This window comes from Solenopsis invicta, chromosome 6 (assembly GCF_016802725.1).
Source record: "Solenopsis invicta isolate M01_SB chromosome 6, UNIL_Sinv_3.0, whole genome shotgun sequence".
Lineage (NCBI taxonomy): Eukaryota > Metazoa > Arthropoda > Insecta > Hymenoptera > Formicidae > Solenopsis > Solenopsis invicta.
This window is the reverse complement of record NC_052669.1, coordinates 16,094,908-16,237,871: the sequence shown is the minus strand read 5'-3', so window position 1 is coordinate 16,237,871 and position 142,964 is coordinate 16,094,908. Positions and strand designations below refer to the sequence as shown.

The following is a 142,964-nucleotide window of genomic DNA, read 5'->3' as shown; positions in this document are numbered from 1 at the left end:
CGATAGCCTTCAATATCTTTGATGCAAAACATATAATATTTATTTTTTTTATCATCAACCTTATATAATACGTCTACTAACATGTTTTCATTATCATTTAAAAAATCCCAAACTGTTTATTTTTAAGTGGACCCCTTTCACGTGGAATGCCCCATATGTCGAAAAGATGAAACATGTATAATTAAATCATAATATTTATATAAACACATATAAAATTACAGTTTTTTACTGATTTTCACAAATGCAGAATAGCATTTGGAATCATTTTTCTGTCATTTGTATAAATAAGAATACAATTAATAAAAAGTTAATATGACTCAATAATTAAATTAAATATAAAAAAATTTTTTTTAACATTTAAAAAACATTAAAAAAATATTGTCTGGTTATTAAGATGTAGACCAAAGTTTTTTGCCCACAGATCTGTTTCGTATATCGATAATAGTTATGTTTCTAGATTTACATAGCTTTTTATTTTTATTCATTTTTTACAAAATAAAAAAAATATTGATAATAATTTTAATGTTGCTTTAACGTTGCAACAACATTAACGTTTAATGTAGAAAAATCAATATAGATTCAATATTGAAAAAATATTCACACTTTAACATTCAACATTGCAATGTTTCTACAATATCTCCGCAATATTGTATTGCAATTTGCAATACTGCAACATTGCTACATCTTGCTGCAATGTTCTGTGCTGTATGGGTATGTACTTATTTTTAGAGAATAGAGGAGAAGAGGATAATATGGCACCCATTTTTATTTTATTGAATAACTTTGTTTATAATTAAAATTTTCTATTAAAACTTGAACGATTACAGAGTGTTGTTTGACAGATTCTAGAATCAAAGTAATGAAATATTTATTATTTAGGACGTGACTTATAAAAATCGAATGCATTGCATAATCGGTGGAAGAAAAAAAGTGGTTGTAATATGGCTATCCGTAAAAATAATTTTAAAAAATTAATTTACTTTACAAAAAACGTACAGTTGTTACAACCTTGTTACAAAATTATATATTTTTAATTTTCCATTGTTTAGAATTTTCTTGATTTAGAATTTTTCTGCGTTCAGAAATATCAGAAATTTCATTAAAAATATCATTTTATCCCTATTTAACATTAAACAACGAGCATAAAAAGATATCTCTAATGTTTCTAAACACCGCTCTTTAGAATGACAATCGATTTATCGAAGAAATATTTCGATATAAAAATTTCGCTTAAAAAACCATATTAACAAAATTCCATGTTATTGTTTTAACTTTGTATAACTTGAAATGTATACGGCCAAATAAAAAATTAAATAACAAAAAAACACTTTAATGTATGTAGCTTCGTGTGATAATACACTCAAGTTTAAGAATAATGAGGAAGTGTATATAATTAAAGATTAAAAGTGTACCTTGAGAAAGTTTAAAGATGCTCAAAAGTAAAAATGCCTTATAACAATTGTCAATCATTATGTATTGACATATTAGCATCATTAGAAAATGGCGGGCTACTAAACGAACTCCATAAGCAATTGTTACAATACGTCACTTAATAACGAAAATAAGAGGGATAGCCATATTGTCGACAGTAGCCATAACCCTCTTCTCCTCTACAGAATATTTTATGAATATTCTATTGAAATTTCAACTCTTGACGTATATCCAATATGACTGTCTCAATAACCTATACAGCACAGAACTTTGCAGCAACAATGTTGCAAATTGCAATGCAATATTACGGAGATATTGTAGAAACATTGATGTTGATCAAATATTGAAGTGTGAATGTTTTCTCAAATTTATATTAAATTTATGTTAATTGTTCTACATTAATTTTTAATGTTGCCGTAACGTTGAAACAACATTGAACAAATTATTATCAATATTTTTTTTATTTTGTAAAAAAATGAACGAAAATAGAAAATTGTGTAAATACAAAAATATAATTATTATCTGTATACGAAATAGATCCATGAATGAAAAAACCTTGATCTACATCTTAATGATTAGAAAATATTCTTTAAATACTTTATAAAAAATGTTTATATTTAATTTAATTTATTACGTCATATTGACTTCTTTCTAATTGTATTTTTATTTATATAAATAACAGAAAAGTTACTCCAGATACTATTCTGCATTTGTGAAGATCAGTAAAGACAATTTTATATGTGTTTATATAAATATTATGCTTTAATAATATGTTTTATTTTTCGATAACATATACAATTGACATGATTTATCGAATTATCAGTGACACAGAAGTACCCACACAAAGTGTTTACAGATCATTGTAATGAATTTGCAGAAGTCTCAGAGATCCAGCAATTAACGTTTAGCACGGTTATAATAGCTTGGATGGGTAATCGCTTGAAAATTTCCGAAAAAAATTTTCTTAAAGAGTAATTTTTTTTCATTGCAAAAAATGTTTTTTAAAATTCTACAAAATATTCTTTTGTATTGGAATTATGTGGCGTAACCATATTAATATTTACATAAATACTTCAAAAAAATTTTTTTATACGTTGAATAGATACGTTGATTGTATCAATGTTGAAGTTAATATTTATAAGACATTGATTTAAAGGACATTAGATATTGCTACAATACCTCATCAATATTGTATCAATATTTCGTAATGTTGCTGCAATATTTGCAATCTTGCGATTCAATATTGTTGTGATGTTGATATAATATTAGTGTGCTGTATGGGTAAGAATATGTCAATCAATATTTACACTATGCACTCAATATAAACAGTTTTATTAATTTAACTGCAGTAGTTTCATAAAGTTTACATTATATTTCTGATCAATAAAATTAAACAAGTTGGAAGCAAGATTTTCATCAAGAACAACAAAAAGGGACATATTGTAATGTACAATGATTGCAATACCTTAACTTCAAAAGAGCTAATTGTTTGCTTCTACTATTTTTCTTGAACCAGGAAAAAATAATTACAGTATAAAATACATTTAGAAATTTAGAAAAAAGTGATATTTGAAAGGAATAGGAAAGAATACTGAAAATGCAACAATTGCAAAATATGCCGTGTGCAGTTTGCATTGTAAAAGGAACGATTACAGGTTTTCTGATAACCCCACGCAATTTAAAAAAAAATTGTCACTAATAAATAAAAACACGTTATTATTTCAATATAATAAAAGTGTGTGTTAACAGCAAATTATGTTGGCAATAAGGTTAAATATGTACGTCAGAGCTTACACAGTTACATTGTACATTAGATAACAGACCGGAATTTGACACATTCACGAAAGATTTAATCGAGAATTCGCGCCTAGATTTTCATACACGATGTCTAGTAAACATTCTCGTCTCCAAATGAGTAATCTGGGGACTTACAGCGTCCATGTTTCTCTCTGCGATATATCTGACGGATTGCGAAAATCTGACCCGGCATCACGAATTGGTGATAGAGTTAATTATTATATTGACTGATTAAAAATGTATTGATTAATTTGTTATTGATGTATTGTTTGACTAAATATGTAATACTTGGTTTTCATATTTATTATTTAACATTATAGGATCACAATTGAAAAAGGCTAAGTACAGCCGAAACGTTTTGTTAGAGTATAAGACTTGATCTCTATGTAAGAATAGAATATTTATATTCCAACTAATTTGCTCGGTTTTTTTATCTTATTGCTAACATAATTTGACGTTATTATTTACTTACAATTTTATCAACTTGTTATTGATAATATTATCTAATTTATTATTTAAATAAGACAATAATAATGCAATAAATATCATGAATGGGAAATCGTTATTTTACCGTTACTTTTATTTATTTATAATAACAATTTGGTAATGTCATTACAATTTTTTATAACAATAACGATAACGCAGGCAGCGGTCATTTTTTTACAAGTAACTTATTATTATGCATTACTCATTCAAAAAACAATTTGTTGGCATGTTACGTAATGAGTGAAAGTAACGCAAAAGTAATTTTGACTCGTTACGTAAAGAATAAAGTTATAAGTTAGTATTTTTCAATAAGTAATGCATAATAGTAACGAGTTAATTGTTAAAAGTAATTATTCCAACCTTGGCCTTATCAGTACTATTATAGAAAATTATAGCATTATTACCAAATTATAAAAAAGTATTATAAAAAGTAACGAGTAACGGCATTATTTATTACTTATAACTCGTTACTTTTCATTCCTAATAAATACATTTTATAAATACACCAGCTCAATTACAGATTCTAAAATCTGATGCTATATCAGCATGTAATTTTCCTAAGGCCAAACAATTATATTATAGAAAAGCAGATTACAGATAATAATTTAAGAAAGCAAAGAGGATATACAAGAAAACGAAAAAGAAAAGAAAATTGAAAAACTAAAAAAATTATTAAAATAGAAAAAGGTTTTGTTGGAAGAGGATGCCAGATTATTTATCATGATGAGCAAATTGGAGTTCAAAGAATAAAAAAATACAAATTTTGTGATGTTGCTATCTAAATAGATCCTGCTCTAATAGAAATATTGTATTATTTTATATGTGCGGAGAAGAATTTGAGTACGATATATAGTATTGAAAATTTTTAATTATTGTTGGGTACTGTTGTTAAAATTTTGAAAAATGTACCTTAGTAACAATTTTCTGCGAGACTGCTGTAAATCTTGCAGCAGATTCTTGAAAGATTCTGCCAACCGGACGTTATGATCTGCTTCCTCATTCTGTTCAATTCTTCTAAAAGATTCTGCAATCAAATTCTTGCAAGAAATTGTACAATCTTAAAATGGATTAAAAAAAGACTAAATTTGAGTTAAACATTTAATTTATGTACAAAATTAAATAACAATACAAATTGTTATTTACATGTAAAAATATAAAATTTTATGTGGAACAGCGTTCCACACAAACATTATGTTTGAAAAAAATGAGAGCAAGTATTCGTCTCAAGGCTATAACAAGCAGCTTCTATATAAAAGCTCACTGAAGTATAAACTGGACAGCCGCAACGGCGCCTAGATATAACGCCTGTGGCAACGCCGCATTCGACTCACGAAAAGATCTTCTGCGGCGTGACCGCCTAGCGGTGGCACCAGCACTCACTTGTTAAATCCATTTCATTCCGAAATTGTTATAAACCTTGCAGCAGATCTTTCTGCCGCTGATTAAGCAGAATTTGACAATATCTGCACAAGATCTGCGCGCCATTTCTGTTGTAAGAAACTTGTAGAAATCTGCTGATCACATTTGAACAAGATCTGTAAAATATCTGTACGCTACTTTTTTTGAAAAAAATCTTATGTCACTCTGCTGAAGATCTTTGCTAGACTGTTTACAGACTGCAGTTGCGGAAAGAATCTGTTTCAAGATAGCTCATATTTGTACCAAGTTTCTGCAAACAATTCATATACAAGTACAGTACACGAATATTGAAGCAGTCTGCTAGCAATCTGCCAGCATGGCTGTATTGGGAATAATGTTCTGCACATTTGACTCAATTCTACTGCAATTAACTGCACGCAGATTTTGTCCTGCAGAAAATGCTATTAGGGTATATCTACATTCTTGTTCAGTGTATGTATTAAAGTTATATTAATTTAAATTTTTGTTAAATTAAAAATCAATTTATCTTATTTAACTTTGTCTTATTCAAAGACATGTCTGTTGTACAGCACATTTTTCTGCAAATATTAAATCTTATAAATGGTGTTCTAATATATGTATTACATATTTTTTGTAAGATAGAAATTCAAAAACATATTCCACTTTGTTTTATAGATTTTTTTGATGTTAGAGTAAATTTAAATTGTATAGGAGTTCCAAGTAAGAAAAAATAAAAATATATTGTATTTGTTTTCGAACAATAACATATTCAAATTATATATCGTCATATAGTAAAATATACGTATATACTGAGAGAAATATTAATCAAACGTTTAATAGTATTTATTTAATTAAAGAGTAATCAAATGAATTTTGTATACTGGTTCTGTGTACAAAAATTTAGTTACATTTAATAAATCATTTGGTTATAATTATATAAAAACAATTGTTCGATTAATAAATTTAAATAGTATAAAGTTTTTAGTTAAAACAACTATATATTTAGTTAATACAACTATGAAATTTAATTGATCACTGTTTAACTAAACGTTTGGTTTATTTTATCAAATATTTCTGTCTGTGCGAGAAATGATTACTTTACCGTTATTTTTATTTTTATATAATAACGATTTGGTAATGATGTTAGAATTTTTATTATGATATTGATGATTCTAGGATATAGTTACTTTTGATAACCAATTGTTATTACTCATTGTAAAAAATAATTCAATAATTGGCTTATTATGTAATATGGAAAGTTACAAGTTAATATTTTTTCGTAAGTAACGCATTATCCCACAGAACACACAATATTTATGATAAATATTCAAAAATATTTATTACTATTAATTTTTTTTAATATTGTATAAATATTTTATACAATATTAATAACATGTTGAACAAAGATTTTTATAAAATTAAAATTTTTTTTATATAAGCAAAATATATATCAAAAATTAATATTTAAATGTATAAAATATTTGTAATATGTAAAAATAAATGTAATATTTTATAAATAATTTATAGAGGATGGAGAAAGTTGGGTTTGAATAGCATTTTATTTTTTGACAATAACTCAGTAAATATTAATGCGATATATTCTAATTAAAGCCAGTTTATTAGCAATAGAATTCTACCAATCATCCTACAAGTAAAAATTCACCAGGTTAACAGAACGAACGTAATTTACAATTTTATGAAGAGCGAAAAAAAGTATATATTTGTGAAATAGCAAGAGGATAGTGAAATAAATTAATATCATAAAAGGCACTTTTTTAATTACAAAAAAAACATTAGTTAACACGTTAAGTACCATGTCGATTTTGCCTGACTTTCCGTTCGCGTCACTCGACACTGTAAATGGGTATCGTAATAGTGTAATATTAATTATTATAAATAGATTTGTTTACTCAAATGGTTCTACTTCATTATTGTCAGCTATTTGGCGCGCTTGTTACGTTTAGTATTTAACAAAGCAAAAGTCAAACGCCGCACTGGTCCGTAAAGACCGGTACATACGGCTCTTGAAGGGTTAATGATCTTTCGTAGATTTTACATAAACAAGTGTCACAAAATAGGTTTGCAAACCTTTAGTTTTGCAAACATTTTATAAAATATATTTTATTAAAAAAATTTTTTTAACAACTTTTCTGTTTAAGAAACATTTTTTAATAAAACTCAAAACTTTTTAAAATAATTTCTTTGCTTCTAAACATTATGGAATATCTACAATGAGATTGTAAAGTCGAAAGAGAGATATTACATAGAAAAAAGATGAGGACGCAACAATCATAACCTATATCCAATCAGCAGACAAGGTTTTTTAAACGTTTTTGTAATACTTATGTAATATTAATTATTCATTGTACACCCGATCAGAACAAGTATGTGGAATCCATGTTTTTTTCACGTGAATTGTCCACGTGAATCTATGGAATCTACGTAACTAATCGAGTAATGGTTCACTCAAAAATGGTATTAGAATCCACGTCGAAATCTAATCACTGTTTTGAATTCTTCTATAAATTTTTTTAAAATATTTGCATACCCTTACGAAAAAAAATCACTGGACATCTATTATAATACATGTAATACAAATATTATGATAACCACACAAAGATATTACAATAACCACGCGTAAATGTTATTAGATTTTGTGTAATATTTTTGCACTGTAATCGACTTACAGAAAAAATAATATACGGATTACAGGAAACATAATACAGGGATTACAGGAAACGTATAGTATATGCATGGATTACAGGACAATTATTCTTATATAATACAGGCTATAAAATCTTACAATTCAAATATTACACAAGCTAGCTGTAACATTTGATAGCCTGTATTAAGAGACGCGGTAGCGTCTCGCGTTAAGTATATTTTTTTTTAATTTTTTTTTAACCAAGTAAATAAAAAACGCTACCGTATATCATTTACAGGAAGGAACTCAGTTTTTTACATGTAAGTTTGAATTAGTTCAAATTAACTCGCCAAATCCGCCCAACACGGTTACCGTCGGTACAGTAGGGATTGACGCTGAAGATGGCAGGAGAGGATCGATGGTGAATCGATAGACAACGTGGTCGAGACTTGGACCTACTCAAATTTAATAGTTGAGATATTGTCGTAAATAAAAGTGATCCACTGGATTTACCGGTGAGAACTAATTATTAGAAGATTGTATAGGTACATGTTGTTGATTCAGGTAACTCAAGACTGTAAAAGCTTTATGGACAGAGTGTATATACATGATAACCTATAACCTCACTTTAAATAAATTTCAATGTTAACTAGCATCAACAGCAGTATTTTGATTTATTATCCCGGATTCTCCGTGGAATTTAAAGGAATCGACTTACAAATCAACAACATCCAGCATGACAAAAGCAATATTTTATTTTTGCTTGGAAGGAAAAGATGCAAAAACTTCAATTATAAAGGTCAAAACAATTCAACTAGAAACAGAAAAAACACTGTACAAATTCCCAGAAGAGTTTCAACTTAAAGAACACTATCAAGAACTGTTTGCCACCAACACTGTAAAAAATGCAACCAAGAGCCTAAAATCAAGAGGACAATTTAGAAGAATAAAATTATCTTTAACGGGTGGATTGGAAGGAAAATACCTGGATGACGAAGGAAATGTTTGCTACGGTGAGTTATATTTGGATGAAGTTCAGACTGATAATGACCCGAATCCCCCGCCCATATCCTCATCCCTCCAACAAAAATCAATTCACTCAAAGGCGAAGGACATGGTGCTAGCGAAATTCACAGGAAAAAATCAGGATGCCAAAACTTTTATAAAATTATTTAAACAAGAAAGTGAACGTATGCAAATAGAAGAGGAGAGATTCCCGGAGACATTCAAATTATTTTTAGAGGGCCCAGCATTAGACTGGTATCTTGCCTTACTGAAAACAGAAAGTCTGGTTTATCTATGGGAACTATGGGAGAAATCTTTTGTGGAAACTTTTTCTGAACGTAGTTGGTCAGAAATAAATTATGCATACACATTCAAACACATGAATGGTCCCTTGCTAGATTATGCGCTAAAAAAGAGAAACCTGCTTATAGATGTCGACACAGATCTCACTGAAAATAGCCAGATTAATTTCATAGTATTAGGACTCCCATCACAAGTGAGGTCTCGCATTGGAAAAAAAGAAATAGATTCTATAGATAAATTAATGTCCACTATAAGACAATTGGAACATTTAAATATAGGCAAAGAGAAAAACCAAAGTGGAATAAATATAAAAAATAAAAATGGAAATGAGGGTTTGGTAAAAAAACCATGCCCACATTGTATAGAAAAAGGCTTCCCAAATAGATACCATCCAGAACAAATTTGCAAATTAAAGAATTCCGAAGTGAAGGAAAAATACAAAAACGAACAGATCAAGATAATAAATAATTCCGAAATTCAAAATAGTGTGTCTCTATCAGAAGATGCAAAAAACGATTAACTACCCCACTCATAAAACTGAAGATTTTAGCTGCTGACAAACCAGCAATTGGTCTATATGATTCACGATATGTATCATTAGTAAATCATGACTTCATTCATCGATTAGGTTTAGGTAAGAATATAAGTGGGATGAAGACAATTAAAACTATATCTGGTATGACAAAAACACTGGAATCAATAATTATCCCCTTGAAAATTTTTGATATAACAAAAAAATGTTTTCTGTTTGTAGTAGAGAATAATGCATTTTCAGACGACATTCTCCTTGGTTTAGACATTATCAAAGAATTCAGATTATGCCAAGATGAAAATTTAAAAATTTGCCAAAATAAGAAAATAGAAAAAAAATTAGTTAAAAAGATAATAATAAATAGTATGACAAAAGAAGAAAATAAGAGACCAATAAATTTGAAAGAGATGTTGAAGAAACACAAAGACATTTTTGCTGAAAATAAATTCGACACTGGCATAGTCAAAGATTTTGAGGCTACAATAAAATTAACCCAAAATAGATATATTGCCAAAAAGCCGTACAAGTGTTCATTACAGGACAAATATGAAATAGAGGATTAAGTGAGAAATTTATTAAAAGCGGGCCTGATAGAACAATCGACGAGCCCGTTTGCCTCCCCAGTGACTCTTGTATTTAAGAGAGAAGAGGGAAGAAAATCACGATTATGCATTGATTATCGTGAATTAAATAAAATAATAATACCGGAAAGCCAACCTTTCCCGATAATTGACGACTTAATGCCGTTGGTGCGAGATTGCACATTTTTCACGAAATTGGATATAAATTCGGCGTTTTGGTCCATACCAATCAGGAAAAAAGACAGGGAAAAAACAGCATTCATCACAACGGGCACTGGCAATGGGCGCGCCTTCCCTTTGGACTGAAATCATCTCCGGCGATTTTTCAAAGAATTTTAAGTGGCATACTGTTCAAACACGGACTAAATACCTTTGCGATAAACTATATCGATGACATACTAATATTTTCTAAATCGATGTCAGAACACTTGAGTCATGTAAATAAAACCCTGACGGCACTGAGAGAAGCGGGTTTTAAACTGAATTTGCAGAAATGTTCATTTGCAAAAAATAAAGTAGTTTATTTAGGACATGAATTACAGAACAATGAAATAAGGTCAATGAGAGATAATCTTATCGCAATAAAAAAATTCCCTACACCACAAAACCAAAAGAATGTTAGACAATTTTTGGGAAAGATTAACTTTCATTTAAAATTTATACCAAATAAATTTACGACTAATAAATTAGAGCCGTTACATAATCTATTAAGGAAAAATGTACTATTTGAATGGTCTCAAAAGTGCGATAAGAGCTTCAATGAAATTAAAGACTATTTATGCACTGCTCCCATACTTGCAATTTTCGATCAAAATCGTCCGGTGTACATCTTCACAGATGCATCTATAGAAGGAGTGGGAGCAATTTTAAATCAACCACAAGAAGATGATACAATAAAAGATGTATTTTATTTTTCAAAAAAGTTAACGGAACCGCAAAAAAGGAAAAAAGCAATATTCCTAGAATGCTTGGCAATTAAAGAAGCAATTCTATACTGGCAATACCATTTGATAGGAAGGAAATTCACAATATTTTCGGACCATAAACCACTTGAAAATTTTAATATAAAAAATTGTAACGACATAGAATTGAGAGCAATGTTAAATTATATATCTAACTTCGAATTCGAGATTAAATATAACCCGGGTCAAGATAATACAGAAGCTGATAGTCTTTCACGTAATCCGGTTCTGGAAAACGACGACGATAGTGAATCGGCGATAAAAATAGTCAACTTCGCGACTTAAGATGAGATAAAAGAGAACCAAAAGAGATTAAATACTAAAGAAGAGAACTGTATTACAGAAAATGAGATTCATTATAAAATATTAAATAATAAAAAGAAAATATGGATAACAGAAGATTTAGGAATTAATTTTATAAAAAAATTGCACCAAAATAACCATATGGGTGTAAAACAACTTACATTAACGTTGTCCCCAAGATACTACTTTAAAAACATGCATAAGTATATAAAAAGTGTTTGTCAAGTATGTGATACGTGCGTAAGAAATAAAACCCGTTTTGGAAATTTTAAATAACCGATGTCGCAAATAGGGCCAGCAAAAAAACCATTCCAGATAATATCTTTGGACGCAGTAGGAGGATTTGGAGGTAACAAATCACCAAAAAAATATCTACACCTAATTATTGACCATTTCACAAAATATGCGTTTGCCTTGACATCTAACACAACCAGGGAAAGATTTTATAAAATTAGGCAAAAACATTACAAAAAAAAGTAAAATAGAAATCCTCTTAACAGATCAATACTCCGGAATTAATTCACAAGATTTCAAAAAATATTTAAAATCAGAAAGCATAACATGTATATTTACAGCTGTAGACTGCCCATTTTCTAACGGGCAAAATGAAAGAACAAATCAGACGTTGGTAAACTCGATTCGCTGTAAAATATACGAAAACAGACAACGTTTGTGGAGCATTATAGCGAAACAATGTATAGAAAATTATAATAATACGATTCATAGTACAACAAAATTTACACCAAGTTACCTTCTCAATGGAATAGATAAATCTTTTGGACCGACAGAGTTGAATGAAAACAATTTGGAAAATATAGAGGAAAATAGAAAGATTGCATTTATAAACTCGAAAAAAATACACGAACAGAACAAAATGTACTATGATAAGAATACAAACCCGATTACATATAAAAAAGGAGATCTCGTATATATTCAGAGTAATAGCCGCTTAAACAGAAACAAATTGGATCCCATAAGAACAGGGCCTTTTAAGATAAAAAAGAAGATTTCAAACCTGCTATATATCATAGAGTCTGGATTCAAAAAGAAAGAGTCTAATATTTACCATGCAAGCAAAATGATTCCTTATATCCGACTCCCTGAACCTAATGTTTCCTCCTTCGGGGAGGGGGGGATGTAAGTTTGAACTAGTTCAAATTAACTCGCCAAATCCGCCCAACACGGTTATCGTCGGTACAGTAGGGATTGACGCTGAAGATGGCAGGAGAGGATCGATGGTGAATCGATAGACAACGTGATCGAGACTTGGACCTACTCAAATTCAATAGTTGAGATATTGTCGTAAATAAAAGTGATCCACTGGATTTACCGGTGAGAACTAATTATTAGAAGATTGTATACATGTTGTTGATTCAGGTAACTCAAGACTGTAAAAGCTTTATGGACAGAGTGTATATACATGATAATCTATAACTTCACTTTGAATAAATTTCAGTGTTAACTAGCATCAACAGCAGTATTTTGATTTATTATCACGGATTCTCCGTGGAATTTAAGGGAATCGAATTTTTTTTATTCTACTAATACTATCATTATTACTTCACATAATTAATTAAAATAAATACTCTTTTAAACTATTAAAAATCAATCCTTTAAATCTTTTCAATTTAAAACTTACCTTTCTAAATATAATATAATATAAATTATTAAACTTTTTCTATAAAATTAAATTATTACTAATATTATGATAATTTTTTATGTACTGTATATACACTTACCCTTAATTTTTTAAAATTTAAATTATAGTTTATCCCATAACTTACTTAACTAATCTATTATATTAACTATATCTACATAAAAATTATTATCATTATATAAATAATATAAATAATTAATTATAAATTAAATTTAATAAAAAAAAACTTGATATCATTAAAATTGACTAAAATATATTCTCTAATAAATTATTCTTAATAATAATTCCACATTAACTAAAATAATTTATTCGCTCTTTTAATTTCAAAAAAACTTTCATATCTAAAATCCTTAATTTAACAATCCCTGATACAAAAGGTACAACAATTTAAATTTCCTTTTATTTATTTTAATACATTCATCTACATTACTTTCTCTTTAATTTAATTTAATTATTTAATTTTATTCAATCCAACTTATATAATTAATCTATAATTTTAATTACCAAAATATTTTATCTCCCACATTTCTACATAAACAATTAGATATTTTATTAATCTAAATTATTAACTCAAATTTTTTTTATCTAATTTACTAATCCCTCAATTTATCTTAATCTAAATACATATTCCTATACACTTACTTTGTTACGACTTTTTTCACTTACATTAACTAATGAAAATGACGGGCAATTTGTACATATTTTATTTAAATTTCAACTTATTAAATTTAACAAATTTACTATTAAATCCTCTTTTATTACAATATTAAAATTATAATATCACTTTATCATAAATAAAATGTAATTCATTTTTATCCTAATAACCCTACATTTTGATTTGAATTTTAATTTTACTTAAATTTATCAATTATATAATTTCTATTAAAATAATTTTAAAACAACAATATATAAAATTATTTATTAGGTTAATCCTATCGTGGATTATCAATTATCAAACAAATCCTCTAACTATTTAAAATACCGCCAAATTATTTAAATTTCTTTAATATTATTTTTAATCTCTAATTTTCACACTTTAATTAATATAATAGGGTATCTAATCCTTACATACAAATAAATGGTTGTCCTCTTTAAACAAATTAATGTTATTAAAAAATGAATGTAGGGGGGGGGGTAAGTGTCAATTTTTCCGAGCACAATTACACAAGAATGATGCCCGTACGTGCATTTGATTCTGAGATATGAATTATGCATGTATTTTTTAGCCCGATTTATGTCATTCAGATACGTCGTCGTCGTCGTCTTCCTCTTCGCAAAATTTCAAAATAGTCCCCTTTGGCGGTAATTTTGAAAAGCTATATAAATATATATAAAAATTATTTCAAAAACTTGGTCTCTTTCTCTGTTTCTCACTCTCTCCTTTGTTTGCTCTAGTTCTTCGACTCTCTCTCTCTCTCTCTCTCTCTCCCCCCCCCTCTCTCTCTCTTCCATGCTTACGATCTGTACCGTTCTTTTTTGCTCTCTACCGTACTTCTACGCTCTTTCTCTTGCTCTCCCATACTTACTCTTGTTGTCTATCGTTTTTTCTTACTTTCTCTCGCTCTCCTTCGTTCGTTTTTACCATTCTTTCTCTCATTCTCTACCGCTCTCCCTTGTCCTCTTCCGCTCTCTCTCGCCCTCTACTGCTCTCCCTCGCTTTCTACCGTTTGCATTTGCTTTCTTTCGCTTTCCCCCGTCCTCTCTCGTTCTCTACCGCTCTCCTTCGCCCTCCCTCACTCTCCCTTCCTCTCTATCGCTTTCCTACGCTCTCTACCGCTGTCCTTCGCCCTCTACCGCTCTCTCTCTCTCCCCATCTACTGCTCTCCCTCACTTTCTACCGTTCGCCCTTGCTTTCTTTCGCTTTTCCCCACTCTCTTTCATTTTCTACTCTTCTTTGCCCTCCCTCGCTCTCCCACCCACTCTATCGCTTTCCTACGCTTTCCTACGCTTTTTATCGTTCTTTCTCGCTCTCTACCGCTCTCCTTCGTCCTCTACCACTCTCTCTCTCTCTCTCGCGCTCCACTGTTCTCTCTCGCTTTCTACCGTTCGCCTTTGCTTTCTTTTGCTCTCTCTCGTTCTCTACTGCTCTCCTTCGCCCTCCCTCACTCTCCTTCCCACTCTATCGCTTTCCTACGCTCTCTACCGCTGTCCTTCGTCTTCTACCGCTCTTTTTCGTCCTCTACTGCTCTTCCTCGCTTTCTATCGTTCGCCTTTGCTTTCTATTGCCCTCCCCCGCTCTCTCTCGTTTTCTACCACTTTCCTTCGCCCTCCCTCGCTCTTCTTCACTCTCCCTCCTTCTTTATTGCTTTCCTACGTTCTCCTACCGTTTGCCCTTGCTTTCTTTTGCTTTCCGCCGCTCTCTCTCGTTCTCTACCGCTTTCCTTCGCCGTCCCTTACTCTCCCTCCTTCTCTATCGTTTTCAAACGCTCTCTACCGCTCTTCTTCGCCCTCCATCGCTCTTTCTTTCACCCTCTACTGCTCTCCTTTGCTTTCTACCGTTCGTGTTTGCTTTCTTTCGCTCTCCCCCGCTCTCTCTCGTTCTCTACCGCTCTCCTTTGCCCTCTCCCGCTCTCCTTCACTCTCCCTCCCTTTCTATCGCTTTCCTACGCTCTCCTACGCTTTTTACCGCTCTTCCTCGCTCTCTATCGCTCTCCTTCGTCCTCTACCGCTCTCTCTTGCTCTCTACTCCTCTTCCTCGCTTTCTACCGTTCGCCTTTACTTTCTTTTGCTCTCCCTCGCTCTCTCTCGTTCTCTACTGCTCTCCTTCGCCCTCCCTCACTCTCCCTCCCTCTCTATCGTTTCCTACGCTCTTCACCGCTGTTCTTCGCCCTCTATCGCTTTCTCTTTTGCCCTCTACTGCTCTCCCTCGCTTTCTACCGTTCGCCCTTGTTTTCTTTTGCTCTCCCCCGCTCTCTCTTCTTTTCTACCGCTCTTCCTCGCTCTCTACCGCTCTTTTTCGCCTTCTACCGCTCTTTTTCGCCCTCTACCGCTTTTTCTCGCCCTCTACTGCTCTCCCTCGCTTTCTACCGTTTGCTTTTACTTTCTTTCGCCTTCCCTTGTTCTCTCTCGTTTTCTACCACTTTTCTTCGCCCTCCCTCGCTCTCCTTCACTTTCCCTTTCTCTCTATCGCTTTCTTACGCTCTCCAACGCTTTTTACCGTTTTTCCTAGCTCTCTACCGCTTTCCTTCGCTCTCTCTCTCTCTCTCTTGCCCTCTACTGCTTTCCCTCGCTTTCTACCGTTCGCCCTTGCTTTTTTTTGCTCTCCCTTGCTCTCTCTTGTTCTTTACCGTTCTTTTTCCCCCACCCTCGCTCTCCTTCACTCTCCCTCCCTTTCTATCACTTTCCTACGCTCTCTACCGCTCTTCTTTGCTCTTTTTCGTTCTTCATCGCTCTTCACTCTTCAAAAAGATTATGTTAAATAAATTTTAGGCTTACAATAAATCTTAATTTAAATAAATATTTAATAAGTTTGTTAGTGCATTTAAAAGAACTTTATATGACATTTTCTGCACTATTAATCTTAATAAAGACTATCGTTATTTTATAATTATTATTATTATAGTAAAAAATTATTACTTGTCGTAAAACGTTATTACTAAATCGTTATGAAAGATAAATTTAACGGTATTAGTTATATAAAAAAAAACGGGCGCGTTAAGTATGCTGCTGCTAGAGATTTTGCCCATCTTTGATTTTATCTGTCGCATAATTTGCTGCTCATTGGTACAGGAGTGTCCCATTAGACCACGTTGCGATTGATCACAGTCATTTAGAGCGACCGGTGTCTAGAGTTTTTCCACTGTTTAACACTGTAAGTGGCTGGTGGTCAATCGCAACGTGGTCAAAAGATTTCCATCCCATCGGTAATAAATACTTTCAATATTTTTGATTTCACTTCTTTTTGATGGTATTATATTTAATTTTATTTATTGCAGTTTTGGTTTAGTTTAGTTTGGTTTTTTATTTTAAAAAATATACTTGGCGCTTTTTTTACATTTTTAATGTTTTTTTTAGGCGGATTTCACAAATTTTTGCAAAGAATTTTGTTACCTTAATAATATATTGTACAAAAATATACTTAACGTTTTTTTTACATTTTTAATGTCTTTTTTAGGCGGATTATACATTTAATAAAAATATGCACAAATGTATATTATATAAATTAAATATTTTTTATGAAAATAAATGTACATGGTTTGTCCGTAAAGTAATAAGACTGGCCGTCGCGCGACGTTCCAGTTGCCAGCAGCGCGTTCCCTGCAGGTGGGATTTGTTATGGGGGCCCGCAGAAACGCGAGATCAAATAGACGTCTATTAGACCTCGAAGACATCTACGTCTAAAACAACATCTAGAAATATTAAATTTAGACTAAAATAACGTTTAAAATAACGTCTAGGAATATGAAATTTAGACAGCATAAAATTTTATATTATTCTGTTATTAGACGTAAAAGAATTTGATATTCACATTGTATAGAACAGTGGGTCAATTATAGTTGCGTTTTGAAAATCACTGATAAAAATTGATATGAATTTACTAAGGAAATGTATTTATTTTTTGATAAACTTTTTTGATTTTTTGTAGTTTTTGTACTTAAAATTTATATATCTCTTGATCACTACAAGGAAGTTGGGAACTTGCGACTCATCCCACTTTGCTTCAATTTGCCATAGTGGGACATGACAGATTGTTGTAGATATGGGACAGTTTAAGTTATACTATGGTGTAGAGCAAAGACATCGGGGTATATAGCGTTTATCTCTATAATAGCAAAATGCTTCCGTTAACTTACAAAAAAAGCAAATATATTTAGAAATAAATTTTAATACCTTTTTAATTAATTTACTAAAAATCGCAAAAATGAATAAAGTACATTGTTAAATAGTGTCGAATTATATCCCAATTTGATTTAGTTTTAAATTCCTGTAAGACGCCGTTGTTTATACTCGATGTTATTTTAATTACATAATATACTCGACATTAATTTAATTAAAACAATAGTGGTACATAATTTAACTATATCTTTTGTGTTAAATTTATAAATTTTAATACAAAAAAATATTAGGAGTATAAATAAGTTTCCGCCGTTTTTTATCAAAAATTGGACATTGTGACATTTTTTTATCAAAAATTGGACATTTATTGTGAAAGAACGGTACCTAATGTTTTATTCGAAGTATTGTCCATTGCTAGCCACTACTTTTTCCCATCTTTCTGGCAGCATACGGATACCGCGTCGGAAGATTGCTTCATCTTTTGAAGCTATCCACAAATCGACCCAATTTTTTGTATCTTCATAAGATGTGAAGTGTTGCTCAGACAGGCCATGCGCCATCGATTGAAACAGGTAGTAATCAGAAGGAGCAATATCTGGTGAATACGGCGGGTGGGGTAAAACTTTTCAATTGAGTGTTTCCAGGTTTTGATCGGCGCCGCAACATATGGACGAGCATTATCATGCAGAAGAATAACTTTGTCGTGTCTGAAGTAGTAGTGGGCACGTTTTTTCTTGAGTACTCGGCTCAATCTCATCAATTGTGTTCGGTAGAGAGCCCCAGTAATGGTTTCATTCAGTTTGAGCAACTCATAATACACGACACCAAGCTGATCCCACCAAATACACAACATGAGCTTTTTTCCATGAATGTTCGGCTTGGCTGTCGATGTTGAAGCATGGCCAGGTGGTCCCCATGATTTTTTCTTCTTTGGGTTATCGTAGTGGATCCATTTTTCATCATCAGTGACTATACGATGCAAAAAACCCTTTCGTTTATGCCTGGCAAGCAGCATTTCACATGTGAAAAATCGGCGTTCAACGTTTCTCGGCTTCAGTTCATACCCATACAGCACAGAAAATTCCAGCAATATTGCAGCAATGTTGCAATGTTGCAGATTGCAATGCAATATTACGGAAACATTGCAGAAATATAAATTAACAATATGCCCGCAACATTGCATTGCATATGCCAGTAATATTCCGGAAACATTGCAATATCATAATTTTTTAATAAAGTAGTGGCAATAAAAAGCCAAAACAAAATATTCGCGTATAATAATATATTAACTTAATTCATCCATAATTATTCATCCGCATTTAGCAAACTAAGATCGAGCGACATTACTAAATTTTCCGCTAAATCTCTACATTCCCTAACAGTACAACCGTCCATCGACTGTATATCGACAACTGTATATCGACTGTAAGTCGACTCATCCAAGTCAAGCTTTCAAAGTTGACTGCAAATCAACTTTGCATAGACGTCTAGAGACATCCTTCAAATGTTGATTCTAACATGTCTAGAAATAGGAATGGTCCCGTCGTGCTGTGTGCATCATAGTATTGGTAAGAAACATAAATATTTATATCAATAGACGAAATAGGTCCATATATGAAGAAACCTCGATCTACAGCCCAATAAACAAACAATATTTTTTAATTGTTTTTTTGATAAAAATTTTTTCATATTTAATTTAATTATTGTATTATATTGATATATATTTTTTAATTGCATCTTATTTAAACAAATAACAAAAAAGTTATTCCAGATGCTATTCTGCATTTGCAAAATTAGTAAAAAAAACTATAATTTTATATTTATTTATATAAATATTGTGCTTTAATTATACACATTTCATTTTTTTGATAACGTATATTGACCTGATCGACAAGTTATATACATATATCAGCTTAAAGGTGTTCACAGGTCATCATGAGGGATCAGTTTGCAGTGATCACGGAGGTTAAGCAATGTTCACCGGAGTCGCAACTTGGATGGGTGACCGCTTGGAAATTTCCAAAAAAATATTCCCAAAATGTTTTTTGCAAAAAATGCTTTTTAAAATGTTACACAAATATTGTTTTGTTCATTGGAATTATGTGGTGTAATAATATTTATGTAAATATTTTGAAAAAATGGGATGTTTTAATGCAATATTTCAAAAAGCGGACATCTTAATGTTGCTGCAATCTTCCAGCAATGTTGCAGCAATGTTTCGCAATCAAAATGCAATATTACAATGTTTCAATGAAATTATTCTGCAATGTTCCTGCAATCTCTCTGTGCTGTATGGGTATGGAACCCAGTTTCCTTGTTTTTGAATCATTCCCAATGATTTTAAGCGATGTGAAATTGCTGGTTGAGTCACTCCTAATGTAAGTGTAAGTGCTTCTTGCGTTTGGCACGAATCTTCATCTAATAATGTTTCCAATTCCGCATCTTCGTACACTTTCGGCCTTCCGCTATGTTCTTTGTCTTCGACGTCAAATTCACCGTTCTTAAACTTGTGAAACTATTCACGGCAACTTCTCTCACTTAAGGCAGCCTCACCATATGCTTCTACAAGCAATCGATGCGCCTCAGCTGCAGATTTCTTCAAATTAAAGAAGTAAATCAAAAGCTCCCGCAAATGACGCTTATTCGGCTCAAAACTCGACATTTTCGCACGAAAAAAGATATATGATGCTGATACAAAATCGCTAATATTTTAAGGTTATGTTGTTGCCAGATGTCCAACCTTACGATATAACGTTTTACAACAGACAATTTCAACCATAACTTACTAGTGGCGCCATTTTTTGTGAAACGGCGGAAACTTATTTATACTCCTAATATATGTGATTCATAATCTTGTTTTTCAAAATGCGCAGAACACACAGCTGTTTTTTTCGGTGGACACCAATATTTTAAGTTAAGTGCTTCAAGCCTTTTATTTTTTCTATTAATATCTTTTGGTAATCTAAAAATTACGAATTATTTAAATACCTTATTATTATTATTATTTAAATACGTATAAACATAATTTTTTAATTAAATAATAAATTTCTTGCAAAAATTAACCAATAGATATATTCTAACTTACAAATGAAATGAAAATTTTTCTGTTTCTTTTTCTTGCTGCTCCCAATTTTTTCTATTGCAGTTATTCCGATTACTGCACCCAGATACAATGCAATAACTTATTGTAAAATATTCAAAGAAGCACGAAAGTGTATAATTGAATAATCACAAAATGCAATAAAGCTGTATGCAGTTTGAAGTGACAGCTAAGAGCTGAATGATTCCGAACAATTCCGAATCAAACCGATGTGCTGGTAGTCGCCCCTTACCGCTAATCTCAGCGCCACCCCTGTCCTATCTAACAGTATAAGCTCCGTCTACCTTAGTCTATGGTTGTTTCATTAATCATAACTGCGAGTATGTAGAAAATGGTGACTTCTCAGTTTAGAAAATTTCCCCATGGACAGAATCAAATTCCATGGGTGTACATTAAATACACAACCAAAAGTACTCCCAAGAATTTAAATTAATATTTTTGTAAATATTTAATAAATATTTTAATAATATTTTGAATAAATATTTTCATAATCTTTTTCTGTCATGTATATAAAATATGTATAAAATATTTCTATAATATTTATAAAAAAAGTTATGATAAATATTTATTAATATTTATCATAAATATTGTGTGCTATCTGGGTATAACATACATATTTCATTGAAATATATTAAAATATATAAATAAAAGATTTTAATTAATTATGATGTTAAAACACATTTCTTTATATTTGGAAGAAATATTATAAAAAGGAATTGTCGAAAACTATTTATAACAAGTTATTGGAAATTTTATACTAATAAGTTTTTAACACTATTATCCGTCAGTTGCCTGAAAACAGTTTTTTTCCTATTGCCTTTAAATAGTCTTATACAAAAGAATTAGCAGCTACGGTATAACAACATGACTGCAATCAAAGAGAAACTTGTAATTAGCAAGTATTTCTCCTTTTATGCTAAGAATTATGCATTGGGTGCTTTCCAACAAGAGACACAGCCCATAGAGCACAGAGAGATCCCTGATAGCCAAATGACCGTACTCAGATGACATTTTGCTGTCACTTATTCCGCATTCAATTTCATCAAAGTAGAACCAAGGTGTTTCTACAAACTGTCTATTGTTCTGACGTCATTAAAGTCTTCATTTAAATTCAGCAAATTGCCAGCAAATTGTTATCATGCGTGCACTACATTCAACTGATGTGTTTGATATCAAAATGTCAGCAAGTCATCATCATACATGATATCTACACGTGAAGCTTTGTTGTCAGCAATTTGATTACTATTCTAGTAGTAATTTTCTGCAAGACTGCAGTAAATCTTGCAGCAGATTCTTGAAAGATTCTGCGAACAGAACGTTATGATCTACTTTCTCATACTCAATTCTTCTGAAAGATTCTGCAATTGAATTCTTGCAAGAAATTTGTATATATCTGCTGCAATATTTGCAAAATTCTTTCACCAGAATATTAATGTAGTCTCAAGATACTTCCCTGCCGAAAATATGCGATTAAAATCGATTTAAAAAAAAAGTAATTCAAATTGATTGGGATTTCTACACCATAGATATAAAATTTTATGTAGAACAGCGTTCTATACTCATACACACGTCATGTTTTAAAAGAATGAGAACGAGTATTCGTCTCGATGTTACAACATGTAGCTCCTAAAAAGCTATATCCACACAAACTTGCATATGCCCGTAAGCATATGCACAATCATAACCATAATAAGGGTCAATTCAGACGAAGTTTGCATAGCTGCATAACCATATGCATAAGAAATGAACCAATCACATATCTAATAAGAAAAGTGCTACACAAATGTATCTTTATATGTATACGCATATGCAGCGTCGTAAAGAAAACGTTCAATCGTCACTGTAGAATAAATATTATCAAATTGACATATATATATTCCGTGGATTTGTAATATTATATTATGCAATCCGTGTTGCTCGACATATCCTCTGAAAAATCTAAAAATTGAAATATGGAAGCTGAAGAGTTATGTGCTTTGTCATGTTTGAGTTATATGTTATACAGACGTCGTCGACATCGTCTATTAAAAAAACATAAGAGAAGATGGTGGTGTCGTCCAATTAATACATTAAGATTTTATCAAGGAGATTTTGACCATCTCTTTCAAGAATTGAAACAAGATTCAGATATGTATTTTAAATATACACGAATGAATGAAGATACTTTTAATTTATTATTAAGCAAGATAGGATCATATTTAAAAAAATCTAATTGGCGAGCCTTGCCTCCAGAGCAGCGTTTGATTATTACACTCAGGTAATTGTATAAATAAATTCAATTTTGAACCTTGTTATTGATATCTAATTCTATATATAATTACAAGATTTTTCGCCCGCGCTTTGCGCGTGCTCAAAATCTATTCCCCTCTTCCCAAATCCTCCTCACTCATTAATTAGGAGCATCAATAGAATTCCATGAAACCTCCAATTTCCAACTCCATAATAGCCATCCCCATAAAATTCTTTTGGTACCAGTTTCATCAAAATCAACAAAAAATTAGAACAATTTTAGCACTGGTTTCAAGAAAATTGATCCATTAATAAAAAATTATCCATTAATAAAAACTTATCTTCCAAAAATTAAAAAAATTTTGGAACTGGTTTCAAGAAAATCGGTCAATTAATACTTATTATTTCTCGAAATTTGAATAATTTCCAAACCGGTTTCCAAAAAATCGGTAACGAAAAACTATACACATCATGGCACTCTTCGGAAAATTCTACCTCTATTTTATATACTTTTAGTAAAAATTTGGTCCACTAAAACGAATAAGTAGTTCGCGGTTAGACAGACAGACAGACAGACAGAAGACGGTACTTATATAGATAGATAGATAGATAATAAAAAAGTCCTTTTTCTTGAAAATAGGTTTCTTGCAACAGGTGACCAAATGACGTCAATAGCATTAGCATATCGCATTAGATTATCAACTGCTCATTCCATAGTTAAGGAAACATGCGAAATAATTTCAAACGTACTTAGTACTGAATATCTTAATCCACCAACATTGAATAAGTGGAAAAATATAAGCACGGGCTTTTTGGCAACGGTGGAATTTTCCAAACACAATTGGTGCAATGAATGGAAAGTACATCCAGATACAAGCACCACCAAAATCTGGGAGCTTATATTTTAATTATAAGAAGACTTTTAGCTTAGTACTCATATATTGATCATGAGTATAAGTTCATTGTAGTTGACATAGGTGCTTTTGGCAGTGATTGTGATGCTGGTGTTCTATCCAAATCAGTATTTGGAAAAGCATTATATAATCGCACACTTATCGCATGAATAATATATCGCATGAAACAAGGAAATTACCTGGATGTGATATAGAATTATCCTATTTTGTCGTTGGTGATGAGGCTTTTCAGTTGCATAAAAATGTTATGCGTCCCTATTCTGGTCGATACTTGAGCGATAACAAAAGTATATTTAATTATCGTTTATCACGTGCAAGACGTACAATCGAAAATGCTTTTGGTATTCTAGTATCAAGATGGCGAATACTTCGTCGCTCAATTTGTGCTCATCCATCAACTGTTGATCGATATGTTTTAGCATGCGTAAATTTACACAATTTTTTAATGACTGAAAACGCCAAAAAATCATCATGCGAACAAACATACTGCCCAACAAACTTTGTCGATCATGATAATGATATGGGAACAGTAATACCGGGAAGATGGAGAGATGAAAACGAAGGAATAGAACGTCTAAGGCCTTGCAGTGCACATAGGGCAACTCGTGAAGCATACGAGCAAAGAGACATTTTAACTGAATATTTGCTATAATCCGTAGGTGAAGTTACATGGCAATATGAACGTATACATGTTGGATCTACGTATCATACGTTATACGAATAAATACTGTATCCAGTACTATTTTTACTTTTTTATTTCTGTATCAAAAGTACAAAAATATACATATCTATGTGCTGAATTACATATATAATTAATGCAAAACAAGTGGCAACAATGCATATAACTTAATATCACTTTTACTTTGGTTTTGATTGTAATGAAATGTAAAAATTTTAATACATTTGAGCAAAATAATATTTATTATCATAGAACACGTTAATACGTCTTAAAGTTATAAATAAAAGTTTATTTTCAAGCAAACAAAAATTTTATGCTTATTTTATTTGTAATAGAAAATAAAATAAAAAAGAAAATAAACTAAAAAAAACTTCAAATAAACAAAACGTTTAATATAAGTCTTTTAGTGCACAACAACTTATAAAGCATAAAAACAACAAATTAAATATTATCCACAGACAAAATTATGTAGTAACTAAAAAAAAAACAAAAAATTATCAGTCTTATATGCTTTTGTCCATGCAATGAAACTTAACATTTTGACTTAAAATGTTCACTTGCACTTAAAATATTCAATTGCTCTAAGATTGCTGTATATTTGTATGCAATTATGCAAACCGTACTGCAGTTGTACAACAAGAACCGTCTCGACATGAATCAATAGGTTTGTTCTTTGTAGCTGAACTGGCTACACTAGTTCAGAGTTTATCTTTTTTACTCCACATTGGAAAGAAAAAGATAAACTCAACTAGTGCAGCCTCTTCAGTTACAGAGAGCAAACCTAATGTGATTTTAACATAATTGTTATAAGATGTAATAAAAAATTATCTTTAAAACTCATATAAAATCTTCATAATCTTTCCTTTTAATTGTGTCTTCCGTGGTTCTTCTATTTTACGTAATTAAAATGCAATTGTGCTATCAAAAATATCATCTTCATCCATTTTTTGTTTACCTGAGAAATGTTGAGACATAACAGATGATAAATTCATAAACGATTTGTCAACTTCGTCCGCTTCTTGAATAAGTGTACATTTTGCTTTGTTTTTTTATTTCCTGGCATAAATTTTATGCATGGTTGCATTGATGACAAAATTGCTTTATTTTCTGGCGTAGATTTTATGCATGGTTGTACTGGTGACGAAATTTCTTGATTTTCTGGCGTAGATTTTACGCATGATTGCATTAATGACGAATTTTCATTAATACTTGACGATAAAGATGGGGTTGAAGATAGGGATGGAGATGAAGATACAGATGATGAAGACGACAGTATTGATAATGGTGATGAAGATTTTAACACCTCAGATGGAGCAGAAATGCTGAAAAGATTATAATTATTTATTAGTTTATGTAAAAAAATTATGACTAAACCAGTAAATATTTTACCATTATTTGCAACTTACAAACAAAAGAATTAAAGCTTTGTTAAATTATTACTAAATGAGTTGAACAGTGCGTTGCATTGATGCCTGGGGTACCGTTTTTAAGGACCACGTTTCTTTTTTAGTTATTTTTACGTTCATGACCAAATGCTGCTGTCAATGATCACCGCAGCATTCAGTCCATAGACATAGGATTTATAGACCGAGCATTCAAGGAGTGGGGACGTGAAAAACTAGAAAGAGATAGCAAGTTTTGGACCACTATTCTGTCTTTGTCTAATGATGCGCGTGGGGAATCTTCACTTGTTTTTTTTTTTATATTTTGACGTCTACAAACATAATAAACTGATAAATTTAACATTAATAAAACTAAGAATAAATGATTTATTTACTGAAAAGAAACATGCTTTTAATCAAGCTCCATTGATGGATCATAGAAATCAATTGATTTGTATTCTCTTAGAAAAGTTTTTCACTCTTTGTATACATCATTATGCTGCTTCTAAGAATAACAAAATTAGACAAATAAGATCTAAATTCACAAAACTCATTTTATTTAAAAATCAATAACATATATTATATATATAGATATATATAAAGATCAGCAGAGTTAATTTTTTTATTACTATTATGCCAGGTGCTTTAAATGTTTATTCAATACTTTATTGTTTAAATTTTAATACACAATTTTACATTATATATAATTTTATATTTTGGCACTTTTTCCAATGCTTTTCAATTCCCTTTCATTCTTTTTTCACATTCACTTACATTTCCTTTTTCTTTTTCCCTAACCTTACCGAGAGTTTCGTTACCTTTACTGTACCCCCACGCGCGTCATTAGACAAAGACAAAATAGTGGTCCAAAGCAGGCTATCTCTTTCTAGTTTTTCACGCGAGAACTTTACCCCCACTCCTCGAATGCTCGGTCTATAGATCCTATGGCTGATGGCAGAAAACGAGATGTAAGTGCTTATGTCTAACGATAGTCTGATAATATTTAGTTATAACCCATTAAAATAATATTTTAATATTACTCATCTTGTCTGTTCGCGCATTTAATAAATGAAACATTCAACATAACACATCTTACATCCTTACGGCTTTTCTCTGCCTTACCCAACGTCACGTTACGTCACGTCACTTCTCTTACGTCTCGTTCTCTGCCATCAGCCTATGTCTATGATTCAGTCATGAACATAAAAATAATCAAGAAAGAAACGTGGTCCCTAAAATCAGTACCCCAGGCAACAGTTTTATATATAACATTGCGTATAACAATTTTTGTAAGTACGTTAAAAATTTTGCAAGCAATAGGCTATTGCACGTCCGGAATGTTATCACTGGCTGTAAAGATCCAACCATAAGTTTGGTCTCTAGAATATCATCGATTGAACGCGAAATTGTATCGATTGAAATCGAAATTGTACTGGAGCAAATTCTGGTAAGCTTATGCAAATCCAAATTCTTTGGTGCATTCGTAAGTCGCCTTGAGTAGATTTGTTTAGAGTTTATCATACGTCTCGTACACTGGCAAATCCAGTTGATTGAAACTGCAATTAAAAAATACAATTTTAGTCTTGTAATTTTATATTAATTTAATTTTAACTTATACACACATATGACAAGGTATTAAAACAATTTCTTTTTTCATATATTAACCAAATATGTGCAAATGAAAGCCTATCTGTCAACTTGTCTTCTCTGTGAATTTGGAACTTTTGTATGCCGTTCATGCCTTCTAACGCAGCAAAACTTTGTAACGGCACTTTAGATGTACCAGTGATAAATTGTAAGAACTTCGAACAATCCGCTTGATTAAAACCTTGCAATGCACCAGAACCATTGAATCTGTGAGTGGAAAAAAGATGGTATAATTCAAGTCTTTCAAACTTGAGCTAATACAAAATATCAAAATGTACCTACACACCAGAACCATTGAATCTGTGAGTGGAAAAAAGATGGTATAATTCAAGTCTTTCAAACTTGAGCTAATACAAAATATCAAAATGTACCTACACATCAGAACCATTGAATCTGTGAGTGGAAAAAAGATGGTATAATTCAAGTCTTTCAAACTTGAGCTAATACAAAATATCAAAATGTACCTACACACCAGAACCATTGAATCTGTGAGTGGAAAAAAGATGGTATAATTCAAGTCTTTCAAACTTGAGCTAATACAAAATATCAAAATGTACCTACACACCAGAACCATTGAATCTGTGAGTGGAAAAAAGATGGTATAATTCAAGTCTTTCAAACTTGAGCTAATACAAAATATCAAAATGTACCTATAAAGACGTAGCAGTGTATTTATGATACTCAATATTTGCTTTAAGATCCTCCTTTAAGATATTTACAGTAAGCAAGCCACCGATCAATAGTTCAAGTTCTTGTTCATTAAATATGAAAATTGGTCGTTTAAGCATAATATCATAAAATCCTTCCAAGAATAGACCTGTAATTAGAAAGATTTAAAATATAAAAATAACGTAGAACGTGAAAACGTAATTAAACAAATAGTTAAAACAAACAATATCTTTCTACTTAATTTTGGAAAATTTACTTACTGCTTACAAATTGCTCCAGTCATTTTCATTTGACACATGAGCCTAATATATTCAAGTTTGGTCTTTTCCATAACAATAACTGTATCACGTCCATTTGGTATTAAATTTCGCACATTGTTGACGCCAAATTAATTCACCTAGAAACAACGCATGTATTAAGTTAGAAAAAAAATATATATATATATATTTTATAAATTCGCTTTATAAATTCGTTGTTACAACAACGATGATCTGAGATGCTTAGATGTAGTTAAATAAATTATAATTATAACTGTAACAAATATTTAAAATTTTCATTTTTTATATTTGTTGTAGTTATAATTTATTTAACTACATCTAAGCATCTCAGCTCATCGTTGCTGTAATGACGAATATATAAAGCTCAATTAGACCAAAACCGATCAAATACGGAAAATGTGCGAATATTTTTTTAAAAAAATCTATTTGAAAAATATTTGCGAGTATACTTATCTTATATTTCCTCCAAGGTACCCAAATTTTATTTGCGACACCTTGTATACCAACGTTTGACATTTCGCGCTAACCTCCGCAACTACAGTCGTTCTCATCTCTCGTTATAGTTGCGCGTTCAGAAATGCATCCCAAAAAAAGTGTCGCAACTATAATGAAAACGACTGTACGCTATGTTGGGGTGCGCACGATTGGACACCACCACTCACAGCAACCGATGCCTAGAGTTTTTCCGTTGGTTTGGTTAGATAAGTCAAGATGATTGGTTGGTGTCCAATCGTGCTGTGTCCAAAAAAGTGTCACCCCGCTATGTTTACGTCCTATGCAGCAATATGGCGTTCTTCATATTAAACGCGTGATTGGTCCATTTTCTTATGCATATGCTTATGGGCTTATGCAAGTTTGTGTAGATATAGCTTAAGGGCCTCGCACATGAAATGCATAACATAACATAAGCACAACATAAGACTGATGGACCAATGACCATCCAACATAAAGTCGCCATATTAATTTACATAAGATTCCTATTGGTTCAGAGGCTTTATGCTACGTTTATGCTCTGTTATGCATTTTATGTGCGAGGCCCTTTAGGCTCACTGAAGTACGAACCATGGCATGAATTGGGGAGTCGGCCGTGGTGGCGCCTAGATATAACGCTTGTGGCCGCACTTGACTCACGAGAAATCCTCCGCGGCGTGGCCGCCTAATACGCGACAGCGCCAGCACTCACTTGTTCGCGTGGGGTCTTACACGCGGGACCGAATATTGTCATGTCACCAAATTGTCGATAATAAGCTGCAATTTAGAATCTTTAACAATATTCACCAAATATTCTACTTCTTGTATTAAACTTTTGATATCATACGTGCCATCATTTTGATGACATATTGCTGTCATTATGATATATACGAATGCAAGCTCATGACGAGCCGACAGTTTGCTGTCAACGTGATATGTTATTATTAATAAACATTTGGTCTTAACATTTCATTAACTGATGTTGTGTTTTTGCTCTCCTGTTGCTGACTCAGTTTTACGTTAAATTTTGTAGCCAGCAAATTGCCTGCAAATTCACAACAATACATACAATGCATTAGATTGCCCGATGTGCTGAATCTAACTTGGTTATCTGGGATTGCAGGAACATTGCAAAATGATTTCAGTGAAACATTGTAATATTGCATTTTGATTGCGAAACATTGCTGCAACATTGCTGGAAGATTGCAGCAACATTAAGATGTCCGCTTTTTGAAATATTCCATTGAAACATCCCATTTTTTCGAAATATTCACATAAATAATATTACATCACATAATTCCAATAAACAAAACAATATTTGTGTAACATTTTAAAAAACATTTTTCGCAAAAAAAAATTTCGGAAATATTTTTTCGGAAATTTTCAAGCGGTCACCCATCCAAGTCGCGACTCCGCTGAACGTTGCTTGACCTCCGTGATCGCTGCGAACTGATTCCTCATGATGACCTATAAACACTTGATGCTGATATGTGTACATAACTGATAGATCAGGTCAATATACGTTATCGAAAAAATAAAATATGTATAATTAACCCTTAAACACACCGATCTTGTAAAATACGGAAACACATTTTTGGGTCTGGGAGACTTTTTCAACTTTGAGAAGCTATAATATTGATTACAATCAATATTTTTCTATGATTTTTTTTTTAAACAAAAGTTCAAAATCTCAGGAGTGTGACTGCACAATCGGCATTGCCGACAAATAATTTATTGTGAAGTTATAAAAGCAAAACCATTAAGCAAAAATGAGAAATTGGTCAAAAATCCACTTTTCCTTAAAAAAATCATATCTTCGCAACAACAAACGTTTAAGGACTTTCAAATACGGCGTTTTAAAGCTAAAGAGTCACACTTGTAAAATAAAATTTGGCAAAATCATTTCTTTTAAAAAGTATAATTATGTAGCATGGAGAATATGAGGTATTTTTGGGCATCTAAAAATCCACTTTAAAAAAAAAAATCATCTTTGCAACAAAAAACTTTAAAGAACTTTACAATACGGCGTTTTAAAACTAAAGATTCATACTTTAAAAAAAAATTATATTATTGTCATTTCTATTAAAAAATGTACTTATGTCCCAGATAGCACACAATGTATGATAAATATTAATAAACGTTTATCATAAATATTTTTTATAAATATTATAGAAATATTTTATAAATATTTTATATAATATGACGGAAAAGATTATAAAAATCTTTATCTAAAATATTGTTAAAATATTTATTAAATATTTTCCAAAATATTTATAATAAATAAAGAATAAATATTTACAAAAATATTTATGTAAATATTTATGATAAATACAAATAAAATAATTAGTGGTACCGTTGCGTAGCTTTTCTTATTCTTTTTTATACTGTTTCGATGTATGTATGTACTATCGGTTCCTCTTTACTGTCCTAGTTTACACCAAGCACTTGATACGCGTACTGTTATAATAATTTTCTATTAAATTATCTTAATTTCGGTAATGAATTTAAAAAATAGTATACTAAACTGGTACAATATGAATCGAAATTATTAAATATATGTATCATGTATACACGCATCGTCGAAAGTAAGATTTAATAGAAAGAATTTAATAGAAAGTTACGAATTATAGTACGCGTATCAAGTGCTCGATGTAAGCTAGGCCACTGTCGTAAGTTCCTGGTTTGTTCTTTTCAACTACATTTGAAGTGAAACTGAAAAGAACATACCAACAGCGTCACGTGAACAATCCGTGGCCGACCGGCGACCGGCGACTGAGCAGCTACTTTCTGTTCCTGTTGAGCCACGTTGAGCGAGCCATGCCGAGGTGTGTCTATATCTATAGAATAGATCTGAAAGCCCTTGAAATCCTTAAGTAAATTGAGTATAATTCATTAGTAATCCTTGAGGAGGTTTAGTACATTAAATAGGCGGTGTATGCCGGGTATATATATTCCTCAAAAAAATAAATATAAGAGAGTGTGGCGCCTGAACTTTGTCTGCCCGCGGCGTTTTTATTGATATCTACGCACGAATTAAGTCCCAGAACATGTGGAAGGAACCTTTGAATATCTATCCCCGTTAACGTCTAATCGAGAATGATAAGAATTGTCTATGTATATTAATATTGTAATTATTAAATAACAAATAAAATTAAAATTAATTCATAATTTTTAGTTGGATTCTACTATTCCCTATCAGCAGACAATGTTTTTTTAAATATTTAAAATATACAACAATAAAAATTTAAAAAATATTGTTTGCTGATGTGATTTTTAATACTAAAAAATTTTATATAAATTTAATAAAAAAAGTAAAATTTTACAAATTTTTATCATAATAATTAATAAATATTTTCAAAATATTTACCATAATATTTATCATAATAATTAATAAACGTGTTCAAAACATTTACCATAATATTTTTGAAACGTTTATGATATATAAATATTTATGATCAGTCCAATCTACGGCCATAAAAACATTTATTAAATGTTTATGATAAATGTTTATAAAATATTAAAATAAATATTATAAATATTTCGTAAATGTTTTATAAATATTTTGTGCTATTTAGGGTAACAAGGCGAATATGAGGAATTTTTGATTAAATCGTGTCTAAAATTGAAAATTGATGTGATGATATATTTCGGAAAAACTTTTTTTCTACAACATTTTATAGTATTCCACAGATATCTATCTAACAACTAGATCGCTACCTTCGGCTGAATAGCTGTGTCCGGCAGGATATCCGGATTCGGCCATCTTACCCAACAAGAAAATGGCGTCTACACGTAGATTAGGTTAGTGCGTATGTGTTTGACAACTGAACCGGTTGACCGCTGAGTATCGTTGAGCATATTAATTGTGATTATCGAGTATGTTTTTTCGATATCGTGCCATAATGCCAAGCAAGAGCGGCATTGGAACGGCCATTTTGTTATAGGTAACATGACTGAAACCGGATATCCTCCCTGCCTCAATACTGTCATATGTTAATGCCACAGGTTAACGATCTAGTTTAGTATAGATATCTGTGTAGTATTCTAACTTTAGACAGAGTATATGTGAGTGACATCTGCAAATCGACCTGTTCGAACGTATTTTTTTCAGTTTTTTTATGTAAAATACTCACAAAAAAAGTTTCACTTACACACTATATGGATCGCATTGACCCTAACAAAACTTTGCTGCCGTGCCGTTCAAATTCTAGTTGACTAAAAAAGTTGATCAACTATATCAATTGAAAGAGGAGATTTCAAACTTTTTTTACGTCTTGGTCCGAACCTCTTATCTCATTTCGTCTTCACATAGCAAGCGTTCAAAACTTCATATGGGGTCTCTCAGACCCACTTACGTCTTTAAGGGTTAAAGCACAATATTTATATAAACAAATATAAAATTATAGTTTTTTTTACTAATTTTGCAAATACAGAATAGCATCTGAAATAACTTTTTTGTTATTTGCTTAAATAAGATGCAATTAGAAAATATATATCAATATAATACAATAATTAAATTATATATAAAAAAATTTTATTAAAAAAATAATTAAAAAATATTGTTTGTTCATTGGGCTGTAGATCGAGGTTTCTTCATACATGGACCTATTTCATCTGGGTATAAATATTTATGTTTCTTAACGATACTATGATGCACACAACACCACGGAACTGCATGCCTTTTTCTAGACGTCTTAGAGTCAACATTTGAAGGATATCTGCAGACGTCTATGCAAAGTCGATTTGCAGTTAACTTTGAAAGCCTGACTTGGATGAATCGACTTACAGTCGATATATGGACGGTTGTACTATTAGGGAATGTAGAGATTCAATGGAAAATTTAGTAACGCCGCCCGACCTTAGTTTGCTAAATGCGGATGAGTAATTATGGATGAGTTAAATTAATATATTATTATACGCGAATATTCTGCTTTGGCTTTTTATTGCCATTACTTTATTAAAAAATTATGATATTGCAATGTTTCTGGAATATTACTGGCATATGCCATGCGATGTTGCAGGCATATTGTTAATTTATGTTTCTACAATGTCTCCGTAATATTGCATTGCAATCTGAAACATTGCAACGTTGCTGCAATGTTGCTAGAATTTTCTGTGCTGTATGGGTACCGATAATATTTATGTTTTTCAACAGTACTTTGTTCAAAAAAGAAATCTTAAACTTCAAAATCAAAATGAAGAAATTACGTAAATTCTATGTTGCTATCTCCTATTTTTATCTCCTTTGAATTTAACTAATAATTCTACGTGAATTGTACAAGATAAGTCGAATTTATTCTCATGAAATCCACTTTGCTGTCACCTATCTTCATCTCGATCAAATTTCATCAGTAATTCTACGTAGATGAAATGTATTAAAATCTACATAGAAGTGTCCACGTAGAATTTATATGGATATTAAGTCGATGAAGTTTTATTTACAAAATTTACATAATACACGTGGATGTAGTAAAGAACGTGGAATCCACGTATCTATTCTCATCGAGCAATTTATTATAAAAATAATAATTATTAAATATTTATTTGATATTGTTTATTTAAAATAACGTTTAAAAAAAAAACAATTAACCTAATATTTGCTTAACGTTTATTTAATATTTATGTTTCATTAATTAGTAATTTAAAATAATAAATAATTTAGAAAAAAGGTTTGTTTATGGTTTACTTAATATGTATGTTATACTAAGAATTTATTTGCAATAATGATTCGAAAAAATATTTATTGAACATTTATTCAATATTATTGAACATTTATTCAATATTAATATTTATTTTGTATTTATCTCATATTCTTTTTCACTGAATATTTGTTTAATAATTTTTTAAAAACGTTCTTTAAACGTTTATTTAATGTTATTTAAGTGTTTATTGTTCATGAATTATTTAAATGAGAAAAAGATTTCAGTAAACACTTTTTAAACATTTATTTAACATTTCGTAAATATTTATTTGTCATTAATTATTCATTCGAGAAAATGATTTTAGAAAACATTTTTTTAACGTTTATTTAACATTTTGTGAATATTCATTCGTTATGCAATTGATTCTTTAACAAGTATTTATTTTACAAGTATTTATTTTTCATTAAATACTCACGTAAGAATATTTCCGTAAACATTTCTTAAATGTTTATTTAATATTAATTTTTTGCTTATTTTTTGTCTGTAAAATTATGTTTATTTAATATTTATTATACATTTAATCTATTTATGTTTCAATTATTATCCTCCTATATTAAAAAGAAGATGTAACGCACAAAGGTGCTTCTTATCGTATGCATTGTTGCCTCCTTTCCGCGTTGCTGATTGGCTGTAGATTGGCCCTATATAAAGAAAGAACCCTTTAGCTTTCCAAAACACTATAAATGAGTTCATTTTTGTTAAGTACTTTCCGAGAAAGTTACAGTACACTGTAGCTTTCAAGCCTCACAACTCGAAAAATAAATTTACTCAACAAAAATAAACTTTCTTGTAGGGTTTTGGAAAGGTCTTGACACCAGCTATTAGAATCAAAAAAAGGGTGTTCCATTTAAAAAAGTTAATGTGATTTCGATCTGACCTTGGTGACGCCATCCAAAGTCAAACTGATAATATTAGTAACCCTAGTAGCATTTTCTGGCATTTTCTGCAGGACAGAATCTGCGTGCAGTTAATTGCAGTAGAATTGAGTCAGATGTGCAGAAGATTATTCCCAAAAGAGTCATGCTAGCAGATTGCTAGCAGACTGCTTCAATATTCGTGCATTGTACTTGTATATGAACTGCTTGCAGAAACTTGGTACAGATATTGAGCTATCTTGAAGCAGATTCTTCCCGCAACTGCAGTCTGTAAGCAGTCTAGCAAAGTTCTTCAGCAGAATGACATAAGATTCTTTTAACAGAAGTAGCGCGCAGATCTTGTGCAAATATTGCACAAATATGATCTGCAGATTTCTGTAAGTTTCTTACAACAGAAATAGCGCGCAGATCTTATGCAGATATTGCACGAATATGATCTGTAGATTTCTGCAAGTTTCTTACAACAGAAATGACGCGCAGATCTTGTGCAAATATTGTACAGATTCTGTTTAATCAGCGGCAGAAAGATCTGCTGCAAGGTTTATAACAATTTTGGAATGAAATGGATTTAACAAGCGAGTGCTAGTGCCACCGCTAGGTGCCCACGCCGCGGAAGATCTTCTCATGAGTCGAGTGCGGCCACAGGCGTTATATCTAGGCGCCACCGCGGCCGACTTCTCAGCTTATACTCCAGTGAGATTTTTATGAGCTCCATATTGTAACCTCGAGACGAATACTCGCTCTCATTATTTTTCAAACATGACGTATGTGTGGAACGCTGTTCTACATAAAATTTTATATTTTTACATGTAAATAACAATTTGTATTGTTATTTAATCTTGTACATAAATGAAATGTTTAATTCAAATTTAATCTGATTTTAATCCATTTTAAGACTATACTAAAATATTCTGGTAAAAGAATTTTACAAATCTTGCAGCAGATATATATACAAATTTCTTGCAAGAATTTGACTGCAGAATCTTTCAGAAGAATTGAACAGAATGAGGAAGCAGATTATAACGTCCTGTTGGCAGAATCTTTTAAGACTCTACTGCAAGATTTACAGCAGTCTTGCAGAAAATTGCTACTAGGGTATGTAGCAAATATCTTGAAAGACTGTTGCTAGATTTACAGCAGATACATTCAAGTTTCTTGCAAGAATCTGCCAACAGAGATATGTGCAAGTTTCTTGCAAGCATCTGACTGCAGAATCTTTCAGAAGAATTGAACAGAATGAGGAAGCAGATCATAACGTCCTGTTGGCAGAATCTTTCAAGAATCTGCTGCAAGATTTACAGCAGTCTTGCAGAAAATTGCTACTAGGGAAATAGATCTTTTGAAACCCTACAACTTTTATCTGAAACTTTTTTTCTAAAATGCTTAGTTTTCGAGATATTTTACTGTTCCTGTACTTTTCCTCCATACTGTGTGTGTGTGTGCGTGTGTGTGCGTGTGCGTGCGTGCGTGCGCGCGCGTATGTATGTATAATATATATGTATATTTATTTATATTTATAAATTTTTTCCCAATTATCTATCTTTAGGACGCTTAATTTTAAAAACCCGTCAAATTAAAAGTCTAATAAATTTTAATAAATCCATATTTGATATATAAATAACACGAATAATGAATATGTAAATATTATAACCTAAGCAAATCTTTCGTCACAGAGAAAACATTGGTAAACAGATGATATAAGTCACGTGATTTAAAAGTTTAGTCGTTCAGCAACTGGTAACCGCTCACTCAACGATTGTTAGAACGTGTTGGAACTAGTTGAGATTTGCTGAATACAGCCTATGTCTTGTCACATCATGGTAGCGATTCGACTGATCAATCATGAGTCGATAATCAACGCATGTAATTCGTATCAAAGTGATTTTTTTTTATTAAATCAAAATATTTAATCTAAATTAGAATAAGAAAAAGAGTGATACAAAAAGAGAATAGGTTACTTTTTATTCTTATCATATATTATTGATGTTTCTTCTGATTAAAATTTCAGAGTATTATGTGACACAATTTGAATTGATATGGCTCCGGCACATAGAACGTGACAAAACTTGTCACACGGCAGAAGTAGTCGCAGTAGCTAATCATATTATCTGCCGCGCAGAAGATAAAATCTATCCAACTTTGATTGGCTACCGCACGGTAGGCCTTGCTGCATCTTATATGCCGAAGATATATTATCAAACTAAGACTCCATGTGGTGAATTCCGGCAAATGCAGAAGGCAATTCGAAGTTTACGTAAACTCGTCTCTTTCAATAAACTAGAGATGCACCGGATAGTGACTTTTAATGGCTAGCCGGATAAATCGGATATTATCCGGATGAATATATTGCAAAAATAAAGTTAAATTATCAAAAAAAAAAAAAAAAATATTACTTATTTTGATAGAAACAATGTTTTATTATCTCCATTTTCAACTTAATCCGAACAATTGTTAAACAATTATATTAAAATTAAATATTAAAATTTTTTTATTATAAAAATTAGCATTTTTGCATTGTCTGGAAGTAATTTATTTCGAATGTCTACATAAATGTTTTCCGCGGAACTAAATAGCCTTTCGAAATTTACTAAAGAGGGTGGAGCACTTAAATATTTTAAAACAAGACTTTTTTTAATTTAAAAATTCGGAATAATGTTTTCTCCACCACGATATAGAATTGTCTATTCTTTTTATTGAAGATAATACCAAATATTTTGTGCTGTAGTCTTAAATCACATCAATTTTGCAACAATGTCGATAAAAATTTTTTATCGACAGTGTCGCAAAATTGATGTAATTTATAATTCCATACGCGAAAATGGACGTTGGCGACGCTATAAATGATCGGAAAAGGCCAGAATAGCCGCTCTCAGGCTTCTCTCTGATCGAAATAAGCAATGGTGTTAATTTGATATTAATATCAGATTATCCGGCCGGATAAAGATAAACAGAGGCCTCTGCTGGATAATATCAGATATCCGGATACATATCCGGTGCATCCCTACAATAAACATTCAATAGTTTTCACTAAATCTCGAAAATTTCCGATAGTTTCCGACTACAGTCAAACATGCATAGTGTGAAACAAATTTTTTAAATTCAATCTCAACGTAAATGCAGTGCGGCAAGCCAGAGATTTGCGCCTGATTTCTGGTTAATCACCGCAACATTTACCGGAGCTTATGGCATACATACATCTTAACTTTAGTGTATATTAACAACAAATGATTGCAATAACATTTGTATTCATACATTAATTGTCTTTTAAGTAAAATACAAGTTCTCATCGTGATCAAATTAATTTTTAAGAAAAAAGTGAAATACTTTTTAAGACACTGTTCGAGTCTTCACAAAGGAAAGATTGAGTCTCCATTAAATTAGATATCAACTTCCGTTAAATACATAAATTCAAATTATTTTAAATAAGATTTTTATAAAAATAAGCTGTATATAATAAAAAATTGATCTTTTCGGGATAATTTGATTTAAGATTCATAATAATTTGGTTGTCGCTTTAAAGTTGAAAAATCTATTATTCTACTAGGATAAGTGGTTCCAAATGTTTGTACGAAAGGAAATCGAAGTACTGCAGGATTTTTATCTATAGTCATCGATTTAAAATCATGTTTAGATGTGACTTTGTCATATATTTGATCCTTATCTGAAAAATAAATATAAATTAATTAATGTTACACGTGTTAAATAAGTATGTTAACAATAATACTGTGATGCAAAATAATATAAATCTTTTTTCTCACAAGAAAAGGTTCTCAACTGTGAAATTCAAAAAATTATGAAACTTTGACAGTACCTAGAAACTATCTTAACTCTTAAACATATAAGTGGGTCTGGGAGACCTTCCCGCAAAAACTTTACTTTAGTGTCATTTTATTTTAGTTAAGCAATGAAGTTGGTCAATCGTAGCAGTCGATAGAAGCTTCAAACTTTTTTCCACCTAGCCCAAATCTTTTTTCATATTTCGTCTTCACATAGTAAGGAATCGAAAATCTAGGGGAATTTTCAATATGTGTTTAAGGGTTAACATGTAATGAACAATTTTTTTGCTGCTCAAATTCATCTTGAAAAGATAAAATCAACCTCTGAACATTAGCTCCGTTTTCGTTTTTATTTTATTATTCGCTAACATAAAGATAGAAAAAAATTTCTTTTACTAAGATTTATTGATTAAGAAAGTTATCAATTATTTTAAAAATTATATATACAAAAGTATATGTACAAAAATATATAAATAAAAACAAGAGCAATGGATTCTCAATATTGACATCTTCGTAACTTTTTTATAATTTGGTATAATACAACGCTGCCGGTTTGCACAGTTGCCGATTTTGAGCGCATTAAACGTCACGGGCGCAGAACGATCGTGCAATTCGCACCCCACAAAGATCGAGCCGCCTGGCCACGGTCAATGCAAAAGCAGCAATTATGCTAAGTGGGGCTAATAGCGTTTTTCACTGGGAAAACTAACTACGTACTGAATGTGCACTCGCCGCTGGCAATTGGACGTTTCGGTTCGCGCGATGACGGTGCCAACGGGAACGCCCAATTATATGCAGCGAGTGCGCACTCAGTGCGCATTAGTTTTCCTAGAAAAAGGCTATAGTTTTCCTGAAAAATGCTATAAGTCACCGCAAGCCTCCCATAGAAATCGTAGGATCGAGGATCGATCATCACATGTGCCGTAAGCGTGCCTCGAGTCGGTGATCTATGAGAGCGAGCAACTACCGAAATAGAGACAGAGAAAACGTAGAGAGAGAAGTTCCGTGTCTGGCCGCTACTAACAGGCGAGACGAGCGTCAACGATACTATTGCAAAGTCACAGATTTCATAGTCAGGCGTAAAGCTCAAATCACACTAGCCATTGAAAATTGAAGATTGAAAATTAAAGATTGAGTTTTGCCAAACAAAATAAAAGGAGCTAAAGTTTCCTTGTTCCAATTGGTCAAATTTCAATCGCTAATCGTCAATCATAATCGGCAATCGCTAGTGTGATTTGGGCTTAAGTAGCATCGAGGCGAGCAATATCAGATAAAAATTCTTTCCGTCTTTGTCTCGCTTTTCTTGTATTGCGCTATAAAATTTTCCTGCGTAGAGATTTCTGCTACTGCGACATCTCTCCTTTGATCCTGCCTCATTGGGGTAATTATTTCCTTTTCGATATTTGCGCCTGTACATTGCAGCCAAGTCGCCATTCGTATCGTCTCGTAATTACGTATGATTGTAAGCGTGCTTGTAACTTTGTTTAATTCTGGCGATAATTATCGTAATCGCATTGTGAAAACCGATGTTTTCTTATAGCGTGTACGTGTGATATTCCGCGGAAATTGTAAGCCTAAATAGCTTGTATCTTTAAAGATATTAGTTTAAGGATCCATGTTAATTCGATTTTTTCTTCTTGTTTTGATCAATATTATCTGCTATCAAAATATGTGACCCTATTTTCAACACCCTATATTTCGTCTTTGTCTCGTAGTACAGTTAATTATCGGTCTCGACTAACATTCCGCGATTCTGTAACGCTTGAAGTACGCCGGTGATTTGTGTGTTTATTTTCATTATAGAATATTAAATTTCAATCACGAAATACACGCTGTTATATTTTTCACTGCTAACCATTGTCTCGTTATTGCACGATCTTTCTCGCTCTCCCCGATTCCACCTGCCCGCACCGAATCACCTCCTTCTCTGTCAATTCCGTGGCTGAGCAACCAACTATCGATGCTGTCGAAGTCCATTCGATACAAAATTACCTTTTCAAAAGAAGATAAAAAAAGGGCGCCTATGTATGTACGCGTGCCTAAAAATCTTTATTTTTTTTTCAATCAAAATGATATGTATTAATATTTTCTACAAAATCTCTTATTCAAACCTAAGTGGTATTTACTTAAAATAAATATCTTAAAATTATGTGATCTAATAAAAAATGATATGCGTTTCTTAAAAAAAAAAATGTATGAAATCTTCAAAGTGCACCTATTATAAAGAGAATATACTTTTTCTACAAAACCCAAGTGGTAGTATTTGTAGTCTACAAAATCTCTTATTTTAACCTAAGTGGTATTTACTTAAAATAAATGTCTTGAAATTATGTAATCTACTAAAAACGTATTTCCATTGAAAAATCTTTTATCAGTTTTAACCCAAGTGATTGTATTTAATTTCAATAAGTTTTAATGGAATATATAACATTTAATTTAAAAGAATTAAAGAGAAAACAGTATAAAATGAGAAAATTTTTTGAAATTTTATTGAAATAAAAAATTTTTAATGCATAAAAACATGGCGCTGCTAGATAGAAAAAGCAGGAAAGACAGAAGAAAGACTGCAATAAATGTAACACTCGTAAAGTATGCGTTATAAAACCAATTTGCAAAATAAGCTTTAGTTTCTTTAACATTTAAGTAACATTGTAAGTTAAGATACCACATAAGATACCACCACTTGGATTTTATTAAAAAAATAAAGATTATTAAAAATTATTTATTTCAATAAAATTTTATCATTTCTGTTAAAATATAAATTATTTAAGTTGAATTATATTACAAAACTTTAATATATTATTTATTTTCAATTAAATATCACTTGGGTTGGAAGATTTTCAATGACAATAGAGAGATAGTAGCAATTAGGTTTTGTATAGAAATTATTCAATTTTTCTCATTGCTTTTCCTATCTAGCAACGCCATGTTTTTGTGCATTAGAAATTTTTTATTTCAATACAATTTTCTCATTTTGTACTGCTTCCTCTTTAATTTTTTTAAATTAAATGTTATACAGGGTGTCCTAGACCGTTGTATGAAACTTGTCACATGAGGTAGAAGGAATCGAGACAAACCAAAACGTCTTATATAATTTTGCGATATTTGCAATAATTTTCGAGTAATGAAATATTAAAGTCAGCAGAATAAGAGCGCGCGGAGAGACAAACGGTCGCTCGCCTGAACTGTAGGACCGCCCGATTGCAGGCGACGGTAAGTGGCGCGCGGCAAGGGGAAGGATAGCTTGGCACCGCACCGCTCCCTTATTCCCCGCACCGGGCGGTCCTACGCTCAAGCGAGCAACCGCTTGTTTCTCTGCGCGCTCTTATTCGGCTGATTTTAATATTTTATTACTCGAAAATTATTGCAAATATCGCAAAATAATATTAGACTTTTTGATTTATCTCGATCTGTTCTACCTCATGTGACAAGTTTCATACAACGGTCTGGGACACCCTGTATTCCATTAAAACTTATTGAAATTAAATACAACCACTTGGGTTAGGTTGATGAAAACTGATGAAAGATTTTTCAATGAAAATACATTTTTATTAGATTACACAATTTCAAGACATTTATTTTAAATAAACACCACTTAGGTTGAAATAAGAGTAGAATATAAATACTACCATTTGGGTTTTGTAGAAAAAGTATATTCTTTTTATAATAAGCGCACTTTAAAAATTTTATATATTTTTTGAAGAAACGCATATTATTTTTATTAGATCACACAATTTTAACATATTTATTTTAAGTAAATACCACTTAAATTTGAATAAATGATTTTGTAGAAAATATTAATACATATCATTTTGATTGAAAAAAATAAAGATTTTTAGACGCGCGCCCACACATAGGCGCCTTTTTTTACCTTTTTTTAAAAGGTAATTTTGTACTAATATCACACGTTTTGTAGTGTTAAGCAACATACATGGTGTCCTCGGGGCATCTAAATATCTCAGAAAATATAAGTTTTACAGAAAAATGTTTCAGACAAAAGTTGCATGGTTTCGAGAGAGACATAAGATGGTTACTTAAATAGTTGCTTAAAAGCCACGTGAAAGACACCTTCAATTTTTTATCCCATATTTGGAACTGCAAACTTTTTATTACATATTCTTGTAGCTTATCTCAAAACCTTTCCAAAACGCTACAAAAAAGTTTATTTTTGTTCAGTACTTTCCAAGTTATGAGGCTTGAAAGCTACGGTGTAATTTTCAAGCGTCACAACTCGAAAAGTACTTAACAAAAATGAACTTTCTTGTAGTCTTTTGGAAAAGTCTCGAAATAAGCTACAAGAATATGTAATAAAAAATATAGATTTATTAGAGAAGTATCGATACCCTTTAATTAGGGAACTACCAATACTTTAATATTGTATTTTTTATTGCGTATTCTTATTGCTTATTCCGAGACTTTTCCAAAACACGACAAGAAAGTTTATTTTTGTTAAGTACTTTCCGAGTTGTAACGCTTGAAAGTTACAGTACACCGTAGCTTTCAAACTTCACAACTCAGAAAGTGCTCAACAAAAATAAACTTTCTTGTAGTGTTTTAAAAAGGTCTCAAAATAAGCTACAAGAATATGTAATAAAAAGTTGGCAATCCTATTTAAAAAATTGAAGGTGTCCTTCACGTAACCTTCAAGCAACTATTCAAGGTCAAATTAATCTTATGAAAGATTAGTTTGATCCCCTCGAAACCATGTAACTTTCGTCTGAAACATTTTTCTGTAAAACTTATATTTCCCGAGATATTTAGGTGTCTCGACCTTTTTGGGACCCTCTGTATATATATTTTTTGTGATAAATCATGATTTCAACTTACAAGTAAAATTATAAAGAATTAATGTATACTATATATGTATATACATGGTCTGTCCCAAAAGTTTCCGAAATAAAATTCTCCAGCGAACTAGAAGGGCTAGAGCGATGCGGTTTTTGGCGGAAACGGTAGTAGGGGGGTCTTAGCTAACGAATGCAATTTGTCTCGGTCGCCTCCGGGCAGTAGCATTTCGCGCGTAGTGTGTCTTAGTGACGCGTCGAGATGCAACGGTTAATCGAGCAGCGATATACGCAATCAAATTTTGCGTTAAATTAAAAAAACCGAGCTCTGAGGCGGTGAGTTTGATTCGGGAAGTCTTCGGGGAGGAAGCCATGTCCCAACCAAGCATTTACAAGTGGCACAAGATGTTCCGAGAAAGCCAAGAAAGCGGGTATATATATATATACACATATATATATATATATATATATATATATATATATATATATATATATATATATATACACCAGATGTATGCATAAGTTTTTTACGGTTTTTTGGTATTAAAAAAAAAAACGTAATTTTCAAAGGAAATAAATTTTTTTTTATTCAAAATATTGGCCATCGGCTTCTACACATTTCGCCCATCTTTTAAGTAATTTATGAATACCATGCCAGAAAAACTGCTCGTCTTTTGCGGCAAACCATTTGTCGAGTCATTTTCCAACTTCCTCAAAATTGCTGAAGTGCTGCTCTGCGAGCGCGTGCTCCATTGATGCGAAGAGGTGATAGTCAGATGGCGCCAGGTCTGGGAAGTACGGTGGGTGCGGAAGAATGTCCCATCCAAGAGATTTTAAGGTGTCTTTCATTGGTTTTGCTGTGTGAGACGGTGCATTGTCGTGTAACAAAATCACTTTGCCATGTCTTCTGGCCCATTCCGGTCGTCTTTCGATTAATGCGTGGTTTAAATTAATCATTTGGCGATAGCGTTGTGTATTAACGGTTTCGCCGGGCTTCAAGAGTTCATAATACACAATACCGCTCTGGTCTCACCAGACACAGAGCATGGTCTTCTTGTCGAAGCGATTTGGCCTTGGTGTTGATGGATCGGCTTCGCCAGGTGAAAGCCACGATTTTTTCCGCTTCGAGTTTTCAAAATAAATCCATTTTTCGTCACCCGTCACAATTCGATACAAAAATGATTCCCTTTCGTGGCGTTGAAGTAGCATTTCACAAGTGACTTTGCGATTTTCCATTTGACGTTCATTCAAATTGTGTGGGACCCATTTACCGAGTTTATTGATCTTTCCCATTGCTCGTAAACGTCTGCTAATTATTTCTTGTGATACATGTAATGCTTCTGCTAATAGCCGTTGAATTTGAGTTGGGTCATCAGCCAATAATTCCTGCAATTGCTCGTCTTCGCATTTTTGTGGCCTACCAAAGCGCTCACTGTCTTCCACATTGAAATCGCCATTTTTAAATTGTCGAAACCATGTCTCACATGTTCTAATCGATGGAGCGTGTTCACCATATGTTTCTACCAGCAAACGATGATTTTCAACAGCTTTTTTCTTTTGATTAAATAAAAAAAGCAATGTGTGCCGCAAATTTTGTTTTTCAGGCACAAAACTCGACATGATCACTGAACAATAAAACAAAGACGCTAGTTTTTGGCGGACTCAACTTGTGTGTGTTTGTAGTTCTATGTCAGACGAACAAAATGACGTATGTGTCAAATTAATACGCTGCGTACTTTTCGCTGGCACCATCTCTTAGTGAAACCGGAAAAAACTTATGCATACACCTGGTGTATATATATATATATCACGTCTAAGTTTGTCACACTGTGTTCCGGGCAGGCAGATTTCAAGCTGGTACTACTAAGGTCCCATAATCAAAGCTGAACCTTGATCGTGTCAGTTTGTTTACCGCTATGAGCGTGTAAATATGACCGCTTTGTTAAAAGTTTATACCAAAAGAGAACAGAAAGCTGTAATACGATTTCTTTGATTGGAAAAAGTGAAAGGTGCTGAAATTCATCGGAGGCTTTTAACGCAATTCGTCGGTTTGCCAGTATCAACTCTTGACCTTGCTGAACCTTTTCGTCGGTGGTGAAAGTTGACGGGCATCCTGCTCTCTCTTCGTGTATCACACTTGTGCGTCCACTTTTAAACTTTTTGATCCATTCATATACACTTTCGCGTAGTAAAGCACTGTCCCCGCATTGTGTTGAAAGCCTCCGATGAATTTCAGCACCTTTCACTCCTTCCGACCAAAGAAATCGTATTACAGCTCTGTTCCTCTTTGGTGCAAACTTCTAGCGGAGCTGCCATATTTACACGCTTGTAGCGGTAAACAAATTAACGCGATCAAGGTCCAGCTTTGATTATGGGACTCCAGTAGTGCCAACTTAAAGCTTTCCTGCCCGGAACGCAGTGTGACAAACTTAAAGACGTGTTCTAAAGGATAATTTTTGACTTACCCTCGTATATACAGGGTGTCCCGTAACGCTTCATAAATATTTCAGGGTGCGATAGAGGATAAAATTTTGAACTAAAAGTTCCTTTGCCAATTTTGGCTCAAATCATTATTTACCAAGTTATTAACGGTTAAAGTTGATCAATCAGATTGCACGCAGCCGGAGCGCCCAGAAGCGTAGCGTGCCGTAGGACTCCTCGCGCTTACTGTAAACATTCTCCCGATTAAAATGTTATTCTAATTCTGCATATTAATAAATAAATAAATAAATCAATCAATCAATCAATCAATCAATCAATCAATCAATCAATCAATCAATCAATCAATCAATCAATGGGTAGATAAATAATCAAATAAATAGATAAATGAATAAAAATAAATTACAATTGAAAATTTATCTAATTTTTGATTATTTTTGATTTTTATTTAATATTTAATTATTTATTTCTTTGTTTAATTCAATTATTCCACCCATTTGTTCAATTTTACTGAAGAAATGTGTTTCCACAATTTGTTTCCAAATTATGTCATTGCTATATTTTCTTTGTGTTAATTTTTTACATAATATTTGAGTTACTTTTTAACATATGTATTTATCTTGAATTCAATTAACAAAAAATTTCGCGTGAACTGTTTGGCACGTAATAAAATATGTACGTTAAATTTAACAAAACATTGTTTACTGTGTGACAAAAAGATGAAAGTGACAATTGAGAATTTAATTAATTACATATTTGTAAATTTTAATGTGATTAATTTGATTTAAAATAATAACTTAATTGTGAGGAAAAAAGACAGAATTGTACGTTAATAACGTGATCAAATTGTAAAAGATAGAATTGTACGTTACATACCAATATTAGGATGCTAATAAGAAATAATTAAAATAAATTGTTTAAAAACAATTTGTTAAACAGTTTCTCTTCAAACAAATTAAAGTTTTTTAAAAAACTGATTTTAAATAAAAACGGATAGCTTCATCGGTTTCAACGATAATAAAGCAAAATAATCATGCGTGATACATGTCAAAACATTTTTTGAAGATGTTTAACAAATTATTTACTATACAATTTATTTTGATAATGTTTTTTTCTAATAATCTTCTTTTATACCCATGCCAAACATCTCGTAATTTTTCCCCATCGATGGGGAAAAATTAGCGATCGCTACGAGGTTAGCCATGAACATTAAGTAACTGAATGAGCAAATGGATTAAATAATTGAATTAAACAAATAAATAAATAAATAAATAAATAATAAATTACAATCAAAAATAATCAAAAGTTGGATAAATTTCTAATTGTAATTTATTCTTGCTTATTTACCTATTTATTTGATTATTTATATACCCATTTATTGATTGATTGATTGATTTATTAATATGAAGAATTAGAATGACATTTTAATCGAAAGAATGTTTATAGTAAACGCGAGAAGTCCCACGGCACGCTACGCTTCTGGGCGCTTCGGCTGCGTGCAATCTGATTGATCAATTTTAACTGTTAATAACTTAGTAAATAATGATCTGACAAGATATCAAATTTATATAAGGAAATTTATATAAGGGATCATAAAAAATCTCCTTGTATGTTTTTCCTTTTCCTCTGTATTGTTATTATAAAAAAGGTGTTTCAGTCTGAATTGTATCATTGCAAAAATAAAATTTAACAAATAATTGTTATTCAAAAAATGTTGACTACCTGTATGAGATTTTTTTGGTGAAATTGTGAGTGTAATAATGAAATTACTTTATCTATCATAAAAAATGACACATTTTTTAATGACACACTGAGTCATTAAAAAAGAAATTCAGCTATCTACCGGAGAATGTGGGTTTGCGGTACTGATCGAAAATGATGCCGTCATTGGATTTAATTAACAACACATCCAGAAAATTAATCTTTTCATCTCTCTCTATCTCCATTATAAATTGTAATCGTTTATGTATACTATATTGTTTATGTATACATTGTATAGAGATAAAAGTATCTAGAACAACGTTTAATGAGTTTGTCGGGGCAGCTAATAAGATGTCATCTACGTATCTATTATAAAAAAGTATCTGAAAGAAAAGCCTTTTAATCGCAGTACATTCTAAATCCTGCACAACTAAATTTGCTAATGTAGGAGACAACGGGGATCCCATCGGCAAATCAAAAATCTGTTTATTACACATATTAATGAATTTAAAAAAAGTAGAAACTATTATTAAATTTAATACTTCAAGAAATTCATTGTAAAGAAGGGAGGTGTTTTCTGAAATCAAATCCCATCTCAATGTGACACTTTCCATCACTAAGTCTTTTGAGACATTTGTGAAAAGTGACACGACGTCCAACGACGCTAATACGTGATTCGAATTCAAAACAAAACCATTGAGCTTGTTTACCAAATGCTAATTATTTTTTATGAAACTGGAAGCTTCTGGAATACTATTGTGAATAATTTGATGTAAAAAGTAAGCTAAAGAATATAGTGAGCTATTAATTGAAGAAATTATTAATTTAAGAAAGTTATTTGGTTTGTGCATTTTTGGTAAGCCATAGGCTATCGGCAAAACGCCGTCCGTTGTTAGAATTCTCTTATATGCCTGTTGATCGATATCAGACTTTCTCGTTCGGCCTGTATTAAAAACTTGTGTCAAAAACAGCCAAGATATAACACCCTATCTTACAAGGATAAGACAAAAGTTTTGAAACTTAGAGATAATTGTTGCTAATTTTATTTCCTTTTTATATTTTAATTTTAATTTTAATTTTTATATTTTATTTTATTCAATTAATTCATTTCGTATTGTCCTCTTTTACAATTTTATAATTAGTAATTTGTACAGTTCAACATCATATTTTCTTGTTATTTTAATTCGTTTTGTTTTACTATTACAATTTCCTAATTTTTGACTTGAATATCTTTATTTTTTTTACTGGTTATATTTTCTTGTTGATTTTTGTGTCACTCATTAGCGATCAATTCAGACCAATGTTCCGAAACTAGTGTCTTTCACACGTTCCTTGAGGCCACTCTAATATGTTAAGACGCTCGGGAGATTGATGAAGATGGAATCGCTTTTTTATAGTCTCCATTTGTCTGGTAAACTTCATTTAATTTTGATCTTTTGTTTTGTTCATTTCGATTTATAAAAATTGTAATCAGGCGTATATAATATTATGTTATTTTACAGATATTTGAACTTTGTATACACACTGAAGAAGACCGTTATTAAAAGGTTGAAATGTTTGATTTCATTTACCAATGTGTTTTAAATTTCGCACACAACATCCAGCGCGGCTCTCTAGCTCTTTAATTTTCGTTAATTAATGAATCTTTTAATTTCCTAATTAAAAAGAAAATATATTATTCTTTGAAATATATAACTGTTGTACTACTTTTAACCAATAAAATCCAAGTAGTAGAGAAGAAAAGGATATTATGGCTACTATCGACAATATGGCTACCCCTATTATTTTCGTTATTAGGTGACGTATTCTAACAATTGCTTATGAAGTTATTCGTTTAATAGCCCGCCGTTTTTTAGTAATGCTAATATGTCAATACATAATGATTGACAATTGTTATAAGGCATTTTTAATTTTGAGCACTTTAAAACTTTTTCAAGGTATACTTTTAATCTTTAATTATATACGCTTACTCATTATTCTTAAATTTGAGTGTATTATCACACGAAGGTACACTCAAGTGTTTTCTTTTGTTATTTAACTTTTTATTCGGCCGTATACATTTCGAGTTATACAAAGTTAAAACAATAACATGGAATTTTTTTAATATTGTTTAAGCGAAATTTTTATATCAAAATATTTCTTCGATAAATCGATGAAACATTAGAGAGATCATTTTATGCTTGTTGTTTAATGTTAAATAGGGATAAAATGATATTTTTAATGAAATTTCTGGTATTTCTGAACGCAGAAAAATTCTAAATCGAGAAAATTCTAAACAATAGAAAATTAAAAATATATAATTTTGTAACAAGGTATTGTGTTTCTTTTAAACTAAACTAACTTTTTAAAATTATTTTTATGAATAACCTAACCATATTACCATTTTTTTCTTCCACCAATTAGGCAGTGCATTAGATTTTTATAAATCACGTCCTAAATAATAAATATTTTATTATTTTAAGTCTAGAATCTGTCAAACAACACTCTGACGAATGTAATCGTTCAAGATTCAATAAAAAATATTAATTATAAACAAAGTTATTCAATAAAATAAAAATGGGTGCCATATTATCCTCTTCTCCTTTAGTATCTTTATATTTCCATTCAAGAGTCTTCCTATTCCAAATAATTGTATATTTTTTTGTAACTCTAATTTATAAAAAAACTAATGATATTTACTTTTAATGAATAAAACTCAAATAGTAGTATCTTTATTTTTTAATTAATGATAGTACCTTTAATTTTTTTACAACTAAACCCAAGTGGTACTTATCCTTGTATTCTCATTTCTTTTTTAACCTAAACTGAATGTATTAAAAAAATTTCAGTAGAATATAACATTTAAACTCAAAGATTAAGGAGTTGTACAAAATTGTACAAAATGAAAAGTTTTATTAAAATACAAAAACTTTTTAATGTACAAAAACTTGACGCTGCTAGACTTCTAAATATAAGATTGTAAGACAAAGTATTTATAGTCATTAAGAAAATTATATGATTTAAAATGTTACATAAATGCTGAAAAAACTGAATCTTAAATCTACTTTGCATAATTGTTTTTATTATGCTTTATACGCTTTTTTTCACTTGAATTCTTTTCATTGTTCAATATAGATTTTATAATCTTATTATATTTAGAGGTCTAGCAACGCCAAGTTATGCATTAAAATTTTTTCACTTTGCACACTATCCTTTTTAATCTTTGAGATTAGATGTTATATTTTATTGATGAAATTTTTGAATATATTTTATTATAAAACTTTTTAAAAATTATATACAATACAAAACTTATTGAAGTCTTTCTATTTCAACGTAAGTTTTGTATTGTAAATGAGAATACAAAGTGGGTTTTGTAAAAAAATAAAAAATACTATCACTTTGGTTTTGCAAAAAAAAAAGATTAATGGTATGCGCGCACTCGCGCATACCAAAAATTTGTTTATTATATGTCAGGATATCCTTTAAGTCTGACAAAGTTTCATAATTTTTAGAACTTCCAAGTTATGTGCTCTTTCTTGTCAGTAAATTTTTGCTCATCTTTAAACTATAATTACTTAGCAAATAATTAACGCAAAAATAAATTTAAAAAGATTTTATAGCACAAACTCTACTATAAAAAAGATGGAAAAGAGAAACTGTAATATCTTTAAACGGGAGCGGTCAATTTGCATATCGTTCATTTGCCCACCACCACTCACAACGGCCGATGCCTAGGGATTTTCCACTGGTCAAACGTGTGAGTGGTCTGTGGATAAAAAAACGATGTGCAAGTGAAATACACCCTCTTTAAACTAGGTCGCCCTTTCCCGCTTTTTAAAGATTATTGTGATATCTAACTAAATAATTAGTAGAACAAATTTTTTTGTCATTTGAAAGAGCAAAGTCCGTATTTCGAAATGGTATCAATGATTACGTTCACCAATTTTTTTGTTAGGTGGTAGATAACTGCAAATTTCTAAATTTTGGATATCTCAAGTATGTCCTTATACTTAAAGCTGACGTTTTGAATATTAAACTGAATAAAAATTGAACAAAAACTTATAAAAAGTTTGATCTGTAAAATCTTTTTTTTAAATTTTACCTTAATTATTCGCCGAATAATAACAGTTCAAAAGTGAACAAAAATTTACTAATAAAAGATTTTGATGTTTATTTCTATTTTAAGTTATTACGTACTTGTATATCAATACTGACCTTCAATTTAAATATTATTCTTTCCTGGAAGAAGTTGATATTTTTCTAAATAATGCCTTGTAGCTAATGACATATTGGTCCCTTGCATATTGCTCATCATAAAATGTGTCAATGAAGATTCTTGTTTCTGCAATGCTATATCAGCCAGTTGTTTGTCACTTAAATATTTTGATGCCAATGCTTTCATATGCATACTTATATTTGTTTCATTTACACTACTTGTGAGATGTGTCATATTTGCTTGATGATCCAAACGAGGATAAAAAGATGAATCAAAGTCCAACCTTAAAACAAATTCAATTCAAAAGATGCTATTATTATTATTATTAATATTATTACCATCATCGTTATCATATACTTCATCGTTATTATATACAGTGACCTTATATTCTTTCTTAAAAAAGTGCATCTATACTCGATTTCTAGAAGTTTATTGTTGTCGCTTTGTCCAGTTTTGTCTAATATTGTAAAAGACGCTTTACGTCAAGTATCTTTCCAGACTTATTGACGTTTCTATCTTTTTTGTCCTTTATTTTAATATACACTCGGCAGCAAAATTAAAGGATCACCTGTTCTGACTCCCAAAAATAGGCGAAATTCAAGAGAGTATAATTTTGTCAAAAAGAATCGTTAAAAATGTTCAAAAAAGCATTTTAAAGCTTGAAATCTCTAGTTTCAAGATTAATAATTCATTAAATGATTTACAGATGGTTTACAAAGTTACGCAGATTCAAATGGGCATGAGTCACAATTTTTTACAAACTTCGCAAAGCTCAATGGCGTGAAATAAAATTGCACATAAATGCAGTTTACAGTATTTAAAAGCGTAAACCTTTATCTTTAATTTGCGTACTTGTTGTATGATTTCTTTCACTAAGTTATTCAACATTGAAGCAAAAATGGTTTCTTTTTTCAATGTTGAATCATTCGGCGAATAAAAATCGTACAACACTCAACAAATTAATGGTAAAGATTTACGCTTTTGAACGCTATAAACTGCATTTTTGTACGATTTTTAATTCAGGCCAAATAAACTCGCAAAATTCGTAATAAATTTTGCCGCGTCCTTATTTGTGTCAGTATAACTCCGTAAAAGATCAGTATATTTACATTCATTTTCAAAGTCAAATTAAAAGTATGTAAAAACATTAAGCTGTAAAATGCATTTTGAAACATTTATAATAATTTATCATTTTTGTTGATTTATCATGTTACACTCTCTTTTAGAGAGCAATTGTAGATAATCTTTTAATTTTGCGGTTGAATGCTCACTTAATCTTTGCTGAAGTCGATATTTGAACTTCGTAAAGAAAAATTGTAAAACAATCTTCCCGAACTCATTTTACAGGGCAAAGCCTTTTAATTATTGAAGTTGATTTTTCTCGAAGAAATACTTTTACACTAGGAAATAAAGGAACAAATTCAAGAGATTTTTAAAAATCAAAAATTTGCAAAACAAAAAATTTTTTATAATGCAATAAAACATCAAAAATATCGTGGATTATTTTTTACTAAATAAATTTTTTTTAAGGGTTTTTTTAATTTTCAACTTTATGTTAATTTAAATAGGAAAAAATTTTGTAACTTCTTAAATGTATTTAAATTTGGAAAATTTTTGATTTTTAAAAATCGGTTTTGAATTTCTTTTAAAAAAACTACTAACCTTTTAAAACTTTGTCACAATATTTCAAAACAAAAAGCATATTTTTTAGCTTAAAATATATAAAATCAATACCTCAGAATAAGACGACAACAGATAAACAAAAGTAAAAATAAAAATATTTTATTTGCAATTATAATTGTTTAAAGAAATTGTATTGTAAAAATGTGCAAAAATAAGTACTTCAAATAAAAAAATCTCAAATATTAAAATTTAAGCTTAAAGCAAAAAACAGTTGGCGTTTTTTAGTTAATTTTTATATTAACTTTTATATTAAGTTAACTTTTGTATTAACAAAATAAATAGTAGATATAAATTGCTCTAAAAAGTTTAATTATTTAAAGTATCAAAAATTAACATTTTTTTAAAATCAACAAATCATGGTTTTACAACTAGTGAGTAAAATGTTACTACTTGAATAATATAAAATGATGGGTAGAGTTGTAATAAATGAATATTATTTCATATACATATAATTAAGGAACACAAACCTCGAATAGAGCCCCAAAGATTCTAGTGTTTGCACACATCAACACAAAAAATGAAAAAAATATAACACTGCACGTTAATAATACAAACAGATTATACAAAAATAATTTTTATATTTAATTTTATAATTTAATGCACTTTTATATTATTCAGAACACAGTAAACGTAGATTTAATAAAAAATAAAAGGGCATCTAGATATTGAACTTACGAATCAGTTACACCAAGTACTTCTTTTTGTGTATTCTCTCGTTAAAAATGCAAAAAATTACTCCTGCAGACTTATCGCATATATATAATAGATAGATAATTTTATTAAACCTTAATCCAGGTCTTAAAATTATTAAAAAATTACAGTAATATAAAAAGTCATATTAAATACGTCGTACCCTAATATAGCGACTTTAATACTTTTTAATTTTTTATTAAAATTATTTCAGATTAAATACAATTTCATTTTTATTGTTAGATAATTAAGTAAAAGTATTAATCTTTCTGCAAATTTTTATTTATTATATAAAAGTGAGTGTATAAATAAATCAATAAATCAATCTAAAGAAATATTTATCCTCATTTTATATAACTTTCTATCACTTTTCGGGCAACTGTCAAATGCCTTCGCGTAAGAAAAATATCGGTTTGGAAACAATGAATTCAACAAAATGACTTTCTGACTTTCTTGCCAGTAAAGGACCTTTTCTTCTCAATTTTGTTGACCAAATTATTCAATTCATGACTACAGCATAAACGTTGCAGCCGACTAAAGGAGTTTGTAATAAATTATACTTTTAGCATTTCACTAAATACACAGAAAGATCTAATTACTGTGAATATTTGGTTTTGCCTGATATAGAAGGTTGTTCGGGGTCCACAAATGTCTGAATTTTCTTAAAGATTATTATACGTAAACCATTATTCGACGCCAGTAACAATTTTCCATAAAAATCTTTTTTATGCTGCCTGGAAAGTAATTAAACGCACTTACTCAACTGATCAATAATGTTGTTTTGTGACAATTCATGCAACATTAATTCTCCGAGCTTTTGAATTTTTGCCATTTTATGCAGTTGAAACTGTTGCTTGATCAAGCTATACCGCAAATTATGTTTACATTATCTCTATGAAGTTAACATCCCATTTTCAAAATTTCAATATAATAAAGCTCTTCTTGAAAGAGTTTTAGAGTTCCTGACACATTTAGAAAAGTTCTGACGAGATGTAAAAAATACAAATTTGAAAATATAGAATACTAACTTTATGTTTTTACAATACGAAAATTAAATGTAACTTTTTTTATTTCAAGCAAAAGCTATATAAGCTCCTAATACTTTTTGAAAAAACTTTCTTGTACCGCTATCCAGAACTCTAAAGATATAAAAAAGTTTTTTTCTGTATAAAATAAAAAATTTCGATCCAAAAAATAAAAAATTGCTAGAACGCTCTTAATTTTAATTTTAGCGCATCAAATATTAAAGATAATCGTTACAACTCTCGAAGCGCTACCCAAAACTCTTAACAAAACTATTAGAACTCTTAAAAAAAAATTTTTTTATTATTTTGAAAGTACGAAGTCGATATCTGTAATCGTCCGTAACTTTTTCGTATTTAATTTTATAAATTATTATCAACAAGTTTTCATAGAACTCCGCAGAAGCTTTAAATCCAAATAAAATTTTTTCACGTTTACTTGCAGAAATTCTATCCTGGTAAAATTAGAAATGCTCTTTTAGTTTTGATTTTAACGTCTTGATTATCAAAGATCTTTAAAACTCGTGTAATATTATCCTTCTATAAAATGGTAATTATTTGAAAAAATGTTCATAGATATTTGGAAAGTTTTAAATCATTAAAACATTAAAACCAAAATGAAATGTTTTCGCAATAAGTTTGTAATAAGTTTTTCGAAGAGAGGGGATTCTATAAATGCTTCTAGGCATAAAAACTATTAAATTACTCATCAATTTAATAATATTACATATTCCAGCTATAATATTTATACCTTTACATACATAATCACATGCGGTGTAACAATTTCTTTTTCGGTTATCATATTTCGTTTATCATGCATATTATCATATTTGTACCAGTTAATGATATTATTGACATAAGCAACATAATGATCACTATTGTCGCATCTTTGATATGAAACTATACCTGCAACTCGATTTTCGATGTTGATATTATCATCTAATCAAAATATTTTTTTTCAACATTAATCGCTTGGACATAATATCAGAGAGAATACTTGTATCGATTAAAAGATGCGTTTCAATAGTGTCAGCTTTGTAGATATAGCATTATCCATGGATAATGCTATACCTACAAAGGATGCTTTCTGTATTGACTCTTGTATGCAATGTAGATCGTTTTGCTAACGACAACTTGCGAATAATTGATTGATTGCAATCTTTATAAACCATTATTTTTGTATAACTTGGAGTTATTTAGAACAAACATTCTGTTAAATGAACAGCATTACAATTTACATTCAGCGTGGATATTTGTCGAATGCACGACATAGCTTGAAATATTGGCGTAGTACAAAGTATTTGTTCTCTCAAGTAATATTTTGCGTAAACTTTGCCGTTTTATATTATATCTTGTGCTAAAATTAATGTAGGATTATCCATAGTCATCACTACAGTTTTGTATGCATAATACGAAGGAAATGCGAACATAATGACTTGTAAAATAGATTCAAATGCGTATGTTTCTCGAATAACATAACGGACTTTATCTATGCATACTAAACATGCTATCATTTTTAAGTAACGATGTAGCAACTACAACATCTGACTTTAAATGATCCCAGTCTGTACAATCATCAAAATAAATAGCTTTTTTCGTTTATCGAGATGATTACCAGAAGTATTTTTATTATCCTTTTTTAAGATTATGTAGACCTCTCCAGTTTTCAATTTCGTCCCAAGAATCACAATGTGAAAAGGTTTCGTCATCTTTGTTCCAATCTTTTTTATTTAATGGAAAGGATTTATAGTAACAATAGATAATAAAAAATTAATTAACAATATTATAAAGTTATTGACCTTCAACTTAATTTTAGATAAATTAATTTTTAACTTTGACAAGTGACTTTGAAAATATATAAACTTCAACTTATAAGTAAATTTTTAATTTTAAGAAAAGTTAATAAAACTTTTCTCTTAAATTAAAAATTTGTTTATAATTAAAATTATAAAAAAAATTAATTTACAAATAAAATTTATTTGATGATCCATATCGTAATTGCTATTTATATAATAGTAAGTCAAATTATAAGAAATTCTAATTTAATATAAATAATATTTTTCAAAAATAACTTTTAATATAAAAAAACTTAATATTAACACAACTTTTAACTGAGTTGGTTTTTTATTTATATAATTATTAACGTAATTAAATTAATTTTATAACCCATCAACTTTATCTTAATTTTAGTTTAAAAAATATTAACTTATCCAACTTTGTTTAAGGATAAAAAAAACGGAATTGTTCGAAACATTTGTGATTTCATTATTTTGTATGATAAAAGAATGAGTATCCTCTTCAGAAGGCATATAGTTAATTTTACCAGAAATATCATTTTTTTTCCACTAATATTTTACGTAGATATTCTACATGTCGTAAAATGAATTTATCAACTCGCAAAGAAGTTGACTATCAAAAACTCTGCATTTAAGATTGGCAATTCAGCTTCTGCAGAAGATGGCAACATCCTTGCTAGTAGGCTTCATTATAGCTCCATATGTGCTTGAAAAATATCTTAAAGTATTTTATAATCTGTGGCATGAAGAATGTATTTACATAGTTTTATCTTGCAATTTGAAAGCAATAATTTTCGCTTCTTCTATTTTAGAATCTATCCAATTCATGATCAAATCTTCATTTTTCTTTATTTGAAATTCAGACTCTTCATTATCAGTTGTATTTTCTAGTTCAATTACGTTTCTTTTTATAATTATGTTTACATATCTCAGATAAATTTTAGATTCTAGATATGTTATCTTCAGGTTTTCCAGTTTCTTGATTTAAAGCCACAACCAATGTCAACTTCGAAAGATGTTGCACTTCTTCGAATAACATCATTCGGCAAGCATAGTCATGCTTCTTAAAAAAAATCGTCTCATTTTTGGAGATTTTCCTTTAAGACAACTCCATCTTGCTACTATTATATGATCCAGTCTAATATAGCAATAAGATTTATATTGTGGTAATTGTAAAATTAATATATTGTAGCATGTTTGCATATGAATATTGCATTGTAATAATATGAGAAATCAGCAGATCTTGTAAAAAGTTAGAAAAAGTGTTATTAAAATGAATTTACTAAAATCGCAGACCGCAACTCGTGATATTGATGCACCACTGCGTAATATTTCCAAAAGAAAATACGTAATTAATGCAGCATCATGCTTACAGCTTATCTGGAAAACTGGAATGCTTTCCGTATTACAAACACGCATGCATTGATACAAAAATATATAGGAAAATTTTTGTCCTTCAGGAAATTCTACATTCAATCTTTTCATTAATCTCAATATATATGTCTATAGAATAAAAAGTATTCTAGCTTTTCAAATAATAAGTTGCAAGCAAAAAATTGCACTAATTATGTATCTTACATTTCTTTTGGACATATTAATATTTTCTTTGGATAATACACCAGTAATACACCAGTATTTCAGTTAACTATTTTAAAACACTTTAACAGTATTTTCTCATTCTTTCACAAGATTTATTAATTGTCCAGATTACATGTAAGTATGTTAATGTTAACACAAATGAAATTTTACTGACATATTAGATTAAAAGTTAGATATACAATATGGGCTGAAAACTCCTGGGATTTTTAATGAAAACAAGCGTTTTTTGGGCAAAGTTATAATTATTCCTTAACATAGTTGCCTTCAAGTGCCATACACTTGGTACAGCAATTTTCCAACATTTCGATGCCCTTTCTGTAGTACGAAACGTCCAAGTCTTCGAAATACGCCTCGGTTTCCGCGATGACTTCCTCATTCAATGTAAATCTCTTTCCCTGGAGCCACCGCTTGAGGTTTGGGAACAGATAATAGTCGCTGGGAGCCAAGTCTGGAGAATACGGCGGGTGAGCAACCAATTCAAATCGTAATTGGTTCAATTTGACCATTGCTTTCAAGGACGTGTGTAACGGTGCGTTATCGTGATGATACAGAACTTTTTTCTTCGCCATATGAGGCCATTTTTTTCTTTATTCCGTCGTTCAGGTGGTCCAATAACGCTGCATAATACTCTCCCGTAACTGTTCTTCCGTTCTGCAGGTAATCAATGAAAATTATGCCATGCGCTTCTCAAAAAACGGAGGCCAAAACCTTCCCGACCAAACGTTGGCCGCTTTGGTCGGTTTTCGTGGCTTTTCAGCCACTCTACAGACTACCTATTGGGCTCAGGCGTATGGTAATAAATCCACGTTTCATCCATCGTCACAAAACGTCGGAAAAAGTCCGCTCGATTACGCTGCCAACAACGCCAAACCCGCCGTTAAATCATCACCGCGCTGCTGTCGACGGTTAACAAATGCGATACCCATCGCGCAGATAGCTTTTTCATATCCAACACATCGTGCAAAATGTATCCCACCCGTTCTTTTGAGATGGCCTTAGTTAACTCGCGCAACTTCACTTTACAATCACACAAAACGATTCGATGCATTTGCTTTACGATTTCCGGAGTCATAGCTTCTTTTGATCTTCCAGAGCGAGGTGCGTTTTCGGAGCTTGTACGATCTATTTTAAATTCTAAACCATTGATGTTGTTCTCGAAGAAGCAGATAACATTTCTTCAATCATTTCATTGATTGTGCAGAAGTTTTTCCCCAACAAAAAACAATGTTTGATCAATGTGCGATATTCTTGTTTTTCCACATTTTTTACGAAAGTAAAAGTAGCGACACTTAAACGACTGTAGCTTATAAACAAATGAACAAAATGTCATGAAACTCACAGAACATACTACTGTGTTCAAAAAGTAAGGTGAATTTTGTTATAAAATGAAAAATCTTTATTTATTCATCCAAATCAATTTCATCCCCTTCGAAGTATTCCCCCTCCGATACAATGCACTTATGCCAACGTTTTTTCCATTCCTCGAAGCATGCCAAAAAGTCGTTTCCCGGTAAAGCCTTCAAAGCGCGCAGCGATTCACGTTGAATCTCTTCAATAGATTCAAAGCGGTGTTCCCAAAGCAGTCTTTTGAGTTTGGGACAGAGCTAAGTCAGGTGAATAAGGCAGTTGCGGAACGATATGAGTGGAATTTTTGGCAAAAAACTCTCGAAGAATCAATGCCGTTTTTGGCATCAAATGAGATTTGACTTTTCTAAGGGCCAAATGATCCTTCAAAATTGTTTGAACTGATCCAATTGAAATGCCAACCATATCGACAAGGTCTCTAATTGCCAATCGACGATTTTCGAGCACCAATTCCTTGATTTTCTTTACGTGTTGCTCATCAGTTGACGTTGATGGTCGTCCGGAGCATTCCAAGTCATCAGCACGTTTTCTGCCTTCTTTGAAGTCTTTGTACCACTTATAAACATTTTTCTGCGACATAGTCGATTCACCGAAGGCTCTCTGCAACATTCTGCACGTTTTCGCAGCCAAAATTTCATTCCGCAAACAAAATTTAATGGCACTTCTTTGCTCGGACATTGTAAAAATCGCCAAAATCACTTTTAGTCGTTTAGAAAACACAAGCATAACTATATGACTAATGATGACATTCACATGAAATTTGGCACAGATGTCACTAACAGTAGTACCAACATAAAAATAAAACAGTTTGCTCGAATCAATTAGCGCGCGAAGTTTAAATTAAAAATTCACCTTACTTTTTGAACACAGTAGTATACTATGAGAGATAAAAGCTCTGTACTTAACATGGGAAACAAAAAGCAAGACAGTGCCATCTGGCGGTGAAGTGGGAAATGAAATGGACTGAAGAAGGGGATCTTCAGGAGAGAAAATGGAAGAAGCTTATTTATGCAGATAATAACCATTAACTTATGCCGGAACCGGTAAAGTTCATTATTAGGATTTCAATGCTTCTGTTTAGCGAGGTCTCGATAAACAATAGCCTTGAAATTCTAGTATTGACCTTTACCAGATCCTACATAAGTTAATTATTATTGCCTGCATAAACCATCTGTTGCTCTGCATTGTTGGAGAGATCATTTCATCAATGCTACCACACGAAAATCGAGTGAGCAGATGCTCACTCTTACCAACTTACATTAAGGCATTTTCTGATTGATCATTTTAACTCCCACTTTTAAGTGAGCCCCATTTTTTCCGTGTTACCGGAAATCACAATACTAGTTTCACCCCCGTGATGAAACTTCACACATAAACTAGTGACAGATAAACTTCTCGAAATAAATCATGTTCATTTTTTAGTGGTGCCACCTACTAAAAAATCCCGGGACTTTTCAGCCCATGTAGTATAATAGTCATGAAAAAAATAATGTTGTCTTAAAGATCTTAAAAAATTAAATAATTCTTACTGAAATATAACATATAAAAAATCACAAAAAATGAATGTCTTTTCCAGAATATCTTTTTCACTATTTTATAGAGTTCTTAGTAATACTACACAAATTTTAAATATCATCTTTAACAATCAAACTAAAATCAAAATTAAAAGAATACATACTTGTGATTTTTCAATTCTAAGATCAAAATTTTCCAAGTATTGGTGAATAAGTTTCTTTTTTATTTTCAGAGGTTTGTTGAGAGTTCTGGATGACTTCCGCAAAATTTTATAAGAAATCTTAACAACAAAAATCTGTAGAATTGAAAACAAAAAAGGACAATCACAGGTGTCGAAATCAGCCACCCCGCAGGGGCGAAATGGTATTAGTCGCCCGCGAAACTTTAAACCCACATAACTTCTATAATTTGTAAAATAATTTTGATAAATCATACATCATTGTATTCATTAAAAAAAAAACGCTACAACTTTTATCGTATAAAAATATTCACTTTACCATGCAAAAATTGTGCACGTCTTTTCGTTTTTTAACATAGATAATTTCTGTAACTAACCACTGTGCTTACAATAAAATTTAGTTCAAACCATTTAAATTAATGTTATATTTATTGGATCTATCTGTTAGTTTACGAGATAAAGGGGGGGTGGCCACTTATACTGGGACACCCTGTATATAGAATAGTCATATAAAAATAAAATACCAAAATTTGTTGTTAATTTGTTCTTAATAGTAACATTAAAAATAACTAGTTTTTGAAACAACGCGTCATACTTTAACCCTTAAACACACCAATCCTGTAAAATACGAAAACACATTTTCGGGTCTGGGAGACTTTTTCAACTTTGAAAAGCTATAGCTTTGATTACAATCAATATTTTTCTACAATTTTTTTTTTTTTTTAATGAAAGTTCAGAATCTCAGGAGTATAACTGCACAGTCGACATTGCCAAAAAATAATTTATTGTGAAGTTATATAAGAAAAACCATTAACCAAAAATGAGAAATTGATCAAAAATCCACTTTTCCTTTAAAAAATCATATCTTCGCAACAAAAAACTTTTAAGGACTTTCAAATACGGCGTTTTAAAGCTAAAGAGTCACATTTTTAAAATAAAATTTGGCAAAGTCACTCCTTTTAAAAAGTATAATTATGTAACATGGAGAATATGAAGTATTTCCGGGCATCTAAAAATCTACTTTTTTTTAAAAAATCATATCTTTGTAACAAAAACTTTTAAAGACTTTACAATACGGCGTTTTAAAGCTAAAGATTCATACTTAAAAAAAAAAAAAATTATATTATTGTCATTTCTATTAAAAAATGTACTCATGTAACAAAGCAAGTTGAGGTATTTTTGATTAAATCGTGTCTAAAATTGAAAATTGATGTGTTTCATGATATTTCGGAAAAACTCCCTTTTCTACAGCATTTTATAGTATTCCAACTTTAGATAGAGTATATGCAAGTAACATCCGCAAACCGACCTGTTCGAACTTATTTTGTCTAGCTTTTTTATGTAAAATGCAAAAAAAGTTTCACTTACACACTATATGGGTCGCATTGACCCTAACAAAACTTTGCTGCCGTGCTGTTCAAATTTTAGTTGACCAAAAAAGTTGATAAACCATATCAATCGAAAGAGAAGATTTCAAACTTTTTTTACGTCTTGGTCCGAACCTCCTATCTCATTCCGTCTTCACACAGGAAGCGTTCAAAACTTCATATGGGGTCTCTCAGACCCACTTACGTGTTTAAGGGTTAAAGTTTTTTATTCGATCATCAAAGAATTTGTTGCTCGCATGATTATAATTAATATTAAAATCATCCGACATTATACCATCGAAATATAACAATTCGATTTTGTTACTAACTACTGTACTTACATATAATAATATTTAAAATACTTATTTATTTATAAAAATATTTATTATAGAATTTTCGCACATTGCGGTATAATATCGTATATAAATAAAAATCAAAATAAAAACATTTAAAACATAAATGAGTCGCATATTACAAATATGTTATGAACCATTTATTTCTCCTTTGAATATCTTTTTGACTTCCGTAAAAATCAACAATAAATAAAATTGAATTGAATTTGCAATGATGTTATACAAATTCAATCTTTAACATATTATTCATTATGTGTTCTGCAATTTAATTGAAATTGCTTGATACGCATTATAACTAACGCGTGTATGAAAAAATTTTATAATGTTAAGCAATTATGCTTCCTTTAAAATCTATAAAGCATAAAATGTTTTTGTTAAAGATAAATTATTTATATAATGTTCATGGTATGCGATCTATTTATGTTTTAAATGTTTCCATTTTAATTTTTACTTATAACATTGTACTTGTACATTATACGTGTTATAATATATTTGTACAAATTTTACAATAATTTTATAAATAAAAATTTTTTAATCTTATTATCATATGTAAATACATTATTTTTATTAAAAGAATAATAAAATTAATTAAATTGTATTATAAAATACGACAGTAAACAAACTTGAAAAAATTGATATTGTAAAGATTCTAACCCTATTCGCTGCGAAGAGAAAAATGTAATGCAAGCATTTAGCCTTCTCAGCCATGATGTTTTCTTGATTATCGACTCAAAACCCCAGCAAACAAAAATAAATTCACATAGATATAAGACCGCAAATTGTACACAACAAATTAAATTAGATAAGCCGAAAACAGTCATAGGAAGGTCTTCGTGTTAAAATAATACTTTATAAGTTTCTATTCATTTAAACTGCGCACCGTTACTTTTCATTTCAAACACAGCTCTTAAAAATAAAACATAATTAAATTGAAAATCAATTTAATAATACTAATGCTAACTTGCATCTTTAAAATCATCCCATCCCGCAGGAAAATAAATTCGAATAAATTATAAATAGTAATTTATTTTTATTTATCCACGTTTGCATTTTAGAATCCCGAAGTATTTTTAATTCAAATAGAGTCAAATAGATTGAAATACAAAATAAACTATTTATCGTATTGAATTCAGATGTACTTATATCCATTATGTTATTTTTGAATTCAAATAGTTTCGAAAAATCTAAAATGTAAATTCAAAAATGTCAAAATAAATTCAATTTTATCCATTAATTTCAATTTTTTTTTGTTTATTGAGATTCTAATACTTAACGTACAGTTGCCCCAATGCTTAACTTTAATTGCAATTTTCTCAGCAATTAAAACCTATTCACGCAAATTTTTTTACACTTTTAGTATACTTGATTCTCCCTTCGAACAAGCTGTGATTCATCTCATTTGGCATTTCACAGTTCTTGCTATCTCCTTGTTAAATATAAAATTTATATAATTTTTGTAAAATTAATCCTTAAACACATCAATCCCGTAAAATATGTAAACACATTTTTCGGTCTAGGAGACTTTTTCATCTCTGAGAAGCTAAAACTTTGGTTCAAATCAATATTTTTCAACAATATTTTTTTTCCAAATAAAAATTTACAATCTCAGAAATGTGACTATATAATCGACACCAAAAAACGATGTAAAATTATAAAGGAAGAACATTGTGAAATTGTAAAGAAAAAAAAATTAAGCAAAAATAAAAAAATTGTTCAAAAATCCACTTTTTTCTTTAAAAAATATATCTACACAACAAAAAACTTTTAAGAACTTTAAAATGTTTTGCGGAGAAAGAGAGAAGAGTGCAGGAGAGGCAGAGAAGAGAGAAGAAGATGAATGGAGATACAGATGGAAAAAGGAAGACATTGAACTGTATAAGGAAAAAACAAAGAAGATAAAGAGACAAGTTTCGATAGAGGAGAAATGGAGGGCATTAAAAGAGCTGGTACACGATGCAATGACAAAAATAAAAAAAAGAAATTAGGATATAAGGAATAGTGAAATAGGAATTGCCCGAGGAGTAAGAAGATAACACATAGAATATACGAAGTATGGAGAATAGGCCAGTAGGAAAAGATTTTTGGAAGAGAGAAGGAAGTTTAGAGAACATGTGGAGAAGAAGAGGAAAAAGAAGAAAAGAAGCTCAGGAAAGTAAAAAAAAGAAAACCAATGTATAGAAAATAATCAATAAGAAAAGAAAGAAAAGCAACTGAACGGAAAACACTATAAGAAAGTTGGAAAGAGCATTTCAAGGAATTGCTCGGAGAAGAGATAAAAATAGAGAGTGGAAGCAAAGGTAGCAAGATAGAGGAAGCAGAGCAATTCCCTCAAATATAGAAGGAATTAGAAGTAGAAAAGATAACGAAGGCAATGGAAAAGTTGAAAAAAGAAAAGGCAGCAGAGATAGACGGGATTCCTATAAAGGCGTGGAAGTATGAAGAAGAGAAGGTGAACAGAAGATTTGCTGATGAACCTTGTAGAAAAATACTATTGAGCATTACTAGTGCGCAGTAGTATTTTGAGGCACTACCACTATATTACTGCACTGCGACATTGCAACATTATTACATTCCTGTAGTGCAGTAGTGCTTAGTAGTATTTTTCTACAAGGGGAGTATATGAAAAAGAGGTGAGCGTCACACAGAGGATTAGAGGAGCATTATAGCAACGATATATAAAATGAGAGATACGGAAAGCTACAAAGAAGTATCGTTGTTATGCACAACATATAAGAGCTAGGCAGAGATTTTGAGGAAAAGATTAGAAGAAAAAATCGAGCGTATGACTCTAATTCCCAAAAATCAAGAAAGCTTTAGGAAGGATAGAGAGACCATCGATAATATTTTCGTGTTGAATCATTTGATTCAGAGGAAGAGGAGAACAGAAAATATAAAAAGAAGTTAAGGAAGACATTAGAGAAAGACAACATCAATAGGAGACTAATTGAGAATAAAAGAAAGAATAAAAGAGATTTACAGAGATATAAGAGCGGCAATTAGGACAAAGGTAGAACTATCAGAAGAGTTCAAGACAAAGAAAAGAGTAAAACAGAGATGTGTTTTGAGTCCGCTATATAATATGTATATAGCAGTGTTAGACAAGTGCTTAAAAGAGAGAGGAATAGGTGAAATAAAATTAAGAAAAGATAGGGTATGGGCGTTGGCATACACAGACGACCGACCTGGTAATATTAGCGAAAAATAGGAAGGCGATGATAGATATGATGGGAACACTAAAAGGATTTCTAAAAGAAAGGAAACTAAAGTTAAATACAGAGAAATCAAAGATGATTTTTAACAAAAAGGCAAGGAAAAATAAAATAAAATAGGAATAGGAGAAAAGGGAAATTGAAGAGGTGCAGACGTTCAAGTATCCTGATTTCAATTTTAACAAATAAACTGATTAAGTATCATATAAAATTAGGAGGAAAAGTAGAATAGCAAGAAACATGGCATAGGAGTTAAAAGAAAATATGCACAAATAATTTTTTTTAAAAAGGTAAATGCTGTTTAGATATTTAGTGGAGAGTGTAATATCTTACGGGGTAGAATTATAGGGTTGGGGAGAAAGAAAAGAGTTAGAAAAAATAATGTAGGATTATATAAAATGGATGTTTAGACTGGATCTTTGTACTGGATTTTGTACAAAACATTTGATAACAAAGGAACTGGGAATGGATAAGTTAAAAATAGGATAGGGTATCAGAGTAAGAAAATACGAGAAAAAGATTGAAACAATCGGAAATGAGAGATAGATAAAAGTATGTTTTTAAAGTAACAGAAGAACTTCCTCGACGTCGGTACTGAAGATTATTTTTCGATCGACACCAGACTATCGCTCTTTGTCCATCGCACAGATCTGTCCTTGTTCTACGAATATTTCGCTATCTGCGAAAAGACCTATCAACTACTGTTGGACACTATTAGTGCTCTGTTTATGACAGTTTGCTGAACAAAATATACATGCAATAAAAGCACATTAGCATTTCTTTTTTGTTAGGCGTTTAATCGTAATTTCACATGGTCAGTGTTATTCGTGCGTGTTTTCTCAAGAGTGTTCTACTATCATTTTGTACATACAAGTTACACAACTTCTGTATTAAGGTAAAGTTAACGGCTCAGGTGACGGCTACATGAGTAAATTATTAATGATTTATTAACTTTTTGTTCAATTTTCTTGTAAAATTTACCTGAGCACCTCTTCTTTTTATGCCTCTATTTCAATTCTATATGTTTTCGTGATTTTGTAAATCGTACCAATTCGAAGATATTTAAAAGTTGTAAATATCGATAATTCGAAGTATTAGGTGCGCAACTAAGTTCCTGCTGTTTGTCAATAGAGTGCTTCAGCAGTAAGTTTAGACATCCAAAACGTCATGAACCAAGCTTAAACATATGGTAAACAAACCGCGTTGACACATTAGTGATTTTGTTTTGGCGTCATATACTTTTGATTGTGGGAAACTGTCTAATTTTGTGCCAAATTATCGTCATTTGCGGGAAGTGTTGATTTTCTTATTTCATTCAAAGAAAACGACGGCTGAAGCGCATCAAAAACTCCAAAAAGTTTATGAAGATGCTGCTCTAAGTGAAACAACGTGCCGTGATTAGTTCCGTCGCTTCAAAGACGGTGATTTTGATGTTGACGACCGTCCGCGTAAAGGAAGGCCAAAAACATTCAAAGACGCTGAATTGGAAGCATTGCTCAATGAGGATCCGTGCCAAACGCAAGAACAGCTTGCTTCAGCATTAGGAGTTACCCGCCAAGCCATCTCCAAGCGATTACATGCGTTGGAAATGATTCAAAAGCAAGGAACTTGGGTTTCTTATGATTTGAAGCCAAAGGAGCGTCGTTTTTTCACCCGTGAACAACTCCAGCGGCAAAAAAGAATTTTCTTCATCGCATCGTGACGGGTGATGAAAAATGGATTCATTACAGCAACCCAAAAAAAAAGAAAGTCATGGGGACTGCCCGGTCATGCTTCTACGTCGTCTGCTCGGCCAAATATCCACGCTGTAAAGGTTATGCTGTGTATTTGGTGGAACCAAGTCGGTGTTATTTATTATGAGCTGTTGAAACCGAACGAAACCATCACTGGAGAACGGTATCGACTTTAATTAATGCGACTGAGCCGAGCACTGCGCAAAAAACGACCACAATACAAGCAGAGGCACGACAAAGTGATTCTACTGCATGACAATGCTCGGCCTCATGTTGCCAAATCCGTTAAAATCTACGTGGAAACGCTCAAATGGGAAGTCCTACCCCACCCGCCATATTCCCCAGATATTGCGCCGTCCAATTATTACTTGTTCCGTTCGATGGCACATGGTCTGGCTGATCAGCAGTTCCGCTTATATAAAGACATCAAAAAATGCTTGATTCGTGGATAGCCTCAAAAAACGAAACACTTTTATCGTAACGGTATTCGAGCTCTGTCAGAAAAATGGGCAAAAATTGTAACTAGCGATGGGCAATACTTTGAATGATTCATTTGTAATCATTTTTTCTCCATAAAGTTGCATTTTCATAAAAAAAAAGCGAGAACTTAGTTGCGCACCTAATATTTTAGCATCCTCTTAAGTAAGATTCTCAAGATTTAAACAAATAAAAATAAGTGCAAAGGCTAATGAGAGTCAACGCGGTAAGCAATGCAGACAACAAAACATCAAAAATAGACAAAAATTCTTTATTTATTAAATACGAGTTCGAACGTTTCGACTCTCCTTTGAAGTTATCAGTAATAAATTCCAACAACAAAAATTTATATTGACATATCAGGTCATTATCAGTTCGATGTGCAAACGAGTCACGGTATGCCAAACCCGAGTGCTAATTTCCCACCGTGTGTATTATGATAGAAGATGGTTTGATCCATCTATAAATATGTATGAAGTTCTGCGTAAGTTAATCTAAGTAAAAAGTATGTGTTAAAATGTTACAAATAATATTGTTTTGCTTATTAGAATTATGTGGTATAATAACATAATATTTATGTAAATATTTCAAAAAAATTCGTAGAATTAAAAGGAGGTCCACAGGAGGTCTACAGAACAAAATAAGGCGCTTATTTGATAGTCCACGGAACGTCCATAGAACGTCCTGTGGATGTCTCAGATCTATAACAGGTACTCTCTACGATGAGCACGAGCTCAACGCAACAGGACGTCCTCAGGACGTCCCGTGGATGTCCCTGTACTAATAAAAGAAGCTATAATTATTAAAAATTCTATATTATCCGCTAACTTGATATCATAAAAATAAGCATTATTTATGTTGCAAAGGAATCTGCACAAATCTTATAGAAAATGGGTCCCGGTGGGCTAAAACTTTGAAAATTTGTAGTTTACATGGTCCTAATAAAAAGCTCTCAATGCCCCAATTTGATGCATTGAGCCGTTTGGGCTCCAGGGACAGTTGAAAGTAGAAAACAGCACCGTATAAGAAAAAACAGTATGTCGACTCGGTATCGGCATCTTTGATCTGATGACTACAAGATCGCCATGTTGCTAGTTGTGCGTGAATCCAATAGCGTTTGCGAGCGCAATAATTTAACTCAACCTAAGTCGGGTTATTGACGCCATATGCTGGAATTGTCCAATCAGAACTTAACCGTCATAGTGCTCGTTATGCAATTCGGTCATGCGCGAAAGACAACTTTCGCCGTGCCTTGTGACGACTTACCGTTCTTTCTTATATTGTGGAAATAGGCAACTGCGTGTAGGATCTAATAATGCCTCCCTTTCCTATTCTCTTCCCACTCCTGTTTTTCTCTCCCCTTCCGTTCTCCGCGTGAGCGTGTGCGTTACAGAAGAGATGAGAACCCTACGGTTCGTTACTTCCACAGTATTTTATAACTCCAAAGTCTTTCTTCTGTGTGCGTGTAAATGTGTATGTGTGTGTGTGTGTGTGTGTGTGTGTGTGTGTGTGTGTGCGTGCGTGCGTGTGCGTGTGTGTGTGTGTGTGTGTGTGTGTGGGGAGGGGGGGAGGTGTAGAACAATGAACTAATGTTTAAACATCAATAACATTTGGTACATTATCAGAATTTTCTTGCGGTGGTCTATTCGCTACATCGCGAATAGTATAAAGAAGTCTCGATGAAGAGTACCAAACATGTTCGTATCGTGCGTATCCAATAAACGATAAAACATTCGCTATGTGTATCCAGAATTCGAGTACCAAATTTGTAAATGCAGTAGTAACCTTGGATGTGAAGACCGTCCTGAACATCCATTCCATCATTGATATCATAATCGTCTGTCGGTCGATATGATATGCATAATTGTTATTTCGCTGCATTGCAAAATCTAGAATATACTCTAACTCTTATTAAACCAGGTTATTTTTGGACCGACAGACGATCATGATATGGATGATGGAATAAATGTTCAGGACGATCCTCACATCCAAGGTTACTACTGCACTTGCAAATCCGATACTCAAACTCTGGGTACACCCATGGAATTTGATTCTGTCCATGGGGAAATTTTCTAAACTGAAAAGTCATCACTTTCTACATACTCATAGTTTATGATTAATGTAACGACTAAAGCTTATTGGTCGTTACGTTAATCATGAACTGTAAGTATGTAGAAAGATAGCGACTTCTCAGTTTGAAAAATTTCCTCATGGACAGAATCAAATTCCATGGGTGTACACATATGCACACATAGTGAGTGTTTTATGAGTATTTATTGGATACGCACGACAGAAACATGTTCGGTACCTTTCATCGAAACTCCTTTATACTATTCACGATGCAGCAAATAGGCCAGCGTAAGAAAATCCTGATAATATATCAAATGTTAGTGATGTTTAAACATTAGTTCATTGTTCTACACTGAGCCGCACGTACAGTGCGTTGCATTGATGCCTGGGGTACCGCTTTTAAGGACGTTTCTTTCTTAGTTATTTTTACGTTCATGGCCAAATGCTGCCGTCAACGATCACCGCAGCATTCAGTCATGAACATAAAAATAATTAAGAAAGAAACGTGGTCCCTAAAATCAGTACCCCAGGCATCAATGCAATGCACTGTACGCACACACACACACCACACACACGGAGAAGACAGGGGGAAAAAAAGAAAAAAAGGAGTAGAAAGAGGATAGAAGAAGAAGACATTATCAAGTGATTTTCTACATGCAGTCACCTATTTCCTACTTTCAATTGTCTCTAGAGCCCAAACAAATCAATGCATCAAGTTGAGGCAATGAGAGGCTTTTCATCAGAACTATGTGAACTACAAATTTCTAAAGTTTCAACCAAATTCACTGGGACTCACTTTCCATAAGGAGTTTGTGCGAGGTCCTTTATCATTGAATTATGAATCCAAACCAATGGAACATTTTTTAAATAAAAATATGATCCTTTAACTTTAATTTCTTTTTTTAATTAGTTCTCTACAATGATTTCTAAGAAAGTTGTAATTTTTCAAAAATTACTTTGCATTTGTCATAACTTTATTTACATATTGCCCAAAATTATACAGTTTCATCAATTATTATTGACATTTCACTTTTTAATCGTACACTAGAAGATTGAAACTAAGTAAAATTACCACTGAAAACCCTCTCATTATGGTGTACCCTTTAATAGAAGTGTAAAATATGAGTTACCCCCTCAATAGCTAGTGAGAAACAAAAAATTACAATGGCAAGTAAGGTTTAATTTAAAGTTAATAAGGCACAAAATTAATTTAAAAGTTACATGACCAAAAAAAAACTAACTTGGTTGAAAGTACATTAAGATTAACCTATTAAAATCCATGGCCAAATTAGTAAAGTTAGTCAAAAAATAACAATTAAAAATAAGACTAAAACATAAAAAATATTACAAAATAAAAAGCACGTTACAAAAATCAATTTTAAATTAATTGTTATAAATAAATTATTAAAAATCAACTGTAAAGAAAAATTAATATTATACTTAAAATAAAAATTAATATAGAATATAATACATACATCTCATTATCATTTGATCCAAGTTTCCGAAGTTCTTCCAAAGTTGCTTTAACAGTTAATGCTCGAGTTTCCATATCATTTTCTTGTTCATTGTTGTAAGCTGTTTTAGCATTATTTAGATCTTTATTACTTATAACATCAGAATTGTCTAAAATTTCCTTAACTTGTCCCAAAACATTCTTGTAGATAGTCCAACCTATTTTTGGAGTACGCCTCAACGTATCACTCTCGTCATCACTCACATACTCCTGAATTTCGATGCGAATACTTGGCTCTGGAGTTGGTGGAGGTCTCTCAAATATTTTAAGATCACCTTCACTCAATACCATGCTATTGCTCACATCTTTAATCTGTCTGTCATTAGCACTGTATTCTTTATTTCTATCATTAAAATAATCTGTTATTGGAGTGTTACCATCTATCGTAATATAATCATTGGTTTGTTCAATAAGCCGTCTGCTGCAAATTGCACTTCCAATAGGACTATAATCTACATTCATAGACATGTTTGATATTTCCTTTGCATTCTGTGCTTGTTTATTTATGTTAGCATCTTTCCCTATATTATATATTCCTTTATGTATTTTTTCCCAATTTAAATCAGTAGGATGATGTTGATACATCTTCAAAGTTTCTTTCACAGAATCAGTATTGAAATTACTACTTTGCTGTTGGCTAGAGGATAAGTAACTTTCTGAATCCTCAACTATGTTCTCCAATTGAGCCACTCCAGGCTTGCATGATAATGTATTTTTATATCTATTAACAGGCTCCATTGTATCATGTATATTTATAGTATTCATCCTACTAATATTGTTATTCTCTCTGTGAGCTTCCTTTTTCTCAGATATTTCAGAGTCTATAAGAAACGGACTATTTTGCACAGTAAACTCAAGACTAGTCATAACACCAATAGAAACCTTTTGCTCCATGAAAGTCTTTTTTGATGACTGTTCCAATAATGCAGTTTCTTGAAATTTATTTTCACCAAAGTTCTCTAGACCTTGATTCTCTATACCAGATATATTCTGAGAAGCTATATTTTTCTTTGTATTAGAAACTATATTTCCTTGATTTTGAGATTGTGCAAAAGAAGCAAGAGCAGTATCGTAACAATTTATAGGATATTTAAATATTTGATTTGAAAAGTGTTGTGAACACGAACAAGCTGATTTATTTTTAAAATTTTCTTCTTGCATTCTTACTAGTCTATCTATCTGAAATTGTAAATTTTTTATTTGATCATTTTGGCTATTTATAAGTTGCAATAGGGTTTTTATTGTTTCATTATTGTCTGTATTACAATTTGAGTAGCTGTATTGAGGTACATGAAATTGCTGATGTGTTTGAAAATGTTGAGGTTTTTTCAGTGAATTTGAACTAGTATTATTAGATATGCCTGTAGTACAATCAATCATATCAAGCGTTGTTTTCTGTCCAGAATCAGAAGACAAGTGCTTATTTGAAGATAATAAATGAGTCCGACTTTTGAGATCATAAGAATTCTCTGTATTGGAACACTGAAATTTTATAATTTTCTCATTTACTCTATCATTCTTACTAGCATTTTGCAATCGTTTTTGCTTATTATTAGCATCTGCTTGCTCTTGTTGCTTTTGTATAGAAGCATTTTGTAAACTTGATGGCAATGTATAATTATCAGTATTTTTATATAATGGTGAAATGCATGTTGTATTCGTAGAAGTAATTTCTCTAGAATAATTCTGTTCCTTCCATGCTGCATAAGAATTAGAATTGTGTGAAATGGGCAATATAGAATTGGTGATTTCCACACCATCAGAAAACTGTACTGGTTTCACTGATCTTGCTTGTAACAAATCAGTTCTTCCATTGTTTTGATTTTTCACTGTGGATTTTTCAAAAATCAAAGATACTTCTGGCACAGTTGGCTTTACAAAGCACTGTAAATTGCAATATAATTATATTGTATGTGCGAGATAAATAATAATAGTGAATTCGGTTGGACTGCACCAGTGTGCACATTAAGGTCACCGTACATGAATTGATGTAAGATGTGTGTTCATTGTCAATATAAATATATATAAACATATTAAATTATAAAATTTTCTTTTTTGTTATTTGATAAGATACAAGTATTAAAAATTCCGCCAGTCAAGATATTTGCAGTTTATTTTTATTCTAAATCAATGTACAACGGCTTTAATATGCACTAGTGCACACTAGTGCATCCGACCGAATTCGCTATTAAGGTAACCAAAGGTTTTATAATTTGGCAAGATAGTTGAAAGTAACTTACATCGTGTTTAGTTAAAGGTTTCGGTATAACTCTCGGTTCAAATTCTTCTTCGCTGTCGTAACGTTGATAATACATGTTAAGTTCAAAAGTTAACTAATACTGTAATGTTTACTATACGACGTTATGATCGGAACAGATCGGAACGTTATTTGAATATTTGGGTTAGGTTAGGTTAGGTTTTTTTTTACGATATTAGGGATAATGTGACGATTTACATGAAAAAGATTCGTTGACATCATAGACTAAAGCCCAAATCACACCTAGCGATTGACGATTGGCGATTACTTTCCAACCAATTAGAGCAAAGCAACCACCGAGTGTTTTGCTCTGATTGGTTGAAAAAGTAATCGTCAATTGTCAATTAATTGTCAATTGCTAGTGTGATTTGGGCTTAAGGCCGGTATTCATAAAGCCCGTATCAGACTATGCATTGAAGATTGAGATTGAAGATTAAAGATTGAAATTTGACCAATCAAAAGAAAGAAATTTTAACTCCTTTTATTTTGATTGGCCAATCTTTAATCTTCAATCTTCAATTTTCAATGTCTAGTCTGATACGGGCTTAAGTATTGTTTGTTTTGTCTCTCGGGAGCTGCTCGAAGTCGCTCCGAACAAACCCGCTAGTGTTCTTTTAGGCCGGTTCTATGGCCGATATTCATAGTCGATTCTTATAGCGTTTTTCATTGGGAAAACTAGTGCGCACTGAATGTGCACTTGCTGCATGTAATTGGGCGTTTCCGTTGGCACCGTCATCGCGCGAACCGAAACGTCCAATTGCCAGCGGCGAGTGCACACTCAGTGCGCACTAGTTTTCCCAATGAAAAACGCTATTATTTCAAGATCGTCTTAAGTAACGTCTTAAGATGCTAATACGGCTCTCTGATTGGTTGATGGCATCTTAGGGCGATACTTAAGACAATCTTAAATATAAGAATCGACTATCCGTTTGTTTTCTGTTCCTAAACTCCCTGAATTAGTGTGCACTTAAAATGAAATAGATATATATTTGAAAGTTAGTGAAAGCAAGAAGAAACGTTCCAGTGCAGTCTAGTGCAGGAATAGAAAACAAGCCTTATGAATACCGGCCTATGATCTAGTTTACATCGAACACTTGACACGCATACTAACAAGTAACTTTCTATTAAATTATCTTAATTTCGACAATATGTGTAAATATATACGTGACATCTATATTTAATTAATCATCTTGATTCATATTGTACTAGTTTAATAGGCTGTGTTCCGATATTAACTGCCAGTACTGAAAATGTATAGTATATGTGACGTGAACTATAAATTTTCAGTACTGCCAGTAAAAACGGAACACAGCCATTTACTATTCATTAAATTTATTACCAAAATTAAGATAATTAAATAGAAAGTTACTAAATATTATGCGTATCAAGCCGTTTGTTTTCTGTTCCTGAACTCTCTAAATACGTGTACACTTAAAATGAAATAGATAGATGTTTCAAAGTTAGCGAAAGTAAGAAAGAACGTTCCAGTGCAGTCTAGTGCAGGAATAAAAAACAAGCCTAAGTATTTGGTGTAAACAAAGCCACTGCTCGCACTCGCATTTGTGATTTTCACTCATGTGAGCATAGGGATATCGCATTTTCACTATGCTCATAGCCAATCGCGCGTATTTTTTCATGTGAAATGAAAATACGAGAAGTGAGAAAAGTCGACAAAGATACACAATCGATCCCCAGCTACTCCATGATGTAAGAAACAAGGTGAAACAACGCGCATTATCGACGGCTCGATGCGCGGTAAAAGGCGTGGTTTGATGTGAGCCAATGAAATTTGGGTCCAAATATATCCGCGCAATTTAAATACGAAACAATCATATGTAATTACACGTACTTAAAATGTAGATGTTGTTACCAAAAATAAATATAAAAATGTAAAAATACTTAAAATTTGTTATCTTTAACACAAATCACTGTTGCAATAAACACTGTTGTTATAAACATGAAATACAACAATTTAGCCATACACATAAGCTTATTCTTATAACTTTCCAAATTTTTTCTAATCCAAGTTTAAAAAATTTGAAATAACAATTATCATAATTTTCATTAATGTACAAAGTCTCAACCTTACCTTCACATTCTTCTATTCTTAAGTAGCTTTGAATTTTTCCGATTCACCGATTATCTTCGATTCACGTATAAATACAAGTGTAAATACGTCCCAATATCGGAGGCATAGCGATATTGAATCTCAAAATTTGGACCCAGTTCTGATTGGTCTAGAGTATGTTTTACTGCGCATCTGGTTACTTGTTTCACCTTTCCTCTTAGGCTAAAGTCCCATGGACTGATATTTTCCGCGTCACGCGTAATGCGTAACCAATCGGAAGTGTTCTGCGTCTTTTGTTAAGCCTTTTTATAAAGTTGATTGGTTACGCGATACGCGTTACGTGAAAAATAGTAATTCATGGGACTTCAGCCTTACATCATGAGCTACTCGAAGTAAAACTCGTTGCAAGCTATGCGCGCCTGCGCATATGCTGTAAATTCAAATTCATACATACACCATTGTAGACAGTAGAATCACGTAAGAAAAATAGGACCCAGAATTTAGAACATCCAATCGTCCGTTCTAATTGGATGATTATGGCAAATAGCGTTGAACCTGGCGTTAAAACTCACTGCACTCAAAAACGGTATAATAGGCTTTCTACATTAAGTTATTAGTCGGTATTATAAGTCATAAGCCATAAGAATTGATCAATCACAATCAAATATTTTCTTCACATTTGACTGTGATTGGTCAATTTTTATGGCTTATGACTTATGATACCAACTAATAGCTTATTGTAGAAAGCTTATTATAGACTCCAGCACATACTTTGCATAGTTGCATAACCATATGCATAAAGAATTGATTGATTGGTCCATTTCTTTATGCATGGGCTAATGGACTAATCAAATTTCTTATGCACATGGTTATGCAGCTGTGCAAAAGTGTGTGCTTCCGCCTTAAGGTTTACGAACGCAGCATTAGCACACCAGTGTGTATTTCCGAACGCACCCCATCTTTGTCTTTGGATATGTGGATACGTCATCTCACTCAATCTTATTGAAAATTTACGAAAATAAACCGCAACTCAACAATTTAAGGTGATTATGTTTAATAACTTTCAAATGCTGTGAATTTTATTACTGAAATGAAAACATGTAAATATATTATAACGATAAAATCAAGTGTAGATATATGATATAATTTTAAATCTTTTATTTTCCAGATGATTACGGACGTACAGTTAGCTATATTTTGCAACATCTTGGGAGTTGCACTGTTTTTCTTAGTATTTCTCTTCCACTACATAAATGCGAATTATACAAAATGAAGAATCAAGAATTGTATTATTCGAAAAAATGTGCTTATTGCAGCCTAACCTATCTGATCAATTATGACATTTGTATGTTACTTTCATATCAATCATAAAATACATTCCATTATGTTACTTTACAACTTGAAAGTGTTAAGATTATTTTCATGATGTATCGCATAATAGATTAAAATGCTGTCTCACATTGAGCAATGTGATAGCTACATCAATTGAATATTTCTACCGAATAAACTATATTTTCATTTGTAACACGTTCTCTTTTGTATAAATTCTATTTTTAAATAATATCAACGAATAAAACATCAAAATAGAAGAGTGTAAATGTGGCATCCATTTTGATTTCATTGAATAAAGCACAATTGAGGGACTATGGACAATATAGGAGTATTAGATATTCTAGGCTTTCTATAATAAGCTATTAGTCAGCATCATAAGTCATAAGCCATAAAAATTGACCAATCACAGTCAAATGGGAAGAGAATATTCGACTGTGATTCTTATGGCTTATGACTTATGATACCGACTAATAGCTTATTGTAGAAAGCCTATTAGAAATAGGAATTAAAATTTTAAAATCAATTGTCTCAATGAATTTTGAATATAATGCACAATGGATATGAATAAAACATAAATGTGCTGTATAAGATAAAACATAATTTGTTATTTATCTGTATAATAGTGTTTATTCAGGAAATTCTAAATTTTAATTCTAATTCTTAATATCTTATTTCTCTATTGTGTGCAAGGACTAACTTTGTTAATAATCAAGATTTTATATTGAAACTTGAACAATTTGTTAAGGTGTTGTTTAACAGAATGAGACTGAAGTAATAAAATATCATTAGACTGAAGTAATAAAATATCATTTGGGACAAAATATATAAAAATGTGATAAACTGCATAATCAATGAAAGAGAAAAAGTGATAATACATATAACCCAAAAGTAAATTTAATAAATAGGTTTAATTTAAAAAAATAGTATTTTGTTACAAAATATTATATTTTTAATTTTCCATTGTTTATAATTTTCTTGATTTAGAATTTTCTCATGCTTAGAAATATCAGAGATATTATTTTATCTTTGTTAAATATTAAACAATAAAGATAAAATGATATCTCTAATATTTCTGAACACAGTTTCATAGTGTCAATCGATTTATCGAAGAAATATTTTCATATGAAAATTTTGCTTAAAAAACCATATTAACAAAATCCCATGTTGTATAATTTTGCATAACTAAAATATTACAGCCAAATAAAAAGTTAAATAAAAAAAACATTTGAGTGTATGTACAGATAACAAAATGCGCGCATAATGAGTATTGTGCCGATTGACGTTGCCATTTATCTGAAATGTGCTTCATCTGAGAAAACTGTTTGATAGAAAGTTAAGATTCTCGTCTATTCTTTCCATCATTAACTCATAAAATTCAATGTGCCTATCAAAATTATCTTTATTTAACTCTTGCCCAAGATGGTCTTTATAGGGATAAAATTTATTAATTTTTAATACTTTAAGAACAGACCATTTATCAATATTATGCTGCAGAGTTATTTTACTGCTTGAATCATGTAGATTTTTGATGAAGGATTGTAGAACTAATGATTTTTCTAGATTTGTTGCTGACTTTGGCTTACCTAATACTGGACGATTTTTAACACTTCCAATTTCATTGAAACGCCTAATCGTTCTATGAACTGTAGATATTGAAATGGCAGTATTTTTATTGCGAAAAGTTTCATTGAAAAGCTGTCTCACATCATTGTGTGACCTCAATCGATTGCCCCACCCTCTAATCATCAAAAGTGATATGCGTTCTCGTTCAGAAAGATGTAACATCATTGATTGAAGAGGTAAAAATGGGTCAAATTAAATAAACTAATACTTAATAAAAAATCCTCAAAAGTGTTAAAAGTTATTGAAAAGACAGCAAAGAAAAAAATCACGTGATACAGTAAATTGTAACAAATGTTCAATAAATTAACTCGAGAAGCAAAAATGGAATAGAACTTGGGTACGATCTAAGATTGAAATCAAACTGTCTCGTACTTGCAATGTGTATCAAGAGTAGTTGTCGCGGTTCGTGTAATTCAAGGAGCGACATCCACCTTCTGATGATCCCCCACATAGCAGTGAATCTCCTTAGGATATCCTATTTTGATCAAATTGATCCTAATCTGATCCAAAATGTAAAATCATCCATAGGATGTCCTTAGGACATTTGTGATTGCCATTAAAGTCCTTAGTATATCTTATTCTGATCTGAGAAAAAAATTTTTTATATTACTAATAATATACAAACCCCAACAGCACAAAACGTCCTCAAGACGATCCTGAATCTATTCTGAATGTCCAGAGACGTAAATGGGGTGGGTTTAGAGCGTTACAACATCTCATGGACGTCCTTAGGACTTCTCTAGGAGGTTTGCCTTCTGGATTATAAACATGTCAAACGCGTATGATTTTGATAACTCCTATGATTTTTTCATCTGTGGGATTATTCCATTTAGCTATATGTAAATACTTAAGTTTCTGAACAGCATATATTAACTATTTAAAACTTGTACTTTTGTGCTTTTGATTTTAAAGTTCCAAATTTCTATCTTACCCAGATAGCCAAACGTGAATACTCAATCTAAATCAAATAATTGCAGAAATTAAGTTGCTCGTCAATTGCTATTATGTTGCCTATAATTTAATGAAACAAAAATGTTTTGTTAATTCAGTATTAATATGCTGAGTTTTATTGTCAAACAACGGTAGAACAATTGTTGCAACCAATGTTTATAGTAATCTGATAGCAATATGTGAACAACGATTATCATTCATGAGTTGTGAGTAACGTGTCGGCAACCAAATGGTAATATACCCAGCAAACACAGTTACGTAACAGCAACGTTGACGCAATAAACCCGAAAGTAACACGCAATATAACGTGTCCGTTACATGTAACGTCCACGTTAGTTGTAATTTCCCACTCATAGGACATTGCAGTTATATAACATAAATATGCAATTTTATATTACAGCGATGTAGTGTGCTTAAAATGTTACATAACTGTAATATAATATTAATGTAGTCCAAACAAATATTTGGAACGTTGTTATATTGCTGTAACCCGTGTTATGTTACTAAACTTAGTTTCATTTGCCTTTTTTCACATACTAATTTCAGAAAAGAACTTTGAATTAATTTAAAGCAAAAGCAAACAAAACAGTTTGTCTTTGCTTTGAAATAATCGAAAGATCTTTTCTGGAATTAGATGTGAAAAAGGCAAATGAATTTAACGAGAAATATAATAATACTTAATGTATAAGGAGAAATAAAATACTTAATTTGTATATTAAACTTAAGTATATCACATTTTATTTTAATTAAAGTATATCACATTTTATTTGTTGCATATGAAACTTAAAGTACATCACATTTTATTTTACATCTCATTTTACATCTCTATAAAGCAAAACAGTCTGTCAAATCTATAACATATATAGGATAAAATTTCTATTTAAAGAAAATTTATATAAAAATAAAAATTTAATTTTTAAATGTATAATTCATAAAATATATGAATTTTATTATATAATATAATATAGAAACTTTTAATATTTAATATTGGGTGATTAAAAGTTCGTAGCGTTTTACAAAAAAACTTTTTTTTAGTAAAATTCAAATATTTTTCTTAGAGTAAAACGCTACAAATTTTTTTTCCACAATTCTAATATAGGAACTTTTAATTTGAACTTTTATTTTGAACATTTAATTCTAATTATTTTCGACCTCAATATTTTCCTTTGCTCGTTCTCTATCATTTCGTTGTTTCGCAAAGCGTAGCCACTCTGCAACAACGTTTTCAAATTCTGCTTCAGTGAACGTCGCGTAACGTGCTATTACCTCTTCTGGAAAAGAAATGACATATTTAATAAAATTGTTACAATACAAAGTTCTAATTTATTGATATAACATTTGTAACGTACTTTTTATAATTTGTATGAGATGTAAGTTTGAAACTTGAAAATTTTGTCGCAGTCCTTTCCAGGAACATCCCATGAAGCATTGATTTGTAAATGTTTTTTTAAGAATACGAAGAATGTTATCTCTGGCGTTATTACCACCCGTTTTTGACAAAAACTCTTTCTATTAAAACAAAAAAATAGTAAATAAATTTATGTATATATATATATATATATACATATACATGTATTCAAATTGGTATTGAAGTGGAATTTTAACTATGGTCACCATATTGGGCATGAGTTAAAATCTCAGTAGCATTGTAAAATATTGAAAAATAAGTACGATAGTCTTGTATAATTTATGTTTAACTAAATTGTATTGGAAAACTTAAAAGTTAAATTTGTAGACTTACAAACTGTATCACAGCATCATCTGATGCTTTCAGTAACGCATCAAATTCCTTCATGACTGCAACTGTTGTTAACGGTAAATATGGTTTTATAAGATCGTCCTTAATTTTATTAGGACTTAATGCGCGGTTTTTCAACGCGTTTTCTATTTTTACTAATCGTTGTAGTATCTGTCTTTGAGTAACATTCGATGCTGCTTGCATACGCAACATTTGTTGTATGTCAACTGCAACAGAAAAAAAATTATGTATATAAAATGATAGCTTCTAAGTTGAATGCAAATAATATACAAAAATGATTTACCATTTACATTAAATACGTCTTCTACGTTTTCCATGGGAGTGTTATCTAAAAAATTTCATTAAAGTTTACATACAGGTGTTACAACAAATATTTGGCGATATTAATATTGAATGTATATACCTATTATTATTGGTGCATCAAAAATATTAGGACGTTCATTCTCCTCGTCTTCCATCACTGTGTCTTTTTCTTCTGCAATTTGAACCATAAAATCCAAGTTTGAAGGAGCTGGCGGTGGTGCCTGGCCAATATTGCTCTTGTTAAATGCGCAGTTTTTATTTATTTGTTTTTCTGTAAACAGTTATATAATTTTATTTCAATAATATATATAAATATATTGAGATATAAGAAACAACAATGCAAGATAATTATATAGAAACTATAAACAAAGTATACGGTGCGTTTACTTTGTACACTTTTATGATAATAGCGTCATTCTATTTTTATTGCTCATTACTCTAATGAAAATTTTTCTCATAATTTTTATACAAACTGAAACATTTTTCAGAAATACTCAGAAAATCTACATCTCTTAAAATTTTTCATACATATACATTCGAAGAAATTCTGCGATTTCTCATGTTATAATTTAAAAAAAAATACTTTTAACGTTTTTAGATTTTTTAACATTTTATTAAAAATTATAGAATAATCGAAATTATAGAAATTTTATAAAAAATCTTAGGAATTTTAAAATATTTCATAATTAACTATAAGAAAAATTCTGAGTAAAGGTGTTTTCTAAGTATGAAGAGTTCTAATTCGTATAAAAAATCTAAAAAAGTTATAAAATTATACAGAATATCTGAAAAAAATTTTTAAATTATATAAAAAATTTTGGAAAAATTTTTTCTGGCTATTTTATTAATAAAGATAATTCCTTCAATATGAAAAGAAAATGTAGATAAAATCGGAATTTTTCTATAACAACGATACATTACTTGTAATAAATTTTCGAGGTTGACGGAAATCCTCGTCTTCACTGTCGCTGTTCGCAAAACGACTGTTTAATACTGGTTGCCGCTTTCCTCGGCCCAGTCGTTCTTCATCGGTTGTTTCGTAATTAGAATCTGCTGCACATTTACGAGCTGACTCAATAGTTGCTGTGATAAAGAAAAACATTAACATTTATGTTATTTGTTTGCTAATCAACCTAGTTTTAATATCTACTAGAAACAATATTACTAAAATCATTAAAACATGAGTTTTTCTCTACATATTTATGTATTATGTGATACTTTATTACTTACTAAGCGATAAAAGGAAATAAATGTTATACTTTATGCGTTATTTTATGTTTTATGTTATAAATTCTATAATATATTAACGTTTATACTTACTGCAATGTTTTATGATGTTCACTTCGTAATGTTTCCATGAAGAAAAATCAGGACTTTCGCAGTTCAGTATTAATGTTGCACTGTTTGCCGTTCGAGGTGGCCACCAACAATATTGAATATTCTTTTCTTGAAACAACCATGTCGTTGGAATTTCGGAATACGAAGAATCACATAAAAATTTAACCACCGCATACTTTTTCTTTTCATAGCTCATTTTGTAAAAATATGTAGAAAATATCCAATGTATCAGAAACTGAAAACAAAAAATTAGTGTAATAATATTATCAATAATTGATTAAACAAGTGATTGCTCAATATTACATAATTTTTAAATAGAAAAACAGATGGGAAAGAAAGATTGCATAGGTTAATTTTTTATCAAAAAGTATCAAGATGTTTGTCAATCCTCTTTAGTGAATTTTTCAATTACTTTTTGTAAAAAATAAAAGATAATTATAAATAGATTACAAATATATATTTTATATTATATTTTTTTACTATTTTAAAGAAATGAACTGCGAAAATCTTCTGATGTTCATTATTTGTTATCATGCAAATAATCACAAATATAACTGCGTCATTCTCAATGAAACCTTATATAAATAATACTTTTAATGTTAATAATAATTAAAATACAAATAGTTTCTTTCTATGATCTAGCAACGACACTAAAAGATACAAACAAAATAACACCCTTTTGGACACAGCACGATTGGACACCACCACTCACAGCGCTTGACCAGTGGTAAAACTCTAGGCATCGGCCGCTATGAGTGGTGGTGTCCAATCGTGCGCACCCCAAAACCAAAATAGTCGCTATTCATAGAAAGAAAATTTTATTTTGATTATGATTACATATCAAATATTATTTTACACAAGGTCTCATTGCAAATAATCAATTTGTATCTATAATCATATATAAGGTATCAATAATGCACATTAGGAAACAGTTCCAGTTACAGTAGTTTTTAACTTCGTTGCATAATATTGTACTTAATACAAAACTTAAGACTGTGATTTTTTTACATTTGAAATATAAATTTATAAAAAAAGGTTTCCAGAAAAATTGATTAACGGAATGTAAATGAAATGATCAGTCTTCCAAATCTTTCTTTTTTCATTAGTCTAATTATAAGTTATGTAAAATGAAATATAGCTTTCATACAGTATAATACCATAGTATTACTATGACAATACTGTACTCACCTATGAATTATTATAATACATAAATTAGAAATAAAAATTTCTGTTTTGCAATATTTAATGTAAGGCAAAAGAAACAATAAATAAATAACTTTTACATAAATTTTATATAAAATGCGTATAAAAATGAACAAAATAAAACTACATTTAACTAAAGTTGTCTAATTATTCGTACTTTGTAGTGGTATTGTTATATAAGAATCAGTTTCATCTAAATTTTTAATTTTTATGCACTTTCTTTTTATTTGCGTTATTGAAATTTTAATTATGTCTGCAGTAGTATCTTTTGATATTTTAAATATTCCAATTTTTTTGGAAGGAAACGGTATATCAACAAAATTCTTTGGATTTAAATAACGTTTTGCACGAAAATAACAAACACCGTTCTCTTCAAATATATCCAAGATAAATATTATAGATTTATTATCATCATTAAGTATAGCACAGTTGTCAGCTTGATTGGTTGTAATTTTAAAATTTTTGTATTGTACATAAGAAATGTCATAATTTTTCTTATGAAAAACAATCGGATAGTGTTGCTCTTTACATGTTTGAATAGGAAGCTTTAATTCTTTGAAAATACGATTAGAAAATTCTTGTAAGGGTGTGCCCAATTGATGTAACTTGTTTCTAATTTTTTGCATATGATTTTCATATTTGAAACAGCTAAAGTTATCTAAACAACCGAAATGTTGTACATCATCACAAAGATGTAAAAGATTATGAACATTATGCGATATGTATTCGTTGCCATAAATGTTTCCATAGTTAGAAACAAAATATAATAATAACGACTTTGCATAAGTATTAAATGACACGCATAATTGTTCGTCAGTTAAAATCCTGATCGCAATACTAAGGCTAAGAAAATGATTGTAGCAATTTGTAGGCAATACTAATTTCATAATAACAATTCCGGTATAAAGCAAAAATTGGCGACATTCCGTAGCTTTCCATTTATCAATATCATTCAAACTTCTAGGTTTTCTTGCAAATTCTACAGGAATAAAAGATCTCAATGTAATTAAATAATGTGAAATTGAATTTATAGCCTCTAAGGATAATCTAACATCTCTATTTCCTTTGACCCATAGTTGCAACAATCTTTTAACAACACCTAAGCAGACAAGGTGCATGTAATCTAATGGGATTTGAGACACCATTCCAATGGCAAGTTTCTCTAAAATCGAATCACCTATATGATGCTCAATATGTTGTCGATTTTTGAATGTCTCGTCTGTACGCACCATACTGTCAGTTTCTAAAAATACTACTCTGTTACGTACAAAGTCACCTTCCTGAATACATTTGGAGCAAGAAAAATATCCTGTATGACCTTTTGTGTAAGTAATAAATGATTTCGGCGGAGCATCACATAATATTGCATTTAAAGTAACTGTATATTTTTTATTTGAAACAATAATGCCTGTTTGAGAAATAAGAGTAAAATCATTGACAAAGTCGAGTAAATAATCGTTAGCATCATTAGGTTTGCACATGCCATGGTAAATACCAATTATAAAAGGTAATGTATATGTATTTATATTTTCTATAGATGCCATTATGGGCCAAAATTGACTGCCAGAACTTTTGGAAAGTGGAACACCAATATTAATATTTAATTTTATTTTATTTCCTTTAATAAATTTAGAATATGTTTTTATGGATCGTTCCAAAACGTACGAAATACCAAAATGTATGTAATGACCACTACCAAGAGACTTAATATTTGAAGATACATTTCGTGGTGTTTTAAGTAACACTCTCACATCTTTAGGTAAATCTACATGGTCGTGTTTTCTTAAAATTACAAGCAACTCATTAGCAATACTATGTGCAACATTTTGTTCAACGATAAGTTTTTGTAAATCTTCTCTTAAAGTCGTCTTATTGTTAGAATCAAAGATATTTCTATCAGAGGCATAATCTTGTGCTTCAACATTATGCTCCTCATTGCTTTCTCTATCTGACATTAATGAAATAAGTAAATCTAGACTTGATTCACTTATTTCATTAATGTCTTGGCACAAAATATTATTTGCATCATCGGCATTTGTGAAACTATTACTGTTACTACTATTTTCTGCTTCAATTGTATTAAATGTATTTAAATGTGTTAAATGTAGATTGCAATGTTTATAATAATTCAATTCGCGATTAATGACTTGATTCTTTCGCCTTTTTGATAAATATTGCCACTCCTTTGGCATGGTGGTGTAAGGGTTTTATTACGATGGGTAAGTTTTATGAAACTATCGGTGACGGAACAGAAATCTCGCAATGGGACTGTATCGTCGAGAAAACTCTTTGAATATTAGGAATATCTAAGGAAAGAGCCAAAAATTTTTTATTTATTAACATTAGCCAAAAATTATAAATAAGCTTTAAAATGATTTTTTACTATGTAATGTATAATATATATTCATAACATAATGTACAAGAAAGGAAGAGGTTGTGTAATATTATATTTTGTCTTTTGATAATAACTCAATAAATATTAACGCGAAACAATTCTGACCAACGCCAGTTTATTAGTCATAGGGTTCTACCAATCACCTTATAAATAAAAGTTCATCGGGTATATAAAACGAATAGCAACAATATAGCCCGCTATAGTTACGGAGCATAAGTTACGTCATCTCTTAAAAATTCCTTAAAACTAATACACACTTCCAATAAAGGAAACATAAGGAACAACGACTAGATATATTTCTAAACAGTCTGTTGGATATTCTACAGGATAATTTTTGATAACAATATAAAGATAAATTTGCGATATAGAAATATACAAATGCTAATTCTTTAGTACAATGAAAAGAATTTAAATAATATAACAAGGGACACAAATAAATCCTGGAAATAAATAAGTAAATGATGTATAAATATAATAGAAAGATCGTATTAATCAACCAAATACTAATACGTATATCAATAGTAGGAACATATCTACCACAGGTATGGTTCTTGACAAAAATAGATAAGACTGCAAGAACAAAAATAAAGTCCCAGAAGCATTCAATCTAAGTAGCCTTCAAAAATATTTTATTTAGTTAGTAAAATGAAATAATTGAAAATGACTTGATTTAAGTAAACGTAAATTTTTATGAATATTCTTTTTTTTTAAAGGAACAGCGACTAGATATATTTCTAAACAGTCTGTTTGAGATTCTAGAGAATAATTTTTGATAATAATATAAAGATAAATTTGTAAGTATATACAAATTCTTTAGTATAACAAAAAGAATTTAAATAATATAACAAGGGACACAAATAAATCCTGAAAATAAATAAGTAAATAATGTATAAATATAATAGAAAGATCGTATTAATCAACCGAATAAGTATATCAATAGTAGAAACATATCTATCACAGGTATGGTTCTTGACAAAGATAGATAGGACTGTAAGAGCAATAATAAAATCCCAGAGGCATTCAATCTAAGCCTTCAAAAATATTTTATTTAGTTAGTAAAATAAAATAATTGTAAATGACTTGATTTAAGTAAACATAAATTTTTATTAATATTATAATTTTATTATTTATTTGGAAAAGAACCACAACCAGATATATATTTAAACAGCTTGTCTAACAATAAGACTAGAAAATCTTCTTAATAAAAACGTTAAAGAAATTAACAAGTTTAGAAGTGCTTATTCTATAATACAGCTAACAAAATATACATAAATGTAAGAAGAAACGCAAATTGTATCTTACAAATAAAGAAATAAATAAATGATATATGATTTAAAGAACGTACACACAAATCAAATAAATGCTAATAAAGGTATGAATATTCGGAAACATATTTATCATAGGAACGTTTCCTGACAAAGATAGATAAGACTGCAAGGCAATAATAAATTCCCAGAAGCATTCCCTCTAAATAGTTTTCTAAAATATCATATTTTGCTAGTACGGTGGTATGAATTATAAATGGATTGAATCAAATCACATAAAGTATTATTAATTTTATAAAAGTATTATTTTATATATATTTTATATATACATAAAGTATTATTTTAATTATAATTATTATTATTATTAAACCAATATATGTAAACGCTTAATAACGTAGGTAGAGTATCACTGGTAAAAAGGAAACGTTGTAATATCAAGAAAATAATACACCGAGTATATAAAAGTCTACCTTCCAAAACGCGAGAGTATTATAAATTCAACACAAAATGTCAGTAAATAGTCATACGGACATATAAGCAATGTTTACCACATTGAGCAGCATCAAGGCCACATTCCAGCTAAGAAACAGCCATATAGTTTTCCATTCAATTATCTATTCGAATGTATTTAAGTATGTAATTAAGAAAGAGCATTCTGTTACACAGCATAAATAAGTGCTTTTCAGGAAATAAAGTGGCAATTATCTATATTATCTATTAAACAAAAAAGGGAATGGTATGAAAAGTAAAGACATAATGAATCATGCCATGCCAAATCAGATCAAATTATATAGTAATTCTTGATAAGAGAGAATGAGTTGTTCATAAATATAGTGCATGGTTATAGGCTGTTTAGTGCAATTAACTGATACCATAAGCACATCTTTGAATTATAGAATTATAAGCTTAGTAAAATAATATTACAAAAAAAAGCATCTGTCAAGAACAAGAGAAGATTATAAAGGAATGTGGCGATAGTTATACTTTTCTCCTTTTTTCTGAATTAATCAATTAATAATCAGAAAAGTGGATAACAAGAATTATATTATAATAAGTATTCATCATTTTTTTTTATGCCAAGATACTCGGGAGTACTCACCGGCATTCAAATTTGTCGAGCGTCAAATAGTTGCAGTTCGTTAAGGGATTCTTTCTCCTCTTATGAGAGATCAAAGTTCTCTTCTTGTAAATATGGGTATGCAGGCTATTTTGTTTTATAAAGTATAATTACCGCGGACTCCGTGTGATTATTGGCGGCTCAAAACGCCTCATGCCTCGTGACGGGTTCGGCTTCCGCCATTAAAATTTTTCCACTTCTCCCTAGTCGACTAGTTCTCGTAGTCAAAGACGAGAGATGAAAATATAAAGAAAAGCTCCTTATGCTTCTGAGCTGAGATGGTTTGAGTCGAGTTGATTTGATATAACGCCCAGCTCAGAAGAATGAAGCGAATATACTGGTAAGGATCACACAGAAGAGAGCAAGCAACCGTTCGCCTCGATGGTTCAACACGGAGAGAGATCAACCGTCCATTGTCTTCTCCAAAGATCAGTACGAAGTCCCCCTCCACCTCGCCTCTCACAACGCAGCCAAGAGATTAAGTCTGTTCAGTGAATTATACATCTAGAAGTCTGTTCGTGTTGCTCGGACATTTTGTACTCACTTTCAATATTTTTAAAATGTTTTTTAGATATTTATTAAATATTTATTACGTTTTTTAAATATTTAAAAAACATTTTACAAATATTAAATTATCTGCTGATTGTGCTGTATCTTCGTTAACTCTCTCTTTAATTCTGTCTTCTACGCTCGAATGTATATTTATCTTACTTCAAGTACAAAAATATTTGTAATTTCAAGCAACGCAAATAAATTTATAATTATAAATTCATATTTAAATGACTTACAGTAATAAAAGATTGAGCAAAATTTATCATTTAACATGTTACATAGCACTTACATTGCTGTTATTTCGTTATTGACAGAAGGTAACGGACAATATAACTATTTCATTACATAATTACATAACGTAAACAAGAGACAATTATATAATCTCAATATAAATCGGGTATAACAACTGTTACATTGGGTGTTATTCCTACGTTATATAACATTTATATTCGGTGTTCGCTGGGTAAAGTTAACAGAAACATGCGAGTATTACTTTTATTCATAAGTTGTGAGCAACATGTCGGCAACCGAATAGCAACTCTACTATAATAATAATTGCTGAAAAGTTTTCAGCATTTAGTTGACAATGATGTGCATTATTATTGAGTGAGAGAAGTGCACGTAAACGCCAGTACCTAAGCGACCAACTGAAGCGAAGCATACTTGCGCATGCATCGCCTAACCTACTTTTTTACTCTTATTATGAATGTACATCATTTGTCGTTGTGTGTTTCATAAAACTAGTGAAAATTCAAAATGGCCCAGTGTCAGCAATGCATTTTCGACTTTTAGCAGCCAAACTAGTAGCATGGAAGGGGAAGACTAGTACGTATGTGGGCGCTTCGCGATATGTGTAGAAGCCGCGTGTCGCGCGCGGAGGGATACCGATTCCGTAAGTGTGCGTACGAGGTGTGTACAAAAAGTAACGGGAATTTTTAAATTTCGCGGGTTTGGAGAGTCCGACAGTCAAATTTTTTTTTTGTTTATGTTGGTATACATGCCCCTGAAGTATGCTGAAATGTTGAGCTGTATTCATTGTTTACTTTGTCTGTGGCAGCCGCTAAGGTTACACGTGTTTTTATGAGCTCGGCAATATTTGTTTCTGAAAAAAAAAATGGATCAAAGAATTTGTATCAAATTTTGCGTAAAAAATAACATAAAGTGTAACAAAGTGTGTGAAATGTTAACATGGGTTTACGGATATGACGTCAAACTAAGGCTCAATCGTCCCAGTGGAGACATTAGGCTTGTTTTCTGTTCCTGCACTAGACTGCACTAGAACGTTCCTTCTTGCTTTCGCTAACTTTGAAACATCTATCTATTTCATTTTAAGTGTACACTTATTTAGAGAGTTCAGGAACAGAAAACAAACGGATTCTGGGGCCGTATTCTGTAACTCTTAACGACAGCTAGGGATATCGTTACGTGTCGTTGCGCAGCTTTTCTACCATGTATAATATCTGCGCAACGACGCTGTAACGATATCGAATTGTCGCTAAAGAGTTATAGAATCCCGCTACTGGCTCGCCAAGACCGAAAAAGGTTCGACAAGTGCGGTCGAACGTGAAGGTTATGCTCACTGTGTTCTTCGATTTTAATGGCATAGTGCATCATGAATTCTTGCCACGAGATCAAACGATCAATAAGGAGTACTACTTACAAGTTCAACGCCGTTTACATGAAGCGATCCGAAAAAAACGCCCGAATTTATGGAAAAACAATTCATGGCTTTTGCACCACGATAATGCACCTGCTCACACTTCATTGCTTGTTCGTGAATTTTTGGCCAAAAACAATACTGTAATGATGCCCCAGCCTCCATATTCGCCAGACATGGCTCCGTGTGACTTTTTCCTATTTCCAAAAATAAAGAGAACCTTAAAGGGCCGTCGTTTTACAAGCATAGATGACATTAAAAGCGCATCGCTGAAAGAGCTAAAGGCTATCCCAAAGATCGAGTTTGAGAAGTGTTTCGGGGATTGGAAGAAGCGCTGGCATAAGTGCATAATATCTAATGGTGACTATTTTGAAGGCGACAACATTAATGTAGACGAATAAATAAATATTTTTTTCAAAAAACAAAAATTCCCGGTATTTTTTGAATACACCTCGTATATACAGTCATGAGCTAAAAGGTTGCAACACTTTTTTTTATGAGTTTTGGAACATAATTTTGCTCTTAACTCACTAAGCGCTCACCGATCTGCTTTATTTGTTGAACATAAGTCTTGATATGACACAGAATTTGTAACAAGATCTACCCTAGTAGCATTTTCTGGCATTTTCTGCAGGACAGAATCTGCGTGCAGTTAATTGCAGTAGAATTGAGTCAGATGTGCAGAAGATTATTCCCAAAAGAGTCATGCTAGCAGATTGCTAGCAGACTGCTTCAATATTCGTGCACTGTACTTGTATATGAACTGCTTGCAGAAACTTGGTAGAGATATTGAGCTATCTTGAAGCAGATTCTTCCCGCAACTACAGTCTGTAAGCAGTCTAGCAAAGTTATTCAGCAGAATGACATAAGATTCTTTTAACAGAAGTAGCGCGCAGATCTTGTACAGATATTGTACAGATTCTGCTTAATCAGCAGCAGAAAAATCTGCTGCCACCGCTAGGTGGCCACGCCGCGGAAGATTTTCTCGTGAGTCGAGTGCGGCCACAGGCGTTATATCTAGGCGTCACCGCGGCCGACTTCTCAGCTCATACTCCAGTGAGATTTTTATAAACTCTGTGTTGTAACCTCGAAACGAATACTTGCTCTTATTTTTTTTTAAACATGACGTGTATGTGGAACGCTGTTCTACATAAAATTTTATATTTTTACATGTAAATACCAATTTGTATTGTTATTTAATCTTGTACATAAATGAGATATTTAATTCAAATTTAATCCGTTTTTAATCCATTTTAAGACTATACTATAAAATATTCTGATGAAAGAATTTTACAAATCATGCAGCAGATATATATACAAATTTCTTGCAAGAATTTGACTGGCAGAATCTTTAAGAATTTACTGCAAGATTTACAGCAGTCTTGCAGAAAATTGCTACTAGGGTATGTAGCAAATATCTTGAAAGACTGTTACTAGATTTACAGCAGATACATTCAAGTTTCTTGCAAGAATCTGCCAACAAAGATATGTTCAAGTTTCTTGCAAGAATCTGACTGCAGAATCTTTCAAAAGAATTGAACAGAATGAGGAAGCAGATCATAACGTCCTGTTAGCAGAATCTTTCAAGAATCTGCTGCAAGATTTACAGCAATCTTGCAGAAAATTGCTACTAGGGTATATGGTATTTATAGAAGAGATATGAAAAGGATTAAAAATCTTTTTACCTGTTGTTTATAACATGATGGCAATTTAAAAACACAATATGTTGCACGTCAGTTGTTCACAACTTGCTGAAAATCGTTATCACCAGATTGCCGACGGATTTTCTTGCATTGCCTGCAATCTGAGGGCAACCTAACAGCAACACTTATTTCCTACCCATTGTTTAGATTTTAAGGATTCCTGACGTGTTGCGCGCCAGTTGCCAGCAAGTTGCTGAAAACTGAGTTTAAAGTCTATTGCCAATAGATTGTTGGAAACTTGCCATTATTATATTTTGAAAATTGTTACTGACAAAAACATACTGAAAAGAGGATACCTCCTTCTGTTGCTTTGCTGACAACTTATGAGCGATATTTGTGGCAAGTTGCCGACAATTTGCAATCATTTGGCTATCTGGGTAAACACAGTACTATTGAGAAACATTAATATTGTTACGACCGGGTGAATCGCCTCGTATTCTCCGCACGGGCGGATCCATGGTGGAAGGGATAGCATGGTGTGTGCATGATATAAATACAAGGGTATGCTTTTGCGCATGGTAACGCCAGCCAACCAATGAGAATTGCAGCCTGACTACGTCATCATTAGGCGACAAATTCGAAGCTCTTACGCTTAATTTGTCGAATACATGTAGAGAAAGCTGAAAAATGATCACTGTCACTTGGGATAATCAGTAAAATAAAGTATATAATAAATAATTAAGTGAATAATGACAATGTTATTACAGAATAAACTAGACTCTCACCAGAGTGATGAATAAGAAGTATGTCACATTAGTTTATAAATTAGCTAAGCTAAAATTAATATCGGAATCCATGAAATACATTGAAATATTTTGGATACATTGGAATTATGAACAATATTGGATACATGGAAATTATTAATTAAAAATGAATTAATTATTAATAAATTGTACTATTTTTAAGTAGCATTAATATAATTAAAATACCATTAATATAGCAATTTTATTGTTTACGTATGTGTATTTGTTGCAAAACACATTAAGTGAAATAAAGTGAAAATTAACTGAAATAAAAATCAATGAAATTTTATAGCGTTTTTCATTGGGAAAACTAGTGCGCACTGAATGTGCACTTGCTACAGGTAATTGGACGTTTCCGTTGGCACCGTCATCGCGCAAACCGAAACGTCGAATTGCCAGCGGCGAGTGCACACTCAGTGCGTACTAGTTTTCCCAATGAAAAACGCTATTAGTACTTTATTTGAAAAATTGGGGATTTATGAATGGAAAGGAAAACCATTGTTTACATATATATTAATATCTCTCTATGTAATATTATTGACAAATTGTGACAATTTTTTTTCTTATGTCTATTTTTATTTTGTATAGATATCGTACAATTTATTTTACGTACACCCAAGGACTTTGATTCTGTCCATGGGAAAATTTTTCAAACTGAGAAGTTGCTATCTTTCTATATACTTACAGTTCATGATTAACGTAACGACTAATAAGCTCTAGTCGTTTCATTAATCATGAACTGCGAGTATGTAGAAAGTGGTGACTTCTCAGTTTGGAAAATTTCCCCATGGACAGAATCAAAGTCCTTGGGTGTACACGAATGTACGTTCGCGTTCTTACCAAACACAATATTACCTCTTTAGGTATTTCAATAGGATGTATTAAACTTATTATTTTTCCAGCCAATGTATTAAAAATCAATTTATCTTTACAAAGTGACGAACCGTGGAATTTACTGAAATCTATATTCATAACGCGCGCAGTTTCTAACAGTTCTTTAGAGGGATATATACAATTGCCACATGAAATAAACTGTAGCCAGTCTAAATGATTTAGACTGGCTACATTAACTGACAAGAAGCATGTTTCTGTACCTAAATAAGGATATTTATGTTTAAATTTATAGGCTACGTAGCCAGTGACGTATTTTAAACCTTCATCTTCTATGATGTCAATGATAACCCATGTGTCATTACATGCCTGCTGCAGCCATATTTTATCACGCCGAAGTGATCTGAACGTAGCTAAACCCATACAGCACAGAAAATTCCAGCAACATTGCAGCAACGTTGCAATGTTGCAGATTGCAATGCAATATTACGGAGACATTGCAAAAACATAAATTAACAATATGCCTGCAACATCGCATGGCATATGCCAGTAATATTCCGGAAACATTGCAATATCATAATTTTTTAATAAAGTAGTGGCAATAAAGCAGAATATTCGCGTATAATAATATATTAATTTAACTCATCCATAATTATTCATCCGCATTTAGCAAACTAAGGTCGGGCGACTTTACTAAATTTTCCGCTGAATCTCTACATTCCCTAAGAATACAACCGTCCATGGCTTTGTTTACACCGAATACTTGATACGCGTAATATTTAGTAACTTTCTATTCAATTATCTTAATTTCGGTAATAAATTTAATGAATAGTATATTAAGCTGGTACAATATGAATCAAGATAATTAATTAAATATAGATATCACGTATACATTTACACGTATTGTCAAAATTAAGACAATTTAATAGAAAGTTACTTGTTAGTATGCGTGTCAAGTGTTCGATGTAAACTAGGTCCATATATCAACTGTAAGTCGACTCATCCAAGTCAGGCTTTCAAAATTGACTGCAAATCGACTTTGCATAGACGTCTGCAGACATCCTTCAAATGTTGACTCTAAGACGTCTAGAAAAAGGCATGCGGTCTAGTGGTGCTGTGTGCATCATAGTATTGTCAAGAAACATAAATATTTATATCAATAAATGAAATAGGTCCATATATGAAGAAACCTTGATCTACAGCCCAATGAACAAACAATATTTTTTAATTGTTTTTTTAATAAAAATTTTTTTATATTTAATTTAATTATTGTATTATATTGATATATATTTTCTTATTTAAACAAATAACAGAAAAGTTATTCCAGATGCTATTCTGCATTTGCAAAATTAGTAAAAAAAACTATAATTTTATATTTGTTTATATAAATATTGTGCTTTAATTATACATATTTCATTTTTTCGATAACGTATATTGACCTGAACTACTAGTTATATACACATATCAGCATAAAGTGTTCACAGGTCATCATGAGGAATCAGTTCGTAGCGATTACGGAGGTCAAGCAACATTCACCAGAGTCGCGACTTGGATGAGTGACCGCTTGGAAATTTCCGAAAAATTATTCCCGAGATTTTTTTTTTGCGAAAAATGTTTTTAAAATGTTACACAAATATTGTTTTGTTTATTGGAATTATGTGATGTAATAATATTTATGTAAATATTTTGGAAAAATGGGATGTTTTAATGCAATATTTCAAAAAGCGGACATCTTAATGTTGCTGCAATCTTCCAGCAATGTTGCAGCAATGTTTCGCAATCAAAATGCAATATTACAATGTTTCAATGAAATCATTCTGCAATGTTTTTGCAATCTCTCTGTGCTGTATGGGAAGCTATACAAATGTGACGTAAGCAGGCTGCTGCGCAAGAATGTTCTAAACTCGTCCATTGGAAGAGCATACCTTTGTATTTATGGCTATGGTCCACTTGACGCTACAAATGCTTCTAAGTATTTTTCGATTGGTCAATTTGTAAAATTTATTGTTCCGATTGGTTAATCAAACGCTTCGGAGCATTTGTAGCGTCAAATGGACCGCAGCCTTATATCATGGGTGTGTGCAGTTCGATTAAACCACGCCCACTTTTGCTCTGCAAGGGCTACAATTAACCAGAAAGCTAACTGTGAAAAGTAAAATTATTCAGCCTGTTGATATGCTGGATCTACCTTCTTTGTTTCTCACATGTTAGTTTCTCTTTCTATCCTTGTATGTATGTATATTTCCATGGCTCGATTTACATACGTCAGAAGAAAGGTGTGATTTGCATGTAAGTGTATTTTTTAATATTTTACAATTAAACAAGTTTGTTGTTACATCAAAATTAAATATTAAATTGGAAAGGCTTAACAATAAGACAAGCAAATACAGTTATTTTCGCTCAGTTAAATTCTGAGCGTCCTCATTATTGTATAGATTTTTAGCAATAAAAAGTAAATAGGTAAAAAATAAATTAGTAAATAAATAAATAAATAAATAAAAAATAAAAAGACAATAAAATTAAACCTAAAAAACATATAAAAATATAATAATACGAAAAATCTTGTAGTCATGAAAAAAAAAAATATTAACAATAGACGCCATAAAGCAGATATAGATGGGGCGCGTGTATAGCGATATAGATATTTTTAGTTTATTTCTGAAAAATGTGTCTTCGAACTATAACTTTACCGTACATGTTTGAATTTGTTGTTAAATATGCTATAAGTTTTGATATAAAATAAATTTAAAATTTTGGATGACACTCTTTTGGACACAGCACGATTGGGCACCAACCAATCATCTTGACTTATCTAACCAAACCAACGGAAAAACTCTAGGCATCGGCCGCTGTGAGTGGTGTCCAATCGTGCGTACCCCTAAATTTTTCAGTAATTTAGAAGAGAAGGAGAATTTCGAGAAAAATGACATTAAAAAAAATCTAAACAAAGTGTTATAAAATACATAGAAATATATAAAACTTTTATTTGAAACTTTTTTTTATATTTTTTACCATTTCGACGGTATTACTTCAGAAATTAAAAAATCAATTTATTCCAAGAGCGTGTTTCATCCTCTTGACAATCATGTGGGCCCGTTGTAATACATATAAAAATACGTGTCCCATATTTTTATCTGTATTACAACATATTAAAAGCTTGTCAATTTCTTGCAAACTCTTACGCTGTTTCCTATTTCTTTCACACGTATTCACGCGGTAAAGAGGAAATGGAGGAAACTAACCAAATAAACTGAATCTTCAGTCAAAAATTAGTGTAAAACTTCATGTACATAACTGTTCCCGATAGAAAGAGAAGCAAATACTTGAATAAGTGCATGAAACAAGAACAGACGACTCGGCATACCAACAGGCTGACGCTAAATAATTTTGCTTTTCACAGTTGGCTGTCTGGTTCATAATAACCCACCGAACGACGAAGAGGGCAAATTTTTAGAGAGAGACACGCGCGAACTGCACACACCATGTTATCCTTCCATCATGGGCGGATCCCGATAGCGCACGGGACCGATAGCACATCACCATTCACAGCGGCCGATGCCTAGAGTTTTTTCGTTGGTTGGGTTAGATAAGTCAAGATGATTGGTTGGTGGGCTATCGCACCGTGCACTATCGGATCCCGTCCCTCTCGCACTTGCACACCTTCAGTAACACTCGCGCATACTAATAAAAGAACAGTCTTTTATTAAAAAGAACGACTTTATTGGCAAGACAAACTGTCAAAACCAAAAGTCCGAACATAACAACAACACGTCGCTAACGAGTGACAATCTCTTCATTTAATTGATCTACACTTTACAACATTCATGGCTGTAACAATATTATCGATAGACAAAATAAATCCATGGATGAAAAAAACCTCGATTTACATCCCAATGAGCAAACTAATATTTTTAATTGTTTTTTAAATGTTTTCTTAATAACGATTTTTTCATATTTAATTTAATTATTGTATTATATTGGCATATATTTCTAATTACATTTTTATTTAAACAAATAACAGAAGTTATTTCAGATGCTATTTCGCATTTTTAAAAATCACTAAAAAAATTTAATTATATATATTTATATAAATAATATGCTTTAATTATACAGTTCATCTTTTTAATAATATATATTCAACTAATCTATCAGTTGTATAAACGTATTAGCATAAAGTGTTAACAGATCATCACGAGGGATCCAGTTCGCAGCAGTCGTAGAAGTCAAGCATCGTCCACCGCGGTCAGAACTTAGATGGGCGACCGCTCGGGAATTTCCAAAAAAAAAAAATTTCCAAGATATTTTTTTTGCAAAAAATATTTTTTAAAATGTTACAGAAATATTGTTTTGTTCATTGGAATTATGTGGTGTAATAATATTTTGGAAAAATTCATAAAATTAAAAAGTCCTAAAAGTTATTTTAAGACATCTATTGGACATCCTCAGGATCAAATTTGATTATCTAAAGACATCCTGAGAATGGGAGGGTTCCGATAGCGCACATTCCGATAGCCCACTAACCAATCATCTTGACTTATCTAACCCAACCTACGGAAAATCTCTAGGCATCTGCCATTGTGAGTGGTTTGTGTGCTATCGGAATGTGCGCTATCGGGACCCGCCGCCTGAGAATATCTGAATTACGATATCCTAGGACTCTACATAGCGGACATTCAGACATCCACAGGATATCTTTAGGACCTCTTAAGTTTATCTAAGCATATCCTCAGGATATTAGAAATCTCTTAACATACATTTGCAGGATATTCCTGGGATCAATTTTTGTTATGTGGGCCGTGCTCTCTTAACCCTTAAACACGTAAGTGGGTCTGAGAGACCCCATATGAAGTTTTGAACGCTTGCTATGTGAAGACGTAATGAGATAGGAGGTTCGGACCAAGACGTAAAAAAAAGTTTGAAATCTCCTCTTTCAATTGATATAGTTGATCAACTTTTTTGGTCAACTAGAATTCGAATGGCACGGCGGCAAAGTTTTGTTAGGGTCAATGTGACCCATATAGTGTGTAAGTGAAACTCTTTTTGTGAGTAATTTACATAAAAAAACTGGACAAAATACGTTTGAACAGGTCGATTTGCAGATGTTACTCGCATATACTCTGTCTAAAGTTGGAATACTATAAAATGTTGTAGAAAAAAAAGTTTTTCCGAAATATATCATGAAACACATCAATTTTCAATTTTAGACACGATTTAATCAAAAATTCCTCATATTCGCCTTGTTACATAAGTACATTTTTTAATAGAAATGACAATAATATAATTTTTTTTGAAAGTATAAATATTTAGCTTTAAAACGCCGTATTGTAAAGTTCTTTAAAGTTTTTTGTTGCAAAGATATGATTTTTTTTTAAAGTGGATTTTTAGATGCCCAAAAATACCTCATATTCTCCATGTTACATAATTATACTTTTTAAAAGAAATGACTTTGCCAAATTTTATTTTGAAAGTGTGACTCTTTAGCTTTAAAACGCCGTATTTAAAAGTCCTTAAACGTTTGTTGTTGCAAAGATATGATTTTTTGAAGGAAAAGTGGATTTTTGACCAATTGTTCATTTTTGCTTAATGGTTTTGCTTTTATAACTTCACAATAAATTATTTGTCGACAATGCTGATTATGCAGTCACACTCCTGAGATTTTGAACTTTCGTTTAAAAAAATATCGTAGAAAAATATTGATTGTAATCAAAATTATAGCTTCTCAAAGTTGAAAAAGTCTCCCAGACCCAAAAATGTGTTTCCGTATTTTACAGGATTGGTGTGTTTAAGGGTTAATTGATCAACCGATAAATCAAAGCATGAATTATTCCCAAAACCTTAGCATTGCCGTTTATCGATAGCGCACGTGCTCTCAGTTCTTCGTTTTCAGGTTCTTGCTTGAAGTTTGGATCATGAATACGGTTGAAATTTATTTCAATGCCCCCACATTGTGAAATTGATTTCACACGACCCCATATTGCATTTAAGATTTTTTTGCCCCCCCCCCCAGGGATGACAAAATGGGCGTTTTTGATATTATGTGTAGATTGTGTGATACCATTCCCATACAGCACAGAGAGATTGCAGAAACATTGCAGAATGATTTCATTGAAACATTGTAATATTGCATTTTGATTGCGAAACATTGCTGCAACATTGCTGGAAAATTACAGCAACATTAAGATGTTCGTTTTTTGAAATATTGCATTGAAACATCCCATTTTTTCAAAATATTTACATAAATATTATTACACCACATAATTCCAATGAACAAAACAATATTTGTGTAACATTTTAAAAAACATTTTTTGCAAAAAAAAAATCTCGGGAATATTTTTTCGGAAATTTTCAAGCGGTCTCCCATCCAAGTCGCGACTCCGGTGAACGTTGCTTGACCTCCGTGATCGCTGCGAATTGATCCCTCATGATGACCTATGAACACCTTTATGCTGATATATGTATATAACTTGTAGATCAATATACGTTATCAAAAAAATGAAATATGTATAATTAAAGCATAATATTTATATAAATAAATATAAAATTATAGTTTTTTTTACTATTTTTACAAATGCAGAATAGCATCTGGAATAACTTTTCTGTTATTTGTTTAAATAAGATGCAATTAGAAAATATATATCAATGTAATACAATAATTAAATTAAATATGAAAAAATTTTTATTAAAAAAGCAATTAAAAAATATTGTTTGTTTATTGGGCTGTAGATCAAGGTTTCTTCATATATGGCCCTATTTTGTCTATTCATATAAATATTTATGTTTCTTAACAATACTCTGATGCACACAGCCCCACGTGACCGCATGGCTTTTTCTAGACATGTTAGAGTCAACATTTGAAGGATGTCTGTAGACGTCTATGCAAAGTCGATTTGCAGTCAACTTTGAAAGCTTGACTTGACTGTGGATCGACTTACAGTTGATATACAGTTGTCGATATACAGTCGATGGACGGTTGTACTGTTAGGGAATGTAGAGATTCAGCGGAAAATTTAGTAATGTCCTAGATAGCAAAACGTGATAACTCAATCTAAAGCAAATCATCGCGCAGATTAAATTACTTGTTAATTGCTATTACGTTGCCTTTTATTTAATGCGACAAAAATGTTTTAGTCAATTTAGTATCAATATGCTGAGTTTTATTGTCGAGAAAAGTTATTGAAGTCAATCTGTGTTATTATATTGTGGTAAGTTGTGTTTAGAACTTGCCATTACTATATTTTAAAAATTGTTTATAGCAATCTACGAGCAACATGACAGCAACATGTAAGCAACAATTCCCATTTATAACTTGTAATAAATATAATGCTGATAAGTTGTTGGAAACTTGCTGGTATTATATTTTAAAAACTATTGCTGGCAAGAACGTAATGGTAAGAGGATACCCCCTTCTGTTGCTTTGCTGACAACTAATATGAATATTTGTGACAAGTTGTCGACAACTTGCACATGGCATGTGATTATTTGGCTATCTGGGGTCGCCCGACCTTAGTTTGCTAAATGCGGATGAATAATTATGAATAAATTAAATTAATATATTATTATACGCAAATATTTTGTTTTGGCTCTTTATTGCCACTACTTTATTAAAAAATTATGATATTGCAATGTTTCCGGAATATTATTGGCATATGCAATGCGATGTTGCAAGCATATTGTTTACGTTTCTGCAATGTCTCCGTAATATTGCATTGCAATCTGCAACATTGCAACATTGCTGCAATGTTGCTGGAATTTTCTGTGCTGTATGGGTTGTAACCCTATAACTTTCAATCAGAAGTTATTTTTCATTAAGTACTTTCCGAGTTATGACGCTTGAAAGTTATAGTACACTGTAGGTTTTAAGTCTCACAATTAGGAAAGTACTCAACAAAAATAAACTTTTTTGTAGGGTTTTGGAAAGCTCGACTTGACACTAGCTATTAGATTCTGGAATCAAAAATAGAGTGTTCCATTTAAAAAAATTAATGTGATTTCGATCTGACCTTGGCAACGCTATCCAAAGTCAAACTGATAATATTAGTAAATAGATCTTTTGAAATAATTTTTCTCTGAAACATTTTTTCTAAAATGCTTAGTTTTCGAGATATTTTGAGGTTCCGGTACTTTTTCCCCACCTTGTATAATTAGTTTTAGTTATAAGAATATAACGTAAAACTTTAGACAGAGGAAAGAGCACATACCCAGATAACAAAATGCGCACATAGTTAGTTCAGGAAGCGCGCATACCGTGTGGATTATCCGCGGTATACGAGGTGTGTTCAAAAAGTATCGCGAATTTTGAATTTTCGCGGGTTACGTATATTCGAATTTCGATCTTTTTGTGGCGTTATGTTGGTACTCATGTCTCTCACTTATGCCGACAAGCTCGGCCATTTTGAATGTTCACTTAATTGTTGACAGCTGCTTTGCTTGCACGTGTTTTGGATCGTCTTCGATTTTTACCTATTCAAAAAAAATGGATCAAAGAACCTGTATCAAATTTTGTGTGAAAAACGAAATTAAGTGCGCGGATGCATTCCGAATGTTGACTGTGGCATACGGAGAAGCTACTTTGGACCGAAGCAACGTTTATCGGTGGTACAAAATGTTCTCAGAAGGCCGAGAAGATGTGAACGACGAAGAGCGTGCCGGACGCCCGAGCACTTCAACAACAGACGAAAAAATTAATGAAGTGGAGAAAATGGTATTGGCCAATCGTCGAATCACCGTTAGAGAAGTTGCTGAGGACCTAAACATATCGATTGGCTCGTGCCATTCGATTTTTATCAATGATTTGGGCATGAGACGGGTCGCCGCGAAATTCGTACCAAAATTGCTCAATTGCGACCAAAAACAGCATCGCATGAACATTGCTAATGAGATGTTGGACTCTGTCCGCGACGACCCAAATTTGTTCCAGAGGGTCATAACTGGTGACGAATCGTGGGTTTATGGTTATGACGTGGAAACCAAAGCTCAATCATCTCAATGGAAGCTGCCGCACGAACCAAGACCGAAAAAAGCGCGCCAAGTTCGGTCGAATGTGAAAGTTTTGCTGACAGTTTTCTTCGATTGCAGGGGCGTGGTGCATCATGAGTTCTTGCCACAGGGTAGAACGGTCAATAAGGAATATTACCTGCAAGTTATGCGCAATTTGCGCGAAGCAATCCGCCAGAAACGCCCGGATTTGTGGAAGAACAAAAATTGGCTTTTGCACCACGATAACGCCCCTGCTCACACATCGTTGCTTGTGCGCGACTTTTTGGCCAAAAACAACACACTAATGATGCCGCAGCCACCGTATTCCCCAGATCTGGCCCCCTGTGATTTTTTCTTGTTCCCTAAACTGAAGAGGCCCATGAAAGGACGACGTTACGCTACGCTTGACGAGATAAAGACGGCATCGAAGGAGGAGCTGAACAAGATAAAAAAAAATGATTTTTTGAAGTGCTTCGAAGATTGGAAAAACCGTTGGCACAAGTGTATAATATCTCATGGGGATTACTTTGAAGGGGACAAAATAGATATTCATGAATAAATAAATAATTTTTGAAAAAACACAAAATTCGCGATACTTTTTGAACATACCTCGTATGAGCTCACGGTATCCGACAAATGCGTCATTATATGAGACTCATATTGGTCGCACGCGTGCGGTACTCATGCGTGCGAGCGATATGAGCCTCAAATGCGTTCTCCAAATGAGACTTATATTGCTCGCATGCATGCATACAGCACTCAAAAATTCTAATCGATGCCCATTTTTTTCACATATTTTTAATGCATTATATATCAATGTTTTTATTAATTTTTTTCTAATTTACAATTAAAAATTAATATTATTATATACAATTTTTAATAAATTAGCATTAAAAGTATTAAAAGCATAAAAAGTACTTGAAAAAAATGCGCAATAATTGGATTCATATAGTATTATGTAAAATTGTTAATGTATGGGAGGATCTTGTTTGATCACGTTGCGATTGACCACTGCATCCATTCACAGCAACCGGTGTCTAGAATTTTTTTACTGTTCAAGCACTGCAGTAAGTGGCTGGTGGTCAATGGCAATGTGGTTAAAAGAAAAATTAACATGTACACAATTAACACTTTGATATTATTTTCAAGTGAATTTTACTTTCTAATTCAAAATTTAGTTACAAAGATATTTGAAGTTAAAAATACATACATTTTTGTAGAATCAAGCCTATAATAATTAGACATTGTATTCTAAAATTGTATATTCTAAATTTAAATGTAAGTTAATGATAGTTTTTTTAATTAGCAACATCTGCAAATATCTAATACGATATACTTACTACGTATATTTTATATATCTGCATAAAACGAACCGTCCATACACTTCTTACTAGCCTTTAAACCAGAAATCCAAATTTTCCAATATTTGGCAATATTCGACAATTTCCTAGAAACAAAGAAAAGAATAATATATTAAAATTAAAACATTTATAAATTATGAAAACCAAGTTTGATAATTTTACAAGTATTCTACAAGTATCATTTCATCGTTATAGTCAACGTTGCAAATACGTTGTACTACGAAATTAAATTCTATCTTCATACTTGAATCGTATGAATAATAAGTCAATATAAAATTTAAAAAAATTAACAAATTAAAATTGTTTTATTGGATTTATTACAATTGCTTTTGTAATATTATAGAAAATATAAATACTTTTAATTATTTACCTTTATACTCTACGATCTTCTTATTATAGCAGCCGTTAAACCAGAAATTTTATTTTTCCAATGTTCAGCAATATTTGACAATTTTTTATAAACAAAGAAAAGAATAATATATGTACAAATTAAAACATTTACAAAGTATATATGAAACACAAAGTAAACAGCTAAAACAGGCTAGTGAGAGTCAGCGTGGGTATAAGAGCGCAAAACACAATAAGTGTTCAAATAGTTATTTATTCATAATGAATTATAAGTAACGAACGTTTCGGCTCTCTTTGGAGCCCTCTTCAGCAAAATTACAAAAAGAAAAAAAAAATTATTTTAATCGTCATCTTCAACGCAATTGGGTTCGTAAATAAATTTTTGAATTGGAAAATTTAATTGTTTTATCAAAATATAAGTACTATGATAACGATTTATTAAAATAAAATCAGTTAATTTGTTTATATTTTTTTAATAATAAAGTTCAAATATTCATAGAAATTCAAATGGATGAAAACGCATCGCTATTGGTGTGACGTCACGATGTTGTTCCTTTTCCGCGTGCTTCGAGCCTTCTGCTGTGTGATAGTTTCGCACAATTATTATTATCAAATTATAAACAAAAAGTAGTTTCAAATATAGCAAATATTTTAGAATCAGGTTTTATTAAAGCTGATTTAACAAATTTGTTTAAAATAGACGTATTTATGGTTTGTAAATTTATTAAGGAAAATGACAAATTCAACGCCGCTGAAGTTAAGAAATGCAAAAGCTGCAATGTAAGTTCATTTCATTTATTTCTAACATCAAACGAAGAGTATCCTGCAGCCAAAATATCAGTAACCTCTTTCGTATCTCATTGTCAGTAAGATGAAAGGAATAATTTGCAGTTCGTTCTCTATCGAGTTGACAGGAAAAAATATGTGGCATAACTCCAGATTTCATTTTTATAGGCTCACCCATTGAAGAGAAACAAATATAATTTTCCATGTCATCTTTTAGTTAGAAAATATCAACTAAAGAATTATTTGTACAACATATCATTCTTAGATACTATTCTCATAACCTAGCCTCAAAACTTTAGAAATATAGATACTAATGGAAATAATGGTTTGATATTGAATATTTACAACAAAATGATCATCACAACAAAAATAATTCGATTTTGTTGATTCATGTGGACGTCGAGCCAATCGAAACCACAACTACCTTATTACTTCTTCGCGTAGTACTGTCACAAATACTTTAGCGGGTGCACTTTTTGTAATATTTTTGCACAACAACACAAAACACCATCTATAATTCATGTTTATGTGTTGTAATAACAATACAGCAGTTCAAATTAAATAAAAATTGAACATACAGCTGTACTAAGTACTATGTGCATACATACTATGTTTTCGGCAACAACATCGTGACGTCATTTTCGAGTTTGGATAATCTCGGGCAATTCCGGAGCGTTCAAATGATCAGACTCTCGACTGTGTTTTAAAATTGCTATAACTTTATAAATAAAGAGTAGATTGCAAAAATAAAAAAGTTACAAATATATTTAAATATATTCTATCGATTGACAATGTTACTAAAAAATGTCTTAAGAACCGAATTACAAGTGGAAGCTATTCTAATCGTCATCAGTCCGTTACCGGGAATTAAATGAGTCACCAACGGTTTGCCAAATCCGCCGTGGAAGCATTGCCCGTTGTCGTGTTAGTGAAATTGACAATTTTCTAAACAACCATCGTGTTCTTAAATAGCTTTTTTTTTTTTTTTTTTAACGGGGGGAAAATGCTCATAGCACCTCAGGTTGGCTAGGCCTGAGAGTGTGGGACTCGGGCTCGGGTACCCCGACGGCACTGCCGCTCGCGCGACAGAGACGACGGGGGCACCGGCCCGCCTACCTCACTAAAAACCCACCGAGCCCACTTCATCCCAGTGTGTGGAGGGAACCGGGAACCCGTGCAGGATACCGTCCGGTCCCCCCACAGGGGTTGGGGCGTGAAGCTCCCCGACGCGCCAGTTCGTCGAGTTGGGAGTCGGGCTATGCTGGCCCAGCCGAGATACATCAGCCAGTAGGACCAAGCCCGACCCCGGGGAGGCCGTCGCAAGCGTTCCGAACTCCCCGCGCTCATTTAGGGCCAGGGGCCGCCCTCCAGCGGGCAGACCCCATGCCCAGGGGCAGGCGGTCATACCCAACCCGCCCCACCTCCCGTCCACGGCGCTCCGTGGCCGGACCGGGCGCCGGGGGACTAACCTCGCCCGGCAACCGGCCCCATCAGCCTGGAACCCCGCCCCGCCACATCCCCCGAGCGCTGAGGGCAGAAACGGGACGGGGCCCGAGGAACGACGGATTTACCGCCGCTTCCCCTTGCCGAGGACGGATGGCCCAGGAGAGGGCGTCTTAGGCGCACCTTCCTTAGGCCTCACCCTCCCCGAGGCACTACTCCCCCTCCTTTCCCTCTGCGGGAGTGGAAGGGGGAGGGGTGAGAGCATCACCCTGGCCTCGGGGAGAGTCTCCTCCGACTTGCGGCTCAACACGCTGGCAGCGTCTGAAACGCTGCCACCGTCATCCGCCTTCTCGACCCTATAGGTCTTGGCTGGCGGGGACCCAGCCCCGGACCCCGACGAGTCCGAGGGGGACCCCGGCAGCTCGACGTCGCCGGCTGAGGGGGACCCTTCTGCGGGAACCCCCAGCCGGGGACGCAACCCCGGAAGCGGCAACCGGCCCCGCCGGCCCGTCGCCCTCAACGGCCTGAGCGCCGTGAGCAGCGCCGGCGTCCGGCGGAGGACGGAGGCCGCTCTACCTCCATCTCGTCGCACCTCCCCCTATCCGGGGAGACGCGACGAGGCCCCCAGGGCGCCCTAGCCCTGGGGGGAATTTGGGGCAGCCCGCCCCACCGGGCTGATGGGCGGACGCCCTCCCCCTGGAGGCACACTCGGGACAGTGCGGCTGGTTCGCGCACTGAGCCCGAGTGTGGCCCTCGCTCCCACAATTGAAGCAGGCCCGGGCCCGGTCCGATAGACCGGGACACCGGTTCTGCGTATGGCCCTGAGCCAGGCAGCGGAAACAGCGCTGTGAAGGAGCCTTGAGCACCTCCACGCGCGCCGCCGCCCAGCCCAAGGCCACCCGCCCTGCCTTGGCGAGCTTCGCAGCCGCCGCGACCGGGCACTGCACGATGACAGAGCCCAAGCCGCGGCGACCGCGAATTATACCGCCCACCTTTATATCCATGGCGCTGCAGTCCCCTGCGCCGGCCACTGCCTCGGCCACCTCTTCCGGTGTCGCGGAGTCGAGGAATCCGGACACGCGGACCCCCACCCTCCGAAGAGGGCAGGTGATCCGAACGCCCGGACCCCCCGCCACGCGCGACATCTCAGCCGCCAGGCGTTCGGCCGCCGGACGGCTGTCCCTACCGGGGAACTCCAACAAGAGTCCCCCCATCTGGGAGACCCTGACGTTGGGGCCTACGCCCTGAGGGAAGTAATCCTTCAGGTTTATGGCCGCTATGGCCTTTTTCATAACTCCTGATAGGGAGGCAATGTCCCGATCCACCGCGACCGAAATCACGGAGGACCTCGGAATCCGCCTCCCCACCTTTGCCGAGGCAGTGGCCCCCGCTCGCGGCGGCGCCTGCTCACACTCCGATCCCTTCTTTCCCCTTTTCTTCTTTTTGCCGGGCTGAGGCCCCGGCGGAGGGGGAAGCATGGGCCTCGCAGCCGCCTCCGCCGAGGTGCCAGCACCGGCGACGTCCGGCCGGGGAAGGGAAGAACCCCGGCCGCCCCTGGAGGGCGTAGGGGCGGAGCCGGCTTCTTCGCCGGCGCCCCCCATCGTCGCAGCCCTCCTCATCTCCCTCCTACCCACCACGGTCGTCCACCCCGGCCCGTCCGAGGACGGCGCCGGCGCAGACGGGGCCGCGGGGGCATCAGGGGCTCGGGGCAGCGGGCTCCTCCTGCGGAGCTCGGTCCCCCGACGTCCCCCTAACACGCTTCGCACCAGCGCCGGCCAAGGCGGGAGCTGAAACAGCCCCAGCCTCGACCCGCGCCAGGTGCCTCTCCATGTCCCCTACCGAGTCCGACAGCCGCCCCAGCAGCCCGAGCACCCTCTCCTCGAAAGGAGAGGGGGGTCGGGGACGGGGTCCGCCGCCGGAGCCGGCGGGGGTTGGGAGGAATCCCCCCCCTCGGTACGGGGTGCAGTCGAGGGTCCCGATCCGAGCATGAGTGCTCTTCTCGCAACCCCCAACTGCCCCCGCAGCTCCTCGACCTCGGCGCGGAGGAGTCGAACCTTCTCCTCTCGCACCGCTGTCGAGGCCTCCTCCTGGCCGTCGTCCCGCCCGAGACGGCCCATGGCCCTGTAAGCCAGGGTCATAACGGCCTCCCGAGCGAGGTGCGTGCACCTTTTCATTTGCCCGGACAGGGCACCGTGCATGCCGCGACCAGAGTCGAGGCTGGTGCACCTTGCCCGGGCTTTCTCCACCTCGAGCAGCCACCCGTCGGCCAGACTGGCCAGATCGGTCGTGGTGCTGCGGTGGATCACCCCGATCTGCCTGTCCAGCTCCCGACGTTGGTCGGGAGTGAACAGGGTCGGGGGATTTTGATCCGCTGCCGCGGCCGCGCATCAGATCCCCCCAGCGACATCTCGCCCTCCGACTCAGAATCGCGAATAACATTCGCTCTGAGTCGTCGGGCACGAAAAACCCTCCATGGGCACTCCATAGAGATGGTTCTCAATGGCCGCTCCGAGAGGGAAGACGGGTCCCGTCCCGTCCAGGCGGGGACGGCCACGCGCCCGCTTCCGCCCACCCTGTACCCCGGATTCGGCGGGCAGACCCGGAATATCCGGGGTCACCACGACCTCTTCCGAAGGCCCAGCGGGAGGGGCGACCGGCTCCACGGAGACCATGTCAGCGTCTCCCTCCCCCCATCGCACCCATACGCACTCGCGGGTGCGTCTCGGTCTAGTTCACCGGGTGGGTCGTCCCCACCCTCGCCCTCCGAGCCGCCTCCGCGGATGCGGATCGGCGAGCGCGAGCGCGGTCGGTGCGCATCCGTGTCAGTGATGAGAGATGGCCCGACTTTTCTCGCGCGTGCGCGGTGAATGTAGTATCACTGAGGTATCGCTACAGAGAAAAAGATGTACCATTGGCACCCGTACATAATTTTTTGTAATTTAAAAGCAAAATTTTTATAATATGAGAAAAATGTTTATTATATTAAATTAACAATTATTAAAATTATTAAAAATTAAAATTATTAAAATTATTTAAAATTACAATTATTAAAATTACTAAAAATTGTAATTATTAAAAATGTGTTATATATATGTATAATAATTATATATTTGTATGTAAAAAAAAAATATATATATATATATGTATGTATGTATGTATATATATGTAGAGAGAGAGAGAGAGAGAGAGAGAGAGAGAGAGAGAGAGAGAGAGAGAGAGAGAGAAATAAACTGAAGGAAGGATTAAAATAATTTTACACAAGATATATTTATAATAACAAAATAAAATACTTTATTTGGCAGAAAAATTATAGAATACCAACATTTGTTGCAAGGGTAAGGAAAACTGCCAAAAACCTTACCAGTATTCATAAAACAAAAATAAACTCGTGAAATTCAAAACTTAATATGCTAAAGTTATAATGTAATTGTATATATACATGTTAAAAATACATTAATTAATTTAAAAAAAAATGTGTTAAAATTAATGACTATCACAAATAATCACAGTAATACTAACCTAAATATTATTCTACTATAATCTAATTATAATTATTCTAATATCTATTGAACACTACTTTTTACTTATATAATAATTAAAAAAATAAAATTTGTACATTTATTTGTATTGCACATTTTAAAACAAAATTAAATCAAATAAAAAAAAATATGAAAAATAAAAAAACAATTAATAACACACATATATTGCACGTATGGAAAAAAAATTGGCTAGATGACATTAAAAAATTAAAAATTATATGCAAAATAATATAAATAAAAAAGCAAAAAAATCAGAAATTATATTAAGTACCATCAGATGTACATTTCTTTCCATATAAATTTTCTGCATTATGCAGTTCGAGATGCCTTGAGTCAACTTGAAAATTTGTACAATTAATATTTTGCGATTGAAAACTGGATCGAACAACGCAAATTGAAGAGACTGTATCATTAGCTAATCGGTTTCTTTTTTTATTTTTTACATCGGTTACAATGGAAAATATTCGTTCGGCCTCGGCATTTGAGTGAGGAAAAGAAAGAACTATTTCGACTAATGATTCTAAATTTGGAAACATCTTTTCCCCATCGAAATTTTGAAATTCTAATATCTTTTGCCACATTTCATCAATTTTTAAGCAAGCTAATATTTTTTTTTCTTGATCATTAAAACTTGTTGGTAAAATAAGCCACTCGAAAGCTAATTTAGTTATATCGATATTATGGTCTACCCGTTTCGCGATAAAAGTTAAGTCTTCAACCTCTAATCTACCTTCGTCATACAATGCAACTTTAGGATCTAAAAAAGTTAATTGTTGGAAAAGTTTATCTTTAAAAGGCAAACGTTTAAGCATTTCTCGAACCGCAGTAATGTAAAATTCTAAACAGTTCAATCTAATCTGTTGTGCGCATTCCGCAGATAATGTTTCTAAGAAGCTCTCGCATTCCGGTCCTACATTAACTTTTTCTCTAAAATTATTTTTATTATTAATATCTAAATTAGCAATATCTGTCAAAATTTCAGGTTTAATAAAATTTAAAGCTATATACTTAATTAATCGTCGGCTACTTTCAAATAATTTATGTATTAAAATATCACGCGATTGAAATAAAGCATTAAAAGTATTGAAAAAATTTAATGAATATTTTAAAAATAACATATATGCTTTGATTGCATCATCATTTAAATGGTCTAAAATAACTTGGGCAGATTTTAATTTATCTTCTACTGTCGCTAAAATAAAATAACTTTTTAAAACTTCCCAGTTATCTAAAAGTCTAATAACACATTGATGTAAACATAGCCACCTTGTTTCTGATAATTTCAACATCTTACATTTTTGTACTTCAAAAAATTCTTGAAATTCGCCCAGAACTGCGCATCTCTTTGCACTGCCCGAAATATAAGTGGCAACTCCTCTAATTAAACTTTCGCAAGAAGATGGTAATTTTACACAAGCTTTACTAGCTATAAGCGCGGATGAATGGCAAATGCAATTTAACGTTATTAATTCTGGTACCTCTAATTTTAAATGTGTCATAAAAGAATTATTACATCCAATCATAACGGATGCATTGTCGCATGCCACTCCAACAATATTTTTAATCGGAATTTCTTTTTCTTCAAAAAATTTTTTAAATAGTTCAAAAATTTTACTCGCGGAACAATCAGTAGCATCTAACGGCAATAATGTTAATAATTGAGTCGTGAGTTTTTTATTTAAAGGCGAAACATATTGAACAAGTATACACATTACTTTAATATCTGTTATATCTGTACTTTCATCGATCAAAATGGAAAATCTACATGTTTGTAAACATTGCACAATTTTTTCGATTTCGCGTTTTGCAAGAATATTTTTTACAACATTTGCACACTTATTTCGAGCAAGTGAAAGATCTTGCACAACGGGATCTCGGGCGCCAACTCTTTTAAATACCGGAATTAAATGATCCGCGGCACAAAAAGCTACGTTATGTTCTGCAAAAAACGCTGACAATATAATTTCCGCGCTTTTAACCTCGTCTTTATGCGATAAATTATTATTAACATTATCGGTGGCTTTAAAATCAGAAGAATTTACATTTTTGTTATGTCTGACCGTCTGCGAGTGCTTAACTAAATCTATTTTCATGCATCTCATGGTCTTATTGCATGCAATACAAAGCGCTTTATCTTTTATTTCAGGATGAGGAGTTAACCATCCTTTAAAAATATTTTCATCTAGCCAAGAATGTTGAAAAACTGTAATTTTACGTTTTTTATTAACCGGTTCTTCTTCTATATTGCGATCCATTACGTAAATATTAATGTTAACTTACCAAAAAGTTGTAGATGTAGCCTCTTTTCTGTCTCTTGCACCCATAACGGCCGAAACATAAGACGTCGTTGCTATGTGACGTCATGGCCGCGCACGCGCGAGAAAAGTCGGGCCGTCTCACATCACTGATCCGTGTTCCCGCCAGGCTGTCCGGCTTCCGCCGTACGGCGTCCGCCGACCAGCCGGTCCGGAGACAGGGAGAGCGAGCGACGCGCCCGCCACCCAGGCCCCGTCCACCAGCGTCCGCTTCGCGACGTCCGCCGGGTGAAGGGTCCGAAACTCCCCAATGGGAGGCCCGGGGGCCTCGGCCTTCTCGGCCAGCTCGACCCCGGGTCGCCCGCCGGAGCAGCGAGGCCGTCCCCTCCCCATCGTCCGGGATGGGGGCCACGGCTCGTTGAGCCGGCTCTACTCCACTCCCGCCGTTCGGGGGTGAGACGTTCCCACCCTCATCCGACTCCTCGTCTGAGCCCTCGTATCCACGGGACATAAAAGAGGATAAGCGTATTATACGCACAATGCGCTCCATATCTTTCGCACTCCATTTGGAGTCGAGAACGTCAGCTCCCCCAGTAGCCCTATAGTCGGCGGAGCCCGGGGGCACTCCGCTCGACCGCCCGTCGTTCGATGACGACAGGGGGGGACCCGGGACCATAGCCCCCCCGTGCCGGCTCTGGGGTGTCCGATCACCCCTGGGCGGTACCTTTTTCTTGCGTTTGCCCATGTACTAAATCCATAATTGGGGTCTTGTTTAACGAGGGGAACCCCACCCTCGCCCCGGAGCCTACTCAGGCCGATGTCCGGGGACCATCGGCCTGAGGCAACATGGGCAAACGGATCCACCAAGGCGGGGGAGACGGCCCGGGAAGACCCCGGAAGAGCGCAAGCACCCGCCAGGGACCACCCCGGACCGCCACCCCCACCCCAGCAGCAGCCTGCCAACCAACTAAATACGTTGGCGTCCGAGACACGAAGCACCGCCCCGCTGTTACACGGAACGACACCCGCGCCACGGACGCCACCCTTGGATTTTTTATAGAGGTTTACTCCTCGCAGCCCGGGCGGTGAGACCCAGGCCACCGGTCCGTCCCGCACGTAATTTCAGCACGTGACGGATTACGGTATGCCAGCTCGGGCGCCAGGGTCGCTGAAATCCCTGAATCTACGGCCTACGAGAGACCGCAGACCCCCTAGCGAGCTCGGGAACCGCAGGAACGCCAATTCCTGTATCTGGAGTCGTTGCAGAGCCTCGGGAGGCCCCGAAACGACTCCAGACCCCTACGGGCGTTCTTAAATAGCTGACATTACTATAATTAATGTTTTTTTATTTTTTAAATTTTTTAAAAAATATGTGACTCACCCATTGGCACTGATGACGACCAGTGAAGCGTTGGATAACTTTGTCCATAGGAAGCGAAATTCGCCTGTCAAAGTATACGTTTGAATTTTCTGTAATGCCGCGTGCTTACTATCTCACGCAATAACGTATACTGACCAATTCGTTCGAACATCCTACCATCGCCGAGGAAGTCAAATAAACGAGAGAGAGAGAACAAACAATAATAGATACATAGATACGTAAATATGAACGGAGAAATCATTTGATACAAAACAAAATAAATTAGCGGACAACAATTAACAATGTCAGAATTATCAAATTAAAAATAAAATTACAAACTTAACGTGAATTGGAGGCAAAGAGATTAATATAATTAAAATCAACGTAGTGAATTAGCGGTGAGACGACTGTTGCTAGTAAATAAAACTTATCTGTTACAGTCTCTTTAATAGTGAGAGGTATGCGTGATGCAGAAATTCAGTATCTCTTTGTAAATTGAGGCTATTTGTTTATAATTGGATGTGTAGCATTTCCGATGTTAACCGCCTGTCCAAAACTCGCTCGTTATCCAAGATTTTAATATTCTTCCAGTCAAAGTCGTGATTAAGATTAATTCTGTGTTCCGTGATAACCGAATGGTTGTTCGCATTTCGTCTAATATCATTGCAATGTTCTATGGCTCTTGTTTTTGATCTCCTGCTAGTTTGTTCTACATAGGACGCATCGCAGTCTTTGCACATGATCTTATACACTACATTTTTCTTAAGATTATTCGGAAGAACGTCTTTTTGGACTTTAATGAATCTGCTCAATTTATTGAGACTAAAAAAAGCCAGATTTATGTTGAATTTGTTCGTGAAATATTTGAATTTGTCAGAAATTGTAGGAACATATGGCAATAAGACCCATAGAGATTTTTTACTTTTGTGTCGGTATCATTGTTAGTGTCTGTATGTTTGCTTTGATTAATTAAATGTTTTATGTGGCTATTAATTGTCTCAAAAATAAATCCAGCAGGATATTCATTCATAAAAAGGGTATTTACGATAAACTCAAAATTCTTTCTGTGGAATTCAGGATCTGACAATAAAAATGCTTCGTCAACCATGCCAAAAATTGTTCCTCTTTTCTGTGATAAAGGGTGGGCTGATAAAAAATTCAGGTATCTCCCTGAAAATGTGGGTTTATGATAATAATAAAAAATTAAGGAATCTTCGTATTTTATCATAGTGATGTCTAGAAAGTTTATTTTATCACCCCCTCTTTCCAATGTAAATTGCAAATCCGCGGGTGAAAGGAATTGAACGTACTTAAAGTAAGATCAATTAAATTATCTGGGACAGCCATCACTATGTCATCCACATATCTAAAATAAAGAGGTAGATGTATTCTAATTTTGTTTAAAGCCCAGTGTTCATAGTGTATATATGAAAACCGAGTTTGACAATTCTATAAGCATATTCTACACTTTATCATTTAATCGTTATAGAAAATTAATTTTACTTTTACAAAAATTTAATGAAGTTTATTAATAATAATATAATAATCATAATAATAAGTAAAAATTTTTTAATAATAAAAAATTAGTACTTATAAACTATTTTGAGAAAAAAGTGTTTAAAAATTATTGAAATAGAAATGCAAATTAAAAAAATTAGATTATGTAAAATGTATTATACTTATATCAAGTAATAAATATACTACACATGAAAGCAAATTCAAGACTTTAATTAATTACCTAAAGGTTTTTTTTTATCCACGGAGATTCGATATTATGCAAAATACTCCAATGTAAAAATATTACATATAAGAACACGGCACTTGCAAATTATTACACCAATACCACTGACCATGACCACTACACTTAACTGACTCAACTACATTGCACTATTACAATGATGAGTCATGATGACCGTTACGGCATAGAGAACCATTGTACCATGCATGTGCATACCGAAATGCATGTGTAGAAGCTCTTTGCTACGATTAGTTGGCTGAAATCGCGCGACTTCATTGACAATTTTAAATTAATGAATGGAAATAAAAATTAGAAAATATCAGAAAAAAATCAAAATGTCTCAGATAACATGTTATATTTAATCATACAATGATCGTTTTCTAATTTATAAAATGCAATAAAAATATAGTTTTACTAATAGTTTTTCTTCTCATAAGTTAGATTTTCTCTTTGTATAATGTTTCTTTTATATTTTATCATACACAGTATATTTAATTCTTAGATAGTCTTATCTACAATATATTTTACATTTTTTCAGATTTTCTATTTACTTATAAAAAAATTGTAACTTAAAAGAAATAAGAAAAAATTAGTTTTTTTACAGTTTTTTCTTTATTTTTCAGATTTTCTCCTTTTACATATTATACTTAAATCGTGTTTTTTCATACAGCATTTTTATGTCTTATACAATTTATTTCCTCACATTTTTATTTTTGCTTACAAAGAAAGACTTTTTATCCAATTCTGTGATTTCACGGTTCTTAAGATTTGTAAATCTTAAAAATTTCGTAAAATTACGATAAGTTTGTAACGATAGCATTGTTACGCAGGTAAATTATATCTCTTTCTCGCTCGCACGCCGGATTATAACATAACGTTCCGTCTCTTTTACTCGCACGCCCGATCACGTGACGTCAGTACTCTCCGTCTCGCTCACTCGCGCCCGCGGCCACGTGACGTCGGTTCCGTTCTCCATCTCGCTCGCTCTTGCGCCCGGTCGCGTGACGTCACGCGTAGCATCGCGCGGGCACGTGCGCGTAGGTGCACGCCGAAAAGTGGGGTAAATATGTTGTTCCGACTGCGTGGGCGGCCAGAGGGTATAAATACGGAGCCACACCAGGGGGTCTATCATGTAACATTTCCCCTAGGGCGGAAACGTGAAAAGTGAAAAATTTCACGTGAACTGCACGATCATGTACGATTCCACGGAATCATGTAACTCACTCATGAGCGGAAATATGAACTTTTTCACGTGAACTTTTTCGTCATCAGCCGTAATGGCGAAAAGGTGAAAATTTAGGGAATTAATAAATTGTATGTATTTTGAAATAAGAATAAAAGTGTGGTAACAGTGTGGTAACAGTTTGAAGAGGTATTATTGAAGAAGTTAACCTTTTTAGTATTGCATTGCGTTGATAGGATAAAGTAATACATACATAAATAAAAATAATGCTTTTGTAATGTAATTAGGTTTGCTTTTATATTTGACAAATTGATATTTTGATAATTATATAGAATAAGGCTTCATCAAATGCAAATTTAGATAAAAATATACTTTAACGCGTTTTGATACACACCCATACAGCACAGAAAATTCCAGCAACATTGCAGCAACGTTGCAATGTTGCAGATTGCAATGCAATATTACGGAGACATTGCAGAAACATAAATTAACAATATGCCTGCAACATCGAATGGCATATGCCAGTAATATTCCGGAAACATTGCAATATCATCATTTTTTAATAAAGTAGTGGCAATAAAGAGCCAAAGCAGAATATTCGCGTATAATAATATATTAATTTAACTCATCCATAATTATTCATCCGCATTTAGTAAACTAAGTTCGGGCGACGTTACTAAATTTTCCGCTGAACCTCTATATTCCCTAAGAATACAGCCGTCCATATATCGACTGTAAGTCGACTCATCCAAGTCAGGCTTTCAAAGTTGACTGCAAATCGACTTTGCATAGACGTCTGCAGACATCCTTCAAATGTTGACTCTAAAACGTCTAGAAAAAGGCATGCGGTCCAGTGGTGCTGTGTGCATCATAGTATTGTTAAGAAACGTAAATATTTATATCAATAGATGAAATAGGTCCATATATGAAGAAACCTCGATCTACAGTCCAATGAACAAACAATATTTTTTAATTGTTTTTTTAATAAAAATTTTTTTATATTTGTAATGTTGCCGTTTTTCTCTCGCGCGGATTAGCTCGTCGGAGCGGTGCGATCGAAAGGGCTCGAACGGGAAGAGAGGAAAGAGTCGTGCGTGTATAAATGATGAGTTGGCGGTATGTGTGTGATACAATTTACGTGTGCTTTATTCATTAAGTTTTCCCGGAACTGACAGAGTACAACAGTTTGGTGCGCGCGGACGGACAAGATACATGAATTCGGAACGGTGCGCGGACGGACGGATCTTTGTAGACGCGGCTATTTACAGGTCGGTATATACATACGGGTCGCGAGGTGTCGCCAGGCGACGGAACGCGAGCGACGCTTGGATGCGGGCGCGGCTTTCCCGCGGTATAGCGGTACGCGAGGGCGGAGCTTCGCGACGCGATGTGGCGATGCGCGAATCGGCAGGGCGACCGCGGCCGCGTGCGTGCCGATGACGATGGCGGCTAGGATGCCACGAAACGCGCCGAGGGGTGACACTCTTTTGGACACAGCACGAGTGGACACCAACCAATCATCTTGACTTATCTAACCAAACCAACGGAAAAACTCTAGGCATCGGTCGCTGTGAGAGGTGGTGTCCAATCCTGCGGTGTCCAATCGTGCGCACCCCCGCGCCGAGTATCTCGGCCAAAACCCTGTGTCGGCGATTCCGCTTGCTTGTGTTTCGTAGAGGAACGGAGGTAACCGCGGCTCGAGAGCTGGTCAGGGGTCCTCCCCTCGCCAAGGACCTTGACGAGAGTTGGACGCTCGGGCTCGCGAGGATGCGGAGGATGATGAGCGGTGCGGAAATTTGCGGAGTACCTCCGCCGTGGCCAAGCAATCTTCGACCACTTTTATTTCCAGGATTGTCAGACGCAGCGGATCAGCGGGTGATGCTGGCTGACGGGAAACAGGTGCCTCTATTGGAGAACGCGGCCCTATATATACCCGGCGACTCCGTTTGCCTCCGTCATTTTCGGCGCTTGACGGCGGGGTCGCCGGAGTGGGACGAACGCGCGCTCCTTCGTGTGTGCGTGCGCGCCGACTTGACGCGCGCGATGGCTCGACACGGTTTTACCGCGCGAAGTCCTTATTATCTTTATATTTGGGTGCCCGAGGCACCCCCGGTTATAGCCCGGCGGCTCTCTTTCTCCGGCTGTCGGTGGCCGGGGACGATGCATGACATTTTTCGGGGGTGTGCATCGTTACATCACCCCCCTCCTAACAAGTGCCTGAATTTGAGGCACATTAGCATGTTTCTCGGGGAGGCAGCTCCCGAATCCGGCGGACGCTTCCGTTGTGATTGAAGCGGATGTGCCAGCGCTTCCCGCCTTGTCGTGTCTTCCACTCGCGTGCTGAGTGGGCGGCGAAATGAGGCACCTCTATGATTAGGCCGGGCTCGACCTCGACCGGGATGGGTGGCGGTGGCAGCGGTCCCATCACCCGTGCCGGCTCTAAAGTCGGGCGAGGTGGTGATGCCCGTCGCGGCGGTTGGCGAGATTTAGGCCGTGCCGTTGGCGGGTTCAGCAACCAGGCCATCTTCATTTCGTTGCGGCGGTCTGACGGTTGCCGTAGTCGGCCGTTTCGTTGTCCGATCGGGTGGCGATTCGCCTCTACGGCAGCAGTAGCTGGCGGCTGGTTAGTCCGCAGGGAATCCCATGCCGGGTCGATTGCCGGGTTCTCCGGGTCGTAGCCCTCCGTTTCGCCGAGCAGGCGGTCGATCTCGTCGATGATATCGCGCTCTGTGCGTTCCATGTCGCTGGGACGGTCGGTTCGCTAGTGGCGAGCTGCATATCTTTTCGAATCTAAAGGCTGGTCTCCCCTCTTATTCCTCGTTGTCCTCCTCGTCCCCAGTGTTTTGGTTTGGCGTGTTGTCATTTTCCGGCGGAGCGTCGGTGTCATCTTCGGAGTCGGTTTTGCCTTCGGTCTCCCCTCTCTGGCCCTCGGTACGTGGTGCTGGTTTGAGATGCTGTACGTGTACGTGTCGAGTCCATCGCCCGCGTTGGTCGCGTAGGTCAACAATCACGGGCGAGATGATTTTGCGTACCTCGAGGGGACCTTGAAATTTCGGAGCGAGTTTGGCGTTAAACGCGTCGGCTTTATTCGAGAGCGGGTGTTCTCGCTTCCACACCCTTCTCCGATCTGCGGTCGCCACGCGCGGCGTCGGAGATCGTAATGTTTTTGCTGACGTTGGAATGCGCGTGCTAGGTGTATCCGCACGAGTTCGTGTGCTTCCTCGAGGTAGCGACGCGTGGTATCCGGGGGTGGGGCCGGTTGCGGCGGGGCTTCGTTGTTAAGCGCGGGGGTAATCAGTTCTCGCCCGAGATTGACAAAGGCGGGCGTATACCCGGTTGCTTCGTGCCGCGCCGTATTGTAAGCCAATTGTAACTCGGGTATGCGTTCGTCCCAGTTTCGGTGATCTCGGTCGACGTACTGGGCGATCATTGTTTTGATCGTTCTGTTTGTTCGCTCGACTGGATTACAATGCGGCGCATACGTCGGTGTGCATACATGGCGGACGCGGTAGGCGGCGAGCAGCTCGTTTAGCTGTTTTGATTTAAGTTGGGTCCCGTTGTCGGATATGATGCTCTCCGGGCATCTGTGGCGGAGGATGACCTGTTCCGCGATGGCACGGGTGACGGCAGGTGCGGTTGCTCGGCGGAGTGGACGCATTTCTACCCATTTCGAGAATCGATCTTGCATATTCAATAGCCACGTGTGGCCTTGTTTGGAGCGAGGGAGGGGCCCTACTAAGTCTAGCGTTACTTGCTGCCAGGGACGGTCTACGTGCGTCGCGTGCAGGTTCCCGGCGCTGGTCCACTTTATGTCGGAGGCAGTTCTCGCACCTGCGCACATACACCCAAGGACTTTGATTCTGTCCATGGGGAAATTTTCCAAACTAAAAAGTCGCTATCTTTCTACATACTCGCAGTTTATGATTAATGAAACGACTAGAGCTTATTGGTCGTTACGTTAATCATGAACTGTAAGTATGTAGAAAGATAGCGACTTCTCAGTTTGGAAAATTTCCCCATGGCCAGAATCAAAGTCCTTGGGTGTACGTCGCGATCTCGCGGAACATGCCCGGTCAATAATACAAGCGCGCTATCCGAGTGATGGTCTTGGCTACGCCGAAGTGGCCGGCGGTCGCGTCGTCGTGATTCTGGCTTAGGATTTCTGCTCGCTCGTGTCGCGGTATGCAGCGTTTCCATTGGCTATCGGCGGGTATTTCTGCGAAGTCCAGGCTATGCAGGACGTGTCGGTATAATTTTCCCTCGCGGAGGGTGAAGTCGGGCAGGACGGCCGGGTCGTTTTGTTATATCGTGGAGCCATTGTTACTTGACTACTGAAAGCTATCGCTACACGACTTTTCTCCGACCGATAGCTAGCTACAGCTCAATCGTCTTTTATCAGATTTGCATTTATTTTAACGAGGGAGGAGGCTGGCGAATCTGATTTACGTAGAGAAGCATTTACGTAGAGAATACATAGAAAAATGATAATTCGTATAACTTGAACAAATAATTATAATTTAAAAACATAAAAAATTCAATTGTATTATTATACATATATTTTCACCGTATGTGCAGGTTGACATAAAAAATATCGCAAATGATAATTTTCTACGCAAAATTTTATGGACGGACGAATGCACGTTTCGGAGCGATGGTCGCATCAATCGACACAACGAGCACCATTACGCCGAGGAGAATCCCCATTGCAGAAAAGAGACCCATATCCAGGGTCATTACAGCATTAATGTCTGGATGGGGATTCTGGACAGTGCTGTCATTGGGCCGCATTTTTTTGCAGAAAATGAAAATGTTACGGCGGAAACTTACGCGGCATTGTTAACGGATACTCTGCCAAATCTATTAAATAATGTTCCACGGGAACAATTGAATGTTCCGCAAGACGAAATTATCCTGCAACAAGACGGCCATCCAGCACACACATCGCTTTTAGCAAGAGGAGTGCTCAATCGAGTGTATCCAGGTAGATGGATAGGAATCCACAGCGCTTTTCACGAGTGGCCACCGCGATCACCTGATCTCACCCCTATGGACTTCTTTGCGTGGGGCTATATACGAGATCAGGTGTATCAAACGTTACCGCGCACTTGTGAAGAGCTAATGGACAAAATTAGAGCGGCCAGTCGTAACATCACGCCAGCGATGTTGAATAACGTGCGGCAAAGCTTCATGCGAAGAGTTGCTTTATGTCTAGAAGAAAACGGTAGCTACTTTGAACATATGTTATAAAAATTAAGTTTTAAATAAATAGTTTTTATAAAAATTTTAAAAGAGTGTTTGACTGAAATACTTCCCCCGAAACGTATATTGTGCGAATATTATATAATAATAGCATCACAAATTAACAAAAAATTTGAATAATTGCGCTAAAATGATACGTTTGAACAAAGCAGTTTTGTCGAAATAAAATCTAAATAATATTTGTCAAAAATTACACGAATCTAAATTTGAGATATAAATATTTTACAATTATTTCAAAAACCGTTCGATTCTTTATATAAATGTTATCATGCTGAATGTGCAATGTTTCATACAACAATATTTCTACATTATAATTTAGAAATAATTGTGCATAATTGATACGCTGCAATTCGAAAAATGTGCGTGATCCACTCGATCGATAAGTTTTGTCGGTATATGTGTATGCTGTCATTACCTACTAAATCGCGCCGGCTTGGTATGCAACCCGCCAACTGCGCTGTATGTATCTGCAGCACCCTGTACAACCGGTAGGAGCCCTGCTCAGCTAATGTTTAAGCGTGAACTACGGACAAGATTTGATTCACTACGTCCTACGCTGAGTGAAACAGTTGATCAGCGGCAGCGTACACAAATAGTAGTGAGAGCAGGCAGTAGGAAAACTGACTTCAAACCAGGCGACAAAGTAGTTATCGATGACTATAGCGTAAGATTAGACAAGCGTGTGGAAGGAGAAATTGTAAAGCAAACGTCGCCGTCCACTTTCGTAGTCAAGGATAAAAACGATACCTTGCAAAAGTGACACGCCGATCAGATGATCAAGAGGGATTCTACTGAACGGCGGCGCTCTCCTCGTTTGAAACAACACTTAAAGAGGCGGGAGAGTTGTAGTATACGCGGATACGCGCGAGCGGCGCGAGCGGCGACGCTGCGTAGCATCGATACGCGCAGGTGGGGAGAAAAAAGAAGGAAGCGAGCGAGGGCAAGCACGCGGATCGCCGCGTCTCTCGTATAATAGTTAATTTAGTTGTACGTAGCCATTTACGGTAATAAATATTCTGAGCTTATTGTACTACTGCGTTGAGTGATTTCTTGGAGCTCAAAGACACTACAATTGGCATAAGATTTTTATAATTAATGTAGATCCATAAAATGTTATTTGTATCTTTGTTTATTAAATTCTAAATTTCATAATTATTTATATATTAAAGATTTAAGTTTTCTTTACACTGTAATATTAATGTTTTATTTCATTAGATTTTATTTGAAAATCTTTATTCTATATTATTCGTGTCTAACAGAGGTTTTTGCGATGAACATAAAAGTGCGATAATAAAATTAATTTGTCAACCATATGAAAAATAACACCCTTTTTATGACACAACAAATGATGTAAGAAAAAATTTTGGCATTTTCCTGAGAAAGTTGGTTTACGATACTGATCGAAAATAATCCTATTATTCTCTTTTACTAATATGACATCGAGGAAACTAATTCTTCCTCCGCTCTCTCCTTCCATAGTAAATTGTAAACGGTCATGTATAGAATTGAACATGTCAAGAATGCCCAATAACGAGTTTATCGGGGCTAATATAATGTCATCTACGTATCTGAGGTAAAATAATAGATGAGGTAAAAGATAGATTTTTATCGCCTTGCACTTCAAATCTTGTATAACCAAATCCGCTAAAATAGGAGACAACGGTGATTCCATCGGCAAACCAAAGATTTGCTTGTAGCAAACATTATTAAACTTAAAAAACGTAAAATCTATTATTAAATTCAAAGCTTTGAGAAATTTATTGACCGGAATAGTAGTGTTTTTAGAAATCAGATTTTATCTAAGCGTGACGCTTTCCCGAGACTCCTCTGGACAATTTGCATATTAATTGGTTTACCAATTTGAGCAGTATCGATATTCCGAAGGACGCCCGATACGCTTTACATCTAGGGGATCGGTTTGGTTTGTTTTAACCGTTGTTAAATAGTAACAAGGGAAAGATATTATTAGAATTGTAACGACCTGACTTTCGCGCACGGGGCGGTGTGACTTCGGTGGACAAGGACGCGGATAGGTCGCCGAGAGAACTAGACGTGCGTTTTGTTGTTGAACAAAATAGTGTCGTTTATTGAGTACAAAACGGTATATACAGAGTAACGTTTACAAACGCGGCGCGCGGACGGACAAATGGCGGTGACGCTCAGATGGACTTAACGTGAAACTTAATTCTACGCGCGGACGGACAAACGGGAAGATAACGCGCGGACGGACGCAAATGAAAATTCTCACGCTTTGGCGGACGGACACGGTATCTACGCGCGGACGGACTAAGAATCGCGGACTATATACATGCGAGGGATTCCAAGTCGAGTTTCACGGAATTCGGAATCTCCGTTTACGAGCCGGTGTTGTGGCCTTGCCCAAGGCCGCGGTCACGGCCACGGGCGCGCGGGCCCGGTAACAATAGACTTTGCGCGCGCGGTACAGCTGTACTGTGGACTGAAACAATCGCGATGCGCTGCGGTTAATACCGCAGTGTTGTGCGGCAATGACAACGACTCACGCCAAGATCACTTGGTGGAGGCGCGGAACTCCACACCCCAGGTCGTGAGTCACTGCCGACGGACAGAAAATGCGGATCGTGACTTTTTCGATTCACCGAGATCTCTCAGTGGAGTCCAAGGCACTTGAGCCCGTAGAGTCGGAGGATGGATCGGATGCTTTTCGGCAAGACTGCTTGGCAGAACTCAAGACGCTTGAGTTCGTATACGAGCGGCCGGAATGCTACTTCTGGCGGAACAGATCGCTTCAGAAAAAAAAGTGGAACGGACAGACAGAGTGTCGAAGCGGCGACGCTTATATAGCCGAACTCGAGAGGAGGGGCGGTACGGGGGTACAGGAGTTTGGTAAACGGAGAGGGAATTTCCGCCACTCGAGATCGGCAAATGGCCGCCACTTCAGCTGCTCTTTGGGCGCGTGCGCGCGGAGATGGTCTTGACGCGCGGATGCGTTCACGCGCGCTACGCCGGTTTTGGATCGATTTATATGGCGTTTTGCGCCGGCTGTTTGGCTGTTCGGCGGGTGTTTGGCCGGACAGCTTGGAACGGTGGACGGTCCGAAGAAGACGTAGAAAGGCGGTTTGTTACAGAATTTATCAAACACATCAAACATAACATTGCAAAATACAGAGAAAATATACATGTTGCAATCAGGAATCGGTCGGTATCGATCTTGGAGGGTTTGTTCCGCAGTGGTTGTCCAGTAAATATTAACGACCAATTAATTAAAGACTGGTTACGAGCCACGGGGAGGTTTGTGAAGGAGCATCCTGACATTTTGTTTATTGAAGCTAATAAAGGTAACATAACAGTTGCCCTTGACAAGAAAGATTACATCTTGAGAATAGAAAGCATGTTCTCTGATGAATTTACTTACGTCAAATTAACAAAAGATCCAGTTTTAAAATTAACCAAGGAAGCGCGTTCTCTCCTGTCTTCTCCTTTTGAAATGATATGTTCGAAGTGTTTGATGAATTTTAATATTATCCTTCCCCTGTTACTATCCAACAACGGTAAACCAAACCGATTCCCTAGTTGTAAAAAGTATTAGACGTCCTTCGGAATATTGATACTGCTCAGATTGGTAAACCAATTATTGTGCAAAGTGTCTAGAGGAGTCTCGGGAAAGCGTCACGGTCAGATGGGATCTGATTTTTAAGAACACCACTATTCTGGTCAATAATTTTCTCAAAGCTTTAAAGTTAATAATGGATTTTACGTTTTTTGAATTTAATAATATTTACTACAAACAGATCTTTGATTTACCGATGGGATCACCGTTGTCTCCTATTTTAGCGAATTTGGTCATGCAGGATTTGTAGTGTAAGGCGATAAAAAATCTATCTTTTCATCTAGCACTTTACCTTAGATACGTAGATGATATTATATTAGCAGCCCCAGTAAACTCGTTATCGGGCATCCTTGACACGTTCGATTTTATATATAACTGTTTATAATTTACTATGAAAGGAGAGAGCGGAAGGAAAATTAGTTTTCTCGATGTCATGATAGTAAAGGAGAATAATAGGATTATTTTTGATCAGTATCGCAAACCAACTTTCTCGGGAAAAAAACTAAATTTTTTTTTATATCATTCGTTGTGCCATAAAAAGGGTGTTATTTTTTGTATGGTTGGTAAATTAATTTCATTATCGCACTTTCAATTTCATTGCAAGAACCTCATAATTTTAGTCAATATTTTATTGAAAAATACTTATCCTTTAAACTTCATCTTTGCCATGATTTATCTCAGACTCAAACATCTTTTTTATAAAAATGACACTGTTCTTAAGAATAAATATGTGAGAAGATATTTCACAATCACTTACATTGAGTCGGTATCAGTGAAATTTTCGTCTTTCTCGTGTAAGTTTGATTGCAGTGTAGCGTTCACGATGCCGGATAAATTAAATAAATTTATAACTACAGATAAAGACCACGAGCGTCTTTTTTGTAATGACGTGATCTACAACATTAATTGTAAAGACTGCGAGTCTTCTTATGTAAGGCAGACAAAACGCCAATTAAAAATAAAAGTCAGTGAACCTAAAACGGATATTAGGAAAGCTTGTTCTCCCTTATTTCGTTACATCGCATTGGAGAGAACCATACGTTTAATTGGGAGAACATTGAAATTTTAGACAAAAACCTATCTTATGTTAAAAGATCTGTACCCGAAATGTTACATATTAAAAAAAAATTGCACGATCTCAACAAACAAAGTGATACCAAATTCCTCTCGGATGCGTATCTACTTATTCTCGATCGTATTTCCCCTCCTTATGTTCGTCATCTCTTTTCTTTCTATTTCTTTTGTTTGGTCCGCCGAGGCTATCTCGCTCGGTCCTCCTTATTTGTATCTACAGATTGTCCCAGAGCGATATATACATATTATCACGATGGGGTAGAAGAAATCGCGATAAATCAAAAAGTCTAATATCATTTTGCAATATTTGCAATAACTTTCGAGTAATAAAATATTAAAGTCGGCCAAATAAGAGCGCGCGAAGAGACAAGCGGTCGCTTGCCTGAGCCTTAGGATCGTCCACCGCGGTCCGACGGTAGGCAACGGTAAGTGTCGCGCGGCGAGGGGAAGGATAACTTGGAACCATATCGCTTCTTCACGCCGCCGCATAGCGTCGAGGCTTGTGGTCCTACGGCTCACAAGGGCACCACACACAACCCGGGTCACCGATTTTGATGAAACTTTACAGTTATGTAGTATTAGTATAGAAGTACTAAATGCTAAACGGAGACGATGCACTACTCAACCGTTGACGTGAAATCGTTGTTTGAATTTCACCATATAGCTTTAATACCGTAACATTGAAGGAGTTTGGCAAGTAGCAGCGTGGTGTGGCGGACAGCGCGAGCGCCTATAGTTTTGCAGGTCGCGGCCGTCGCGGGTTCGAGTCCACAAGTTTTTTTTTTTTTTTCTTTTACCCAGTACTCTTATTATTACAATATATATACATATATATATATATATATATATATATATATATATATATATATATATAATAAAATATATAATAAATAAAAAAAAAAATTGGATTTAAATTGGATTTATAAAATGTTCGTGGTGTAAATCAGTTTTATGTTTTACTTGTTTTTATGATTATTATCACCCGAAAGTGTGCAAAATTACAGAGCAAGACGAATAAATTCATTTGTAATTGTTTTTGTACTTACACATAAATAAATATGCATATTAACTCTCACAATCAAATATATCATATAAATATCTCGCCATCCATATAAATCTATGTGTGTATATATATATAAATGTATATAAAGTAAACTAACAAAAGTTCGAATGCAGAGAAGATTTTTTGCGTATTATTATATCTATATCTGTGTATTATTTATTATATATTTTATTATATATATATATATATATATATATATATATATATATATATATATTGTAACAATAAGAGTACTGGGTAAAAGAAAAAAAAAAAACTTGTGGACTCGAACCCGCGACGGCCGCGACCTGCAAAACTATAGGCGCTCGCGCTGTCCGCCACACCACGCTGCTACTTGCCAAACTCCTTCAATGTTACGGTATTAAAGCTATATGGTGAAATTCAAACAACGATTTCACGTCAACGGTTGAGTAGTGCATCGTCTCCGTTTAGCATTTAGTACTTCTATACTAATACTACATAACTGTAAAGTTTCATCAAAATCGGTGACCCGGGTTGTGTGTGGTGCCCTTGTCAGGCGAGCAACCGCTTGTCTCTCCTCGCGCTCTTATTCGTATGACTTTAATATTTCGTTACTCGAAAATTATTGCAAATATTGCAAAATGGTATTAGACTTTTTCATTTATATCGATTTCTTCTACCTCATCGTGATAATCTGTATACATTGGTCTGGGACACCCTGTATATTTTCCAAGATGTAACATTATATCTCACAAGGTGAAGACACGAGTTTTGAAGCTTAGAGATATTTTCAATTTTTTCTCTATTTTATTTATTTCAGTGATTTTATATTGTTCTTTTTTACATTTTTAACTCATGAGTTATACAGCACTTTCTTAATTTATTTTTATTTTTAATTTATTTTTACTTTTATTTTCCTTTTTTTCTTTAATTATTTATTTCTCCTTGTTGTCGGTTACAATTTTTATATTTTATAATTTTAATATTGCACTTTAATTTATTGATTAGCAATCAAGTCATGCTGTCTTTCCGAAACTCTTATCTTTGGATACGTTCCGTGAGGCTGTTAAATAGATTAAGATGTTAGAAGATGTATATCGCTGTATCTTACGGTTTCTATTTGTTTGGTAACTTGATTTAATACTCACCTTTTTTCTGTTTTTCTGAGAAGTTTATGTTGTAATTAGTGCAATTGTTATATTTGTTTTATATACTTAAATCTGTACTGAAGAAGAATAACATTAAGGATCGAAATGTTAATCTTGGATTTATGCTGGACTTATTTATTGGCGGTCGACATCCTGCGCAGTTCTTAAGCTCATTTTTTACTATTTTTAATTTATTTATACGAGCCTTAACTTTTATTTTATATTGACTATAAATAAGTTTATTTTCGTTAAGTACTTTCCGAATTATGACGCTTGAAAGTTACAGTACACCATAGCTTTCAAGCTTTACTCGGAAAGTACTCAACGAAAATAAACTTTCTTATAAGGTTTTGGAAAGCTCTTGACACCAGCTATTAGATTCTGGAATCAAAAATAGGGTGTTCCCTGTAAAAAAGTTAATGTGATTTTGATCTGACCTTGGCGACGTCATCAAACTGATAACATCAGTAAATAGATCTTTTGAAATTCTACAACTTTTATCTGAAACACTTTTTCCTAAATGCTTACAAGAAGATGGTCGCAACCTGTTACACACGGATTTTGATTTCTTTTGTATAAATGGATAGGAACTTCGAAAATTGTTTCACGGAGAACGGGTACACCGATCAACGTGATTTTAATACCACAACGTGCTACTGTGTATGTGTGTAAAATTTGAGCTGGATTGGATAACCCAGGACAAAGTTTTCATTTTTGGGGTTTCCTTGTAAAAATCGTGGCGTTAAGCGTCGCCACTGACCCCCGAGGAGATAAGTTGAAGCTTCTAAATTTAAGCTTTACTAGAGAGGTATTATCCATTTATACAGAAGAGATCAAAATCCGTATGTAACAGGTTGCGACTATTTCCTTGTTAGTTTTCGAGCCATCCCGAAACTTTTTAAGCATCCTGTATATATACAGGGTGTTGTTTTTATCTTGAGACACTGGAATAATTAAAAAAATATCGTTCCTAGGCAAAAAGTGTTGGTATTAAAGTTGTTCAGGTTGAAGGGGGAAACTTGATGGTGATCTTGTTGTATACATACACATGTATGTTCAAGGTCATTTGAAGGTCAACATGCATTTTTCCAATACAAACCCCCAGTTTTTGCAACAGCATCGGATTCTGCAGGAAATTTCAAGCAGTTTTTATCCCAAATGTTTTATTCTACGACTGCACGATCGAGAGATATTGAGCTGTGTTAGTCAGATATTAAACGAATATCAGTATTGCAGTTAAATGTCGATGTTCGACTTTAAACTCACGTTCCATGATATCCGGTGTCAACTGACAACTGAAAGAGGAAGCATTAGCTCTTTTGCCGTCTTTATCCCTGTGAAACTGGGGATTCTGGACCCGTCACTAGTTGGAAACCTTGGTCTGTTTCTAAGACGCGTTGAAATGCTTGGATTGTTCTGGGAATCTCAAATGCTAGAAACCTCCTCTTATGGTTTATCCCGAGAACATGACATGACTTTCAAGTACAACTAGAGATTTCTTAGATTAAAAAAAAATACATTTAGATTTAGCTCATAGTCGATTATTGCGAGAAATATCATCATAGCCTCAGGGGTCGAGTTGGCTAAAACACCCGTACCGGAGATTCAAGAGGTCCCAGGTTCGAACCCTGGCTGAGGTGATATTTTCCGCAACATTTTTTGCAAGGGGGAAAAGTGTTAATATTTAATAATACGTGATATTACTTAATCTTGTTCAATTTAGAATTGTGTTATGACTGAAAATTAATTCGGCGCGCAGTTCATTGAACTTGAGAAAAGTATATAAAATCACAAATAATACAAGCACGAAGACCTAGCTGCGACCGTAAAAGGCATTCTTGTTTAATTTACATTTAGGTTTGTTTAAATTTAAGATATTTATTTTTGAGTAAATACAGCAGTTATTTCAAAGAGCAACATATTTTCTTTATAATTGGCGCAATTTAAAGATTTCATAAAATTTTTAGAAAAAATGCATTAGGTTGGATTAAATTTAAAATACTTATTTATTTTTAAGTAAATACCACCTGGAATAGAAAGATTTTTTAATGAGAATAAAAAAATAGAATCACTTAGGTTTTGTATTGAAATTAAAGAGAGTACCACAAAGGTTAGAATAGGAAATTTTTTGAATGAGTATTCAAAGATAGTACCACTTGGTAAAAAAAGCAATAAAAGTTTACGGGGTACTCTGTTCGATTCAAGAATGGCTCTCAAAATCTGGGGCTCGTGCCCTGTCCGCGCGTCACGCACCAAATAATTCACAAGAAACGCGCGGTCGAGAATTGCTGGGTGATTCTCTAATTTCTTAAATAAGTTTGTTTAAAAACTTTGAACACACTACAGCTTTGCGAAAACAGGGTACAAGAAATCGACACACTTGAAAAAGTTAAATGAAAAAATGTACAGATACGTCCGTACGCATCGGTGACTGAATTGCGAATAATTGCGATCGCGGAGCGCGAGAGCAACGCAGAAATCGAGATCAAAAAGACAATCGGAAACGCAAATATTCACCTGTCTAAACGCGCGACGCTTTATAGGAATATGTGCAAACGGAGGCTTGTTGCCAAGGGAAAACTCGCGAGGAAAACGGAGTAGGCGTTGAATATAGGGCAACTGCAAAGGTGCGATAAAAACGAATCAATCTCAAAAACGCGCAATGGAAACCGAGCGACAACAATGATGCGCATACCGAACAATGCCGCCCCCCTTGAAAGGATCAACTTTCAAACAAAAAGTGTGACAAGTACGCGCTTAACACTCTAGCTCTCGCGCGGGGATATGCTATTATGACAAATATGAATGAATTGTGACTAAAGTTTAGAATAAATGTTTAAAATTAAATTGATATTGCCGTAATTTAATTGTCTATTGGCAATATCGCAAGCCGCGATAGCGGACGCACAAAAACACCTTTGGCAGTTTTAATTGTGGTTGTTCTCGCCACCCCGTCCGATCCTGGATGAGTTTCCTGGACGCGACCCAGAACCCACTGCATTGGTGCTAAATTTTGTTGTCTTACTAGCACCATTTGATTTGGTGATAATTGCGCTCCTTTGCTACTCCTCCACTTAGTGCGTTCTTGCAAGGAGTGAAGGTACTCTGTACTCCACCGCTGCCAAAAGTGCTATCAAAGCTGCTCTACCCTTTGCCAGCGCACGAGGCGGTTCTCAGGAACGTTGCTTAGATCGCTGTAAGGGAAACTGTTTAGAGCTGTGCCGACCAGAAAATGACCCGGTGTGATATATTCTAAGTTATTTGGATCCGAACTCAAAGGCGTGATAGGGCGTGAATTTAAAATCGCCTCGATTTCACAGAGTGAAGTCTGCATCTCCTCGAATGTCAAGTGAGCATTGCCTATGATTCGGGCCATGTGAAACTTTGCAGACTTAACTGCTGCCTCCCAAAGCCCGCCGAAATGAGGGATGTTAGGAGGTATAAAACTCCAAGAAATTTCCTGATCATAGAGGAATCGCTTAATATCCGATTGTATTTGTTGCCCGTTATAAATTTTGTAGAATTCACTAAGTCGGTTTTGTGCGCTTACGAAGGTGGTTCCATTATCGGAAAACATATGAGCCGGTCTCCCCCTTCGCGAGATAAATCGCCTGAATGCTTCAAGAAAAGCTTCGGTCGTGAGATCACTTACGAGCTCAATGTGAACCGCCTTCGTAGTGAAGCACAAATATCGCTATATAGGTTTTGTGATTTCGCGAGTTTCTTCTCTTTCCTTCTCGCAAGATCACCAGCCCTGCGTAGTCGATTCCGCAGCAAGAGAACGACCGGGATACCGTAACTCGACTCGCCGGGAGCGAACCCATGACGGCCTCCGACTGACGTGGTTTGGCTTCAAAGCACGTAATACAGTTTTGAATGATTTTTCGGGTTATGGATTGTATTGCCAGCGGCCAGTATCTGACGGCCGCCATGGTGACCTGCGTCCCTGCGTGCAAGTTGCGAACACGCTCATGCTCTATGATAAGTCTAGTTAAATCGTTGCTGCACGGCAGTAATATCGGACACGCGTCGAAAGATATGTTAGCATTTTTTAATCTTCCACCGACCCGTATTAAACCTGCCTCGTCCATAAATGGAGACAATGATAGTAAATTACTTGAGAAACTAATGTTGCTCCCACCGCTCAATGCTCTATATTCATCGACGAATGTCCGTTTCTGTACGGCTCGACACATGATAGAGAGTGCGAGTGACTTCTCCTCTGGGGATACCAAGCGAATAGGCTCGTTAGAACGCCGATTTCTCCGAAATCGCAAACAATATGCCACAATGCGGCTTATCTTATTGAGATTGGAGAACTTGCTTGTTAATTTGCTAACGATACACTCACCAATGACAGATGCGACCGCAACAATCTTCCTTCTTTTGGGCATATCCTCGCCCATGTAAAAGAAACTGCTACTCGGCCAGAGATTATCATCGAGCTGGAGGAAGTCGGAGCTGTGCCACCATTTAGACTCGACGATTATTTCCATAGGACTTACGCCGCGGGAGAGAATGTCAGCGGGATTATTTGATGAAGAAATGTGACGCCAGCTTCCAGGATCGGTCAATCGCTGTATCTAGCCCACTCGATTGGCAATGAAAACAGCCCACTTCCTAGACGGAGACGTTATCCAGTTTAACGTGATCGTGGAATCCGCCAAGAGAAATGTTTGAATGCGTGCGAAGCTTAACGACTCTTCCACTTTGGCTATCAGTCTTGCCAATAGAACGGCAGCGCATAATTCCAGCTTGGGCAGAGACACGGCCTTGAGGGCAGCAATGCGAGATCTCGAACATAACAGTTCAGATTGATATTTGCCTAGTCCAAGCTCGACGCGAATGTATACGCAAGCTCCGTAAGCTCGTTGACTAGCGTCGCAGAAGCCATGTACTTGAATGACGGTGGAGTTTGAATTTGGCTTGACACAGCGTAGAATTTGCAACTGATTGATTTCGAACAACTGTTATCTAAGTGTTGACCAACGAGAATGAATATCTTGAGGTACTGATTCATCCCAATGGATCCCGGATTGCCACAGTTGTTGCAAAATGATTTTTACCGTAACAATAATTGGGCCGAGAAGACCGAGAGGATCAAACAACCTTGAAACTTCAGATAAAATGACGCGCTTGGATACGATGCCAGAAACAGTATTAAGCTTGCATGAAAAATGAAAGGTGTCGCTGATTTGATTCCATTGAATTCCTAGAATAGAGGAATTAGTTTGATCATCTATGCCGACTATTTCGCCATTTCTGCTGTCGACTGTTTCGAGCAATTTGTGACAATTAGAAGCCCACTTGCTCAGCTCGAAAGAGTCTCGACGCAACAATTAAATTGTTTCATCCCGAATACGACTAACTTCCTCAATCGTGTCCGCTCCTGATAGCATGTCGTTAACGTAAAAATCACGCTGGACACAAGTGGAGCCAACAGGGTAAACGGAAGCATGTTGCTCGACCAAATGTTTGAGGCATCTGGTTACCAGGAACGATGCCGATGATGTACCGTATGTCAAAGTTGATAATTCGTACGTTTGGACATCCGAATTGGTATCGCTGCGCCAAAGAATTCTCTGCAGACTTGTTTGTGAAGGGTCTACCAAAATTTTCCGGTACATTTTGATAATATCGGCAGAAATTACGTATTGAAAAATACGAAAGCGCGTCAAGATGGATGCCAAATCCTGCTGAATGACTGAGCCCACCATCAACGCATCATTTAGAGAGATACCGCTGGCTGTTTTGCAAGACGCATCAAATACAACGCGCAACTTCGAAGACTGACCAGTTACTTTGTATACGCAATGGTGAGGTAAATAGAAAGTCACTGATCTTTCTTCGGGCAGTGTATTTATCAATCGCATGTAACCCAGCGAAAGATATTTGTCGATGACTAGCGAGTATTGAAGTTTTAATTGAGGATCGCGTCGAAAACGTCTTTCTAGAGAAAATAATCGTTTAAGGGCAGCGGCTCGAGAATCTCCAATCTTACTGATGAGATGCTCCTTGACAGGGAGTTTGACAACATACCGACGTTGCGAGGTCTGTGTGACATTGCTGATGAAATGCTGTTTGCAAAAATTTTCTTCTGATGTACAAGTATCTGAAGGAACAATATTGTCGTTCAATTGCCATAAACGATTCAACTGCTCATGTAATTGAGTATCTGTTACTGAAACGTGAAGAGACTGAATCCTTGAAGGCGATGCGAGGCCTCCTAATCGCCCTGCTAAAATCCAGCCTAGCCGCGTCTTTTGTAATATGGGATGGTCTTGTGTGACCTTGATCTGTCCAATACACAATAACTCCCAGAATAAGTCATTTCCTATTAGAACGTCAATTTTAGATGACACGTCAAAGTGAGGATCGGCTAACTTTAAATTCTGCGGAATGAAAAATATATTGCGCTTCAATGAGAGTGCCGGCATTCTGTCTGTCACTTTGTTCGCGACGATGCACTCTATTGTAGCTGTATAAGAGTTTATGCGCGATTACAATTTCAAATTGACCTTTTGAGTGGCTGTAGAAATTGTTCCGTTTACCCCTGAAATGGTTATGTTAGACGGACGCGAAATAATCCCGAGAGTATCTAAAAAAGATTTCGAAATAAGATTAATTTTGGATCCGCTGTCTAGAAGTACTTGGCATGAATGAGGTGAGCCGTTTACGTCGAAAGCGTGAACGACGGCTGTTGATAGTATACTAAAGCTACTGTTAATCGAGTCCGATACATGCACCGCTAGAACTGTGGTAGAACCGGACGGCTTCGTTTCATCGGGAGTTGCGTTATGCTCAGATGTTTCCGATGCGGAGCTGGATGAGTGTAACAGAGTATTGTGTTTGGCTTGACAAACCCTGCAGCTACCTGAAGCACATTTATTAGCCACGTGCGACGTGGATCGTAAACAATTCGCACAAATCTTACGGCTACGTATTTCTGTGATTCTACGCTAAACTGAAGGAGCTAGAAATTGTTTGCAGCGGTAAATTAAATGTTCGCCACTGCAATAATTGCACTTTGGGCGTATAGTTGCTGCGCAGGAGGACTGGCGTTCGGAACCTGACTGAGATGCCTTTGAAAGCGGTGCGTTAATTCCATTAGTAGCTTCGAGCATCTGACATTGGTGAGTGGTAAAATAAAAAAATTGCTGGAGTGTTGGCAATTCAGCGCCGGTCAATGCCGACTGCCATTCTCTGAGCGTAACAGCGTCAAGTTTCGAGCTAAGTATGTGTACGAGCAGGTCGTCCCAATGAGAAATCGGACGTCTTAGAGTGTGGAGAGCATGCAAATGTTTTGCGGCACCGTCCGTAATTTTTCTTAACTCCAAGTGGTTTTCCTTCGCCATAGTTGGCAATTCCATCAATGCCTTTACATGATTTTGAACAATGACTCTTTTGTTATTGTATCGATGCTTGAGGAGGGTTCATGCGACCTCATAATTTGCATCAGAAATTTCCAAAGAATTAATTACCTTACTCGCGTCACCAGTAAGAGACGCTCTCAAATATTAACGTAGAATGTAACGTTAGAATGTATGACCGATACAAAAGTGTCATAGAAGGGAAACCACTCGTCGTATTTCCCGGAAAACGTAGGCAGATTTAATTTAGGAAGGCGGACGTGCACAAATGATTCAGCTGTATCGCGAGAACTTGTCGAGGCTGGAGAGGGTGGAACCGGCGTACGCGTCGCCGACATAGCCTTTACGACTAATTCGTGAGCTTTAGATGATAACGCGTAAAATGAGTCTTCGAATGTCACGCGATCGACAGTCTCCGATTCATCGGCAAGCTATATTCGCGTTTGTACCCTATCATATTTCATCCAATAATGATTCAGTTTTAATTTACGCTCCTCGAGTTGAGCGATTATTGACGGAGAAATTGCGACTACTGAATCTACATATGTCTTAATTCGTGTACATGAGCCTTTAATGATGGAGCGCTGTTTCTTGAGCGCGGCAATATCTTCATTCGACATAATGAAATGAAAGACGCGGGCGCACACGATGCAAAAGAAAAGAGAAACGGTTTAGTCGGCAACAGCAATGAAAACAATTTTCCTTACCTTACTAAACGCCTAATTAATAATTAACGCAAGCGCCGAAAGGTTTTCCCCGTGGATGACGTCGTCGTTTGATACGGCCTCCTGGTAAATGCGCAGATTGTCGGGATATCCGTTACTCGCTGCGTGCAACGCCGACCGTTGAATGTCTGTGCCGCTTTACTCGATACATGCGACGCCGACCTCTGAATGCTCGTGCCGCTGCGTGAAGATATGCCGATCGCTAGACGCCGCTAAAGAATCGTCGTCAGCTTCTGGGAGGGCCTCCTTGGAGAAACGCACTCCAATCGTCCGGATGCCTGCTTCTTGATGCTCTGAACCGCAGCTCCGCTCGGGAGACGCCGGCCGCTTTGAATGTGCGTTTGGCCGGAAGAGTTGTATTTGCTGCAGTGTATGTTTAACTGCGACGTCGTTTAACCGTGAATTTTTCTGACCGGAAAACGACGCTCAGAAGATCGTGTCGTGTCGATGGGCAATTGACACCCGAAGCCTTGACCCCGCTGGATTGCGCTGTAGTCGATGTTCTAGTATCGTGTGGATAATCCGGAGTGGAATATCCGGCTCGAAGGACCATAAAATTGTTTGATTCGAGAATGGCTCTCAAAATCTGGGGTTCGTGCCCTGTCCGCGCGTCACGCACCAAATAATTCACAAGAAACGCGCGGTCGAGAATTGCTGGGTGATTCTCTAATTTCTTAAATAAGTTTATTTAAAAACTTTGAACACACTACAGCTTTGCGAAAACGGGGTACAAGAAATATCGACACACTTGAAAAGGTTAAATAAAAAAATGTACAGATACGTCCGTACGCATCGGTGACTGAATTGCGAATAATTGCGATCGCGGAGCGCGAGAGCAGCGCAGAAATCGGGATCAAAAAGACAATCGGAAACGCAAATATTCACCTGTCTAAACGCCCGACGCTTTATGGGAATATGCGCAAACGGAGGCTTGTTGCCAAGGGAAAACTCGCGAGGAAAACGGAGTAGGCGTTGAATATAGGGCAATCGCAAAGGTGCGATAAAAACGAATCAATCTCAAACACGCGCAATGGAAACCGAGCGACAACGATGATGCGCGTATTGAACATACTCCCATACCCTTAGCACCTTTTTTTACCTTTTTTTTCCAAATGTAATTTTGTACTGTCTATACTACGGGAAGGAAGTGTAGTTGTACTTGGAGGTCATGCCATGTTCTCGGGATAAACCACAAGAGGGAGTTCCTAGTATTTGAGGACAGTCCAAGCATCTCAACGCATCTTTGAGATAGTTCAGATCAAGGTTTTCAACTAGTGACGGATCCAGAATGTTTCGCAGAAATGAAGTCGGCAAAGAGGCTATTGCTTCCTCTTTCAGTTATCAGTTGACAAATAACATGGAACGTGAGCATTTTACTGCAATTCTAGTATTCATTCAATATCTGACTAACACAACTCAATATCTCTCAATCGTGTAGTCGTAGAATAAAACGTTTAGGATAAAAATTGCTTGGAATTTTCTGCAGAATCCGATGCCGTTACAAAAACTAAGGGTTTGTATTAGAAAAACGCATGTTGATTTTTAAATGACCTTGAACATACATGGTATATGTACAATAAGATCACCATCAGGTTTCCCCCTTCAAACTGAACAACTTTAGTACCAACTCTTTTTTCCTAGGACCGATACTTTTCGAGTTATTCCAATGTCTCAAAATAAAAGAACACCCTGTACATCGGCGGTCTGCTCATTTATCAAGAATCCATTGTGACATTCTTTCCCTAATTTATAGGTATAAATTCGAAGCGATCGATAATTTAAACAATGACACAATATCTGCTTATTTCAGAAACTCTGTTACTTATTTGTTGAAGAAATTTATCATTTTTTCTCACAATTTTTTTTTATTTCTTGCAAGTAGTTTTCAAAAATAAATGGGGAAAATTCGTCTAATGGTCCCCATTTTAAAGTATTATTAGCTAGATGTAATAATCCATGAGTATTATATGTAGCATTGTTTATTCCATACAATATTAAAAAGTAAAATGCTCTTGTAATAAATTCTTTGCGTACCTGTTTGTTCTACATCTATTCCGGGAGCTGCGAAAAAACGTATAGCTATTGATAATTTAAAAAAGTGCTCATATGAGGTGTGTTCAAAAAGTATCGCGAATTTTGAATTTTCGCGGGTTACGTATATTCGAATTTCGATCTTTTTGTGGCGTTATGTTGGTACTCATGTCTCTCACTTATTCCGACAAGCTCGGCCATTTTGAATGTTCACTTAATTGTTGACAGCTGCTTTGCTTGCACGTGTTTTGGATCGTCTTCGATTTTTACCTATTCAAAAAAATGGATCAAAGAACCTGTATCAAATTTTGTGTGAAAAACGAAATTAAGTGCGCGGATGCATTCCGAATGTTGACTGTGGCATACGGAGAAGCTACCTTGGATCGAAGCAACGTTTATCGGTGGTACAAAATGTTCTCAGAAGGCCGAGAAGATGTGAACGACGAAGAGCGTGCCGGACGCCCGAGCACTTCAACAACAGACGAAAAAATTAATGAAGTGGAGAAAATGGTATTGGCCAATCGTCGAATCACCGTTAGAGAAGTTGCTGAGGACCTAAACATATCGATTGGCTCGTGCCATTCGATTTTTATCAATGATTTGGGCATGAGACGGGTCGCCGCGAAATTCGTACCAAAATTGCTCAATTGCGACCAAAAACAGCATCGCATGAACATTGCTAATGAGATGTTGGACTCTGTCCGCGACGACCCAAATTTGCTCCAGAGGGTCATAACTGGTGACGAATCGTGGGTTTATGGTTATGACGTGGAAACCAAAGCTCAATCATCTCAATGGAAGCTGCCGCACGAACCAAGACCGAAAAAAGCGCGCCAAGTTCGGTCGAATGTGAAAGTTTTGCTGACAGTTTTCTTCGATTGCAGGGGCGTGGTGCATCATGAGTTCTTGCCACAGGGTAGAACGGTCAATAAGGAATATTACCTGCAAGTTATGCGCAATTTGCGCGAAGCAATCCGCCAGAAACGCCCGGATTTGTGGAAGAACAAAAATTGGCTTTTGCACCACGATAACGCCCCTGCTCACACATCGTTGCTTGTGCGCGACTTTTTGGCCAAAAACAACACACTAATGATGCCGCAGCCACCGTATTCCCCAGATCTGGCCCCCTGTGACTTTTTCTTGTTCCCTAAACTGAAGAGGTCCATGAAAGGACGACGTTACGCTACGCTTGACGAGATAAAGACGGCATCGAAGGAGGAGCTGAACAAGATAAAAAAAAATGATTTTTTGAAGTGCTTCGAAGATTGGAAAAACCGTTGGCACAAGTGTATAATATCTCATGGGGATTACTTTGAAGGGGACAAAATAGATATTCATGAATAAATAAATAATTTTTGAAAAAACACAAAATTCGCGATACTTTTTGAAC

General features: G+C 34.3%; 6 protein-coding genes across 11 annotated transcripts; 1 reads left to right on the top strand and 5 right to left on the bottom strand.

Moving 5' to 3' along the window:
- Positions 1-24,839: 24,839 nt before the first annotated feature.
- Positions 24,840-28,843, bottom strand: LOC113005274 (E3 ubiquitin-protein ligase HUWE1-like). 5 transcript variants are annotated; one of them, XR_005575024.1, is made up of 5 exons: positions 28,738-28,843; positions 28,370-28,387; positions 27,827-28,015; positions 27,258-27,717; positions 24,840-26,101 (listed from the first exon to the last, which is right to left on the bottom strand). XR_005575024.1 is itself a non-coding variant. In XM_039450687.1 (4 exons), exons 1-4 carry the CDS (start codon positions 28,806-28,808, stop codon positions 27,669-27,671), a joined length of 327 nt encoding a protein of 108 aa, XP_039306621.1. In that variant the 5' UTR covers positions 28,809-28,843; the 3' UTR covers positions 26,988-27,668. The 5 variants fall into 5 exon arrangements, 3 of the variants coding, with proteins under 3 accessions (XP_039306620.1, XP_039306621.1, XP_039306622.1); XR_005575025.1 differs by having other exon boundaries at positions 27,284-27,717; XM_039450687.1 differs by lacking the exon at positions 24,840-26,101 and having other exon boundaries at positions 26,988-27,717.
- Positions 28,844-37,740: 8,897 nt separating this feature from the next.
- LOC105197321 (asparagine-rich protein) lies at positions 37,741-75,699 on the bottom strand. Its single transcript, XM_011163619.3, has 4 exons — positions 75,509-75,699; positions 73,231-75,152; positions 52,698-52,981; positions 37,741-39,464 (listed from the first exon to the last, which is right to left on the bottom strand). The coding sequence occupies exons 1-3, from the start codon at positions 75,581-75,583 to the stop codon at positions 52,705-52,707; spliced, it is 2,274 nt and encodes a 757-aa protein (XP_011161921.2). The 5' UTR covers positions 75,584-75,699; the 3' UTR covers positions 37,741-39,464; positions 52,698-52,704.
- A 3,062-nt stretch (positions 75,700-78,761) lies between these two features.
- On the top strand, positions 78,762-79,120 carry LOC105197319 (dolichyl-diphosphooligosaccharide--protein glycosyltransferase subunit 4). Its single transcript, XM_026140607.2, has one exon. The coding sequence runs from the start codon at positions 78,762-78,764 to the stop codon at positions 78,864-78,866; it is 105 nt and encodes a 34-aa protein (XP_025996392.1). The 3' UTR covers positions 78,867-79,120.
- Positions 79,121-82,206: 3,086 nt separating this feature from the next.
- Positions 82,207-91,371, bottom strand: LOC113004205. 2 transcript variants are annotated; one of them, XM_039450256.1, is made up of 8 exons: positions 90,862-91,370; positions 84,882-85,134; positions 84,483-84,644; positions 83,662-83,832; positions 83,542-83,586; positions 83,241-83,464; positions 82,849-83,008; positions 82,207-82,770 (listed from the first exon to the last, which is right to left on the bottom strand). In XM_039450256.1, exons 1-8 carry the CDS (start codon positions 90,865-90,867, stop codon positions 82,637-82,639), a joined length of 1,155 nt encoding a protein of 384 aa, XP_039306190.1. In that variant the 5' UTR covers positions 90,868-91,370; the 3' UTR covers positions 82,207-82,636. The 2 variants fall into 2 exon arrangements, with proteins under 2 accessions (XP_039306190.1, XP_039306191.1); XM_039450257.1 differs by lacking the exon at positions 82,849-83,008 and having other exon boundaries at positions 82,644-82,770; positions 90,862-91,371.
- A 20,635-nt stretch (positions 91,372-112,006) lies between these two features.
- Positions 112,007-115,961, bottom strand: LOC120358103. The gene is made up of 2 exons (XM_039450821.1): positions 115,099-115,961; positions 112,007-112,168 (listed from the first exon to the last, which is right to left on the bottom strand). Exons 1-2 carry the CDS (start codon positions 115,816-115,818, stop codon positions 112,007-112,009), a joined length of 882 nt encoding a protein of 293 aa, XP_039306755.1. The 5' UTR covers positions 115,819-115,961.
- An 18,620-nt stretch (positions 115,962-134,581) lies between these two features.
- LOC105201388 lies at positions 134,582-135,025 on the bottom strand. Its single transcript, XM_011169383.1, has one exon. The coding sequence runs from the start codon at positions 135,023-135,025 to the stop codon at positions 134,582-134,584; it is 444 nt and encodes a 147-aa protein (XP_011167685.1).
- Positions 135,026-142,964: the final 7,939 nt, after the last annotated feature.

What these genes read in the sequence shown, in the direction of transcription:
- LOC113005274 (XM_039450686.1), bottom strand. Translation starts at nt 27,529, where the DNA reads ATGGTTGGATCTTTACAGCCAGTGATAACATTCCGGACGTGCAATAGC. An exon ending in TTGCTTGCAAAATTTTTAAC is followed by an intron (nt 26,102 to 27,458) that starts GTACTTACAAAA and finishes TAATCTTTTCAG; the next exon opens with CATTTCTGCTCCATCTGAGG.
- LOC105197321 (XM_011163619.3), bottom strand. Translation starts at nt 75,583, where the DNA reads ATGTATTATCAACGTTACGACAGCGAAGAAGAATTTGAACCGAGAGTT. An exon ending in AACCTTTAACTAAACACGAT is followed by an intron (nt 75,153 to 75,508) that starts GTAAGTTACTTT and finishes TGCAATTTACAG; the next exon opens with TGCTTTGTAAAGCCAACTGT. An exon ending in GGATCAAATGATAATGAGAT is followed by an intron (nt 52,982 to 73,230) that starts GTATGTATTATA and finishes ATTTGTTTTAAG; the next exon opens with GTTGGACTTTGATTCATCTT.
- LOC105197319 (XM_026140607.2), top strand. Translation starts at nt 78,762, where the DNA reads ATGATTACGGACGTACAGTTAGCTATATTTTGCAACATCTTGGGAGTT.
- LOC113004205 (XM_039450256.1), bottom strand. An exon ending in TGATGCACCAATAATAATAG is followed by an intron (nt 83,587 to 83,661) that starts GTATATACATTC and finishes GAAATTTTTTAG; the next exon opens with ATAACACTCCCATGGAAAAC. An exon ending in AGACGTATTTAATGTAAATG is followed by an intron (nt 83,465 to 83,541) that starts GTAAATCATTTT and finishes TTTCTGTTGCAG; the next exon opens with TTGACATACAACAAATGTTG.
- LOC120358103 (XM_039450821.1), bottom strand. Translation starts at nt 115,818, where the DNA reads ATGGGCAAACGCAAGAAAAAGGTACCGCCCAGGGGTGATCGGACACCC. An exon ending in GCTACATCTACAACTTTTTG is followed by an intron (nt 112,169 to 115,098) that starts GTAAGTTAACAT and finishes TTTTCTCTGTAG; the next exon opens with CGATACCTCAGTGATACTAC.
- LOC105201388 (XM_011169383.1), bottom strand. Translation starts at nt 135,025, where the DNA reads ATGTTTTCCGATAATGGAACCACCTTCGTAAGCGCACAAAACCGACTT.